This window comes from Scatophagus argus, chromosome 18, assembly GCF_020382885.2.
Source record: "Scatophagus argus isolate fScaArg1 chromosome 18, fScaArg1.pri, whole genome shotgun sequence".
In the NCBI taxonomy this organism is placed as follows: Eukaryota; Metazoa; Chordata; class Actinopteri; family Scatophagidae; genus Scatophagus; species Scatophagus argus.
This window is the reverse complement of record NC_058510.1, coordinates 21676049-21820227: the sequence shown is the minus strand read 5'-3', so window position 1 is coordinate 21820227 and position 144179 is coordinate 21676049. Positions and strand designations below refer to the sequence as shown.

Genomic DNA, 144179 nt, shown 5'->3' with positions numbered 1-144179 from the left:
GTGGCCTTTTGTCCTCCTGGAGACAGTCCCCCAGACAGTCACCTGCTGGATCACAGAGCATCTGTGATGGCACGTGCTGTTGTCCCACAAAGGCAGACAAATTGGACATAGTGAGCTTCCTCCAGAGAGTGAGAGCATCACATTATGATCTGAAGGGAAACAAGTAAATGGTAAATGGACTGTACTTATATTGTGTTCTTCTACTCTGATTGACCACTCAAAGCACTTTACAACATAAGTAGCATTTGTCAATTCAAACATTCATACACTGGTGGCAGAGGATGCCAAGGTGCCACCTGCTCATCTGAAATAATAACCATTCACATAAACACTGACAGACCAGCCTTCAGGAGAAATATGATTTTCAGTGTCTTTCCCCAGGAGACTGTGACATGCAGACTGCAGGTGCTAGAGATGATAATCCTAATCCTTATAATAATTCAAATTCTTATACAGTGCTCAAAACAACAAGAGAGAAAAAAGTGGCAAAAGTGGCTTCTGATCACGTAATTATGATTCAACCAATGTAGGGAACAAATTAGCTTAATTCTAGGAAAGATGATGTTAATCAGAATTATTACACAAGACAATATAATTAAGCTGATGTTAACACAGGCAGAACATGGTCCTAGCAGCAATGAAGTTGGATACCACATTCAAGTGACTGCCTTTTATGCAGAAAGTTTGATATGACAACCTATTTGTTATTAGTGTTTACAGTTATACACAGGGCTGTAGTGTAAACTAAATATGTATGTAAACACTCCTGCTACACTGGTTTTAAAACAAATAAGTATTTCATGTTGACACTACCAGATTGGAGCTGCTTTCATGGGACGGATGAAATGTTCAGAAGATCATATTTGACTGATAGGACTGGTGCTTAACTGATATCTTTGGTATAAAATAATAATCTGGACAGAAAACAAAAAACAATTAGCTGTCAAAAACTCTTCAGTGGAGATATTATTTTTTTAAATTGACATTAGTGTTGTGTAACTCTCCAGTTTATCTGTTGCTGTTGCTTCACATAATAACATAGTACATAGTAAAGTGAATGCGGCTTATTGCATAGCTTGACTGCTGATGCATTCTCACGATGTATTCACAATTACTGTAACTCAATCTCACTCAAACCCCAACAAAGGAAGACTTTTTACATTTTCTGAAGTCCACGATCATCTCCTTGGTCTTCTTCATGTTGATGCAGAGGTTGTTCTCTCTGCACCAACCCTCCAGGTGTTCCACCTCCTGCCTGTAGTCGGACTCGTCGCTGTTGGCAATGCGTCCAACCACAGCTGTATCATCCGCAAACTTCACGATCAGGCAGCTGAGCGGTCGTGTGTTAGCAGGGTGAACAGGAGGGGGCTCAGCACACAGCCCGCTAGTGCTGGTATGTGTTGGTCGTGTCCACATATTTACTGTGCAAAATGACCATCCATATCTATTTTTTTGCTCTCTTTATTAAGATACAAACACAAAATACAGGAAATGTGTAAAAAAACAAAAACAAAATTTTAAAATTACAATTTTCCGAACAGAATGGCTTCTGCAGGCAAAAGTCAGTATTAAATGTGATCCTTTAGCACATGTTGAACTCTGTTGGGGAGACTGTTGTGAAGTTGTCCAAAGCAATCTTCATGTATATTATACCAGGATTCTTTCAGCACTTCCCATGCTGCCTCTTTAATGTTCAGGTCTGGACTCTGTGGAGGCCAGTCCATGTCTGTCAGTGTTTTATTAGCTGGTTTTCATCTCTGAATATGATTTCATGTGCTTGGGATCGTTATCATGCTGAAAAATAAAACCATTCCCAGAAGGAATGGCATGATGAATTAAAACCTGTCTGTAGTTTTCAGCATTCATGATCCCATCAATGCGGACAGTATAGCCAACACCACTGATGATAGATATGCAGCCCCAAATGAGGACAGACTCTATACCATGTTTCATTGAAGACAGCAAGCACCCATTCTTCCATCTCTCTGCAACTTTTCTTTTCATATATTGTCGACAATTGTACCCCAAAATTTCAAATTTGGATTTGTCATCCCCCAATCTTTGTTTTGGACTGTAAAAGGGTCAACTTAGCATCCCGATGAAGCTGCCAGATACTGATTTTCCTTTTTTCCTTTGAGAGTGGCCTTGCTGATGCAAAATTATGATTTTATATCTGTCAAATTCTGTGATCTTTGGCATTCTGAATATAATGATGTAACTGAAAGTTGGTCTTACACGTCTTCTTACACGTCACTCTAAATACCGTACTTGTAACTTTAGGCTATAGAAGCTGTTTCTGTTGTTTCTCTTTCTGTTTTTTAATACTGCATACATTTCCTGTATTTTCTGGTTGTATTCTAATACAGAGACTGGGAAATAATTAGATATGGTCATTATAGCATTTCTAAAATAACAAATTTAATGGTGGCCTAAGACTTTTACACAGTACTGTGTACATATACAGTATATATTATGTACACAGTATATATGTTTAACCCACATCAGGTTACAGAACTTTCTTTTGTGAGGTACTGCAATCAACTGCCCCACAAGTGGGTGATGCATACGCTGTGAGGAAAATTCTCTTTGGATTGAGACATTGCCATAAACACACAGTCATCCTACTGAGACCTCTTTGCTGAAAACTGTGAGAGAGAGTTTAGCCACATGAATCTGCAAGCTCTTCAAGATACCTCAGATTGTTTTTTTTTTTTATGAGAAAGAGATCATCAGAACCTGACCCTGGCGGTAACTACAGAAGTTGACAGTGAATGAACCAAGAGCCTGGTGTGGCCAGCCATAGCATTTTTGGAACCATCATCATCACTCTCCTTCAATTGAGATACAGCTAAGGTCACACGTAAACCTACCTGGGTAGCAGAAGAACATACAAATTTCAAGGAACACACACACACACACACCAAGAATTTTCATGGACTCCAAAAGAAGCAATTTTAATTTCTTTCACTCTGTCGCAGAATCTTGCAAAGGGACAGTTTCTGTTTGAAATTATTTGTTTTTGGGCCCTTTTATTGTGTACCTGTGCATTCAGGAAGCTGGCTTAGATAGGCAGGGAATGTGAATGATTGTCTATAATTTTTTATATAATACAGTTTTCAAACTTAGCTGTTCTGTGTTGTCTGTTCTTTGCTGCTGACCTCTTATTATTTCAGGCCTTTGGTTTCCTGGATTCTTGTTCTGCTCTCTTGTGTTTTTGGTTTTAGCCCTCTGAACACATGCTTACCTGCCATCTTGCTTTTGGCTGTGTATATCTCTTGAGTAATTTTGTCATTAAACTGCTAAACTTTTCTGACTGTGTTCAGCCTGGTGGATTCTCAGATTCAGTTTTTTCGAATTATATCAACAATGGGGAGCATATACAGTATAAGGTGAATAGTACTGGTCCAAGCAGATTTCTTTCAAAACACATTAAAACACATCAGAAAATAGTTGGAAAATGTGAAAAAAATATGAACTATGTCATAAATGAATTATGGAATTACACTGTTCCAACAGTTTTTCACAATTACGGGGCAGCTGTGGCCTAGAGGTTGGAGAAGTGGCTTGTGATCGGAGAGTCATTGGTTTGATTCCCACCCACCTCATCCACTGAGTCCAGGGAGCAGCCCAGGACCGAGGCGGCCCTCCTGACCAGTCTTTCCAGCCTCTTTTTGTCCCGGGCAGAGATGCTGCCTGCCCAACAGACCACACTATAAAAGATGGCTGATGCCACCACTGAGTCATTAAAGCTCCTAAGGAGTGGACCCTGTATTCCAAGGGAGGGCCCTCAGTCTCCTGAGCAGGAAGAGTCTGCTCTGGCCCTTTTTGTACAGGGCGTCCGTGTTGTCAGTCCAGTCCAGTCTATTGTTGAGGTGATCACCCAGGTACTGGGAGATGACTCTCTCAGTGTCTGCTCCCGATATTCACCACACTGGTGGTGGTGGTGTTGGCGCCTGCTGAAGTCCACCACCTGCGCCTTGGTTTTACCCACGTTGATTTGGAGGCGGTTCTACTGGCACCAATCCACAAATCCCTGGATGAGTTCTCGCTACTCTCAGTCGTCTCCGTCTATGATGAGGCCAACGGTCGCAGAGTCGTCTGAGAACTTCTGTAGGTGGCAGGTTGGGGTGTTGTACCTGAAATCAGAGGACAGAGAGAGAGAGAAACAGAGAAGCCTGTCAGACTCACCGCTCTGCGTCCTCACATACTGTGACCTGTTTGTCAGACTGGATGGTGTTGAAGGCACTGGAGAAGTCGAAAAACATGATCCTCACAGTCCTCCCAGCCCTCTCCAGGTAAGATAGTGAAGTGTGCAGGAGGTAGATAATGGCATTCTCCACTCCAATTCCTGGCTATCAGACAGACTTTGTGGGGGAAAAAGACTGTGACCACACAGTTGTCCAAACGAACACTGAGCAACACAAAGAGTACCGGTATGTTGAGACTGTAATACAAATATGTTGAGGTGTGTCTGTGATATTGATAGATTATACTGTAGATGTTGGTAGAAAATACCTGCTAAATACAGATTACATGTCAGGTGGTGGTGTGGAAAACACATACTTATTTTTGCTTTACATAGACTTTAAACTATTCCATGATCTGTAATATGAATGTTTGTCAGTACATGTGCAGCAGTGTTGTGGATTAGTTGGAGAGTCTTTAGGGACTTGCTGGGGCAGCCCTATAACAGTAGGTACAGTAAGTAGACTATAATTAATAGTATGCCTGAACAGATGACCACTGCAGCTCGTGTATTTCGCATGGCGTACAAGCTTTCAGTTGAGCTTCAAAACCAAGACATTACCATCATTTCAGCACACAATACAATTTGTCGGGAAATCAGGGTACTTGAGGCAATGTCAGATAGGCCAGGGCGCGACACTGAACTGAGCCACAGGGGAATTGAGGAAAACTCTTTCCATGGCGTCACACTGAATGGAGGAAAATCAAGCGACAAAACACTTGACCCCAAGCAGTTTTTCCTAACTGTGGCCAAGAACTTGGAGGATCGCATGTTATCCTAAGGAGGCTAGTTGCGAGATAAAACTGGATATAACAAGTTCATTGAGGAGCTGAAGGTGCTTTACGCACAGTATTGGCCCGAGAACTCAGCGCTGTATGGAGAGACTCAGGTTGAGTCGCTGTGCCAGCATTTTAACATTGCCAACCCACGAATTGATGGAGTTACTTGTTGCTCTCAACAGCATTGCCATTGCAAGTGCTGAATGTGAGCGTGGATTTTCTCAAATTAACCTGATTTGCACTCCCAACCGTGCCTCTCTGCTCATACCTACCATATCATCTTTACTCTTCCTAAATCTTGTTGGACATGCTCGTGACATGGAGTATTTTGGACAACTAAATGTGGTAAGCATACTGTCTATTAATAGGCCACCGTGCCTATGTTTAAATAATAATAATGGAAGATTTATGTGATTTATTGTAAGCTCTGATTTTTTTGTTTTACAAGTTAGATCTGTTAAGAAATTAATTGCTGACTGTATACTGTAAGTTCCACCTGTGGTGATGTGGGCAATTGCCTGTGCTGTGCAGAGTATAACCTAAATATTTGTAAATTATTGTCATAACATTTAAACCATGGATATTATCTGAAATTGAGGCTTGTAAATCCCACAAGTGGGCATTTGCATGTTGTTTTCAACACCATTTCTGTATACGTTCCGGGGCCTGTGCCCGTCTCGTCATCCCTGCGCTGTTGTGTATTTTGTGTTCCGGCACCTTATGATTTACAAATTAACCACTGCCAAAATCCATCATGCCACGCACTTAAAAACAGAAGACAGACGGGGCTTCAACTCCCCTTTTGGAGTCGGACAGACCAGTGAAAGAGGTGCAACCAGGAAAGACCATACATCAGGTGGCAAGGGAGACGTAGATCTGCAGGATGAATTAAGAGAACAGGACATGCCAACCAAGTCTTCAAAGAAAACATGGAGACAGAGCTGGCAGACCATATAAAGCACAAGAAGCAATGTTTCACGGCATAAGTGTCATGAAATGCCGTAAGCTGGTTTTTGAGTATGCACGAAGAAATGGTATCAATATCCATGCCAGCTGGATCAGAGAGAAAAAAAGCAGGTTAGGTTAAGTGTACAAGTAATAGGTAACATTGACAATTATTTTCCCAGAACATGCTCATTATTAGTTGTCACCATGCAGATCCTACAGAGACGCAAAATCTGCTAAAGAAAATGGTGTCGTTATGCTCACCCTGCCACCTCACACCTCACACCACTTGCAACCAGTGGACAAAACTGTCTATGGATGACTGAAACCATACTTCTCCAGAGCGATAGATGGTTGGATGCACACACATCCTGGTCGTATCAATTTACAAGTTTGCAGAACTTATGAAGCAAACATTTATGTCTGCAATGACCCCCACAAACATCACATCAGGTTTCAGAGCTACGGGCATATACCCGTTCAACAGGGATATCTTCCCAGATGAAGATTATGCCCCATCAATGGTAACAGACAGGCCAAACTCAGAAGAGCCCTCCACCAGTGCTACTGCTGACCTGCCTGGACCATCACACGATGCCAACCCATGCCACAGGTCTTGAAGCAGGTCCAGATCCAGGGGAGCCACCTGCCACTCTTCCGGAACCAATCCCTGAGCACTCATCAAGTAATGAAACTGGCTCTTATGCCCATGGGAGTTATGTGTCTCCAGAAGTCATACTTTCCTTGCCAAAAAGATCCCCTTGCCGAAAGAAGTCCCAGAATGATAAGAAAGAAAGTAAAAATAAGAATCGTGACTGACACACCTGAGAAGATGGAGCTGGAGAAGGCACACAAAGAAAAAGAAGATAAAAAGGCTGAAAAGGAAAAGGAAAAGAATGAAAGGCAGAAGGAAGGCTCAAATATAACCAAAATCATGAAGAAAAAGGTCGTGCACAGTAGCTCAGAAGAAGAAGAATCAGCTTTATTGACAGTATATATATTTTTACATACACACACTGAATTCGTCTTCTGCATTTGACCCATCCTTAGTTGAACACACACATGCAACACCCGGCAAATTACATGCAGTGAAACACACACAGGAGCAGTGGGCAGCATCAAGCGCCCGGGGAGCATATTGGGGGGTTAAGTGCCTTGCTCAAGGGCACATCAGCCGGCTAATGGAGGGGGGAAGCATTTTTCGCATTAATCACTCCACCACACACCACTACACCACTCCTGCACGCCCGGTGGGGGAATCGAACCGGTGACCCTCCGATCATAAGCCAGCCCCCAGAAGAAAGCATCATGGGCCTTCCACTTGATGACACCACTGACAATGGGGCTGAAGATGATCTGGAGGACACACACAACAGAGAAAATAAAAGGGCTGAAAAAGAGAAAACAAATGAAAATAACAAGAGAGGGGCTCTAACAGTGTCCAAACCAACCAAACCCCAAAAAAAGTGACTGTCTACAGTAGCTCAGAAGAGAGTGACATAGATAGATAGATAGATAGATACTTTATTGATCCCGAGGGAAATGCAAGCATCTCCAATCCACTTAACGACACCACTGATTATGAGTGTTCAGATGTTCAGAATGATGATGATGATGGTGACAAGGATCTGTCTGCTGGTGACTTTGTCATTGGGAGCTTTGCTGGTAAAACCAAATCCTGTAACTACGTTGGAATGGTGGAGAAGGCTGATGGTGCAGACATCAGCACAGAGTTCCTAAGGCAAAGTTGTGAGAAGTCTGTGGATGGAAAGCCCATCTTTACATTTAAAGGTGGCAATGGGATGTTCAGAAATTGGTCAAGTCACTTTATTCTTATCGGGGCACCACCCTGTCACCAGGGACCAACAGCCAACAGATTTAAGCGCACTGTGGATAAAACGGGAGCACATACGGTGAATGTCGTCCTTCACTGTAGTTCTCGCTTGCCAGACTACCACCTATGGTTATTTTCAAGAGGAAGACGTTGCCAAAAGAAAACTTTCCAGCTGGCGTCGTTATCAAGGCTAACTTGAAGGGATGGATGGACGAAGAAGAGATAAGTGAGTGGCTGAGAGAAATTTACGTCAAGAGACCAGGTGGCTTTTTTCACACAGCCCCGTCCCTATTGATCTGCGACTCCATGCGCTCCCATATCACCGATGGAGTCAAAAAACAAGTGAAGCACACTAATTCAGTGCTTGCCGTCATTCTGGGTGGATTGACAAAAGAACTCCAACCGCTAGTCAACAGGGCATTCAAAGCTAGACTGCGAACTGCACGGGAGCAGTGGATGACGGAAGGCGAACACACGTTCACCAAGACAGGGAGACAGCGCAGAACGACATACGCCACTATCTGCCAGTGGATCATAAATGCCTGGGCTGATATATCAGTCTCAACTGTGGTCCGAGCTTTCAGGAAGGCTGGAATCATCGCTGAACTACCAGACAACAGCAGCAACACTGACTCTGATAATGACGACGTTGACGAGACGGAGCCGGGCATGTTGGATGCCGTATTCACCTAACTGTTCAATTCGGACACTGAAGAAGAAGAATTGGAGGGATTCGTGGATGAGGAATGAACTGATAAAGTGAGCTTTACGTGTTTCTTCTGTGTGTTCACAACTGAACAAGGTTGGTCATATTGTGAATATGGCCATTAACGTTTGAGCAATGTTGAGTTATTGTTAAATGGTTATTGCTTTGCACTATATAGAGAGTTACTATATTGTTATTGCACTTACGTTTGAGTTACCGTAACGGTATTGGACTGTTTCTTTTACGTGTTTATTGAATTGAGGAAAAGTTCCCGTCCACTACGTGATAAAAATGTTGCACTACCTGTTATACCTTGCTGTTGTTAAAAGATAAACTGTGTCGCGAAAATACTACGTCGCTGACATTACCTCGGGAAAAATATTAACACAGCTGTTTATTCATTTTGGAAGTGAACGGAGTTGTCAGAATGCTGGTTTGTATTCTATTAATAAAGTTTGACTGACTTATCTGACTGTTTTGTTGACATTCCCTTTAGCGCAGCTCCATCTAGTGGACGCAAAACGCAACCCGAGCCACTGCTGTAGCTTCTATCCTATGTGCCTTATAATGCGGTGTGCCTTATATATGAAAACAGTTTTAAAATAGGCCATTCATTGAAGGTGCGCCTTATAATCCGGTGCGCCTTATAGTGCGGAAAATACGGTACTTTAAAGGACTGGGGTACATAACCAGTTATTAGGGACAGATTGATCATATCTAACAGACAGGTGCTAAGTAAGGGTAAAGCTTCTTTGAGTAGCTTAGGGACGGGGTCTAACAGGCATGTTGTTGGCTTGGATGAATATACGTATAAGTGAACTGATGAGGGTCAATAGGAGGAAAGCAGTCAAGATGATTATCTGGTTCTACTGTTGTTTCTAAGGTTCCAGTGTTTGGATGTCAATCGGTACCAGCTGAGGTCAGTAGGTGCTGAATTTTGTCTCTAATGTTTAAAATCTTGTCATTAAAAAGGATATAAAGTCATTGCTGCTGAGGGTCTCAGGGATACAAGGCTCGATATCACTATGGTTCTCTGTCAGCCTGGCTACAGCGCTGAAGAGAAACCTGGGATTATGCTTGTTATCATCAATTAAATTCGAGTAATAAGCTGCTCTGGCAGTCCGTAGGGTCTTCCTAAATAATCTAAGACTTGATTCAATAAGTTTGGAGGAACACCATTGCCTTTCAAGTTTTTGCGCATTTTGCTTTAATTTACAAATCTCTGTATTATACCAAGGTGCAAGTCTCTTTTGCTTTATGCGTTTCTTTTTTTAGTGGGGGCAACAGAGTCTATTGTAGTCCTTAATGAAAATGGTCAATTTAAGAAGGACTACAATTGGCATGAGACTTTTGCTTTCTGTTGTAATGTTCACTAGTATGATATTGAAGTGAATGACAATAGAACTGCTTTAAATTTAGCCAAAGCACTATCAGACAGGTATCTAGTGTAAGAGATTTTTCTTGGTGGTATGTAGTCAAGTAGATCTTAAAGGTTAATAAACAATGGTCAGATAAAAGAGGATTTTGCTCAAAAACTGTTAAATGTTCTACTTCAATGCCATATGTCAGAAAAAGGTCAAGAGTGCGATTGAAGCAGTGAGTGGGTTTATGCACACACTGACAAAAGCCGATTGAATCTAATACAGAGACAAACGCAACGTAAAGCCTATCATTACCAATGTCCACATGGATATTGAAATCACCCATAATAATTACTCTATTAGTTAGGACGAGACTTAGGAACTCTGAAAATTCCAGTAGAAATTGAGAGTATGGGCCAGGAGCGCTGTATACTACAACAATAAAAATTGGTTGTACTGTTTTCCAGGTAAGGTGTGAGAGACTAAGAATAAGGCTTTCAAATGAATGGTAGTTGAATTTGGGCTTTGGATTGAATGATAGGTTTGGGTAAAAAAAATGGCTGCAACCCCACCTCCTTGGCCGGTGTCCCAAGGAATGTGGGTGTTACAGTTTTTCACAATTGTTAAAACACATTTTTTGAATCCTCCTGTCCTTTTCACAGAATTCTAAACAAACTACATTCACAAAACCTTTGTTTCTTTTTGCAAAATCATATCATCACCTCAAAATAGTTTTACATGTGCTCAAAACCGAACAGTGTTGTCAGATCTTGCGCAAATCGGACAAAATAGAAAAACTGCTGAGCAGTCATTAAACACTACACCAAATAAATGAAAACACAGTAGTACTTGTTTCATTCGTATCCTGTTGCGATGCAGGATACGGTCAATGGTGGAAAGGCTCACACTATTAATTCCCTCGAAGTCTGTATGGTTCTCAATAATTTGTTGCTATATTTCCTGTAGTGTAATGGCATTGTTTTGACGGACAATGTCAACTACAATGGCCTCCTGCTGGGGTGTGAACATGTCCTCCACATGTCCTCCCACCCCCATATGGCAGTCGTGCAATTCTGCAAAAAGAGAATGTGCAAAATATATGTAATGTAATGTTCTGAAATATATATACAGTATACAGTAGTACTTTCAACTTTCAATGATAAAACAGTACAGTAAAGTAAACTGTATCTGTTCTCATGTCTGAATCTCCGGATTATTGTGGACACAGAGAATTGGCTGATGTTTGGCTGGATTCTTTGGCCTGCCTCCCTCATGGTCATGTCATGCACCACTACATGGTCTATGACTGCAGCCTAAATTTCATCAGAAATTGGCACTCTTCCTCTTCCTCCTTCTTGTCCTCCACCTCTACCTCCTCTTACACTCACTCGTCCTCTGTGTCTCTGATCCATTGTTGTCATGAGCTTGAAGGACCAACCTGCTTGTACTCCGAACTGGCTTATATTGGTTGTCATGACATGATGAGAAATAAGTGTGATCAATTTTGAATTGTTGTGTTCAATGAATGACACGTATTTTATTTGTGTTCATATTTTGCCACTTGTTGTTACCATTATGCATCACAAGTGCATCACAGTGAGAACTGTGTTTTATTGCATGAGAATGTGTTGAGAGTTTTGCAAAAGGAAGGACTGAGATCTGCAAATAGTGTTTTACTAGGTGAAGATAGTTTATGGTTTTGTCAAAATGATGCTCAATTCAGCGAATGAGTTAAGACTCATTAGCAATTCAGAGGTTTGAGTCAGATTTCTAGATATAAGAGCTGCTTCATCCAAAGTAGGATGAATGCTGTCTCTAGGTCTGCCAGTTATCTACAAACCTGTTCATTTGTATTGATGCAGTGTTACAAAAATCTCATACAAAGATATTCAAGTTCTAAAAAGATCAATTTTTTAAATATCCTAAATCTGTGGGTTAATAATTAATGATAACAGTGTGAACAGCTCACTAAGATTACATTACTGATACTCAACAAAAATTCAGAATCATATATTAAGTTATGCATGACCAATCCAGACATTTACAACATTCACAACTCCAAATATTGGCAATTAAGAAGTAAATTTGATCATTTTTCATAAAAAATACTTATAAAATGAGCATGAGAAGTTGAAATTAACTTCCTATCATGTAATTCATTAGGTAAATAAACAGAAATAAACCAGTGAAGTGCTATGGACAATTTTCGTTAAAATATAGAGTTATATAACTGTTGTTGTTACGACTGGAACTCCACAAAGAAGGACTCAAACGCACAACTCAAAAAACTGCTTGGGTTTTAAACAAACACAGTTTACTGCAAAAAGGGTTCAGTAAACGATAGAAAGTTCTCACAGCAAACAAATCCAAAGGCAGAAGAAACAAACAGGCAAATAGTCCAAAAATCTGGAAAACAGATGACTAATAGTTTGAAGGCTGCTGGTACGCTTGGCACATAGATGAGGAGAAACACACACTAAATACACAAGAGAGGGGAAGGTTAATGAGACACAGGTGACTCTAATGAAGGCGAGGCAAACAATCAGAATTGGAGAGAAAAAAAAGAACACAGGGGCAGGAAGTGAAGTGAACTGAAACGAGAGGAGAGATAAGTTTTCACAAAAAAACAGGAAACATGAAAAATGAGTGTGTGTGTGTATATATACATATAGATTATAGGACTGCAGACCGCTGCTATTAAGGGATTTTAACCTTTTGTTCTGTGACCACTTTATTTACAAAGTTTAACTGTTGGACATAAGATGTTGAATATTGGATCAGAATTGACTTCCAAACTAGTTGTAATGTCATAAATCGTGCTTGTAGGCTTGCCCCTTAAATTGAATTTTCATTGGATTTTCAGTGAGCATGAAATTTATCCATTTGATAGATGAATGTGTGATGAATGAAAGTGTGAGGAGTGTACTGACTGCAAGAGCTGTCACTGGCTTTATTTCACTGGCTTTATTTCCAGACCTACACATAAAACATATGTTCAGAGAATGAAGATATGCCAAGTGAGGTGAATGGAAAAGGCATAGTGTATGTGGCAGGTCCCCATGCTGCCTGGATTTTTAGAATGACTAATGATAGTTTCATCAAGTAGTTATCATATAGTTCTTCTCTGCATTTGGAAGTGGGGAACATGAAACAGTGCTGGTTAAAAACTGAGTAGATTTTGTATCTAGAATTGACTTGGTTTTCATCTTTTCCAATTTTCCAACAGGTAATTATGGCACAGTTATGGCCTACTAGCACAGGAACAAATAACGCTACATCTTTATTATTTATCATTTTTATGTAAACTCACATTGAAATATATATTGGCCATCATAATTATATTGCTATAAGTTAAGATAAGATAAGGTAAGGTAAGATAAGGTAAGATGAGCTTAATTGATCTCACAGTAGGGAACTTCTACATGCTTTACTACTAATTATTAGCTCAAAGGTGTACAAAAGAAATGAAAACGTATGAATTTGTCAGTCATTCAGAACTGTATTCTAGCTTCAGCAGCTTCCAAGTGGAGGGGGTTATCTGTGCAGAGGATAATGGATGCAGAGTAGGCTGGATGCTCCTCCTCTGATCTTCATAAACTGGAGTCACACTGCTTTAGTCTCTGTCTCTGTGACACTACCAGTACTGAGGTAAGAAAATATTTTCCTTGATTCTTTTGTTATTGTTTTTGTCTTCATTTGATTTTAGTTATTGTATTTTATTTATTTATAGATATCTTTATTGTTTATATAGCTTTTTCTTAGTAGTATATACACTTGTATTTCTTTGCACTTCATTGTTTTCCTTCAGGTTCCTTTTTACATGCTCTGCTGGCTTGGAAAATCATGCAAGAATAACCACAAAACTAACATAAGATTTTAATTATTTTCACAAGTTATTTAAAGGTATAAAAGTATATCTAAATACATACGAGGCAATGACGAATTTCTTCTAGACAAAGAACTGCTGTTTGAATGTGGTGGTTTGATCAAAGCTTGGGTTAATGCAATTTTGTCCAAATGCAATGAAGTCACGCAGACACACACATACACACAGATAGCCCTTTCCCCCTGCTTTATCTGTTTTTAATGTCAAAAGATCCAGTAATGTTTAATGATTAATCAATTGTGTGTGTGTTGTGATCTGTGTAGAAAGTCCAGAGGGCTTCAGAGATGACGACTGGTTGTATGAAGTCCACCCTGGAGTCCGAACATGGGCTAATGACACTGGAAAACACACACTGTAAGCACAGAGCTCTGGCCCTTTTCTTTAATAACAGCAAAAGTAAGCCAAAATGCAAAGGAGCTGTTTTGATTGAACTGTAAATCAGGCTCTTTATAAAAAGAAATTTGACTCTGATCCATGATTTTATTGGTTTATTTGTTTTGTTTTTAAAAGGTATTCATGACACCAGTAAATTCTTTCTTTAGAATGAGAAACAAAAATAACAATCCTTAAAATACTCTGTCAAGGAAAACTGCACAGAAAACTGACCAGGCTAGATTGTTGTGAAGTTTAGGGTTTGCGTTCAGTGTGACATTGTTCAAAGGGTGGCATTATAGAAACACATCTGTGAATGCTTCTCACAATGCTGTTATGTGTGGGAAAATGTCACAGTGACATGTGTGCAGTAACCAGTTCAGGAACCGCTGATTCATAGGTAGAATTTTGAAAATGTTGCCAAAAATAAAAATGACTCTATGTATGAATACCTAACTCAAATTATTTGCATGTTTCATCCACATGTGACAATGTGTCACTGAAAACAGAGCTGTTGTTTATGCTCTGTTTGTAAATATGTGTATTGAGAGGTATGGTGAAGCTGGTTGACAATATAAAAGTTTGTCTCACTGTGTGACAGACAAGGAGGTGCTGGTGGATAGCAAGTCAAAGATGAAGAGTGATGATGATGATGAGGAGGAGGTGGATAACTTCACAGACAATCAAGAAGACCAGCTGAAAAAACCTCGCAGAAAAGACACACCTGTCCTCAACTCTCCTCCACATGTACCAGGTCAGCACATGTGCACACACACACACACACACAGACACACACACACACACACCCATTGACATTTCATTATTAATTATAACCTTATAAACCTTATATCATCAGAAACAACAACTCATATGAACTTTATCTGATCTCCCACTCATGGCATGACAATACTTTTCAATACCTTACAAAACATTTTCTGATATGCCACCACAATAATTATGCTTTAGTCACAACAATTAGCTAAGTTAGGGAAAAAGCATGCTACAATAAGTTCTTTGTTAGCATTATAGAACCCTCTTCACCATGATTAAACAAAGCACTTGATTAAGATTTGAACATTGGCCAACTGAACACTGACCTTGGCCAAAATAATCTCAAAGATTCAGTAGTATTTTTCTGGGGCTTTCAACCACATCTCATATCACAACAGAACTGGTTTCTTGGCTGACTCATGTTTTTCTTCTCTTTAGGAGTAAGACTGCTTAAGGCAGAGAAGCACATGGTCCACTTTGAAGATGAGGAAAAGGATGTGAAGGATTAATGCTTTTATTTCACTTTTATTTAGATGTCAGTAAATCTTTTTATGTTCACAGTTCCATTAAATCACCAAACATTTAATTTTCACTATACTTTTGTTGTTCTGAAAAAAGGAAAGAAAACAGCTTTAGTTCACTGGTCACACATGACAATTAGCTGTACACATGCTGATTGTGTAGATGTCTTGAAAGGCTGTATCACATTGAAGACATATTTAAGGTATTTATGTTTAATATGAAGGCAGTCTCCAAAATTGTTATTTTGACAGATATTTCCATTGTAGAGAGTAGGTATTAATTAGGGATTTATGGCTGAATAAGATTTTTTGGTTAGTACACCTCAATGTGTTCAAGCCCTGAAGTACAAAGGAACAGCACTGGCAGGACAATTAATAAAATGCAGATTGGGAGGAAAGCATTCAGTCTGACATAATACAAATACTGCATATCACTTACAAACCTTATGTATCCTGCTTGTTAAATTTTATTTAATTGAAATGAATGAAAATAAACACGTCTGTGTTAGTCCATCCTTTTGATTTTGAGAATGAGGGTAGGACACATAGAAGCAAGGTCTACTGCAGACAACTCCACAGTTTGTTAGGGACCCTAGACTCGTGCATGATTCAAAATGGCTCATATTTGGCCAAGTATGGTACTTTATCTGTATTTCTTTTTAACCAGTTCATGAGATTAGAGACAGACATTTAATTAGAACATCAGGGCACACCTGCAGCTCAGGTGTTTCTGTGCTGCTCGTGATAATGAAACATGGCATTCTCAATCAAACTAACTTTTAGGTAAAACTGTAGGTTATTTACCTAATGACATCCAGAAGATAGTGGCTTACAGTTCACTAAATATTAAAAGTTGCTAATGTGAAAGATTGTAAAAATTTGGATTGATTATAGAACATCTAAGCTTTTTAAAGTATAATAGTAATTTTTCATTCATCACCCTTTAGAAGCTACTACTGCTGATAGTGTTGCGACTAACGCATTACAGAATCATTGCATTGGAAAAACCTGATCATCAGGTAAAGTGTCCCCTACAGCTCACTCTTTCATTCTTCATTAAAAAAGCCCATATTTTCAGTAAGCACACAAATCTGGCAACTCATAGGTTTTCCCAGTAACACTGTGAGGAGCTAAAATGACAAGATTTTTGAGATCAGTAAAAATATTAGTCAGACAATTTAGCAGTGCTGTGGCATTTTCAGTCTTGTTAGGCGTAAGCATAACATATAGGCAAAAATACAGAATGTGAATGACCTATGAACACATTAGTACATCTACAATAAGAGCAAATACAGCTGTTTCCAGCTGGAAGGACAAAGAAGATGGAGGACAAGCAGTGGAAGTAATGCAGAAGCTTTTAAATATATGGTACCATAACCATAAAATTACTTTATTTTTTTTTCAACTAATACAAAGGTGCAATATTTAAAAGGAGAAAGATTATAATGTCATAGTATCATCACACTTATGAAACACACACACACTCTCTCTCTCTCTCTCTATATATATATACATATACTGTATACACATATACTGTATACACACACACATAAGGTATATAAGGTCACTTTCGGCGACGCAGGGAGATGCACTGCAGTTTCCTGGCTTTCCACCTGGCATCAATGGGCTGTATGTCAGTGACCTTAGACTTGAGCAGTCTGTAGGTGCCAGCACAGTAGCTGGGTCTCTTGTAGTAATGGACCGGAGGGCAGTCAGGCTGAGGGTCTGCAGAGACAGCAACATTTAAGTTAGCATCAGTCAAAGTCTGGGATATGAGCTGTATCTTATCAAGACTTATTTTATATAAATGTGCAAATTTAAAGTAAGTTGTGTAGCTTTCAAGAAATCTAATAAAATAATAATCATAAAAAGTCAACATGATATTTAATTTACAGCTTAGGTGGATGGCTAGCTTTATGACTTGAAAATAATCAGTCACGAATGAAACCAAAGCAAATCAGTGATAAAACACATTTTCTTGTTCAAACCAGATCTGGTCTAGTTTAATTTTTTTTTCACTTACTCCAACGATTTATCGGCCCTGTTTACTTATGGCCTTGCATTGTGGATGGAGGTATATAATGTTCCTTGAAAAAGACGGTGTATTTGCTTTTTTCCAGTGCATCTTGCAGATTCTCAGGTTGGGATTTGGAGAGTCTGCAGGCCACTGTTGTGATCATTGACACATTCCTGATCCATTTTAAAATTGTAATGTGGGGCTTTTTCCAGCTGGGAGGAGGCTGCTGCTGAAGGGACGAGTCCAAGGTATCCCCTCAATACATTGCATTGTAAAGATATGATTAATTTTATTCACTTCACCTGTCAGTGGTTTTAATGTGTGACAGATTGGTGTGTGTATTTGTAAAAGCCTAATCTGTAAAATACCTAGTAACTATAGTAAATATCTGTCAAATACATTTAGTGAATTGAAAAAATGTTAAAGTAAAAAGTAACTTTGGTGCTTTTCATATGTAGTAGAGTGGATTACAGTTGCTTAAAATGAAATAAGTACCTCAAAACTGTGCCTAAATACACTACTTGATGGAATATATTTAGTTAAATTAACACTCATAAATTGTTCCCATAGCAGGTTTCCAAGTGAAACAGTTGTTTTCATGCATACCATTCTGACATTGCTGCAGCTGTGTCCCTGTGTGGCTGTCAGGTTTCTTCTTGTCCATGTAACTGGGTTTTGATCCCTGCAGGGAGGCTTCAGTCCTTCCTGGATTGTTGTCTCGCTTCTCTTTAGGCTGTCGCTTCTCTTGCTGCCTCCTGTTTTCCACCTCCTCCTGTTCTTCCGCATCTGTTTTCATTTCTTCATGCCCTGTGCTGGGTCTGTCAACAATCTTCTTCGACTCTGTCTCCTCTTCTGCCTCATTCTCTTCCTGGGCCACTGCCCCCTTCTTTGCATTTTCCTCAAAGTCTGCCAGTACACACACACACACACACACAGAGCAGGTTTTTTTTGTTGTTGTTGTGGCTATAATGTACCCTTCAGTTACCTATTGATACTTCTTTTTGTTTTTGTGTTTGTTACCAGTAGATATAACAGATCTCTATTAAATACACTTTCTTTGTGGATATCCGTGTGACTGAGTATTTCTTCCATCAGTTTCTTTCAGTTTCAGTGATCCACTGATTTCATGGATACATACACATCATACTTGATGATACATACTTGATGTAGCACACATTCAAAAAGCCAAACAGCAGAAGAAATCAAGGTATGGTATCTGTGTTGTACTGAGCCAAAAAGCCAGTTCTTTTTTTTAAAAAAATAGGACAGTAATGTGCCATGATGTGTCATGCCTAGTATGACATAAATAATGTGCACCTCGTTGAAAAATTTAATTAGTACAGTGGTTATGGAGATATCTAAGTAACTGTAATTGATGAACTTATGCAGCTTGTGTACAATGCTGGTGGGGAATGTCGATATATGCAGATTACATGGATGAAAGGAGCTTACAGGTGACCATATCATAAGAATCATTAAGTTGTCCAGTCAAGAAAAATGGAGAGCACACTCAGTTCAAGCTCCCAAAAACTTATCAGCATGTAAGACTGACTTAATTGAGTGAGAGATATTAAAGGATTTGTGTGGGCACCTTTGGCGGCATGGGCCTTCCACGTCTCCTTGTTGTGACGAATCTCTTGGTTCCATGTGTCCTTGAAGCTCTTTAAGTCCACTGTGGTCAAAGAGCAGCTGCCCTCTGAGGCTGTACTCTTAACACTGGAATGCCTTCCATCACTGCCACTAATACTGTTGATGTTATGGAAAGTGTAGGCATACATGTGCACATCAGAAACACATATGCACAAATTCAGTCATACAAATGCACATGTACACCAACTGTTAAATGGTAACTTCAGTTACCTTCTTCTCTGTCTCACAAGGTATTTCTCCTTGCCACTACACTACTTTACACCTTGTTATAATAAACATTTACTTATTCATCAAATGTTATCAGATTAGTTCTTTATTAAATGATAGCCATAATTCTGCATAAATTTTGACTTCAGCAAAATAATTTTGTACTTGCCAGTGATGATCAAACATTCTGTAGTATTCTCCAGTAATAAAATCTCAGTTACAGGTTAGATTATTAAGTAAAAATTAGTTAATTCATTCTCACCTTGACCACCAATGGCTTTTATCTTATTTTTGCATCTTTTGCTTTACCCATATGGAAGCGACTACCCATATGGATTTTGATGACCCCTCATCAAATAAATAAATAAAAGAGAAGAATTGTATTTGCCCTAGATAAATTCATTTCTTTCAGTAAGCTGTTTCAGTTCTAGAAGTAGTACAAGTACATTTAGATTGTCAGGAATACTTATTTTAAGCACAGTGCTTTTAAAGAGACAGAAGATTTCACTTGAATTGTATGTATGTATGTATGTATGTATGTCCTGTTGTACCATGACTATCTAAAGGACTTTAATTAAGAACCATGCTGTTCCATCAACAATGGGAGCAATACTTCTACTACTACTACTGGCTCTAAAAACTGGCACTACACTGACATCTAGTTTTGACATTATACATGGTTATTTGATGTATTTGTGTCATAGACATCATGCATATCTCTTTCTGATTTTTAACTCAAGTGTCAGGATTATAAATGTTGGGCTAACAGTCAGTCAGGAAAACTTGAGAACACATAAATGTTAAAGAAAATATACTATTTTTGATAAGTTGCAGTTCCTTGCTACATACTAAAAACTAATACTACTAGTATGAACTGTATACAAAATGGTCAAGCTAATCTCAAGTTACTTTTTAATTAAGATGGTTAAAGGGCCAATTACTACCACAGTAACAACTGCAACATAGTAGATGTCAAAACAGTCTGTTCAGGCCCAAGCACTCCTGAGAAGAGCTATAATGAGCCAAGATAAATGAAATCACCCAAATCACACTGGCTCAGCAAAGTTCAGGCACAACTTTTTCACGCAGGAAATTAATGTTATTGTTAAAGAGTGGCAGGACATAATAATACTACATAATAAAACTTTATTTATATAGCACTTTTAAAAACTCACAGTTACAAAGTGCTTAACAATAACAAAATTATTGCAAACCGAAAAGGACAATCAGTGATTAATTAGGTAAAATACAGTAAAATTCAATAAAAGAAAATAAAAAAAGAAATTGAGTTTGATAGGATCAATGACTAGAAAGCCAAGAAATAAAAGTGAGTGTTAAGAAGAGATTTAAAAGAGGACACAGAGTTTGGCCGTACTGAGATCCTCTGGCAAGGAGTTCCAGAGTTTTCCAGAGTTTCCCTTAGTAACTAGTCAGGCCATTTATGGCTTTAAAAACCAGCAGTAAAAACTTAAAATCAATTCTAAAACTCACAGGAAGCCAGTGAAGGGCAGCTAGAACAGGTGGTGTGGTCACTTCTGGTATGAGTTAAAAGCCTGGCATCGACTGTAGTCTGTGAATATTATGTTTACTGATACCTGAGTAAAGGACGTTACAATAGTCAAGTGTGGAAGAAATGAGGGCATATATGACAGTTTCAAACAGAGGTGGGGGAAGGAACGGTCGAATTTTTCTTAATCGTCTGAGCTGTGAGAAACAGGATTGAACAACCTTGGTTACTTGTGTATCAAAGGAGAGCTTGGAGTCGAAGATGATACCAAGGTTAAGAGCCTCAACAATACTGGTCAAGGTGCCAAGACAGGAGGACAGATGGGTAACAATGCAAGTTGGGGGTGGGAGGTGTAATGATGATGATTTCTGACTTAGTGTCGTTTAACAGCAGAAAGTTGTTGGACATCCAGTTTTTGATTTCTGTTAAGCAGGATAGGATATGTGTGACATCAGAGCTGCTGGTTGTGAGTGGTACATAGAGTTGAATGTCATCGGAATAACAGTGGAAATCAATATTGTGACTGTGTAGGATATGACTGAGGGATAGCATGTAGACAGTGAAAAGGAGGGGACCCAGTATGGACCACTGAGTCACACCAAGGGAAAGGGAAGTGAACTTGGAGGATGCATTTCCCAGCCTGACTGGAAAGGACCTATTTAAGAGGTATGAGGTGAACCATTCTAGTGCCGCTTCACTGACTCCAACAGTGTGCTTCAAATGGCTGATTAAAACATTGTGATCCACAGTGTCGAATGCGGCACTGAGGTCCAGGAGGATTAAAATCGACTGGAACTTTTTGAAAATCCAGCTCTCGTTCATTAAAGAAATTAACTGGGAGGCCACAACTTTTTTATAGAATTTTTGGATAGAAATGGTAACTTAGAGATGGGTCTATAGTTAGAACAGCAGGGTTGAATGATGGCTTCTTTAAGAGAGGGCAAACAATAGCCTGTTTGACGGGAGATGGAAAGTTTCCAGAGGATAGAGAGCAGTTTATAATGGCTAAGATGATGGGACCAACTGTGCGAAGAACAACTTTTAAAATCAAGGTAGGGATACAATCTGAGAGGTAGGTGGTAGGCTTTGACGGTGCAACAATGCGTTCCAAGAAGAAAAGTGAAATCTCATGGAACTGTTTTAGGGAGAAAGGGGTGGAACAGACAATTTCTGGTTCTTTAAAGACAATGTGGAATTGTTTGGGACTATCATTGATTTTTGTTGTGAAATAGTTGAGAAATTCGTCACATTTCTCTGGAGAAGGTTCAACAGACTCACAGGTATGCTACTGAAATAGTGACTTTTTGATTGGGTCATCTGTAATAATTGATTGGTCAGGTGTAATCCCAGTCATTTTTGAAGATCATGTCAGTATTATCTAACAACATACTGTAAGTGTCAGCCATATTATACAGGATATGAGGGTCTTGTGTGTGTCACCTAGAGTGTCTGAAGCCATCCAGTCCAGAGTGAGATGCCTGTTCTATAAGCGGTGCTACTATCCTCTCAATCATTTCTGTCAACACAGTGAAAGTCGGCTCCACAATGAAGTCAATAAATCCTGCAGAAAAGATATGAGAACAAAACCATCAGTCCAATGATATATATATATATATATATATATAGAGCTGTATATGTATATATACATATATATATATATATATATATATATATATATATATATATATATATTGTATCTGCTCTTTCCATACCAGAGCCGTGGGTAGAGTGAATGGGTGGCTGATTTAGACGCACTTCCGACACATCTTTAAAAAGTTCCATTCTTCTTTATTGGTGAAAATTTACAAACAAAAACATCTTCATAATTATAAGAATATTCAAGGCTTAACAAAACTTCACAGAAAACAAATCAAACGGGGCCTAAAGTGGTCAAAAAACTGTTTGCCACCACGTCCTCTCCACCCTCCGTCTACTCCTCCCCACATTCCCATTCATCCCAAAAAAAAAAAACTTCCCAGACCTGCCCCTATGACGTCACATCACACCTCTTACCGTAAATCGGCTACAACATTCCGGTCCCTAATTCTTGTATAACAAGCAATTACATCACAATCTATTTGTAGCCATTAATCAAGTTTGTAAAGGTCCGTTTAGAAGTCCATTGGTGTCTTCTTAAAAATTCCAAAGGTCAAACAAACAAATAAAAAGAATAAATAAATAAAAATAAAATTAAGGATGCCAGTTAGTGTATCAGTGTATGTGTAGAGTCAGAGGTTCCAGAACATGACTCAATTGAAGGCAAACATTCACTGTTGCCTTTACACTGCTACAATCATGAGGCAGATCTTGTTGATGGGCTTCTCCAGCTCACTTGTTTGTGTCTTGATACGGACACGCCGAACAAATCCTTTTGAATCTGCCATAGTTTCTATGATGCGTCCAACTGGCCAAGAATTTCTTGGTGCAGAGCTGTCTACAACAAGCACAACATTTCCCACAGCAAAATTCCTGCGAATTTTGGACCATTTTTGTCACTCTTGCAACATTTGAAGATACTCATTTACCCATCTTTTCCAAAATAGGTCTGCAATGTATTGAACTTGCCTCCATCGTCTTCAAACATACAGGTCTTCTTTTCTGAACAGACCAGGTGGCAGTATTGGTTTAGCCTTAAGCTGCAGTATGTGGTTTGGGGTCAAAGCTTCAATGTCACTGGGATCATCTAAGGAAGGAGTGAGTGGATAGTCATTTAGTATTGCCTCTACCTCACAAAGGACAGTCTGCAAAGATTAATCGTCAAGTGTTTGGTGTTTAATCTGGATCAAGTTTAAACAGGTGGCTTGATTTCTTAACAGTTCCAATACTCAATTTTTCATCTCCATGATATTTCCTCTGGACAAAGCATACAATGGCCTCTTCTGCTAAAGAGATGTCATCAGCTGAAAGTTGTGAGCTTTGTTTGTCACAGGTTAATTTTCCCCTGTGTGTGGGTTTGACACATTGTCTTTTCTTTGCTTGTAGTTGAAGCTTTTCCTTAAGTTTTAACATGCAAGCCACAGCCCTTCTGAGCTTTGTCCAGCTGGAAAAGTACACCAGCAGCTTTGTGGTAGGACACATGACCTGCTCCAACATAACAGCACAAGACAGCATCTCATTCTTTAACTCTGAATCTGTATCTAAATGGACAGATGCTTTACCTTCCATGAGAGCAGGCCACTGACAAGACGGTTTAAAAAGAAAATTAGGTCCACTAATCCAAGAAGACTTTAGGAAAGAGCCCACCTTCATGCCCCTAGAGGCTGCATCTGCCGGGTTCAGCTTGGAGCTAATGTGTCTCCACTGTGTGACATTGGAAAGTGCCCTGATGATGGACACTCTGTTGGCCACATATGTTTTAAAACTGCTGTGGTGTTTATAATATACTTCAACACAGTCATGCTATCTGACCAGAAGACTGAATCACTTAGGTTAAGTTCTAGTTGATCTAAAAGCATTTTGTCCAATCGCAGAGCTAAACTGCAGCTGCAAGCAAGTCGGGGTATGGTGACTTGTTTTAGTGGTGCCACTCTTGCTTTTCCAATAACAAAGGCCAAACACACTTCTTGCTTGCTGTTTGATAGCCGAAGATACGACACAGCTCCATATCCAGTTTCACTAGCATCGGAAAAGTGATGCAGCTGTGCCATTGTTATTTCATCAAAGCCTTCAGGTGCAAAACAGTGAGCTACATTGAATGCATTAAGCAGCTCTAAATCTCCCATCCACTTTTGCCAAATCTGTGCCAATTCCACTTTGACTGCCTCATCCCAACCAAATTTCATCCTGCACAGATTCTGCAGAATTTGTTTTGCGGTAAGAATGACTGGAGCTTACAGTAGAAAGGATTCCTTGTCTCGTCACTGGCTTGTGTTTGTTTATGATGCTAAAGATGAAGACATTACGTTCAAGATCCCACTGAACACCAAAAGCTCTTTCCATAGGAAGCTGGTCCTGGGTGAGGTCTAGTGTTTTCACTCCCTTAGCTCTGTTGTCCTCAGGGATCTCACATAGGACAGAACGATGATTACAAATCCACTTATTGAGCATAAAGTCCCCTTTAGCACACACCTCAGTGAGTTGATGGTAAAGGCTTATGGCTTGCTGTACAGACTGAACAGACTTAAGGCAATCATCAACATAGAAGTTCTGCCTGATTGTGTTTATGACCTCCTCTGGATAAAGGCTCTCATTGTCATCTGCAGTTTTTAGCAGAGCATATGTGGCACAGCTAGGGGAGGACACTGCTCCAAAGATGTGAACCAGCATTCTGTGCTCAGCAAGATCTTTAGTAATATCGCCACCAGGCCACCAGAGAAAACGTAGATAATTTACATCCTCCTCGGCCACCCTGACTTCATGGAACATTCCTTTAATGTCTGTCATAAGGGCTATAGGACCTTGTCTAAAGCGAGTGAGCACACCTAGCAAGCTATTTGTCAAGTCGGGTCTTTGTAATAGCTCTTTGTTCAATGAGGTTCCAGCAAAGGTTGAGGCACAGTCATACACAACACGCAGTGTTTTCTTTTGGGGGTGGTAGAATATATACCACCCCTTTCCATCTTCATGCTCCAGCTGATTAGCTGGTACAATCTCTGCATGGCCTTCAAAACAGACATCATTCATGTAATCTTTGTATTCTTCAAAGAAAGGCGGGTCTCTTTTAAATTTTTTCAAGAGACATTGCACCCTCTGCTGGGCAACCTGTTTATTATTTTGCTCTGCGATTGCGCTTTTCATCTATATTGCAAACAACCATTTGCCACTTATCACGAATTCTGAAAGGCAACTTTGACACCAGAATTCGCATGTTAGTTGAGTTTTCTAACTCTTCAACAAATCCAACTTTATCCATGGTGTTAAAGCAACTTCTCAAGAAGAATGTGTAGGACCATAAAGCTGCAACACCTTAGAAACAAATTATGCAGTGATATTGCATTGCCAGATGGCTTAGCCATGGCCTCAAGCTCCACTGTAAGAAATTTAGGAGTTATCTTTGACCAGGACATGTCCTTTAACTCGCACATAGCAAATATTTCAAAGACTGCATTCTTTCACCTCCGCAATATCGCAAAGAGTAGGCACATCCTGAGTCAGAAAGATGCAGAAAAATTAGTCCATGTGTGGCAGGACGTAATCGGTGGTCCGATCAATTTCAGCTGGGTTGGGATTTTGGCCAATCATTGTGTGAGGAGATCGCTTAAAAGCGAATAGAGAGCACCTGTCTTCCTTTTTGGCTTGTCAGAGGCTGGGTCGTAGCACTTCCTGGCATTCCCCCAGTTCCGTCTTGGCGTGGTGGTAGAGGCCGTTGGGGGTGCGCTATGCTCCACTGGTTGCTCGCTGCGGGTAGGTGTGTTGTTCTCCAACTTGGCGTTGTACTTGTGGCAACCTGTGCATTTGTTTGCAGGTCGTTTCTGTGTGGCGTCTATTCCTCTGCTCCATGCTGTGTCGTCCAGGACTGCTTGATTGGTATGTAGGTTAGCGCTTTGGTCCCTCCTCCAGCCATGTCTGAGTTGTTTATGCTGTATGATTGTGATTGTAGGGAGACGTATAATCCAGCTGCTGCGCAGTGTTGGTCGATCAGCGAGGGAAATCACTGCTGCTTTGCCTCATACCGGAAATCGTTTGGCTGTAACAGCGACTAACTGCTCTGCCTCATACCGGAGATCGTTGGCTGTAACAGCGACTAACTGCTTTGCCTCATACCGGAAATCGTTTGGCTGTAACAGCGACTAACTGCTCTGCCTTTACAGGAGATCGTTGGCTGTAACAACGACTAACTGCTTTGCCTCATACTGGAGATCGTTTGACGGTAACAGAGATTAACTGCTTTCGCTTCACGCTGAATACTGCTTGCCGGCTTGCCTCGCCTTTGGGTTTGGTTGCTTCGCCCCAGGTGTGCACTACTCCACTGCAGCTGGCTTGGCCTCTGGCTGGCCGTTCGGCATTCCCGTTGCTGTTTGGGGCTTTCTCTCTGCGGTGTAGCATATATATCTATATTTATACCTGTATATTAATGTTCAGGTTGTTCAGAGGTTCAGCCCTGATTGGTTTTTCTGTATCATTGGAGTTCATGTATTTTAAGTGCTTGGTTTCTTCTTTTTTATATTGTAAATAAAACATATAATTATTCTTACGAGCTACGGTCTCTGCCTCAGCTGTGAATGAACCTGAGAGTCATCTATTCTTGTGGAGGTAGTCCCTTGGAAAGAATTCCCTGGGTGAAATTCCCAGGGTGGCGTTGTCTGACAACAGTGTGTGGTCCAGGGCAGTAGTCAGGTAGGCCTTAGTTCCTCTCAAGCCTCTGAGCTGCATGAGGTTAGGGAGATGCTCAAGTTGCAGCAAGAGCAGTTGAATCAACTGACTCAGAGCATTTCCCGTCTGCCGGGCTCCCAACAGCATAGCCGAAAAGCTTTTCATGGCCCTATAATCTGTAGGCGATGTCAGCAACCAGGTCACATCGCCAGGGAGTGTGGTGGAGTTCAGGTTTCTACTTGCACCCAGCCTTCTTTGCCAGCCCCTCTACCAAATAGGCCTTTCAACTCTGCCCAGGTGCCGGAAAACTAGCATCCGCCAAACTGCAGAGCCACAGTTCGGGGGGGGGGGGGGGCAGCCTCCAGCTCAGGTTTAGAGGCAGGTGATGTGGAAGTGTCCAAGCTCATGTCATCTTGCCCTCATTTAGGTGTGAGTATGGGAGGGGTAGTGATCTCTTGCTTGGTGGATACCGGGTCAATGGTGTCAACCATTACCAGTTATCAGTTATTTGGAGCTTGCTTGCTTTGTGGCAAGCGCCTACCAGCTTGTGGGATTTTGGTGGTCAAGGACCCTCCTGGGGGTGTGTCTCCACAGGTTCCTGGGGTTCTCGGGATGAATGTCATTCACCCAGTGTTATGTGGAACTTTTTGGGCAGCATGGCCTGGCTCTGTTTGATCTGCTGGTGGTGGCTGAGGCCCTCAAGTTTGTCATGCAAGCCCTTCAGCGGTGTCATGATGCCAGTGTCATGGCTGGTCAAGGAACGGGGAGAGTCAAGGTCCGTGGAAAAAGGGTTTGTTCCAGTCAAGTCAAGTCAACTTTATTTGTATAGCCCATTTTTACAAGCAGTTTGTCTCAAAGGGCTTAACATAACATCAGCAACATCCTCTCGACCCTCACACTGACTAAGGAAAAACTCCCAGAAAAACCTTTAACAGGAAAAAATGGAAGAAACCTCGGGGTGAGCAACAGAGGAGGGATCCCTCACCCAGGACGGGCAGACGTGCAATGGATGTTGTACAGGCAGGAAAGCAGTTAACAACATGAGAATGACATTACTAAAAAGACAAGTAAAACAAAATCTCAACTGTTTAGTTTCACTTTTGATACCACCTCAATATGATTTTAACATTTCACAAGATATAATAATGCAATTATAATTGAACTGCTGTAACATTCATGTATTTTTTATGTGCTGTTGAAAACCACTATCCTATCAGTTCAATTTCAGCCCACAATGAGAACCATCCCGCCGATAGTCGGTGCACAGAAGAATGACATGCAGATGTCAACAGTAGACATTGGGTTGGTCATAGAGCCGGCTACAGTTCAACTTGAAGATCTGGATGGAGAGATACCTGCAGAAAGATATATATATATAGAGAGAGAGAAAGGGAGGGAGAGACACAAAACTACGAGGAGAACTGGACACACAGTTACTGACAGGTGGTGTGATGAAGGTCATTGCGGCCACATGCTCGAGGCAGTACTCTGGGGCTACCGTGCTGTTTGAGGCCCTTGACTCCGGCCTGCACATATGCTCCACTTATGCCGTTGCCTGCTGGGGTAGCTGCCTGAGGGTGAGGGACACTAACAGACTCAATAGAATCATTAAGAAGGCCAGCCATATTATGGGAGAGGAACTGGACTCTCTGACAGTGGTGTCTGAGAGGAGGATGTTGTCCAAAATAAGGACTATACTGGACTTTCCCTGTGTTTCCCTGATCAGCTACAGGAGCTCGTTCAACAACAGACTCTCACTCCCACGATGCACCTCAGAGCGACACAGGAAATCATTCCTGCCTGTCGCCATCAAACTGTTAAACTCTGTGATGGACACACTTAGTTTTATATATACAATGTATATATTGTTTCACCCATGTAAATACCAGTATTTTTAAATTTTTAACACATGTAAATACTTGTATTTTTAGATTTATATTTGTTTTTGTTTATCCTATTTTTATATCTTTTTCTTGGTCAGGAAAACTGCAAGTGCAATGTCTGTAAGAAAACGAATTTCCCTTCGGGGATAAATAAAGGAATTCTGATATTACTAATCTGTGCAGCTGCTACCATTATTATTAGTGGGCCAATAGCACTAGAATGGGGCTTAATGCAAAGCCTTCGGCAAGCCCCAGTTTAAGTTTTATGAAGATTTTGGAGAAAAAACTTTCCCACCAAGCCGTGATGATGTCACGCAATCTAACTTTCAGCTCCTGAAAAACAGCTGAAAAAAGCTGAACAACTTTGGTCTGTGGCCGCAGTGTGTATCGCACACGCACAAATTATACATCAAAACGTAAGGATTTTCGTCCCGGGTAAGATGGCATGCCGGTTTCTATGGTAATGTGCACAGCTGCTCAACTGACATGCAGCTAGTAATGAAACAGTTATAGTCAGCACACAAAATGGCTGCTCCCACTACTAATAGAATCAGAATCAGAATTCCTTTATTTATCCCTGGAGGGAAATTCTTGACATGGAGCCCAATGGACACCCAGTGTATATTAATAAGATACACACACCATAACATGCATATATGACTACACAGAGACACGCACACACACACACACACACACACACACACACAGATTTTCAAAATATAAGCCCCTTTCAAATTACAGGAAGTGGCTGTCACAGAGCTTTTCAAAATAAAAGCTTCAAACATGTTTTGAGATCTACCAAGGAATGGCAGGCAGGGTCCCGGCAATGGGGTCCCGGCCGGCAGCAGAGCCCCGGTCAGCACCATTGACCCACTCAAAATTTCTTGTGAAGAAATTTTCTAGTTAATGGGCCATTGTTAGAGGGCCAATAGCACTAGAATGGGGCTTAATACAAAGCGGCCATATCGGGAATAGTGTGCTATGACTTTTGGTTCCGATCTGACAAATGGTTCTCGAGAAAATCGCGAAAAACCAATGGGCGAGCAACATAGACGATGATAAAGAGAGAGGAAAAAAAACGAAAAATTGCAAAACATTGCTCTCTTTGTCGCCCTCTAGCTCTGCGATAGTTTCACCTAGAGACGCCATTCAAACGGGTAAGGAGGGTTGGGGCTAAATTTTCTCCAATACATTGTGTTTCAATTTTTTTTGGTTTTCCAGCTGGAGCAGTTTAAGTTTTACGAAAATCTTGGAGTGACGAAAAATTTTTCCCGCCAAGCCGTGATGATGTCATGCACTTTAACTTTCAGCTCCTGAAAAACAGCTGAAAAAAGGTGAACAACTTTCGTTTCTGGCCGCAGTGTGTTTCGCACATGCACAAATTATACATCAAAACGTAGGGATTTTTGTCCCGGGTAAGATGGCGTGCCACTTACCACTTATTTCTTATTTCTTCACATCACTTATTTCTTCACATTTCTTGTGAAGAAATTTTCTAGTTGTTACTACTATTGCTATCATAAGCACCATAGTACCTTATGTGTACTTCATTATCATTATCATTATCCTGGTTATTTTGATTATCCAGTACTTATGGTATTATTGCTGCCGCGCAAATATACCTGCTAAAATACCTGCTATACATCTCTGCTTGTGTGCTCCTTCTCTCATGTACCACCCCTCCCTCCCTCTCTCTCTCTGTCTGTTTATCTCTTCCTCTCTCTCTCTTTTTCTCTATCCGTCTATCTCTCCTTCTCTCTCTTTCAACCCAACCAGTCAACCCAGATGGCCGCCCATCTCTGAGGTTTCTGCCTTCTAAAAGGCAGTATTTCCTCGCCACTGTCGCCAAGTGCTTGTTCAAAGGGAATTGTTGGGTTCTATGTATTACAATTTAATTAAAGAGTTTGGTTTAAACCTGCTCTAATTGGAAAGTGTCATGATATAACTTTTTTTGTCAATTGGCACTATATACAGTAAATAAACCGAATAGAACATTGAGGTAAGATTTACAGCTATTTGTAATCTATTGCTTTAACCATGTCAATTAGCTTGGCTAACCTAAAGCAACCAAAGTTAGCGTGTCTATGCATGTTTGGCTTTTCTTAATTAAATTAAAATTTTACCACAACTGTAGGTTAAAGTAGTTTGAGTAGTCTTTCAAGGAAATTTACCTGACTTTCACATCATGTGATGCAATTACATTTCGGGCTGAATTATATTACATAGTTTTCCTTTGGCCTTTTTGCAGTGATCTGATGAGATAACATTTATTTTTATAGAAGAAACATCCATTGATGATTGAACAGTATCATGACTTAAATAAAATAAGTAGGCCAGATTACCAAGACACGTCTCACAAGCAAGTGTTGAAAAGCTTGCCATCAATTTCATATGTGTAAGCCACAGTGGTAGAGCAGCCATCTTTAAAAGAAGAAAAAGAATTCTGTGTGCGTTTCTCAGTCAGTTTTGTGAAGAGAATAAATATTTAAAAAAATAAATAAATAAAAGTGGGGCCAAAACACATCCTTAACATTTGCGTACAGCAGGTCCAAAGTCTTATTTTCATGGTTGGCGCATGTGACAAACTGGTAGAAGGTTGGGAGTGTAGATGAGAGGGAGACATGGCTGAATTCATCGGTGGTGATGATGAAGACCTCGAGATGTTTTGTTTGCCATCCCGCAGTGTGGATGGCATCACACGCTGCTTCTGCGTTTCCAGATGGAAGAATGTAAACAGTGATGGCAATGACACTGGTAAACTCCCTCAGCAAATAATATGGACAAAGTCCGACGGCAACAAGCTCAAGGCCCCCTCCTTTCTTCTTGCCGGTCATGGTGGTGTCTCTGTCGGCTCGAACTGAACTGTCTGGAAGCCAGGAATGGGAATGCTGACGTTAAAGTCCGGTATCTGCTCGTGCAGTCACGTCTCCGTGAAACACATGATACTGGAATCTCTATGTCCTTCCTCTGTGCTTCCAGTTCGTCCACTTTATTTGACAATTACCTCACGTTTCCAGTGATGACTGCAGGGATGTAGGGCTTAAACTTCCTCTTCTTCATCCTCTGTTTAAGCCCCGCTCTGCAGCCTCGCCGTCTCCTCTTAAGCTCCTCAGGTATGGTGGGACTCTCTCCGGCCAAAAGAATTGGATACTTCAGGGCCATCAGCTGATCGCGGGTGTAAACAATGCTGGCAGTGTTGCAGGCATGGCTCCCAGTGATCCGGAGAGATCCGAGTGCAATTACAATAAGGAAAAAGTGTCCCATCTGCTGGAAAAGCATCACCCTGTTGTGCTTTGCGAAGATGCACAGAACCGTATAATAATAAAGATAAAAAGCTAAAAACAAAACCAACAGAAATACCCTGAGCTACTGCAACAGGCTCCCGCTAGGACAGTGCCATATTGACAGCTACAGCAGTATATTAGGGTTAAAAATCAAAAAGATTTTGGTTCATTGGAGGAACTTATTAAGAATTTTAGTTTGATATTATCTGCAAAGGTTAACTGGCTAAACAGTGAAGTTCTGGAACCTTTTTTTTTTTTTTAGAAATGGAGGTGGCAGCTGTCACAGATGTCCTACAGAGAAAGAGTCCTGATCATCAACAACCTGGTGTCTTGTGAGCTGTGGCATAAGCTGGTTTGCATCTCCCTCTGCTAACCAGAACAATTGCCATCATCATTGTTGATTTTTTCTTTCCATTGTTTATCTCTTCTATATCTTAACATCACTCATTTTTACCCTTCACAATAATGAGTATTTCACCTTGTGTTTCTGAATCAACATCTGTTTGTCTCATACACTTACAGTTCCAGGTTCTCTCACTTATCTTGCAGCTGTTTAGCATTAGTTAATTTCTGCTAGCTAGCTGAGCTTGTCCTGCTCTCTCTTGCTCAGCATGACACATGTTCAGCTATTCCTCTGCCTCCTTTGGTGAGAATGGTACATGTAATAAATGTAGCTTATTTGCAGCACAGGAGGCAAAGCTCAGTGAACAGTGGAACAGTGGAAACGTGGCTTAACATGGAAACCAAATCACTATCTGCAGTAGTTAGCCAACCCCCATGAGCCATTGCGGACCGTCTTAGTGCAGTCCTCCTAGTAGGAAACCAGGAATGCTGGATAAGAGTGCGAAGGAAGCATAGTAAACCAAAAGCCCACGGTTCATCCCCAACCTGTTCTCATTTGGAACAGATTTGCCCCACTCAGCAACACACCCACAGAGAAACCAAATGTGGTAATTGGCAGCTCTATAGTGAGAAACGTGAAGTTATGGGCACCAGGAACCATAGTCAAATACATTCCTGGGGTCAGAGCGGGTGATGTGGAATCATATTTAAAACTGCTGGCTAAGGATGAGCATAAATACATTAAGACTGCAATACAAGTAATGACACCCAGGATCTTGCAAAAATTCAGAAAAAAATGTTGAGTCAGGTTATACATTTGCAAAAACTATGCCAGGCCCTATATTTCAACCACTGGCTGTCAAGGTGGTGTCCAGCAAACGATCAAGGCTTTGTAGACGATTGGCAGACTTTCTGGGGAAAACCTAGTTCGATTAGGAGAGACGGCATTCATCCTTTGGATGAAACTGCTCCCACATCTAGGAATCTGCCTGAGTTTCTTAATAAACTAAAACCATGACAACCAAGAGTTGAGACCAGGAGCCACAGCCTACGTGCCTCTCTGCGCTTCCACTAGAACAGTAATCCACCCTAAAAACCACCGAGGCTGTGTCTATACCCCTACCACCCCTCTTGGTGGATGACAAAGCTTGGAAGGCTAGATGCTCAAAAGTGACCAGTGTGGATGTTAACATTTTTTTAAGAGGAGCAATAGATAAATACATATGTTATGAGACCCAAAATACCAAAACTGGTTCCTGGAACAACATACCCACGTCTCAAAAAATAAATAAATAAATAAATAAACCAAGGCTGTAAAATTGATTGTGTCAGTTGTTAAAGTATTTCCATTAGACACCAAATAAGAATTATTTTGTCAGATTTAAGGAATTGCTAGGGCTCAATGCCATTGGGGGCAGTCCTGCACTGTTTGGCTAGGCCGACATGGTGTGGGTGTGGCACTTAAGCCACTGTAGCCTACTGAAGTGTTCAAGTCTCAAAACCTGAAACTGTAATATCTGGACAATGTTTTTTACTTTGTGTTGTGTCACTGTAAAGTTATTGCCATTGGACACCATCAAATTCGATGGAATGTGTGTCTATTAAAACTACTTTCTGTCTCTTGACAACAAATGCCAATTCAAAACTAGATGTTTATCCACAAGCTCACTGAGAACAACACTTGACTCTATTGCGCCCCTAAAAAAGAAATTGGTAAAACAAAAGAGATTAGCATCATGGACATTCACAAACATCAATCACAAACTAAAAAGACAGAGAGGGGGGTGGCGTTTACAAGAACGGTAGGAAGGGGGTCTAATTGGCAGGCTGAGGATTTGGATTTTTGAATAAGTTGATAAGTTGAAGTGATTTCGTTGACTGAGGGTAGGGTGAATGCTGAGAGTGAATGGGTGGGGGCAAATAGGACTGGGTGAATCTGGATCAGAAGTGGGTGTAAGCTGTTGGTGATTATGTTGAATATGAATGTATGAATATGAAAAATGATACCACAGTATTATAGGAATCAGAGGAGAAAAGGGTGAGGAGGAAGTGAATCCGGGGGTTTTCTGGGCCTTGGAATTTCCGTCATTTGAGCTAATTAAACCAGAGTAGTAGATGGATTTGGCTTTAGAAATAAGGTCTTCGTAGTGGAGAATATGGTTAAAGTACATGTCCTCCATGTGCACAGTGAGACCGGTTTTCCTGTAGACTCTTTCAAGTTGATGTACTTTTGCTTTTAACTATCGAAGAGTAAGAGTGAATCAAGGTGCAGAGAAAGTAAATGAGACAGATCTGGTTTTGAGTGGCGCAAGATTATTTAGAAGGTTATGGAGGCTGTTGTTGTAGTGTGGGATAGAAAAACTGTCTGCACTGGAGAGGCTATTGTTACTAGTGGATGAATTGTCCAAGTTCAGTTCAATTCAATTCAATTCAATTAAATTTTATTTAAAGTGCCAATTCAGAACACAGTTACAGTAAGTCCAAAATATGCCCTTTGATATGTGTGGGGAAGTTAACAAACTGCTGTAGTCCAAAACCGTCCAGACAGGATGTGAAGTCTTTGGTGAGAGTATTATTGATATTGTCCATGTGAATATTAAAATCCCCAGAAGTATTATGTTTGGTGTGAGTGTGGAGAGATGAGTCAGGAAGGCAACAAAGTATAAAATCCTTGTTAGGCTTTGGTGGGCAATACAGGGTGGCTACAACAGTGGAAACAGGTCCAAAGAGCTGACATACAGTGGCATCAAATGAGTGACAGACAGGGGCACTCACAGGCGCTATCCTCTATTTCCCGCGGTAGATTACCACAAGATCTCCCTCTCAGCCGGAGTCACGTGGTTGAGAGATGTAAGCAAACCCTGGAGGCGTAGCATCATTGAGTGCAGTAAAGTCATTTGGCTGCTTCAAAGTTGTTAGACACAAAAACTCAAACTTACGGTCATTGAGGAGATCCTGGACAAAATGCCCCTTCGTCGTGAGTGAGCAGATGTCGAGAAGACCAAAGTTGACAGTAGTGCTGCTGAATTTGACAGCTGTGTTAGCTGACCTAGATAGGCGGGCTAACACACTGTGGTCAGCACGACGACTGGTGTTCCTCGGTGGACATCGAGCAATGGACCAGAGAGGCCCGATGGGGCTGGATCCGTCACACTAGAAGCCCTGACAAGAACCACGGTGAATGTACCTCCGATGGGGCATGTATATGATGTCTGGGTGTAGGAGCAGAGCCGGTGAAGGTGCGGATGCAAGCGGAGCTTAAGAGGCTCAGCAGCAGAGTACTGGAGCAGTGCAGTCGATAGATGGTGGATAGAAGACAGGATAGTCCAGGCGAGCACAAGCCACACATAATTAATCCACATGGCTATGAGGGCTATGACAGCAGCAGAGGCAGCGGGTAGGCAAAGGCAGCAGGTAAGCTAACTTAGCCTATACACGTACAGATACGGATGTCAGCTCAAATACTATGAAAGGGGGACTGGGTTAACGAAAGATTGAGTCCTCCTCCAGACAACTGCAGAGTCCACAGGTAAAAAGATTGAAATTACTGTAAAAGATGCCGTGGCAGCTAAAAAATGCGCTAGCGTTCATTCAACCAGAAACAGTCCACTGAGCAGTTTCCCCACCTCCTCAACAACACTACCATCTCTATTCCCCCACCTCCTCTCCTCTTCTTCCTCTCCTCTCACCAGGCTGACCTGTGATCCATTATTTTACATCACTAACCGTGTGTCCCATTTTCCTCGTAGTTTTGTCTCCATCCAGACCTAAATGCTGACCTGCATTTGGCCCTCTGAAATACCCAGTGTACTGTCAACATCTGCCTATGTCGTTCTTCTATGTAGTGCTAGTATAATTAACTTGAACAACATATCAGCTAAAAAACAAATAAACACAATACATAGTTTCCAGTGCATTCAAATTAAAACAAGCTGTCATGTTTGTCCTTTGTAATGTATGTTTATTGCATGTATGTTTATCTCTCTCTCTCTGTTTCCTCTCTGTCCTGTCTACCTCTTCTTCTCCTCCTTTACCCGACTGACTATCAGCAGGATGGTTCTCCTTTGTGAGCCAGGTCCTGCTCAAGGTTTCTTCCTGTTTAAAAGGGAGTTTTTCCTTGCCACTGTCTCAGTTTCAGTCCCGGTTCAGGCTCTGGGTTTCTGTAAAGCATCTAGAGACAACTTTGATTGTAAAAGGTGCTATATAAATAAAATTTAACTGAACTGAACTGAATATCATTTTTCAAGGTCCATTTTACAATACTGTGGTTGGACTGGAATGTGTCTGTGGACCCAACTTGGGTTATGCTGATTTCTTCAGCAATTTTTTTCTCATCATATCATTCTAGGGTCAGAGTTCAATTGTGTCTTTCAAAAATGACAAAATCATCAACTGTACAAATCATCCACCTGGACCAGACAGGAGTTATAAAAAGTTTTTCCTATGGTAACCTTCACTGCCTATAGTTCACTTGAGACCAGACAAAGCATTTTAAATTTTGGTATTTGATTTCCTGTTTACAACTCTTAGAAAATCTGGCATAAAATTCTCTTATTCAGGACTGGCAGTTTGGATTTAAAGAAATTGTTATTATTATTATATAAGAAATTTTTATTATCCATCCTCACAGTCCACAACCCTGTTTTCATGTCTGTGCTGCTAGACTCAGCACTCCATCTGTGGTTTCAAACAGGACTGAAATCTGCTGATGACTTTTTCTATACAGCTGCATTTGTGTGTAAACCTTTTGTTAAAGACTACAACATAATCAGAGGAATAAGAGGAATCATTATTTTAGATAAGTACATATTAGAAATTTCAACTGGAAACGTTCGCTTCTTCCCCGCCAGCTCATTTGGATGGAGTGCTGTGTCAAGATCAACACACTTCAGAGGGGCTGTATCTCGAGGTCATACAACTAGTCAAACACTGCTATCCCTTCTTTCAACCATCTGAAATGTGTCCAGAAAGAAGATTTATGGATGGAACTAAGACCTGACGGACCTGGCTATGTACCTCATTTTGGTACTTTTCATGGATGTGGAGCCAAAACATACCTGCAATGTTTCGCTCCAGAACAGAAGCAACCAATCAACCAATCAGTTTATATGCAAAATAAAACAATAAAGCATGAATGAATATACATCACATTATGTTGCACATGTTTCAAATCAGTAAAACAATGTGCATAACTGTGATCTGTGCTGGACTATGCTGGACTTCTTAACCATGCTATGACTCAACATTACCAGTATACTGTTGGACATGTAAAGCTGATGTAATAAATTCACTTGATAATCAAACTAAACTATTCAGACAAAACATAAATTAGCTTGATTTGTGGTGTTGAACATTGGACTAAAGTTAAATCTGAATCCCATACTGAGCAAAACTAGAAGTGTCTGTGTACCTTACCAATCTGGGACTGGGCCACCATGGTGGATTTGCGGTCACAGAGGGGGGAAAAAGGTAGACCCAGCTCTGCTTCTTTATCACCCTGAAAACAAATGCAACATCATGAGATATTGTCAGCATAGGTGCAATTGACTGTGGGGGACCACAAGAGTCAGTGGTTAAAAAACAAAAAGTAATAATTAATAACTAATTGTACAATAAAAGGAGATTTTTTTTACAAATATAATATAATATAATATAATATTTGTTTCATTTGTATTTTAATGGACAATAAAAATAAGAATTTTCAAAAGAAATTACAAAAGAAATATTAGTCCATCAACTAACAGATTAAAATAAAAATGGGATTTACAAAAACAATATAAAACAGTAAATCAGTAGATCATTTTAAATGCATTGATGAATTAATAAATAAATCATCTTTTAAAAGTATATTTTAAAATGTAGATATTAATCAGGCATTTGAAAGGGTACTTCCCTTTCCCGTGTGCAATTACATTTGCAAAACTATTTTCAATTACTCTAAGGTGTTCAATTTGCTTAGACATTTTGCTTCTGTTTTTAGCTTCTCCATTTAGCCTTTCCATGACACTCTCTAATTGTTTATCAAGTTGCACCTGCCTCTTACGCAGCGGTCTACTGTTCAGTAGACCCTTTTAGAAACATAAATATGTGCCATGGTGTTTTATCTTCTGACATGGTCAAACAATTATTAAAAATTTTAAGGCACATTACCAGTGAAATGAATTGGCAATCCTGTGTTTCACCAGATAATACAATTTAATTGCCAGCACCCATCCGTGCGAAACACCCTCTTCACGGTAGTGTGCATGGCTATTATCTCTCAATGTAGCCCCCTATTTAAGAGCAACAGACAGTGCTTAACTTTTGACTTCATTATTTGGTGAGAGCATGAGTTTGATGTTTAGTTGTGGCTTAGTTGTGGAGTTACGTTAGCTTGTGAAAATATTTCCTTGGAGTGTCAGCAATACTAACTATCTTATAAGGAAGTTATTAACATAATGCTTTTGATATAAGGCTGATAACATCTCTCTAAATGCTGACCTACAACAGTAGCTAGCTAGTACAACTAGAACTCCTAAGAAATATTCAAAATTTCTAGCTAAAACCATGTAAGATTTGCATTAAGCTTCTACATGAGCAGGGCTACATCTAGAGACGCAAACATTCACCTGGTGTATTACTGACATGGTGGGTGTGTGAAGAAGTTGAGTCAACCCCACCAAAACACAATTATTTAAAATATATAACATATGTTTTAAATACATGTTGCATACTTCCAACAAAAGCTGAACAATCTTCAAACTTTTATTAATAGCAAATGTAATCTTAATTTAATCTTCTTTTACATCTGACAATCATTTCAACTCAGTATAATGACAATAAGTAAACAGTGAAAATAATGATAATGCTCTCTTGCAAATTTGAGAAAACTTTTAAAAACAAAATTGTAGCCTAAATGTAAGATGATAAAGTGTATGACCAATCACAAAAAATGAACAATAGAGTGGCATATTTCACAAACCAGATAACTAGATAACTAGATAAAACAGGTTAACACATAATCAAGGATAAATACCAAGGCAGTTGTAGCTGCCAAATACGGGAAGGACAGCTAATTCTAAGCAAGGCAGTTGTAGCTGCCTAATACAGTAATCACAGTAGGTATCACATTAGGAGGCATCCTAATCAGATGCTTGCTGTGCTTTGAGATCCTATCTAAGAAAATCCCAAAAAGGACTAGAGACAAGGAACAGCCTTGGGATGTTCAAAATGTGTATGGGGCAAAATGCTTTTGATTTTGAGAATGCAGACACGGCTCTTACTTTGGTTATACACCGATCAGTCAACATTGAAACCAATGTTAAACAGTGAAGGTGAAGTGAATGTACGCTCCCCCACCATGCCAATGGCTCTTCTCATCTGCAACAGCCTCTCCCCAGCTGAACAAGGTACCTTGTCAAATTTTGAAAACATGCCCTGCAATCTCCACAGATCTCAACATAATCAAGAATCTGTAGGATGCACAATGTCCCCCCCCCCCATGACGCACACCTAGTCATAAATCTGAATTCAAACTCAAAACCGGCACAGACATTGGCTGTGGTCCAGCCATCTCCACAGGGGTCCGAGGTGACGTCACTCAGGTAATAAAAGTAAAAGCTTTTTCCCTGTGCATGCTTTGACAATGAGAGCTATTAGGCTCTCCGAGGTGTCCAGCTGCCGAAAAGGAGCAACATTCAAATGCGCTTTTCCACCGTGCACAAGGACAGTGAAGTTTTCTGCAACTTGGTCGCCGAAAGGGAGCAATTTCTCAAACGTTTGGGTATCATCATTTTAAATCCCGGGTCACAGTTCTTCAACTCGCAGTCCGAGAAACAGACTGCTGTATTTTTTTTGTAACTTTTCTTTTTTTCTTCTGCCGACGTGGATCGCTGCAATCAGCTGATTGCACGTTAACGAGCCGCGCACCGACTTAGTTTAAGGTGATTTTCCCCGCTGCGAGTTGCTAATGTGTGACTTTCGCTTGTAAGTGCTGCACTCATTTAATTTTTGTTACCGATCATCCAAATCCATCAGTTCTGTGAGCTCGCGCATCACCGGTTAAAAGACCAATATCTGAGCAGATAAACTCCGGTTTACAGACTCCGCTATTGTGTGGTGATAGTGTGAGACTCAAAAGAACTGAAGTGGTGATCTTTACTGGGTTCTTAATTCTTTAAGTTCCTCTTCTATCTTTATCTCTCTCTCACATTTTGCATGAGTTAGAGCACGCGATCACGAATCTCCTCGCAAGACACTTGACGCTCGAGTTAGCCACATTACGTGGGCAATCGCCATCTTGGCTCTGAGCTGCACAGAGCAGTGCCACTCTGCTGCCATCTTGGTCTTGCTGACGTCACTCACACTCCATCTTGGCTTCGAGGGACACGCCCCCCTGCGTCACCCCTCCGCCATCTGGGTTCTTCCTGAGATGTCACTCACGTGACTCCATCGCTATCTCTCTCTCTCTCACACTAGGTGAGGAGAGAACTGAGGCGGCTGAAGTGCAGGAAAGCTGCAGGACCAGATGGGATCAGCCCCAGACTGCTTAGGGACTGTGCTGACCAGCTCTGTGAGGTGGTCTCGTACATCTTCAACCTGAGCCTTAGTCTGGAGAGGGTCCCCGTCCTGTGGAAGACCTCCTGTGTGGTTCCAGTTCCTAAGACTGCACACCCCAAGGAGCCAAACCACTACAGGCCTGTCGCCTTGACCTCTCACCTGATGAAGACCATGGAGAGGCTCATCCTCAGTCACCTTCGCTCTGTGGCGAGTACAGCGATGGACACGGTGCAGTTTGCCTACAGGCCAAACATTGGGGTGGATGATGCTGTCATCTACCTGCTGCACCGGGCGCTGACTCACCTGGAGAGTGCTGGGAGCGCTGTGAGAATCATGTTTTTTGATTTCTCTAGCGCATTCAACACAATTCAGCCGGTGCTGCTGAGAGAGAAGCTGGAGAGAGCAGGTGTGGACGGACATTTGGCTGCTTGGATCATCGACTACCTCACCAATAGGCCACAGGATGTGAGACTGCGTAACTGTGTGTCTGAGGTGGATGTCCCCCCAGGGAACAGTACTCTCACCTTTCCTCTTCACCCTCTACACCTCGGACTTCACCTACAACACCAGCAGATGTCACCTCCAGAAGTTCTCTGACGACTCAGCCATTGTTGGCTGTGTGTCTGAGGGGAATGAGACGGAGTACAGGTCAGTCATCGTGGACTTTGTGGACTGGTGTGAGCGCAACCACCTGTGCTTAAACACCAGTAAAACAAAGGAGATGGTGATTGACTTTCGGAGAAGGTCATTACCACATACACCAGTGAACATCCAGGGATTGGACATTGAGATTGTGGACAGTTTCAAGTACCTGGGTGTCCACCTCAACCATAAACTGGACTGGTCACATAACACCGATGCCCTGTACCAAAGTCAAAGTCAAAGTCAAAGTGTACTTTATTGTGGGGTTAGCACAGAAAATTGAAATTTCGTTTGACCAGTCTCCAATGTGCAGTAAAAACTAAAAACTAAAACTAAAACTAAACATGTAGGTAAGACAGTGACAATAATTTCACACACACACACACACATGCACACACACCCATACACATACACCCAAAACAGGCACACACAGTGTGCAGTAAAAGGACAGCATCCTGATAAAACTATGTACAATAAAAATACACACACACACACACACACAGTCATAGCAGTAGAAGTACAGTCAATGGACATACAGGTATGTGCAGTAGTGTAGATGCAGTATGTAAGGTGCAAAGAGTAAAGTGCAAGTGACATGTCATGGAATGTTCATGGAGTGTTCATCAGTGTGTTGATGAGTCTGATGGCTTGTGGAAAGAAGCTGTTTCTCAGTCTGCTTGTGCGGCACCGCATGTTGCGGTAGCGCCTCCCTGATGGTAGTAGGGAGAACAGTTTATGTGCTGGGTGAGTGGGGTCTTTGATGATGGTTATTGCTCTTCTGGAACAGTGTGAGGTGTAGAGGTCCTGAATGGCTGGTAGTGGTGATCTGATGATCTTTTCTGCAGTCCTCACCACCCTCTGTAGTGCCTTCTTGTCTGCAGCTAGACAGCTGCCGTGCCAGACAGAGAGGCTGCTGGTCAGGATGCTCTCAATGGCACCCCTGTAGAAGATGGTGAGTGCAGATGTGGGGAGGTCAGCTCTTCTCATCCTCCGCAGGAAATGGAGTCGTGCCTGTGCTTTTTTGACCAGGGAGGTGGTGTTTGTGGTCCATGTGAGGTCTTCTGTGATGTGCACTCCAAGGAACTTTGTGCTTTTCACCGACTCCACAGCACTGCCATTGATGAAGAGTGGGATGTGTGGTGGTTGTTTTTTCCTGAAGTCCACAGTTATTTCTTTTGTTTTGTCGACGTTGAGTGACAGGTTGTTCCTCTCACACCAGTTGATGAGTTGGTGTACCTCCTCCCTGTATGCTGAGTCGTCGTCGTCACTGATGAGTCCCACCACTGTTGTGTCGTCAGCAAATTTGATGATGTGATTTGTTGCAGATCTGGCACAGCAATCATGGGTCATCAGTGTGAACAGCAGAGGAGAAAGCACACATCCTTGTGGCACCCCGGTGCTTATGATGGTGGTCGCTGAGGAGTTGTTTCCGACTCTGACTGTCTGCGGTCTGTTTGTGAGGAAGTCCAGCAGCCAGTTGCACAGTGGAGTGTTGATGCCTATTTCACTCAGCTTGTTCACCAGATGTTGGGGGATGACAGTGTTGAACGCAGAGCTGAAGTCGATGAACAGCATCCGTGCGTGACTGTTTTTGTTCTCCAGGTGAGCCATGCAGAGGTGGAGTGCTGTTGCTATGGCGTCATCAGTGGAGCGCTTGGGGCGGTATGCAAATTGATATGGGTCCAGAGTAGTGGGGAGGGTGGATGTAATGTGGGCCTTTACTAGTCTTTCAAAGCACTTCATCATGATGGGAGTGAGTGCTATGGGTCTGTAGTCGTTTAGTGATGATGCTGGTGACTTCTTTGGTAGTGGTACAATGGTGGTCGCTTTGAAGCTTGCTGGTATGGAGGCTTGGTTCAGAGAGGTGTTGTAGATGTCTGTGAGAATGTCAGTGAGTGAGTCTGCACAGTCTCTGAGCACACGCCCTGGAATGTTGTCTGGACCTGCAGCTTTTCTGGGGTTCACCTTGAGTAGGGTCCTCCTCACGTCTGATGGGTCCAGTTGAAGTGTTATGTTATCTGGGCTGACGGGGGCTTTTGTAGGTGTTGTTTTGTTATTTTCTTCAAACCGGCTGAAAAAGGTGTTAAGTGAGTTGAGGAAGTCTGTGTTGTCCTCACACAGTAGGGGGGCTGGCCTGTAATCTGTGACTGACTGGATGCCTTGCCACAGGCGTCTTGGATCTTTTGTATCTGTGAAGCGGGAGTTGGTTTTCTGTCCATAAGCACGCTTGGCTGCTCTCACGCCCCGGTGCAGGTTGGCCCTGGCCGATTTGAGGGCCTCCTTGTCCCCAGACTTGAAAGCAGTGTTTCGTGCTCTCAGGAGCTCACGTACCTCCCTGGTAAACCAGGGTTTTTCATTTGCTCTTACTGTAATGTCCTTGGTGATGGTTACATCTTCCATGCATTTTGTTATGTATCCAGTAACAGAGTCAGTGCATTCGGTGAGGTTGACGTGCTGGTTGGTGGTGGCTGCCTCCCTGAAAACAGACCAGTCTGTGCTTTCAAAACAGTCCTGTAATGCTGCTGTGGCTCCCTCTGGCCAGGCCCTGATCTGCTTCACAGCTGGCTTGCTCCTAGTCAACAGAGGTCTGTATGCTGGAATTAGCATAACAGAGAGATGGTCTGAAGATCCCAGGTGGGGGTGTGGGATTGCTCTGAAGGCCTGTCTGATGTTCGTGTAGACCTGGTCAAGAGTGTTTTCCCCCCTTGTGGCAAAGTTCACATGCTTGTGATGGTGTGGCAGTACTGTCTTTAAGTTGGCCTGATTAAAATCGCCCGCGATTATGCAGACCGAGTCCGGGTGTGTGTTTTGTTGTGTACTCACAGACTGGTACAGGATGGAGAGCGCTTCCTTCGTGTTTGCGCTGGGTGGAATGTAAACAGCTGTGATGCTGACGGTACTGAATTCCCTCGGCAGGTAGAACGGGCGGCAGTTGAGGGTTAAAAACTCAATGTTCTCTGAGCAGTGGCTTGAGATAACTGCAGCATTTGTGCACCAGTTGTTGTTGATATAAATGCACACACCACCTCCCCGAGATTTACCCGTGCTGGCGTGGTTTCTGTCCGCGCGGAATGTTGTTAAACCTTCCAGTTGAATGGCGCTGTCCGGAACGTTGTTGTGAAGCCACGTCTCAGTGAGGATGATCGCGTTGCAGTCTCTCACCTTTCTTTGTGTGGTAAAATCCAGTTTGAGGTAGTCTATTTTATTTTCCAATGAGCGAACGTTGGATAAAAGGATAGACGGGAGTGCTGTTCTGTGAGGGTTTCTCTTCAGTCTGTTGGAGATGCCAGCTCGACAGCCTCGCTTTCTAGTCCTAGCTCTCCTGGAGGTCCCACCGTCACGCCGAGCCACGATTCCCAGTTCGTGAAGAGTTTCTCGATCCGTGACGAGGTTAACTCCTGAAAGATCCTTTGTGGAGTTGTTGTATCTCAGTCCAAGTAATGTACTCCTGTTGTATGTGATTCTCGTAGGAGACAGCGACGGTACGGACGACATATTTAACGTAAAATGCACATCGCTATCGGGAGCTAGCTTGGCCGCAGCCGCACAGGGCGCCGCATCTTGTACAAGAAGGGCCAAAGTCGCCTCCACCTTCTGAGGAGACTGAGGTCCTTTGGAGTGTGCAGGTCCCTCCTAAGGACTTTTTATGACTCTGTGGTAGCCTCTGCTATTCACTATGCTGTGGTCTGTTGGGGACCGGGCAGCACGGACCGGGACAGGAAGAGACTAAATAAGCTGGTCAGGAGGGCCAGCTCTGTCCTGGGCTGCCCACTGGACTGAGTGAGAGGAGGATGTTAGCCAAGCTGACATCCATCATGGACAACACCTCTCACCCTCTGCATCAGACAGTGGAGGCTCTGAGCAGCTCCTTCAGCGGCAGACTGCTACACCCTCAGTGTAGGAAGGAGCGCTACCGCAGGTCTTTCATTCCCGCTGCTGTTAGACTGTATAATTCTATGGTCTAGTCCTCTTTCTTCCCTTATGAGGACTTGTATATAGCTTTATAGTGTACTGTTTTTACTTGCCGTGTAAATTGTTAATTTATTTTACCTCTGCATTCTTTTGTAACTGTTTTTGCACACTCTTTGCACTCTTTGCTTTTTGCACTCCTCTTCTGTCCTTGTGAGCTGCCACAACAGGTGAATTTCCCCACTGCGGGATCAATAAAGTTCATCTTATCTTATCTTATCTCACTCACACACACACACACACACACACACACACACACACACAAACACTCCTGTATATATGCACACCCATATATAGACATACTTGCTGCTGTACCTGTGTTATCTTTAGTTAATACTTAATGTGTATAGATAAAACTTAGATTATAATAGTGTTTATTACAAAGTGATACTTATCTCTGGATGGTTGTTGCTGGTTAATAAATCCTGTTATAGTTTAACCTGTCGTTGTCTGTGGTTATTGTGAATGTACTTGTAATAACAACTGGATTCATGACAGTCAGTGCTCGGATTCATCCTTCATAATTTTAAGAGACTGTTATTTCCCATTTATTAATTTGGCTATTGGTCCCTGGTGACAGGGTGGTGCCCCGATTTTTACGTGTATAAAACATACACTGATTTTTGCTTTAATGATTATCCCCCATAATCATTGACTCTTTTGCCAATAACCAAATTGCTCCTACTAGTCAGCTGTGTTTGTGCAATTATGCAGTTGTAAGTTGTTGTAGTAGTTGTGTATTATTGTAACAACATTTAATGATTAATATCCATAAATACAAATTCTTAATAAATGACACTAGAATAAGCACAAATCTGACTCTGATTTTCCCGTCTGTTCTTCTCACTTCTCCAGTGGTTGTAGACTTTGTCCAGGCTGATGGTCCCGTCTGCTTCTTGCTTTGACTTTATGCGCATCAGTTGGTCCAAATGTGCCACTTCAAGACGATATTTAACATGCAGGACTAGCATTTTGTCTACTGTAATGTCTGTGCTCTCATTTACAGTGGCTTGCGAAACTATTTGGCCCCCTTGAACTTTGTGACCTTTTGACACATTTCAGGCTTCAAACATAAAGATATAAAACTGTAATTTTTTGTGAAGAAACAACAACAAGTGGGACACAATCATGAAGTGGAACAAAATTTATTGGATATTTTTAACTTTAACAAATAAAAAATGAAAAATTGGGTGTGCAAAATCATTCAGCCCCATTGAGTTAATACTTTGTAGCGCCACCTTTTGCTGCGATTACAGCTGCAAGTCGCTTGGGGTATGTCTCTATCAGTTTTGCACATCGAGAAACTGATATTTTTGCCCATTCCTCCTTGCAAAACAGCTCGAGCTCAGTGAGGTTGGATGGAGAGCGTTTGTGAACAGCAGTTTTCAGTTCTTTCCACAGATTCTCAATTGGATTGAGGTCTGGACTTTGACTTGGCCATTCTAACACCTTGATATGTTTTTTGGTGAACCATTCCACTGTAGCTTTTGCTTTATGTTTTGGATCATTGTCTTGTTGGAAGACAAATCTCCGTCCCAGTCTCAGGTCTTTTGCGGACTCCATCAGGTTTTCTTCCAGAATGGTCCTGTATTTGGCTCCATCCATCTTCCCATCAATTTTAACCATCTTCCCTGTCCCTGCTGAAGAAAAGCAGGCCCAAACCATGATGCTGCCACCACCATGTTTGACAGTGGGGATGGTGTGTTGAGGGTGATGAGCTGTGCTGCTTTTACGCCAAACATAACGTCTTGCATTGTTGCCAAAAAGTTCGATTTTGGTCTCATCTGACCAGAGCACCTTCTTCCACATGTTTGGTGTGTCTCCCAGGTGGCTTGTGGCAAACTTTAAACGACACTTTTTATGGATATCTTTAAGAAATGGCTTCCTTCTTGCCACTCTTCCATAAAGGCCAGATTTGTGCAGTATACGACTGATTGTTGTCCTATGGACAGATTCTCCCACCTCAGCTGTAGACCTCTGCAGTTCATCCAGAGTGATCATGGGCCTCTTGGCTGCATCTCTGATCAGTCTTCTCCTTGTATGAGCTGAAAGTTTAGGGGGACGGCCAGATCTTGGTAGATTTGCAGTGGTCTGATACTCCTTCCATTTCAATATTATTGCTTGCACAGTGCTCCTTGGGATGTTTAAAGCTTGGGAAATCTTTTTGTATCCAAATCCAGCTTTAAACTTCTCCACAACAGTATCTCGGACCTGCCTGGTGTGTTCCTTGTTCTTCATGATGCTCTCTGCGCTTTAAACAGACCTCTGAGACTATCACAGTGCAGGTGCATTTATACAGAGACTTGATTACACACAGGTGGATTCCATTTATCATCGTTAGTCATTTAGGTCAACATTGAATCATTCAGAGATCCACACTGAACTTCTGGACAGAGTTTGCTGCACTGAAAATAAAGGGGCTGAATAATTTTGCACACCCAATTTTTCGTTTTTTTATTTGTTAAAAAAGTTTAAAATATCCAATAAAGTGTGTTCCACTTCATGATTGTGTCCCACTTGTTGTTGATTCTTCACAAGAAATTACAGTTTTATATCTTTATGTTTGAAGCCTGAAATGTGGAAAAAGGTCACAAAGTTCAAGGGGGCCAAATAGTTTCGCAAGCCACTGTACTATCAGAGTATGCCAGGGTGCATTTTTAACATTGCACATTGTCTCATTCTCATCTCATTGATTGAGTTCACAAATTCAAAGGCATAATTTTTGCTTCGCCAGCTTTCTGGCATACTCACATACTTTGCCATGTGATCATTGATTTGTTGAACTGACAGGATGGATGCATTCATTGTGATGGTGAGTAGAATATTGTCAATGAGAAATGCATCATATCATTGCCTGGATAGCGTTAGTTGTTTTATCTGTAGTTACTGCTTGTTGCAACCCACTGAGTTGCATTGCAAAATGATACAGAATAAATTGTTATATGTTTATTTTACTTACAGTTCGGGTTGGATTTTATTTTATGCGCTACATAGATTTTTCCAGTGGCCTCTCTGTGTGTGTACCTCTCTCTTTCCTGGCGCTGGTGGTCTCAAAGTGGGTGTAGAATGTATTGAGGTCATCCGTCAGGCTGTCTGTATTTCTGATGGTGCTGGTGATTGTCTTGTAGTCTGTGATGTGCTGCAAGCCTTGCCACATCCACCCTGGCGGGTGCAGGTGCAGGTGCCTGGACGGCATTTCAGCAGTTAAACAAAACATCTGGCGAACAGTGCATGTAGACAGTCTGTGCATCTCCACACCACGAGTCCAGCCTGTTTTCCAGAGACTGCACGTTGGCTAGCAGAGGGCTGGGTAGCGGTGGTCGGCTAGCTAGCGAGCTTTCAACCTGGCATGTAGTCCTCTTCGCTTGCGTCGCTGTCTCCATAGCACTCTTCTGGGGTCAGCTTGCTCACTTGAGTTTTGCTTCGGGGCCTTTCTGGGGGTGGTGACTGCAGGAGCATACAATGAGTTGTAGCTCCGGTGGTATAAATTCACTGAATTCAAAATTACTGTAAGAGTTGGCGTTGTCCAGTAGTGCCTGTCTGTTGTATGTTAGCAGAGCATGGCATTTGTGCACCACAGAAAGAGCAAAAAACACACAAAAAAAGAAAGAAAAACCAGCATTCTAGAGTGGAGCATGCACACATCTGCCTCAGGGGGTGCCATGAGTCAGCAGTGACTGCAAATCAGGCTAATTTTTCCTATGCAACTGTCAAAGTGAGCTGTTGTGATTATAGTAAGCCTGTGTAACATTCATACAAACTTGTTAACCTGTATAACAACTTAATATTCCTATATTGACAGACTTCAAGCTAGAAAAGCAGGATGACTAACCTGTCTGAAGAACTCCTCCAGTAGGGATGTAGTCCAGCGGTGGTGGAGGTTCCAGCATTTGGCAGGGTGGCTGATGTCAGCAGTGTGCAGCAACAAGGACAAGGCCTTAGGTTTGTCAATTCTGCAAATACAGTGTACTGTTGTCAATAACACAAGCTACTAAAGCATTTGCTTTTGTCAAAATTTCCCATCTCAGGGCAAGACCCAGTAACCATCACAGTTGCAGACATCCAACAGTGTCAGGCATGAAGAACTGGACAGTGCCAGGCCCTGATATAATTCTTGCCTACTGGCTAAAGAAGCTAACTGCACTCCACTTCTCTTTGTCTTTCATCCTCTCTGTCCTGGGGCAGCCATGGCCTAGAGGTTGGAGAAGCGGCTTGTGATTGGAGGGTCACCGGTTCGATTCCCCTACCGGACAGGCGGGAAAAATTTGAGTGTGGTGAAGCGATTAATGCGAAAAATGAGGAAAGTGAGGAAAAGGCAACAATGGTACCCCAATATTTTTGTCTACACTGAATAAAATAATTTGGTCCATTAGTCAAGAAGACTTAAAAATATGAGTCAGTATGACTACAAATTGTTGAAGTTTTTGTGATAACTCAATGTTTAGAGTTTATGTCTTCTCAACTAATGAAAAGTTTTAAAACTTAGAAAAATGATTCAATTTAAATTAAGGATATGAGTCAAAAGCATGAACAGGTAAAGTTTCTGTCATTGACTGTATACATCATAACGTAAGCACGTTTGACGTGTGCCCCCAACAAAACTGATAGGGTAAGTATCCCAACAATTGAAGGTTTTGCACATTCCTTAAAACCTGAATTGTAAGCTAAGGCTTTGTAAGAAGAGGAATAAAACTGGGAGTTGACTTTGAAACTCTCTGTAACTTTCTCCTCTACAAATTAACGTTAGCTGTTAGCCAAATGCTTGGGCAGTTACAAGGTCTGGGCGTACTGGAAAATAGTCACGGCATTTGTTTCAGTGCCATCATGAAAATAACCTCATCATCACGTGCTTCTCATATATCAATATTTCTCACATAAATTAGCATAAAATGAATGTAAAAGTTGTGAAGCCCCAAGCTATGCTCTCCCTGCCCTTTCCAGGACGTGAGCACGGCCATGGAGCCCTCCCACACCAAGCGGCAGTGTACCCCTACTTAACACGTACTGTAACATTAACTCACGAGTTGAATTAGCACGCCGACTACGCGGACCTCTCCTGTTTTCCTCTCTCTGTCACAGAATCAGAATTCCTTTATTTATCCCGGAAAAGGGAAATTCTTTTTCGTACAGACATTGCACTTGCAGTATTCCCGACCAAGAAAGAATAGTGAAAGGTATAAAAATAGGATAAACAAAACAAGATAAGTATAAATCTAAAATCTAAAAGTACAGGTATTTACATGTGTTCAAAATTAAAAAAAAAAATAAAAATACAGGTATGTATTACAGGTGTGTAAAAACAATATATTCATTGTATATATAAAGTAAGTGTGTCCGTCACAGTGCTGAGTTTAGCAGTTTGATGGCGACAGGTAGGATTGATTTCCTGTGTCGCTCTGTGGTGCATCATGGGAGTAAGAGTCTGCAAACTCAGGTCGGTAACAGTTTTAGTATATTTTAGAAGACCAGCAGTAACAATATGGTTTTGTCTTAGCTTTGCAGCAGCAACTGTAATACAGATTGATAACTCATATCATAGGCAGAGTTATATTACTTGTATCACGTTTGTACTGTTGGCAATGAAAATCCAAACGTGAGCCCCCCAGAGTAAAGCTATGGTTCAGTCAGCGGACTGTGCATGTGTGTGTGCGTACACTTAACAGTTATACAAAAACATAACTGTTGATCATTTTTCTCTGTTGTGCTTTGGATGATGGGTTTGTGCACTTGTGTGTCGTTTGTTTTTTTGGTATTTTATAATGTTTGTGTTTCTTCAGCTTTGAGACCCTCATGCATATTTCTCTTTGGTCACTTTAAATCAGAGCTTCTTCATGGCACACCAAAAGAACCTGAATGCATTGAAGATTGTGTTGTAGATACTGCTGCACAAGTAGCAGATGCTAGTAATCACTGTGGAAAAAAAAATTACTTCCAGTCAGATGATGATGGAGATGCTGATTGTGAACATGGCAATGACATCAGTGAAAAAATTGAGGGAAGACTTGGATCTTTGCTTCTGTGCATGCAAACAGTCTTACATGTATCAAAGGCAGCTACACAGGAAATAATCGAAGAATTTCATGAAATTGGTGTTTTGGCAGGTGAACTTTCAATAAACACAGTTGAAGCAGTTCTTAAAGAACATAACATGACTTCAGATGACTCTCATTTTATAAGGAAATATTTGATGTAATTGAGCCAGTTGAATATGTTTTAAATGGTCTGCACAAGAAAACTTTTGTATACATCCCAATTTCAAGTGTATTGCCAAAATTATTGAATAGGGGTGATGTAATTGACAAAATCCTGGAACACTCAAATGTAAAATCTCAGCCTGGTCAGTACAGATCATTTTGTGACGGGCTATACTTTAAAAGTAATACACTTCTTTCAAAGGAAGAATTATGTATTTCTGTCTGAGACACAAAACTACGAGGAAAACTGGACACACAGTTAGTGATGTAATATAATGGGTCATATGTTGAACTGATGAGAGGAGAGGAGGGGAGAGGAAGAAGAGGAGAGGAGGTGGGAGTGTAGAGATGGTGGAGATGTTGAGGAGGTGGGGAAATTACTCAGTGGATCATGATACCTATAGCATAGGCCTATAGCAGCATAGCTATGATAGAGATTAAAAACTAAGAGTTAGTCAGCCCTATTCTACCTGTGGCTGTATGTCAAGAAGTGACTAAAACTATACCTATCAACCCTACACACTTTGTTTGAGGCTAACTATACGGTTTAAGACTAACTATACGATCAGCTGGCTGATCCAGAGCTGTTGTGAAGGGGGGCTCAATGAGCAGAAAATAAGAAGATAGAGCATGGGTGGAATTCTTACATTGTTCCACAAAATCCAGCAAAGAGCTTCATACAAGGGCTACTCCTACAACGAAAAGTGAGTCTGACGGCAAAGTAAAACTTAGAGTCCCACTTAATGCCGGAGAGGTGCCACTGAGATGGGTGAATGGGGATGATTTTAAAGGCATCTGTAATGTTTGCTTTAGATAACCACATGCCCTGACCTGCTAGTTTGATTAATTATTTGCATTGTCCAGTGAGGCATAATTAAGCGAAAATGAAACGGGAGGAATGAGACTATTGATACTTAGGATGAGGCCAGAGTGAGGGGAGGATAAATCAAATATTAATCTTTTCTTTCCTGAGTATATTCTGGTGGTGATACCTATAGGGCTTATGTGAAACACTAGGAATTGAGGAGTCAAAAAGTCCAATTAAATATCCTTTATTTAGCTCTTTCGAGAATAACTGAGTCACAGTTTCTGGGTCCTTAATAGTGGACCGGAGATTTTTTGCTGCATGGAAAGTGTCAGGAAATGAAACGACCCCCAAACAAAAACACTAAGAGAGACCAGAAAGAAGATGATCTGTAAATACAGTGTCCCTGTGAGTTAACAGTTCTGCAGCCAGAGCCTTAATATTAATAGGGGTGGACAGATGAAGTTTTAGAAAGTCATGTAGTATTGATAAAAAAAATGTTTCTGTCATATTTCAGATTGAGGTCGCCGATGAGTGATAAATAAGTGTCTGTCAGGGTAAATGGAGCAGATTACATCTTGATAGATCCTGAAAGCTACCAAAAATTCTTTGGTCTCTGGCTTAATTATGGATTAATGTCTGCGCCTTGCATGATTTTAGATTTTAGCCAGGAAGAGATGTTGCTGCTGGAGGAATGTAAGGCCTACCAAAAAGAGGCGGTGGTGTGGCGAAGGCCAGAGAATAGAGAGAGGCATCCCCAGCATTGCCAGCACACTGAGGGAATAGGCTGACCTCGATAGAGATTGGATAGCTTGAATAGAACATGCCAGAGACTGCAGGGTGGAGTCTGGGAAAACCTTGTGGTGTGTGTGGCAAGGCTGGGGCGGCTAAGGCAACTGAGGCAACTGGAGCGGAAGGTGTGGGGCTGGCAGGAGCAGCTGAAGAGGTGGGACCAGCCAGAGTGGATGGCAGAAGAGGACCCTCAGGACCACCCCGAAGGTGATTACCCCACTAGAGGATAGATACTTGGGACTCCCTGCCAGTTTTTAGAGCTGAAGAAGCCTTAGGTCAGCCCTAGGTCTGCTGGTGATTCCCAGTATCTCTAAAAATGGATTGGGAGGTGGAGCTTTGAGCAGGCTCCAGCATGGGTCCGAGAGGCAGGCACTCTCTCCACTTTTAAGTCCAGGCTAAAAACATTCCTCTATGATAGAGCTTATAGTTAGTTAACAACCATTTTATAGTTATGCTGCCATAGGCTTGAACTCGTCAGGATACAAGGAGCCATCTACGCTCCTCTCCTTTGACAGATTTGCTGTTCCGTCTTTATCTGTTATACTGTGTAGTCTGGCCTTGGTGTCTCGCACTCTCTCCGTGTCTTCACAGATTTCTCGAGAGCTCCATCTACTGGCACCAAACTCCATCTGCATCACCTCCTTCCCTGTGCTTCTACCCTGCCTGCCGTCCCTGCTCATCAACCAACCTGCTGCTCCTGCTTTCCCTGTTCAGTTGAGGAGGTGTGATGGCCCAGTGTGACATGCTTGAGTCTGTTGGTCAGGGAATGCAGGATCCACATACAGAGAGTGTTGTATGAGCTGATGGAGTTGAATGCTGATCTGAAGTCAACAAACAGCATCCTCATGTAGGTACTGGGATTTTCCAGGTGAGAGAGGGCTGTGAAGTGTTAGTGCAGTGGCATCGTCTGTGGATATGTTGACTTTGTAGGCAAGGCAGACAGAGAGAATGCAGGCCTTGTTACGTACCAGCACCAGCCTCTCAAGGCATCTCATGATTACCAGAGTCAGAGCAACAGGCTGGTAATCATTAAGGCTTGAGATGACTGAGATTTTGGGGACATGGATGATGGTGGTGGCTTTTAAACAGGCTCGGACTGTGGCTAGCTGGAATAAGAAGTTGAAAATGTCTGCAACTGCAGCAAGTTGGGCAGCATATGCCTTCAGTGCTTGGCCAGGAAAATCGTCAGGCGCAGTTGCCTTGTTGCTGTTGATGTTCTGGGAGAGCCTGTTTGACCTGAACAACCTGGAGAGTGAGTGGATGGTCATTCTTGTACAATGGTGGTTGCTGCTAGTCCCTTGTTATTGCTGTTTTCAAAAAGGACAAAGAAAGTGTTGACCTGATTCTGATGCCTTGTCACATGTTACAGGGGTGTTTTCCCTTAAACTACCATCAATGCACTGTTTGTATTTCTGTTTAGCCTTTTAAATGCCTCTGTGCAGGGCTGCCCTGGATCTGCTGTAATTCTCTGCCCCCTGAGTATAGTGCTGCAGTCCAGGGTCTGAGCGACACCTACACATTGCCGTTTAATCATGGTTTCTGATTGGGGAACACTTTTCAGTGCTTACATTGTCAATGCAAGAGTTGATATAGGAAAGTAGTGTCACAATACTACTCTATATCAGTGCATTTGACGTTCCTACTTGTCACGCCCTGGGTTTTCTGTCTATTGATTTTTGATCCATGTGTCCAATGTTTCATGTGTTTCTTGTGTTTCCATTTATTATGTTCCAGGTGTTTGTCATGTCCTGTTTTATTTTGAAAGTGTCACTTCCCCTGTGTGTCTCATGTGTGTTTCATGTTCCTTTGTTTTAGTTTATCCTGATTGCTTTGTGTTTCACCTGTGTCTCGTTGTCCTGTCTATTTAGTCCTTGTCTTTCCAGTCACGTTTGCCAGAGTGTTGCATTTGACTTTGTTTTGTATTTGCTGTTTGCATTCATGCCATGATTTTTGTGTTGCCACCGTTTTCATGATCCCTTGCCGCACTAAGTGCGCAATTTCTTCAGTTTGATTTAATTAAAAGAATATTATGTTGGACCTCTGCCTCCCTGCCTCTCCTTGAGACTCTGCATCAGGATTCAGTTCTCTGTGTCAGCGACACTACTCAGTGTCTGAGTAGTCTGAGATCTGCACTGCCTTGGTCTGGGGTCTGATCCTGCTGATGAGGTGCTTGTAGGCTGGGGTCAGGAAAAGGAAACATGGTCTGGCTGACCCAAAGAGGGGCAGGAGTGTGTCTTCCGCAGGAGTGTATTGTAGTCATGATAACTATGGTGTATATTCCATCTGATGCCAATGCTAACTTGGCTGTGGGACATTTATATGACACCATTAGCAGCCCACAGAGCATGCATCCTGATGCACAATACAGTGCTGCCAGAGCCAGCCTGAAAAGGGGCATCAGAGAGGCCAAAGCTGCTTACAGAGGAATATTGAGGACCACTTTCACAGTAACAACATAAGGCAGGTTGGGAGGGGGTTCAGCACATTACCAACCACAGATCCAGCAACCTCTCAGTCGCTGACAGCAATGCATCAGTGGCAGAGGAATTGAACTATTTCCTTTCCTGCTCTGAGGTGGAGTCTTCTGAGGCAGCCATACTACATCCACCAGCCCACAGAGGCCACCTCCTTATTGTGGAGGGGCAAGAGGTGAGCCCCACCAGTCCCTATCCCAGTCCACAATCCCACCCTACCCGAAGTCCTCATAGTCCCACTGTCAAAACAACTTTCACTGTTAGAAGCCTAAATGACTACCGCCCAAGGGTCATATCATCGCCTGCCTTCCAACTATATTCGACACGCACTTGTTTCCATACAGAGCTAAGTGATCTACAGAGGACAGCATAACAACACTGATCTAACCCACCTGGAACAGCAAAGAAGCTACATAAGCCTCCTCATCCTCTCCCACAGACTGGTGACCAAGCTGGCAGACTTCTTGTCAGATTGTTCCCAGAGGGTCAGATTAGATTCCTACATTTCCCCAGCCTTCTGTCTCAACACTGGCTCCCCACAGGTATGTGTGCTGAGCCTATTCTACACCCTCTAATGACTGCATCCCTGGACACCCCAGCAATGCTATCTACTCAAATGGCTCATCTCTGAGGGGGATGAGTCTCCCTACTGGGACGTGGAGCAGCTGTCTGCCTGGTCCTTAACACCGACAAGACCATCGTAGACTTCAGGAGCAACAAAATTGTCTTTCGTGCCTTATTCATCAGCAGAGACTGTGTGGAGAGGTTCTCAGACTTTTGGTTTCTGGGAGTCCACACTGAGAAAGATCTGACCTGGAGTGCGAATACTGCAGCACCGATAAAGAAGGCACAGAGACTTTAGTTCCTGAGAATCCTCAGGAAGAACCATTTGACTGAAAAACTGCTTATATCCTTTTACCACTGCTCCTTAGAGAGCATACTAACATACTGTATGTGTATGATTTACTAGCTGCACTGTAGCAGAAAAGAAAGTCACCACCGCCCAGAAGATCAGTAGCTGCCCTCTCCCCTCCCTGGAACATCTAAACAGTTCCTGCTGCCTCAAAAAAAAAGCCCATAACATCTCTTTGAAATGCTGCCTTCGGTGAGACACTGCAAAATCATGACTAAAAAGACACAAAAAAAAGCTTCTGTCCTAAAGCCATAGTTGCATTAAATGCTGTTACGTACTGAATTTACACGTGTAACATCCACTATATCACTTTCACTGGGACACATAAGATGGCTGTCATCCTTCTCTCTCCCTCCACCTGCACTGGGTTGAGGGGGATTCCTAGGATGGAGCTGGCTTTCCTAAAGATTTCTCCATAGAATAGAGCCAATGCCATCAATTCAAAAAAGGTCTTGAGCAGTGCCCCCTGCACTCTAAAGAACCCAAGTTTCCTCAGCAGGTACAGTCCACTCTGTTACTCCCTGTACAGTCCAGTGGAGTTGTCTGTCCAACATAGTTTTTAACCCCAACAGAAGTGTGCACACATTCTGTATTCTCTGTCTGTGCAGTGCACATCAGTGTGCCTGAAACAAATCGGTACAATAATCAATCCATCCACTAATCATAACTTGAGGGACTCTGGTGTGAATAGTCTTTTTCTTTTCTGTACTGTGTACAGATGCAGGTACTTGTTTCCTGTGTATTTATTCTTTTTGAATGCACATCCTTCCCTTATCCTTGCATGCTTTGCACCCTCTATATCCTGTTTCCTGCTGTAACATCATAATATCCCAGTTATGGGACTAATAAAGGATTATCTTATCTTATGTGCAGTAACTATATTTGCATTGAGGATTGGGTAATTGATTCAGCTGAGCTGAGAGAGAGAGAGAGAGAGAGAGAGAGAGAGAGCAAGGGAGAGAGGCAGAGGGGGTGGGGTGTGAGAGAAGGAGCACACAAGCAGAGATGCATAGCAGCAGTAATAATACCAGAAGTATCGAAATGTAGATAATGACAATGACAATGAAGTATACAGAAGGTATTATGGTGATTTTGATAACAATGGTAGTAACAATAATGGTAGTAACTGTACTGAGTCTTAACAGATTTAAATCAGATTAGGACTAAACAGTAGTAAGGTTAGGACTAAACAGTAGTAATTGTAGTAGGTTTTGAGATGTCTGTCATATGCAAAACCTGGTGTGACACCTAGTTGCTAGGATGATGGAAATTTCCATTGTCATCTCTGTTTTCCTGCTCTTTCTATGGGTGTGTATTACCTTGAGCCTCTCTGGAGCTGTGCAGGGCCATGCTTGCCTCATCTCTAATTATCCAACAAACCCACTCCTGATTAAGCCAATCAGCTTCACACTGACTCTGCTGTATTTAGAGACCAGTCCAGCCTCATCATCTTTGCCAGATGATCCGCTTCTTCCTAGTGATATCATATCAGGCTCTCTATCCTTCATGGAGAGAATTTGGAAATCTTTGGTGTATGCTAATGTTTGTCTTCTCTGAGTCCAGGTTCACTCACCTGCCCAGTCTGTCCTGTCCTGCTCAGCTCCAGACTCTTTTTGGTTCAGATTTGAAATGTTACTTTTGGAATCAAATCTTGGAAAACCACATGCACTCACCTGTGGCTCTGTTCTTCTAGAACATTCCCTCAGTCAGCCATTTTGATCTTTGTGTGTATTTTGAGCTCGCTACTTCTTCAGTAAAAGCATTTTAACCTAATCTCCTGTCTCAGAGAGTTTGCTTTTGGTTCCAAATTCTAACTCACTTAACATTAGTCTCCTGAGGGCTGACCCCCTTCCGTCCTTTAGTCCCTTTAGTCCTCATCCTATGATCACAACTGCATTGACATATGGATGCACAGCCTACCTTCTGGTCTGTCAAAGTGCATAATATTGGTTGTGGTAAGTGTCCTATGTCATTTCCTGTTGTTGTGTGTCACTGGTGTTACGAGCAGCTCCGTCTGCGCTTTAACTTAATATCGCTTAAGTTGTTCTACTATTCGCTATAGCGAGTAATTTCACATTGTTACTTAGTCATACACTTTATCACTCACTTTAGTAACTTCACGCTAATCTTATAACCAATTAGCATTTGTTAAATTCCGCTAAGCTAACTTAGCCTGTTCATTAGCAATGGCTTCTCTTTCTCCCTCTCGCTCTCCTGCTCTTGGTGTGTCACATGTTTAGCTATTCCTCTGCCTCCTTTAGTGAAAATGGTGAATGTAATAAATGTAGTTTACATGTAGCGCTCGAGGCAAGGCTTGGTGAATTAGAAACGCGGCTCCGCTCCATGGAAACAAAGTCTGTAGTTAGCCCAGCCCCCATTAGCCAGTGCAGACTGATCCAGTGTAGCTCCTAACCTGCCCCCGGTAGCTCCAGAGCAACCAGGGAGGAAACCAGGGAGGCTGGGTGACTGTACGGAGGAAGCATAGTCCTAAGCACAAGCCCACGGTTCACCCCCAGCCTCTTCATATATCCAAGTTCTCCACACTCAGCGACACACTCACTGAGAAATCACCTCTGGTAATTGGATAAGCATAAATACAGTAAAATAATATGTGCCAGCGGTAATCACACCTGACTGCGTCAGTCGGAGGTCACTAAAATTAATGTTGAATCAGTGTGTACATTTGCAAAAACTATGTCGGACTCTGTAGTTTTCTCTGGACGCCTACCCAATCTGATCAGTGATGACATGTATAGCCGCATGCATCATTCAATCGCTACCTGTCGAGGTGGTGTCCAGCAAATAATGTGGGCTTTGTAGATAACTGGCAGACCTTCTGGGGAAGACCTGGTCTCATTAGAAGAGACGGCATTCATCATTCCCACTTTGGATGGAGCAGCTCTCATATCTAGAAATCTGACTCCAGTTCTTATTAAACCAAAACCCTGACAACCCAGAGTTGAGACCAGGAGGCAAAGTTGCAGTCCTACACGCCTCTCTGCGCTTCCATGAGGACAGTCACCCACGCAATATCCCATAGAGACTGTGTCTGTCCCCCCACCACTTAAATTAATTAAATCAAATACAAAAAGAGGAGTTATACATAAAAATCTAATAAAGATCAACATAAACATCTCCAAAGCTACAACAAATAGGAGAATTAGATGAGAGAGATCTAACAGTCCACATTTAATTCTCCTGAGTTAATATTGGACGATAATATTGATTTATTTTGTTTAACTGAAACCTGCCTTCGGCCAGAAGAATATGTCAGCTTAAATGAATCCACTCCGCACAGTCATATTAACACCCACATTCCTCGGGACACCGGCCAAGGAGGTGGAGTTGCGACCATTCGAAAGCCTTATTCTGACACTTTCACACCCTACCTGGAAAACAGTACAACCAATTTTTATTGCTGTAGTGTACTGCACTCCCGGCCCATACTCTACTGGAATATTCAGAGTTCCTGTTGAGTCTCATCCTTAGAACTAATAAAGTTATGCGCGATTTCATCATCCACGTGGACGATGGTAATGATAGCCTGTGTGCAGCATTTATCTCTCTATTAGCTTCAATTGGGTTCTGTCAGTGTGTAGATAAACCCACTCACTGCTTCAATGACACTCTTATGACATTGAAGTAGAACATTTAACAGTCTTTGAACAAAATCTTCCTTCTGAACATTGTTTAATACCTTTTGAGTTTGTACTATTTGACTTCATACCACCAAGAAAAATCTCCTACACTAGATACCTGTCTGATAGTGTGATGGCTAAATAAAGGAGCAGTTCTATTGTCGTTTACTTAAGTATCATGTCCCGATATTAGTGAACATTACAACAGTTCCTCTCAAATTGACCATTTTGTGGACAGTGCTGCAAGCTCATTAAGGACAACGATAGACTCTGTTGCCCTGCTAAAAAAGAAACGCATAAAGAAAGAACCCTGGTATAATACAGAGGTTCGAAAATTCAAGCAAAATGCCAAAAACTTGAAAGGAAATGATGTTCCTCCAGACTTATTGAATCTTGCTGAATCTGGCAAGAGGGTCTTAGATTATATAGGAAGGCCCTACTGACTGCCAGAGCAGCCTATTATTCGAAATTAATTGATGATAACAGGCATAATCACAGGTTTCTCTTCAGCACTGTAGCCAGGCTGACAGAGAGCCATAGTGCTATCGTACCTTGTATCCCTGAGACCCTCAGCAGCAATGACTTTATAACTTCTTTTAATGTCAAGATTTTAAATATTATAGACAAAATTCAACACCTACTGACCTCAGCTGGTGTGACATCCAAACACTGGAACCTTAGAAACAACAGTAGAAACAGATAATCATCTTGACTACTTTTCTCCTATTGACCTTCATCAGCCATATTCATTTATATATTCATCCAAGCCAACAACATGCCTCTTAGACCCCATCCCTACTAAGCTATTCAAAGAAGCTTTGCCCTTATTTAGCACCTGTCTATTAGACATGATCAGTCCCTGATAACAGGCTATGTACCCCAGTCCTTTAAAGTAGCTTTAGTCAAATCTCTCCTTAAAACACATACACGTGACCCAGAGGTTTTAAGAAACTATAGACTAATATCTAACCTTCCATTTCTTTCCAAGGTCCTTGAAAGAACAGTCACCAATCAGCTATGTGACTTTCTTCAAAATAATAATTTATTTGCGAATTTTCAATCTGGCTTTAGAGCTCATCATAGCACAGAAAGGGCATTGGTCATAGTCACAAATGACCTCCTACTGGCATCAGACAAGGGACTTATCTCTGTCCTGTACTGTTAGACCTTAGTGCTGCATTTGACACCATTGACCATTCCTTCTTATTACACAGATTGGAACACCTAATTGGCATTAAAGGAATTGCATTAAGTTGGTTTCAGTCTTATTTATCAGATCAGTCTCAACTTGTTCATGTTAATGATACACTGTCCACACTCACAAAAGTTAGTCACGAGTTCCCCAAGGTTCTGTCATCAGGCCAATACCATACACCATTTATGCTCCCCATCGGTGATATTATCAGAAAACACTCCATACATTTTTGTTGTTATGCAGATGACACACAATTGTACTTGTCAATGAAACCAGAAGAAACAAATCAGCTAGTCAAACTTCAGGCTTGTCTTAAAGACATAAAAACCTGGATGACTTGCAATTTTTTACCTCTAAATTCAGACAAAGTTGAAGTTATTGTTCTGGGCCCTGAACACCTTAGAAACAAAATATCCAGTGATCTAGCAATGCTAGATGACTTAGCAGTGGCCTCAAGTTCCACTGTAAGGAATTTAGGAGTTATCTTTGACCAGGACATGTCCTTTAACACACGTATATCCAATATTTCAAAGACCGCATTCTTTCACCTCTGCAATATTGCAAAAATTAGGCAGTCAGAAAGATGCAGAAAAATTAGTCCATCCATTCATTACCTCCAGGCTGGATTATTGTAACTCCCTTCTATCAGGCTGCCCCAATAAATCTATAAAGACTCTCCAGCTAATCCAGAATGCTGCAGCAAGATTACTCACAAGAACCAGCATGAGAGATCATATTTCTCCTGTACTGGCTTTTCTACATTGGCTACCTGTAAAATTCAGGATAGATGATAAATTCTCCTCCTCACATATAAAGCCCTGAATGGTCAGGCACCATCATATCTTAAAGAGTTGATAGTTCCCTATTATCCCACCAGAGCCTTCAAAAAGTCTTCAAGAGTAGATTGGGAACCAGAACCTTTAGTTATCAAGCTCCTCTACTAATTTTAATTTTTAATTTAAGTTACTTTATTAATCCCAAGCTGGGAAATTACTTCTTTGCATTTAACCCATCACTGATTGAAACACACACACATGCGACATGCAACATGCAGTGAAACACACAGGAGCCGTGAGCTGCATCAAGCGCCCGGGGAGCATACTGGGGGTTAAGTGTCTTGCTCAAGGGCACATCAGCCGGCTAATGGGGGGTGGGGACATTATCACTCCACCACACTCAAATTTTTTTTGCCCGTCCGGTGGGTGAATCGAACCAGCGACCTTCCGATCACAAGTCACTTCTCCAACCTCTAGGCCACGGCTGCCCCCAAAACTACTATGGAACCATCTTCTGGTTTTGGTCTGGGAGGCAAACACCCTCTCTACATTTAAGAGTAGACTAAAAACTTTCCTGTTTGATAAAGCTTATAGTTAGGGCTTGCCTAGGCCGTCTCCTAGTTTTGCTGCTATAGGCCTAGACTGCTGGGGGACCTCCCATGACACACTGAGCTTTCCCTCTCCTTCTGCACACATTTATGTCCCATACATGCATATCACTAACTCAACTTCTTCCCTGGAGTCCTTGTGCTTTCTTGTCTCACAGGTTCCCATGGATCGTGGTCGGACCTCCTGCTGTGGTCCTGCTCGAAACTTACTGAAATTACTACTGTTTAGTTATAATCTGTTTTAATTCTATTACTACTCTGCTGCAGCTGCTACCATTATTATTGTTAATAATATTGCTATCATAATCACCATAGTACCTTCTGTATACTTCATTGTCATTATCATTATCTACAGTTCCAATACTTCTGGTATTATTACTGCTGCTATGCATCTCTGCCCCCTAACCCCATCTACCATTCTTACCCTTCTTTCGGTCCCTCTGTCCTTCTCCCTCTCTCTCTCCTTCACTCCCTCTCTCCCTCTCTTTTGCTCTCACACTAATTCTTTCTCTCTCTGTCTCTCTCTCTCTTTCTCTTTCAAGCCAACAGGTCAAGGGTTGAGGGTCAGGTTTGCACATGGACCTACCTATTTGGAACATATCATGAAATAACTTTTTGTTTTTATTTGGCGCAATATAAAAATAAATTGAACTGAACTGAACATGAGCAATGCATGTCAGCACACACACAATTATTTGATCAATTGTCATTCAGCTGCTGGAAAAAGTCAGCAAAGGCCTTTTACCTGAAGTAATATCTGAAATAATTATAAAGCTGTTTCAATGCAATTTTGCCTCATGATTTGATATAGTGTCATTATCACTGTTGAGATTTATGAAGGAAGCGAGGTCTGTTTACAGCTTGGGTGGATGTCAACAAAACTGAAACTAATTCACAAGTGTAATCTACTACTCACACTTCAGGCTGCTGAAGGAGGCTTTTCATGGCTTTGATCTGCTGGAAGTGGCAGGACATATCTGTGGCCAACACCATCTCCACTACCAGAGTCCGAAGTTCTCTAAAAAAGTGAAAGACAATCTCTCAACAACTATTACATGGATTGCCGTGAACATTCATCTTACTTTCAGAATAAACTGTAATAACCTTATGAATTCCTTGATCTTATATCCAGAATCCAGTCAAAATTTCAAGCTGTCACTGAGAAAAAAGGTGTCACATTCACTAATAATTTGTGCTTTCAAGTAAGATTGATAAATCATATTTATTTGGTTTGCGTTACTGAATAATTATTTTTATTATTACACCTATAGCTTAAAATCATGCAGTGGCAAAGATTTTGTCTCCGAATGTATGTGGCATAGCAGCAATAACTTATTAACCAGCAATAATCAACAATTATTAACCTAAGTATTTTATTAATATTAATTAACCTGTTGTGGTGTCATGATCTAATGGTATGCTACGTATTTGGAAAAATAACACATTATGTCTATATTTAAATAAAGACAACTGGCACTACTTCTTGTTGACGCAGTGGTCAGCCTACCTTTCTGACAGTAAAAGTGTTGCCTTCGTGGAGTGACACCTATGTCACTAAAGTCACCAGAACTACACCCAGTGGTTCAATGCAGTCATTTATTGCTGTTATTATCAGTGAAGAAATACAATAAAATTGGTAAAAAAGCAGATCCTTAAAGCAATGGACAGTCAATACTGGGAGAAAGTTTGACTTTAATGGGCTGTTGTGGAATTTATTCTGCCTATCTCATAGGTGCCATGCAGACTGTTGGCAGAACAGTCCATCAGTTAAATTCTGCAATATGTGTGCTTTCAAGAGCCTTTTTTTCTGCTGCTGTGCTGAAAGCAAAAAACAAAGGCATTTTGGTGAAAAAAAGTCAGCTCTGCCTTTTTGAAGACATCCAGTAAAAACATCCAGTACTGACTGTGTTATGATCATTCGGAGACATGGCTTAACCCGATGATCGTTGAGGAGGATATCAAGCTAGCAAGCTGTGCTACACACTGAACTGGCAGGACGAGAGAATCTCAGAGTCTCTACGAGCAGCGTGGGGTGTTATTATGTTTACACAAATGACAACTACTGCACAAACGCTAAGATTACCGACACCCACTGCTCCACAGACCTGGACTATTTAATAGTTAATTGCTGTCCCTACTATCTACCGAGAGAATATACAGTTATAATCACTGCTGTGTACATACCTCCAGCTGCAAATACTGCAGCTGCTTTATGCTATCTGCTTGATGCTATAAACAAACAACAGAATGCCCAGCTTATTTGTAATAGCAGGTGATTTTAGGCAAGCAAATCTAAAGATTGTCCTGCCCAAATTTTATCCAAATGTCCCATGCCTGTCATGCCTGGTTTTTTGGTTATGCTTTGTTTTTGATTTTTGAGTCCATGTGTCATGTTCCATGTGTGTCTTGTGCTTCCATGTATTATGTTCAAGGTTTTTGTCATGTCCTGTTTTATTTTGAAAAGCGTCACTTCCCCTGTGTGTCCTGTTTTCTTGTAGCTTTGCTTTAGTTTTCCTGATTGCTTTCTCCCTCCTGATGTGTGTCACCTGTGTCTATTTAGTCCTTGTCTTCCCAGTCACCATTGTCAGTGCGTCTGCGTATTTTCCATGTCATGCCAGGAACCTTCTGTTTGGTTTTGCCATGCCATGCCATGCCATGCCTTGCCTTGCCTTGCCCTGTTTTTCATAGATCCTGCCATGGTAAGAGTGAGCTTTTGAGTTGGCTTTTGCTATAATAAATTAAAGACTTTTGCTCTGACCTCTGCCTGCCTGCCTGCTCCTTTGACTCTGCATCGGGGTTTAGCTCTTTCTCTGCGTCAGCGACGCCAACTAATCTTGACAGTATCAGGAAGATGGATAAAGGCTGAACATAATTAAAGCCTTCTTGAACATCAGTTCGCTTCACCATTGTCTGGCTGGGGTTTGCTATAACCATGTTTACAGCAACATCAAGCATGGCTTTATAGCGTCTCCTTTTCCACAGCTGGGCCAGTCAAACCCCAGGAAAGAAGAATCTGTCCATTCGTCAAAACTCGGATCCAAGAGTAACAATTAGGAGTTTGCCCAACCAGTCCACATAAGTTTTGTGGACCTGGAGAAGGCTTACGACGAGTTCCTCGAGGCATCCTGTGGGAGTGTCATGAGATAACTTTTGTTGTGAATTGGCACTATATAAATAAACTGAATTGAATTGAATTTCCCCTCCTTGAACCGCCACCTTAACGTGGTGGAGGGGTTTGAGTACCTGAGTGATCCTAGGGGCTATGTTGTCGGGGGCCTAAGCCCCTGGTAGGGTCTCCCAAGGCCAACAGGTTCTAGGTGACAGGTCAGACAAAGAGCGGTTCAGAAGCCCCAGATGAAAGATAAAACAGCAAGGATGTGTACGTCGCCCGGATTGGCGTTACCGGGGCCTCACCCTGGAGCCAGGCCTGGGGTTGGGGCTCGCAGGCGAGCGTCTGGTGGCCGGGTCTCCGCCCACGGGACCCGGTCGGGTACAGCCCGAATAGGCGACGTGGGCCCGCTCTCTCGTAGGCCCACCACCCGCGAGAGGGTTCAAAAGGGGCCGGTGCAATGTGGTTTGGGCGGCAGCTGTGGACGGGGATCCCGGTGACCCAAACCCCGGACAAAAACTCTAGCTATGGGGACATGGAATGTCACCTCACTGGGGGGGAAAGAGCCCGAGCTTGTGCGGGAAATTGAGCGGTACAGGCTAGAGATAGCCGGGCTCACTTCCACGCACAGCCTGGGCTCTGGAACCCAACTCCTGGAGAGAGGCTGGACTCTCTTCTACTCTGGAGTTGCCCATGGTGTGAGGCGGCGAGCTGGTGTGGGCTTGCTCATAGCCCCCCAGCTTAGCCGCCATGTGTTGGAGTTCTCCCCGGTGAACGAGAGAGTCGTTTCCCTACGCCTTCGGGTTGGGGATAGGTCTCTCACTGTTGTTTCGGCCTATGGGCCAAACAGCAGTGCACATGGCACCAGGACACCCTGGGCCGGAGGTCAATGATCGACTTTGTGGTTGTGTCATCTGGCCTTCGGCCATATGTTTTGGACACTCGGGTGAAGAGAGGGGCTGAGCTGTCCACCGATCACCACCTGGTGGTGAGCTGGATCCGCTGGTGGAGGAGGAAGCCGGACAGACTTGGCAGACCCAAACGTGTTGTGAGGGTCTGCTGGGAACGTCTGGCGGAACCCTCCGTCAGAGGGGTTTTCAACTCACCTCCGGGAGAACTTTGACCAGATTCCGAGGGAGGCTGGGGACATTGAGTCCGAGTGGACCATGTTTTCCACCTCCATTGTGGAAGCTGCTGCTCGGAGCTGTGGCCGTAAGGTCTCTGGTGCCTGTCGTGGCGGCAATCCCCGAACCCGGTGGTGGACACCGGAAGTAAGGGATGCCGTCAGGCTGAAGAAGGAGTCCTATCGAGCATGGTTGGCTTGTGGGACTCCCGAGGCAGCTGACGGGTATCGGAGGGCCAAGCGTGCGGCAGCCCGAGCGGTTGCGGAAGCAAAAACTCGGGTCTGGGAAGAGTTTGGGGAGGCCATGGAGGAGGACTATTGGTCGGCCTCGAGGAAATTCTGGCAAACCATCCGGCGCCTCAGGAGGGGGAAGCAGTGCCCTGCTAATACTGTTTACAGTGGAAGTGGGGAGCTGCTGACTTCAACTGGGGATATTGTCGGAAGGTGGAAGGAATACTTCGAGGACCTCCTCAATCCTGCTGACGTGTCTTCCGTTATGGAAGCAGAGGCTGAGGACCTTGAGGCGGGCCCATACATTGCCCAAGCTGAAGTCACCGAGGTAGTTGGGAAGCTCCTCGGTGGCAGAGCTCCGGGTGTGGATGAGATTCGTCCTGGGTACCTTAAGGCTCTGGATGTTGTGGGGCTGTCTTGGCTGACACGACTCTGCAGCATCGCATGGCAGTCAGGGACAGTGCCCTTGGACTGGCAGACCGGGGTGGTGGTCCCTCTTTTTAAGAAGGGGGACCGGAGGGTGTGCTCCAATTACAGAGGGATCACACTCCTCAGCCTCCCCGAGAAAGTCTATGCCAGGGTACTGGAGAGGAGAATCCGGCCGATAGTCGAACCTCGAATCCAAGAGGAACAATGCGGTTTTCGTCCTGGTCGTGGAACACTGGACCAGCTCTACACCCTCCGCAGGGTGCTTGAGGGTTCATGGGAGTTTGCCCAACCGGTCCACATGTGTTTTGTGGACTTGGAGAAGGTATTCAACCGTGTTCCCTGCAGTAAGTCAGACCTGTTCCCAGTGCATGCTGGCCTCCGACAGGGCTGCCCTTTGTCACCGGTCCTGTTCATTATTTTTATGGACAGGATTTCTAGGTGCAGCCAGGGGCCGGAGGGTGTCTGGTTTGGGAACCACAGGATTTCATCTCTGCTTTTTGCGGATGATGTTGTCCTGTTGGCTTCTTCAGGCCAGGACCTTCAGCGTGCGCTGGGGAGGTTCGCAGCCGAGTGCGAAGCAGCTGGGATGAGAATGAGCACCTCTAAATCCGAGGCCATGGTTCTCGACCGGAAAAAGGTGGTCTGTCCCCTTCAGGTTGGAGGAGAGTTCCTGCCTCAAGTGGAGGAGTTTAAGTATCTCGGGGTCTTGTTCACGAGTGAGGGAAGATGGGAGCGTGAGATTGACAGGCGGATTGGTGCAGCGACAGCAGTAATGCAGTCGTTGTACCGGCCCGTCGTGGTGAAGAGAGAGCTGAGCCGCAAGGTGAAGCTCTCGATTTACCAGTCAATCTACGTTCCTACCCTCACCTATGGTCATGAACTTTGGGTCATGACTGAAAGAACGAGATCTCGGATACAAGCGGCTGAAATGAGCTTTCTCCGCAGGGTGGCGGGGCGCTCCCTTAGGGATAGGGTGAGGAGCTCTGTCACCCGGGAGGAGCTCGGAGTAGAGCCGCTGCTCCTCCACATCGACAGGAGCCAGTTGAGGTGGCTCGGGCATTTGTCCCGAATGCCCCCTGGACGCCTTCCTGGGGAGGTGTTCCGGGCATGCCCCACCGGGAGGAGGCCCCGAGGAAGACCCAGGACACGCTGGAGGGACTATGTCACTCAGCTGGCCTGGGAACGCCTTGGGGTCCACCCGGAAGAGCTGGAGGAAGTGTCTGGGGAGAGGGAAGTCTGGGTATCCTTGCTCAGGCTGCTGCCCCCGCGACCCGGTCTCGGATAAAGCGGAAGAAGATGGATGGATGGATGGATGAATTGAATTGAACTGAATTGGGGGGTTCTCCGGGGATAAGGGATGGTTGTTCAGTTGTTACGGACATTCTGGTCTCTGTTTTGCCAGAGTGAGAAAGTCAAACTCGTTCCCAGTTAGGGTGTGTTTATACAGTATACCCTCATTAGCAGTGTCTATTTGGAGATCTTGTCATATAGAAAAATTAATAATATTAAAAATATAAAAAAATCCATAATAAATATGACTTTGAATGTCTTCTGTGAGTAATTAGGAATTTTCCATGTCTAACCATCCACTGGCAATCCAATTTTGCCTTGGTTGAGTCAGTCCTGATCCCCCGATCCCCTGCAAGCAACTATCCAGAATCAGAATCAGAATTCCTTTATTTATCCCTGGAGGGAAATTCTTAATATAATTTTATTAGTACTACAAACACTGAACATTCCCACTTTCACCAGGCAGTGAGAAATTTTATTTACCCAGTCACATTATGAGGACAAAATGCACATACCCACAACAAAAATCTTTAAATATTAGGGTGAAGACTTGCTTTATGGTTAAGTTGAAGTTAGGTTTAGTTTTGTTTGTAAGAGTAATAATTTTTTGTTTATCCACAGTGGTTACTGGTGCACCGGCACAGGGGTCCTGGCCCGGCCGTCTCCACATTCATCCATTGTGACTACTTTGGCTGGTTACCATTCATGATGGTGCTGTCCCTAAAGAGGTGGGCCCACAGTGAACCCTAGTGGTGAGTATGAGTATCAGAGCCAGGTTTGGTTCCCACCTAAAAGTGCTAAAGGAGGGCAAATCATAGAATAAAATAAGTGCTAAAAAACTGCAAATCACACAGTAAATAAGTGCTATCCATGTCAGTACACACACAAGGAATATAAAAGTGAAAGGTAAGTGCTATGTTAAGAGCAAAATTATACATCACAATAAAATAGGTTAAGATAAAGGTTAGGATTAGACAAGTAATGTTTATTCTCATTGTTAGGTGGTGATTAAGCCATGAATGTAAATCTAAGTTATGTCCCCAAAAGAATAAACTTGTTTTGGTAGTAAAAAGGTATGAGACAGAGCTTGAAAGCTGCGTATCATTCCAAAAAGCGCTTAAGTATTGTCTCATGTTTATGACCAAATGCAAATACTTATAATAATAAGTAGTTAAAGTATTATTTTTATTATTATAAATAATTACATGTCAACCTCAGCCTTACCTGCTAAATATCATGTTAACATCGTAACTTTAGCATACTCGCATGCTCATGATAGCATTTAGCTTAAAGAACTGCTCTACAGTTTCAATTTGTCTAACTGGTTCCAACATTTGAGCAATAACAGTGGCAGCTTCAAAGACAGCCTTACTCTTTAGTCTTGCTGATATACAGTATAGCCATTAAAAAAGATGGTAATAAGGACAGCCTCCTCTCACCTCCAGTCATCTCTGGAAAGATTACAGAGGATGTCCATTTCTTCCCCATCCTGTAGAAGACGATAGGCAGCACTGACATGGTGGTTCTCCAGAACAGCTCTGTCATTGTACAACATTGCTGTATCTGACCTGTAAATTCCACACAGCTATATTCAATATAAGACATTTAAAAAAAACAAAAAACTTTTGGATTAAAATAAATAAATAATAAGTACCGTATTTTCACGACTATAAGGCGCATATAAACGTCTTAGATTTTTTTCAAAATGTGCAGCGTGCCCTATCGTCCAGAGCGCCCTATCTGTGTGCGGACGTAGGTGAGAACCATGATGCTGCGGACGTGATAGAGAACATGGGTGCGTGATTTGTGTATAAAAGAACAGGTATGTGCTTTATGCAGAACATTGCTGTCTTAACAACCCTGAAAATGGCAAAGAGACACGCTTACGAAGCTCAGTTTAAGCTGAAGGCTATCAGCTACGCCGAGGAACATGGGAATCGAGCCGCCGCCAGAGAATTTAAAATTAACGAATCAATGGTTCGCAAGTGGAGGAAGCTGGAGAACGAGCTGCGACAGGTGAAAAAAACGCAGCTGAGTTTCCGCGGACACAAGGCAAGGTGGCCAGAGCTGGAGGAAAGACTGGAGCAATGGATCGTCGAGCAAAGAGCGGGTGGGAGGAGCGTTTCGACGGTCACCATTCGGCTTAGAGCAGTAAAGTTAGCGGAGGAAATGAAAATTCAACATTTCCACGGAGGTCCGTCTTGGTGCTTCCGGTTCATGAAGCGGTGCCTTTTCTCCATCCGGAGCAGGACGACGGTAGCGCAGCAGCGTCCGGCGGATTATTGTGAGAAGCTGGCGAACTTCCGCTCTTTCTGCAGCAGACACATCGCCGACAAAAACATCCAGCCGAGCCACATCACCAACATGGACGAGGTGCCGCTGACGTTCGACATCCCGGTGAGTCACACGGTGGAAAAGAAGGGAACCAGCACGGTAGCGATACGCACAACGGGGTACGAAAAGGCTTCGTTTACCGTTGTGCTCGGCTGCCATGCTAACGGACAGAAACTGCCGCCGATGGTGATTTTTAAGAGAAAGACTTTGCCTAAAGAGACGTTTCCAGCAGGCGTCATTATTAAGGCAAACGAAAAGGGCTGGATGGACGAGGAAATGATGAAGGATTGGCTGAGGCAGGTGTATGTACGGAGACCGGGTGGTTTTTTCCACACATCACAATCGCTGCTGGTTTGTGATTCCATGCGTGCCCATCTCACCGCCGACGTCAAAAAGCAAGTGAAGCAGATGAACGCTACGCTTGCTGTGATTCCGGGAGGTCTGACGAAGAAACTCCAACCGCTGGACATCGGCGTGAACCGGCCGTTCAAAGTGAGGCTGCGAGCGCCGTGGGAGCGGTGGATGACCGAAGGAGACCACAGTTTCACAAAGACTGGAAGGCAGCGCCGGGCGAGTTACGCCACAGTTTGTGACTGGATTGTAGCTGCTTGGGCTAACGTGTCTGCTGGCACTGTTGTTCGAGCTTTTGCTAAAGCCGGCATCATTTCTGGGGAGCCGCACGGCACGGACTCTGACTCTGACAGTGAGGAACATGAACCTGCCATGTGTGATTTAGCGCAGCTGTTCAATTCCGACACAGAGGATGAGGACTTCAATGGGTTTGAGTGACTGTTACCGGTAATGTGCTTGTTTTAGTGTTGTTGTAATTAATACTTAAATAAAGCACAACCAAACTCAGTTTTGCTCCCGATCTATTTTTAAATATGCACGTGTGTGTTGTCAGGCGGGCGTACGTAGTATATGAATACACACAGGGGCGGACGTGTATATAAAACGTGTATATAAAACCCGCGCCCTATCTTCAGATGCGCCTTATCTGTGTGTTAAATACAATAATTGCACACATAACTGAGACTGCGCCTTTTCGTACGGTGCGCCTTTTCGTCGTGAAAATACGGTAATAATACTTCGGTAATAATAATAGAATGAAAACTAAGCAGTGATATAAGGAGATTATTATAAAAATAATAACCTCACAGTTTCATCATATTTTCAGGAGCTGTGGTATGTAACTTGTACAAATTATGCTGGGTGAAAATTACCTGGTCTGAATATGGAAGTTATTGGTGGTCCCTGTATGTTCATAGTCATGGATTGCAGCAGCAAAAATGATGGCAAAGATCTCCAACTCAGTTAGCCAGTGCTGTGAAAAAGAGAGGGAGAGAAACAGGAATATAGAGATATTATAAATGTAAATGAAAATCCCCAAAAAGACACAAATATAACATAGAGAAGAAATTGGGTTTCACTTTTTGACTGCATTTGTGGATTTATACCCCCATCTCAGATCGACCACAGGCGTGCTGGTCATGGTCTGTGGTCTGGCTGTCATTACCTGCAGCTGCAACAAACAGATACCCAGCATGCTGAACTTGAACACAAGACTATAAATAACCTGAAAGACACACATAGAAACCTCTTTACTGTTCAATAGAACACTGTGATGGAAGCAGGTCGTGAGAAAGACAGACATGCAGCTCTGTGTGGCGAGACTCATGGTGGTGGTTTGTGTGATCCTTTACTTCCGGCATGGATGTGAATGGCAGCTTCTCCAGTAGCTCCATTGGTTTCAACATCACTTGTCACCAGGTCAGCAGGGAGCTGAAGAAACTCCGCCCCAGCAAGGCAGCCAGCCCAGACAAGGTCTGCCCGAGAATTCTCAATGCGTGTGCTATGGAGAATTCTGTCCGAGAATTCTTAATGCGTGTGCTATGGAAGTCCCTCTTCAACATGAGCATTCATCAGGGGAAGGTTCCAACCCTGTCTTGTCCCAGTCCCCAGGAAGCTACACCCGAGACAGCCCAACGACTTCAGACCAGTGGCCCTAACTTCACACGTGATGAAGACACTGGAATGGCTGATGCTCCACCACCTTAGACCACAGGTCTAGCATGCCCAGGACCTCCTGCAGTTGGCCCACTCTCACCTGGACAATGAGAGCAGTGCTGTGAGGATCATGTTCTTCAACTTCTCCAGTGCTTTCAACACCATCCAGCCCGTCCTTCTGAGAAACAAGCTGCACTACATGACAGTGGACTCACACCTGATCTCCTGGATTGTGGTCTATGTCTTGGAGAGACTGTAGTTTGTTAAGCTGGGTGGCTGCACGTCTGACACCATGCTGAGCAGCACCGGCGCACCTCAAGGCACAGTGCTCTCCGGGTCCTGTTCACACTCTATACGTCTGAGTTCCAGTACCAGTCAGAGCTCTGCCACATGCAGAAGTACCAAGACACAGTAACACTTGTGGAGTTTTTAATAAAACTCTATTCAATAAAATTAATACACTTTATAAGATTATTGGGAGCTTTGTAAATGATGAGAAGGATCTTGAAGTGGATATGCTGCTTTATTGGAGGATGGGTGTAACGCATTTCTTTGAGAAACTTACATTTTGACTTCTAAAGAAGTCTCTTATGTCCATTTTTCGTTTTTTAAGACATCTTGGCTGCGCTTAATTACCAAACACACATACACACTAACGAGACACAGATGATAACAATAGACAGTAAAAACACCAAAAAAAAACACCAACAACAAACACAAACAGGAAATGAAGGAATCCTAAAAAATAAAACAGGAAGTCAGTGTGAGACCTGACACTGATTTAAATATTAATGCAAATGAAACCTCTGATATTACAATCCTTCTAGCTGACATGACCCAGGAAACGGCAGAACAAACGTCCAACTTACAGTAGTAGATTAACAAGGTTGGCTACTCAGCCAGGTTGGCTACTCAGCATGGCTACTCAGCCAGCTGTTCTCACATCATAGCCTATAGGTGTAATCTATCCTGCAAAGTTCCTAAGTTCAGGGCACAAACTGTTTAAAAGTGATACCACTGTTCAACAGTGTTTTTGAGTCTACTGTTTCAATGACTGTGTGGCGGGGCGGGAGGTGTAAGGGAAAAGAACTCCGGAAGTACATGGCACGTCTGTGTCTGAAATAGGGATGGGGTGGGTTGGTGGGGTGGTGGGGTGTTGCTTGTCTCTTCTCCCTATATTTACATCTTTTTGTTTGACTGCTAGTTTTGCTTTGTTTTTTGTTTTTTCTTTTCTTTTCTTTTTCCTTTATATATACATATATTGCTCATATATTACACTGTATAGTCCTAACTCACCACTACCATAATGGAAAGTAAACATATGGTGAATTTGTTTGTTTCATATCTTGGAATGTCAAGGGCACAAATCAACCTACTAAAATAAGTAAGATCATATCTCATCTTCAAGATCTGAAAGGAGATGTAGTGTTCCTGGAGGAGACACATTTACACAGTGATGAAACTATGCACTTTAAAAGGAGTAGGTTCAGTCATTTATATCACTCAAAATTCAGTGCAAGAGCCAGGGGTGCTGCCATTTTGATTCAAAATAATATTCCATTTGAAGCAGAAGATGTCATTGGTGCTCTGTCCTACGCATTCACTTGTTGGTGTTTGGTTCTTGGTGTTGCGGCTTTACTTTCACTGTGGTTGGTCTTAAACAAAGAAATACACAAGCACTTTGCAGTTTATTAACTGCACGATAATCTGAATTCTTCCCTTCGCCAATCTCCATTCTGTCTCTGTTGCTCAGCTCAGCTTAATTTAGCGTTAGCCTGACCTCTTCCACTTGCTCTCCCTCTGCCTCTTTCTCTCCCATCTTCTGCAAGGTGTGTGAAATGTTTAGTTACTCCTCTGCTTCCTTTAGAGAGAGTAAGATCTGCAGAAATTGTAGCTTATTCATAACCTTGGAGGTGAGGCTAAGTGAGCTAGAGGCCCAGCTCCTACTGTAGATCATGGTCCAATAGCCCTGACAGCTAGTCACCAGCAGTTAGCCTGTGTGGACTGGCCTGCATTAGCTGCCATTTTTCCCCAATCAGCGACACACCTGCTGAGAAAGCGACCCTGGTTATTGGCGATTCTGTCTTATACACTTCTCTGCTGCTTCCGTAGGACTGTCGCCCTCCATTAAAAAGGCTATAAATAAAAATATAAATGCACACAGTAACACTAAGTTTAATAATCCCATACAAATAGTGACAGTGCCTCATCCTCCCACAGTCCAACTAGCACAATTATAAATCAAGAAGCAAGAAGTAGTCATGTTACGTTCTGATTATGATTGAAGAAAAGCAAGATACAGCTGTTTTAAAAAGGTACAACTGTTTATGGGCCTGTGAGCTATGGAAGGTAAAACTATGTAGTTTGTGAACTGTTTATGATAGTGAAACACTGTCTGTGGTAGTAAAACACGGTCTATGTGACCTCATTATAATCACTGTAAGCCTGAAAAGAACATCTCATTGTAACCTTGCATAAAGCAATTATTTTTAAAAAATATTATATGAAAAGGCCTGGAAATAACAGTGTCTGATGCTAGCAATAACTTAAGCTAACACTGGAAGCAGGCCTGGGGAAGAGAAATATTGGTGTAATCTATGGAAACCCCCTGAAACAACCAAGGAATAGATAAGCAGGTGCAAGATAAAGCAAAATGAAGCCTGTGGAAAGTCCCCAGCAAAACCCAAGGTAAAAGATGATTTAATGGTGTAAAAATAAAGATGGTAAAGGGATGGACAATAGACGTGGACAAGTCCAAGCCCCAAGGTATATAAGGTGAAGCCTCCAGCCATTTTATTCAGAGCCTTTCATGTGTAGTTAGCATGCATCATGAACTGTTCTCCTTTTTTGTTGACATTAAAGATTTTGCTGCTCAGAATCCTGTCTCCTGCTGATGATTCTACCGGACTTCGAGAGAAGATTTTTTTTAAATAATTAGACACAGCTAAAACATTTTATTGTTTGTGGCTAACACAACTGCAATCCTGTGTTGCAGATATTAAGCCCTGGATGACCCACAACTTTCTTCTGTTGAACTCAGACAAAACTGAGGTTCTACTAGTTGGTCCAAAACATTTTACACCAACTTTAGCTAATGATATAGCCTTTCATAACGGACTAGCTCCTGCCTCTAGCACCATTGCAAAGAACCTGGGTGTTAGTTTTGATCAGGACTTGTCTTTCAACACACACATAAAACAAATCTTGAGGACTGTGCACTTCCACCTTCATAACATTGCAAAAATCAGGCATGTTCTTTCCTTAGATGCTGCTGAGAAGCTCATCCATGCTTTTGTTACCTCCAGGCTGCATTACTGTAACTCTCTTTTGTCAGGATGCCTAAAAAGTCCCTCAGAACTCTGCAGCTCGTGTTCTGACAAAGACTAAGAGGCGTGACCACATTTCACCTGTGCTGTCCTCTCTACATTGGCTCCCAGTAAAATTTAGAGTAGAATTTGAGATCCTCCTCCTAACCTACAAAGCCGTGCATGGTCTGGCACCATCATATATCACTGATCTCATTGAACCTATCAGCCCTCTAGGGTGCTGCGTTCCTTAGATTCAGACTTACTGGTAATACCAGTAAGATATGGAGCCAGGGCCTTCAGTTATCAAGCTCCTCTTCTGTGGAACCAATTACCAGCCTCAGTTCGAGCAGCAGACACCCTCTCTATGTTTAAAAGAAGACTTAAAACTTTAGGTTATTTGCATAACCCCGGTTCTCTGATTAATATGAGTGAGATGTGTTACTATGGGATGCACGCCTTGCTGCAGACCTCAGAAGCATCAATCTCATTACGCCAATCCTGATTGGCTGGTGAAACATGTCCGTCCGCCCCAGGTAGTACCATCTATCTTAAGTAGTTCATGGACGGCAACACGTTATTCAAGATAAGCACCTCTTCTCACTCGCCCATGCAAGAAGGGTTGTCTGGTGAGACATCTCACTCATATTAATCAGAGAACCAGGGTTATGCAAATAACCTAAAGTTCTCTTTCATAATATTTCACTCGATGTCTCGCTATGGGATATGGTTGCTCCCGTATTGCCAGACAAGGAAAAATACTCTGTTCCAATCAGGACAACAAAACCACTCATGCCACACATGGTGCAGAGACATCCAACATATAGAAACAGAGAAGGCTTTCCGGTTTTCTGTTTGTCAATCAAGTCCTGCAAGAATGACAATATCACGCCTACTGGACAATGAAAGGGAATGTGGCTAGGTTTGAAACTAGGTTTCAACTTACAGTCATATAGAGACCTAGTGGAGGAGGCTTGAGCACTTTGTATAGTGGAAATCACCCGCTGTGAAAGACCCACAGCTGACTGATTTAGCCACTCAGGGGCCAAGCCCACAGTGCCAAGCGTTCTGGGTGCGGGTGGAAAACACTCCCTCCCCCCTGCGATAGCAGGTCCCTGCGCAGCAGGAGCTGCCAGGGCTGAGCACACATCAACTGATATATCTCCGCTGGCAATGTATCGCAGGCCAAAATCGTGTGGCCAGGTGTGCGCTAATGCGTCTACTCCGAGAGGAGCATCCACGCTGCGCAGAGAGTAAAACAGCGCGCACTGCGCGTTGTCTCTCGACGCAAACAGATCCACCATGGCCTGACCTAAATGGACCCATATCTGTTCCACAATATCCGGGCGTAGAGTCCACTCCCCGTATACTGGCGCGCCCCTGGTCAACAGGTCCGCTCCCATGTTCATTACTCCCGGGACGTGCGTCGCTCTCAGCGAGAGGAGACGACCGCAGCTCCACAGGATCAGTCTGCGTGCCAGCATGTGCAACTGACGGGAGTGTAATCCCCCCTGACGGTTGACATACGCCACCGTCGTTGTATTATCCGTCCTCACCAGGACATGATGACCCATGAGAGACGGAAGAAAATCTTTCAGGGAGAGGAACACCGCTGAAAGGTTCACACTCCAGCGGCCCCTCACAGACCGACCCTCATGAATGCCGCCCCAACCCGTTAGGCTGGCGTCCGTAGTGACCACCTTCGTGGACAGGATGGAACCCATGGGCACGCCGCGGGTCAAAAAGGACAGATCTCGCCAGTGGCTCAGCATCCTGGCGCATTCCGGTGTGACCAGCACTCCCGTGCGCCATGACGCACGTGATCTAGCCCACATGAGGCCACTCAAGGCTGGAATTCCCTCATGTGGAATCGACCAAGATGGAGTACGTGAATGGCAGACGCCATCAGCCCGAGTAACCGAAGACATAATCTGAATTGAACAGATTTGCCTGGATGAAAGAGCTCTAGACATACCCTGAAAACTTTCACTTGGTCCGCTGAGAGGCACGCTGTAAAAGTCACCGAGTCCAGAGATAATCCCAGAAAGATTATTCTCTGTGTCGGGGACAGCATGCCGCGTTTATCACGAAACCCAGATCAGATAGGTGTCATATGAGAACACGCGTGTGCGTCCTGGCCTCCTGCTCCGACTGAGCTAGCAGCAGCCAGTCGTCCAGGTATGTGGCCAAGCGGATGCACAAACACCCTTGGCCGCGGTGCGGTGGTGCCCTCTGCTGGAGAAACAGTGACATGACTCCCGGGTGCTGCTGAACGTTTCCGCCCGGGAGGACAGCACAGCGGCGGGGCCCACATTTCCCCCGCCCGGGGAAAAGCTGTGGCTTTTCGCCAAGGGGGAACAGCGGGTGTCACCACCGCGCTGTTTATTTTGGGTTTGCCATTTTGTTTGGCTTTTATTAGCTGTGCCCTCGGCCTGGATGCAGTAGCGGGACACATTTTATTTTCTTTGGGAAAACGTGTGATTGTGCATGCTTGTGGACATGAGGGAACTGAACTTTCTGCCGGCAAATGTCCGTGTCTCCCAGTTAACTCTGGCACGGTCCATGGCAACCGGGAGATGTGGGCGTGGTGGGCCCGAACAGGTGGAGCTGGCGAACGGGGAATATCCAGCTGCATCACCGGTGGAGAGGGGGGCGATCAGGCCACTCTCTTCTTTTTCTTCACCTGGTCGTGGGCAGCTGTAGCTGTGACCGGGGCTCCGGATTTCCTGGGCCAGCTGGCCCGACCGGGCGGGAGCGTCTGAGCGAGCTGAGGTTTCAGTGCGGTTGAGCCTCCGCGCACGTTCCTGCAGAACCATAGTCCCCAGCGCCTTTCCCGTGGCCTGGACAGTGCAGCGTTGGACACGGAGACACAAGTCAGCCACAGTCGAGGGACGAGGCCCCGGGGATCGGACTCCTACTGCTGTAAGGGCGGTATCTCCATGAGCACGCCGCCAGAAGACGGGGACAAATTGCTTTGTCACGCTCTTGGCCAAGGGCAATTTCTTCCCCTCGTGGCGGGATCTGGAGGTCTCAGCTATGACAGCAGACCAGGGGATGGACAGCCGGGCAGCAGTGCGTTTACACACGTCGAGCATATCCGAGCTGGGGAGGGGGGAGAAGCTGGTGTGCTGCTCTCATCTCTGTCCTCAGAGGCAACGGAAGTCACGGGCTGTGCAGCCCGGGCCGGAGTCATGAAGATGTTGTCCTCGTCTTCATCCTCTGATATGAGGAGCACTGAGGCGCCATCTTCATCGTCCCCATAGTCCAATGACAGTGAGGGGTCTGCTAGGTCGAGCTGGGAGCCCCAGCTGACGCTAGCCTCAGATGCCGCCGCTGCGACCCCCCTCTCCACAGCACCGTCGGAAGGGAGGTAGGGGTCATGTCCAGACAAGCTGGCCTGGCGGGCTAGCCGTCTGCGGAGACTCTCAATGGTGAACACCGCACAGTGTTGACATGAGCCGGGGACGCCGATAGCCAGCTGGGCATGTTCCAGCCCTAGGCAGCTCGAGCAGGGCTGGTGTGGGTCAATAGACGCAATAGAGGAAATAAAACTCACATCAAGCCAAAACAGCAGTGTGGACCCAGGGAGGGATGGCTGATTATAGCCAGTAGTGGTTTCTCATATGGGCGAATTGGGCAGCCACCCAGGGCAGCACTTTGTCAGGGGCGGCATGTGAGTACCCCTGCCCCGCCCCCAGCAAAAAAAAAAAAAAAAAAAAAAAAAGGATTAAAAAAAAGTATATAAATAATTAATTAATAATTGCCACCCCCTGGCATTGTAATTATGCCTCTACGAGAGCACTGCTGCAGTTACTGCAACTCTGCAAGAGGGGGATGGGGGGTGGATGTAGGGTCACTCACCGAGGTCACACCACTGGAATAAGGAGGAGGGGGAACGGGGATCCTACAGTAATGGAATCAAAAAGCATTCAAAGTAAATTTCATTCATAACACCAGTTGCCTACTATAGGCCTATTTCAAATTCCATACACTCTTGTTTTCGTCTGTCTGTGTTGTGCGAAGTCCAGTAATATAGCCTTACTATTCAAAAATGAGACTATTTGTACACCATCAATGTATTGGTTTAATCTTGACCCCTGCTGTCCGTCACATCAGAGGGCATTGGCATTAGTGTAACCTGTTGATTCCCGAGGCGACTCCGATTCAGGTAATAAACATAATGCATATAACAAGGCCAAAGGTGCTTATTTCAGAAAGAAAAGGAAAGAAGAAGAGGAGAAACGGTCCAAAGACAAAGGTATGTCGCTAATGTTCCCTCTGTAGTGTACAACTGTAATTACGTTATCAAAAGTTGCTAATGTTAACATTAGTTTGTTTGCTATTTTGTGTGCTAGTTATAGTTAACCTGAACATTATCTGAATTAACATTCATACATACCAACAAATGTGTCTACAATTAAACTATCAGCACCTTTGCTGTCATTGCTTTGTGTCCATTTGGTTATCACTGGGTACTGTATTTGGCCGTCGGAATTTTCCGTGCAGTAAGCTAGCCTTAAAAAGATGGACGTTGCCCACATTTCGTCCATTATTTTCTGTCTCAGTATAACGTTAATAGAATTTGGGCAATGTAGCATTTCTCCCTGTTGGTTAATCTGTAGGTTAATAGCATGTAATAGGCGTAATGACATTAAGTGATAGCTAATGTATTTAAGTGCATGTTTACATTGATGCACTTTTCCAGGGGCACTGCTAAAATATTTAGGAGCGCCTCCTGCCCAGGATGAGTATCCAGCAACAGAGGCCTCATCTATAGCAGAGGATGAGGAGATCCTATCTACCTCTACGGCTGCTATGGCTTCTATGGCATCTCCTGCTATGTCTCAGGAAGGACACAAGGAGTTTGCTGCTGCTTCTCCCCAGCAAGAGTCTATAGGTGGGTGGTATTTTGCTCTAATTTGTGTCTGTGTGTGTGTGTGTGTGTGTGAAGATAGAAATAGGAGTGTGTTTTTATCTGTGAATTTTACCTGCCTGTACACTTTTTTCCTGTTAGTTGTGATTAATCTAGTTTTGCTATTTCTTAAAACCACGTTTTGTTAGACTGCTGTGTGCCTTGAATAATGTGCCAAATCAAATGTGCTGTTCTACAGAAATGCCTGAACCCCCACAAAGTTCAACTGCCACCGGGGAAGAGCCTTTTTCAACAGACCCTGCAGACTGGCCATCACCTCTGACAGACAGCATAAGGACCAAGTTGGTACACAGAGGGCCAAGTTAGGCGGCATCAGATTTCTTTTTTCCTAGGAATGAGAGTGATGGGAGATGTTGTTACCAGAAGGGTCAGATTTTAGTTCTGTTATTGTTATTTTTATTCAATTGTTATCATTTCTTTGTTGTGCTTTTCTATGCTTGTGAAGTGAAATGTGTATTTTCTTGCATATATTTATATATTTATGGTTGTGCACTTTAAATTGGTTGTTTAATGTTTGTTTTATTTTATCTCTATCTTAATAAATTTTATATATATGCTTTTCACCCGATGTTCTCTTTGGGTTGGTGGGGGGTGTGGGCCAGTGGGTGGTGTGTGTGTGTGTGTGTGTCGGGGGGCAACACAGGGGCTGTTCGCTCAGGGCTAGGACTGCCACTATACGCACCATTCACTAGGGCTACAGTCACAGCAAAAAGAGGCAGAGGACAACCAGCTCATGCCGCAGGTCAGTCACTCAGCTGCACCAAAACACCAGAAAAGAATCAGCTGGGAAATCAGAAACTAAGCCACTGAACGGCGGACAATCGCTGAGGCGAGCACCTCCAGGAAAGGCCTCCCCTGGAGCGATCCAACCTCACGGCTCCGGCAGCCGGTTGCGCTATACAGAGCCAAGATCGCGTCACCAAAACGACCACTCTGTGCACACACGAACAATGGAAGACTAACAGAATGTGTTACCTGAATGAAGAGGATCGCACCCGCAACGGCCACGCAGGACAATCACAGTGGTCACACCAAACCGGTGGCCACCGGAAGGAAGCAGAAGCAGAGGAAGAGGCAGGTGTATCTGCACCTCTCTATATAGGGATACATAGTGCCGCCCCTCAATCAGAGCACTCAGTGGGTTGACAGTGCCATGTAGTGGCAGGGAGAGAGACAACCTGTCACACATCTCCAGCCCCACTACACTGAGCACTGGAGCCCCACAGTGGCAGTGTGCTCAGTCCACTGCTGTTCACTCAGCTGTCTCATGACTGTGCAGCAATGCAGAGCTCGAACCATATTATTAAGTTTGCTGGCAACTCATAGAGCATAAAGAGAAGAGGTGAAACACAGCCTAGTGCAGAGCCAACAATCTCTTTCTGACCGTAGTCAAAACTAAATAGATGGTTGTTGATTTCAGAAGAGACCACTGACAGACCTCTGTGGAGATCATCAAGAGCACCAAGTTCCTTGTTGTTCAACTTGTGGAGAACCTCTCCAGTTCTATCACTAGAAAAGCTCAGCATTGTCTCTACTTTCTGAGAAATGCCAAGGAAAGTTCATCTTCCAGTACCCATTCTAACCACATTTTACAGAAGAGGGTGTCTGAGGGTGTCTGAAGGTGTACTGAGCAGCTGTATCACTGCCTGGTTTGGAATTTGCACCATCTGATGCCACAGCTATCCACAGCAGGTAGTGAAAGCAGCTGAGGGGATCACTGGAGTCTCTCTGTCCTCCTTCACATACATTTACACCCCAGGGTGCATCCACAAAGCCAACAGTATTATGGATGATGCCACACACCCCTCACACATGCTCTTCTTCCAGGGTTCCTGCCATCTGGGAGAAGGTACGGGAGCATTCGGACCATCACAACTAGTAACAGTTTCAGTTTAACAGTTTCTTTCCCCAAGCCGTCACACTCCTCAGCTCTCAGGGACTAGTCTGACACACACATGCAAAACATATACAGACTCAATAACTTACTAGCACACCTCCGCACTCACTCGTTTTAATATTCATACTGTCCACTCTGCACTGTCTATTGCCCATATTGTATTATATTGTACATACACATACACAGTTTTTATTGTCTACATTTTATTGCACTGTTGTCCTTCACATTGCACTGTCTTGTCTGTCCTCTGTATTTGTGCCTCATGTTTAATTTTTAAAGTGGTTTTAAGACTTACCACCATGCCAGTCTTAATAAGCAGGTAATGGATAGTCTGTGTAACATCAGCAGCGTGCATCAGGTTGTGGTATGGGTTCTTGTGTTTGCTATAGCCAACTTCCAAAGACTCCACAAATGATATGAGAGCAGAAATAGGGACCTGAACAGAGACAACACAACAAAGTCACACAATTTTTTACACAATTTTCTATACCGCTTTTTCTGTGCAGGGTCACAGGAGGGCTGGAACCTATCCCAGCTGACAATGGGCGAGAGGCGTGGTGCACCCTGCACTAGTCACCAGTCAATTGCAGGGCCAGCACATAAACACAATCACGCATGCTCACATCTAGGAGCAATTTGGAGTGGCCAGTTAACCTTATGATAAATAGATAGATAGATAGATACTTTATTGATCCTGAGGGAAAAATGTTCATGTTTTGGGGAGTGTGGGAGGAAACTGGAGTACCTGGAGAAAACCCATGCAGGCACAGGGAGAACATACAAAATCTGCATAGCACATAGTGCCCAGACCCAGATGCAAGCTGAAATTATTTTTAAATATTATTTCATTACTTCAAGGATGTAGCCTTCTTCCTTTTCATAACTGCTTACATTACCCTCAATTTAACTCAACAAGTGACAATTTGGTTAAAGACAGTTTGTTATGCTGGCTGTTAGTAGTGGCTCATGTATCCTTGGCCTACTAGCCACTAGCTACATAAGTGACATCATCTGAGGACATGGTGGTTTTTGCTCAGATGCTGCATAGCCTTCTGCTTTTGTCCCAATCACAACAGGACTGCACTATGAACACTGGATTACTTTCCATGCAGCTTACTGCTGCTGCTTACCCTGAATGTTGGTGCTACTGCTGTTTACAATCAATGAAATATACCTCTCAGGATATACTTTTTTTTTTAACTGTTTTAAATCTGCTGTATTATTTTATTTTTGTTTTTTATTTATTGATATTGTTGTTTTATTTTTTTTACTATTATCTTTGCTGCTAAACCAAACCCAGAGTACTGTATTTTGTCTCAGTGTGTTAACAGGTTGAAATGACAATAAAAAATCTTGAATCTTAAATTATTATTATATTTATTATTTTTGCATCAACTTGAATCAGGATCTTGATCATTAATAGTGCAAAATACCAAACCACTCCGCTGAGACCTATTTGAATTCCTTCCTTGATTCTGCTGAGGTCGAGTTTAATTACCAGTTATTATCAGTGACAGTGATGACCATCTAGTTTCCCCAATGACACAACAGATATTAGAAATTGTATTTGGAATAAATACATACATGATGACACACCATTGTTGCATACCTTGAAACGACTGATCAAGTCATATCTGGTGAGCAATTCATAGAAGACAAATTTCAGTGCATGGTCTCCACTAGCATCATTCAGTGCAAACACATTAAAGGACCATGTGTCCACATCCTAGAACAGATACATTAAAACAAGTTTGATTAGCATATGAATATCAACATACCCAATATCAACATACCCATTCATCTGTTCAATGCTAAGGTACATCATGATTTTAAAGGTATCATAGACAAGAAAGTAAAAAGAACTTATGTCCATGTTATGTCCATGAGAAGTTAGCAATGTGCAGGTATTTTTTTCTTATTTATCTTCTGGGCAGATACAAAAGATTTATAGATATGTGTGTGCATTTTAATAGTTACTTCATTTAAAAAAACACAAATAAAATATATAAAATATATTTTATATACATATATATATATATATATATTATTGCTTTTTTGGCAAGGGTGGGGGGGTGTATTTTTTATAGGCGCTGTACACACACATAAATACCTTGAGCTCAGTGATGACATTTGGGGGATAACTGAGACCAACCATGTTAGAGGTTCGTCTGTACATCCTGTGACAGAGATAAAACACAGAAATATACCACAACACAATGTCAAAACAATCCATTATATACTGAATGCTACATAGTAAGAATAATCATAAATGACACACTTGACACAGAAAGTTTCAAAGTGAGTGTCAACCTAAAAACTCACTACAGATGAACATCTGCAGTGAGTGGCATCCTCCTGCTGGCCTACATGCTACACACACACATAGAGAGGGAGAGACACCAGTGCTGTTGACAGCTTCAGACTGCGAGAGTAGATAAAAGACTATTGCACTGGTTCTTGCAGTCAATAATAGAGCAGTTCCTGTGCTAGCTCTCTTAGCACTGTACTGACCTTCAAAAAAGTATGGTGTAAAATAGCTAAGGCCAGGGCTGTAATAACAACAACAGCAACAACAACAACAACAATACTAGTCCTTGGAGACGTAGTGTCTCAGCAACCCCAAGGACTACAGACCTGTGGTTCTGACATCACACATCATGAAGACCCTGGAAAGACTCATACTGGAACAGCTCCAGCCCATGGTCCAACCACTTCAGGATCCCTTTCAGTTCACCTATCAGCCCCTCCTCGGAGTGGACGATGCCCACTGACATCCTGGATTGCAGACTACCTGACTGGCAGACCACAGTATGTATGCCTATAATGCTGCATGTCAGACAGAGTGATCACCAGCACCGGGGCTCCACAGGGGACCGTCCTCTCTCCCTTCCTCTTCATGATCTACACCACAGACTTCAAGTACTGCTCAGAGACCTGCCATCTTCAGAAATTTTCTGATCACTCCACAGTGGCTGGATGTATTACTGGAGGTGATGAGAGTGAGTACAGGATTGTAGTGGACAACTTTGTCACTTCGAGCAGGAGAACCCATCTCCAGCTCAATGTGACAAAGACTAAGGAACTGGTGGTGGACCTGAAGAGGACTAAGGCTCCAATGACCCCTACCAACATCAAAGGGGTCAGTGTGGAGCTGGTGGAGGAGTACAAGTACTTGGTGTGCTTAGATCACAAACTGGACTGGTGCAAGAACGTGGACACTGTTTACAGAAAGGGCCAGAACTGCCTCTATTTTCTGAGGTGATTGAGGTCCTTCAACATCTGCAGGACGATGCTGAGGATCCCTCCTTTCATTCACTCCCATGTTAAATTTGTCAAGTTTTTTGATGGCAATCCTGAAAACCAAGGCGTTTCTATCCAGCTCATACGAAAATATACTTTGAAAAGAAAGATGAAGTTCAAAATGACATTAGTAGACAAGTGCCTGGCACTCAGGGTGAAAGAATTTTTGCCTTGCGACTTTTCGTTTGGTCACAACAAGCATTTGTTCAAGGGCCTTTTTCTAGCTACCTCCTTTTTCTGGGAGGTTTCTCTGCTCTCTCACTGTGACCCTCTCTGGCTGACAGGGAAGGGAGGGGCTGGGGCGAGGAGGGGGGCTGTTTCTATGGTAACGTGAACAGCTGCTCAACTGACTTGCAGTCTTTTCCATGATTACATCATCTAAGATGGCTGCTCCCATTACCAATGAATCAACTCAATGATAGGAAATGTAACTATACTGTATTAATGAAACACAATTATAGTCAGCACACAAAATGACTGCTCCCACTACTAATACATGGAGCCCAATGGACACCCAGTGTACAGTATATTGATAATATACACACAACAACAACATGCATATATGACCACACACAGAATTTAAAAAATTACAGGAAGTGGCGGTCACAGAGATTTTTAAAATAAAAACATCAAACATGTTTTGAGATCTACCAAGGAATGTTTCCAGCCCACATACATCACACTCATTTCTGTGCATATTTTTTTTTTTATTGTATATTTCTATTTTTCCTTTATTTTTATATTTATGTTTTTTCCGTATATGTAGTCTTTTGTGTAACACCATGTAGCATCCTGGAGGAATGCTGTTCATTCCTCTATGTCCTGCACATACATATCTGTAATGACAAATAATAGTCCTTGAATCCTTGAAGTGAAACCACATCATCCCTATTCTTAGTTTTGCCATTCATTTCAGGATAAATGTGGTCTTGCCTCTCAGAATTTCAGCACTACCAGTATGCCCTGTCCATGAAGAAAAAAAGGCTGAGGACAAGGCTTATTCTCTGTGCCTCTGTTACTATGATTATTATTATTACTTTTTTCACACCTGTTTTGCACATATATTTTTCATTCTTGTGTCATACATATGCCTTTGTTTGTGAAACACTTTGCTTCTAAAAGTGCTATATAAATAAATAAACTGTTGTTTACTTTAGGTTTAGGAACCAAAAGCACTTAGGGAAAGATCTTCTCAGTTTGTGACATTGTCAGGAAATTTAATCTGTAGGATTCACTTTGGTTAAATTTTTTTTGTAATTTCAGTGTAATTTTTGTAAATCTAAAAGCCGTGAGTTGCATTGAGCTACTCACATTTGACGATGAATAGAGTTGCAACAACTTTCTCTTCCATGGCAAAACCACTTGATTAAAACCTAACATCGCAGGACTAAAAACAAAGACTAAAAAATTCATTTTCCTGTTACCAGGTGCCTAGGTGTCTTCAGAATGGCCAACTTATCACCTGAAGGTGCAGACTGGGCAGTGTATACTCAAGTTACAGCAACTTCCTGTTTCACCACAATTCACCACACCTCTACAGCAGTGCCTTTCAAAGAAAACTCATCATTAAGCTCTTGGGGCTTTTCCTAATGCATTGGAGATGTATCTTGTCAACCTGAGTGAAATAGTACACAAAAAATATTTTCAGTTGTCAGCAGGTTGGCCTCTTGTCTCAAAGGCAAAGCATTGCTGTAACATAAACAAGAAGCAGCTCATTATCATATCAGACACATTCAAATGGTTGTTATTACCTTTTTAAGTACATGTCCCTATGAAACTGACATCATACTTTCTATTGTCTCTATGTTCTGTTATACATTATTGCATGATCAGTTTAACTTATTCAGCTAAATAATAGTAAATTATTTACTTTAATACATAATATTTACTTCAAATAAAGTGATTGCTGTCTTGCCTCTGTCTCATCATGTGACAATTATGTTTTCATCTGATCATTAAACTTAATTTCTCCCTAAGTGCAACAAGCATAACAGTGCGAAAGGTTCATGTTAGTGACAAAAGTTGATGTTAAAAGAGAAAGGAGTGAAATAAGTTGGACAATAAGCTTGCAAAAAATAATTACCCATCAGTGACCAAGTGAATGCCAGTGAATGCTCCTTCTATTTCCTTCTATTCTACCTGTCATGGTAGTATTTGCAGCCAACTATAAGCAGATCATTGCCATCAGAACTCCAGGAAGTCCCGGGTCACCCAGCTTGCAAAGACCTTTCTTGTGGATCACTATATATGTATGCCGTGCTTTTTTCACTGCCCTGTTACCCATTATTGTTGCATCAACGAAAAGATCATTTTTAAAGTTAAAACTGCTCAAACCATGGAACAGGAGAGACTGAATGGACTAGGAATTCTACCAGTTTGGGAATACCAGAGCAGAAAGTTTCATTTAAAGAACATGTTTAAAGGATTTTGCATAGCTCAGTACTTGTTGAAAATCACTTTAGAAAGTTAGGTCAGTGAGCTTCAAGTGTGTTTTGAATGCGTGTTCTGATCACCCGCTGTGCCAGGTTCTGTTGACTTTGGTTGTTGCCAGCACAGCATGTATTTTTCAAATTGTGAAATATGCTGTTTCTAACAGTTACGCACCAAACTGAAGGAGAAAAAATATTTTCATGTTTTTGCAGTTTTTTGTTTTCATATTTGCATGATTGTGTGCAGATTGTGTGTGACTCATAAAAAAGTCTTGCATTGAGGCAGTAATTACTCACTTTGCAGTCATTTGATGATTGATGAATTGCAAACATCAAGAAGAATTGTATTGTATGATCAGCTACTACACCCTGCTAAGCACCAAAATGCCCCACCATTCTTCTTCACTGGTACAGTTGGTTGTACAATGCACAATTTTGTTTATTTGTTGCTATCAGCCATTAACCTAAGTACAATGAGGGATAAATAACCATTATTTCAGTGTGGATGGCATACTGAATTTGATCTTAAAACACTGTATGTGACTGGAAACATGTCATATATTTAAACTGCACTTTCAACTTTTCAACTGTCTCCATACTAATCTGTCAAAACTCATCAGGGTCTATTGAAGAAAAATAAACCAAACCTCTCCACAAAGATGCCAGCCTGCACTGCATGGACAATGCTGCGGAAGCGTGGCTTTTCTTCGTTACGTTGCAGCATCAGACCCCTCTGCCTGGTAAAAGTGGAAGCCAGCCAGTCACGAACCTCTGATGGTACAGAGTCTGACTGGATGTCACTCAGCTCATCCTCTGGATCCACCAGCCGCCTGCAGGCAGAGGCACATTCACAAAACTCAGAAACTGATACTATGCATACAGATACAATTGCTGCATGCTACTTTATTCAGTTCAATTCAATTCAACTTAGATGGGTGGCCATCTGCCTTGACCGAAGAGAGCGGGACAGAGAGAGAGAGAAAGAAACGCAGGTGAAAAATCTGTGCATCATTTGTTTATTTGATATTCCATTCAAAATCGAAAATCAAAAAGTTAGAAAAATTATTTGTTCAGTGTTTTGTATATATGATGTAAATTGAGTTTATATTGTATTGTCTGATTCTGATATGGTCCGTGTACCTTCCATTCATTCTAACTCAAATCGTAAAACAAAAAATGGGGCATTTTTCTTTTTTCAATATATGCAGCAGGTTTAAAAAAAACAAAACAAACAAGAGCCATTTTCCATTCAAAATCAGCCATAAAATTGGATTTTGTGTTGTTTTTCTGTTACAGATTTTTTGTATTTCTAGATAAGCCTGTGAATATTCTCATTCATCCAGGTCATGGTTATCTCAAGGAAATTCAATTGAACGCAACTGGACTTAGTTATTTGTCTTTGAAGACGTTTCACCTCTCATCCAAGAGGCTTCATCAGTTCATGCAGGTGAAACGTCTTCAAAGACAAATAACTAAGTCCAGTTGCGTTTGACTGAATTTCCTTGAGATATCTTTCTAGATAAACACAAAGAATTCAATCTACCGTATGTTAATCCACAATGCAAAATGCAGGGATTTTTTTACACCTGTATTATTGCAAAGTGAACCAGAAGCAGTATACCGGGCAAGTGTTTTAGCCTTTTTCCCGCGATTAGCACATCTTTAGCAGTTTTAGCAAAACAGTAGCAGATTCGGTTGGGAACGAGTTTGAAGCCTGGATGAGATGGTGTCCCTCAAGCCCTACGGGAATTTAATAAGAGACATGATAGCTCAAAATCTTTTGCACATGGATATTTCCACAAATTTATTACATTTCAGTGTGCAACAAGGATGTTCTGAAATGAGTGTCAGGAGATTTTGTGCACATCACAACATTTCTAGGAGAGGACGTGTATTCAACATGCAATTAGAGGTTGCTATTAGTAGCCCAATAAATCAGGTAGGTTATGGTTTTCTTCAATTTACAAAGGTGGGTAGTAACAAATTAGATTTACTTGTTACAGGTCATCTATCTTACTTGATTAGGTTTTGTCAGAAGTGTAGCGTCACTGACGCAGAGGGCTGAACTCCGATGCAGAATCTCAAAAGGAGAGGCAGGCAATGGTCCAAAAATAATATTCTTTTATTAATAACAAAAAAGCTCAAAAAAGGCACACACTTACTGTGGCAGAGGATCTACAAAAACTGTGGCAAAAATTCATGACTTGGTGAAAGAAGGAATTCATGGCATGAAGACTGAATAATGATCTGACAAGGAGTGACTGGGAATACAAGAACTGAAAAGACGAGATAACAATATACAGGTGAAACACATAAAGGGAGGAGAAAGCAATCAAGATAAACCGAAGCAAAGTTACATGAAACAGACACACAGGGGAAGTGACGCTTTCAAAATAAAACAGAACATGACAAAAATCTTGAACATAACACATGGAAACACAAGACACACATGACACATGACACATGGGCTCAAAAAACCAAAAGACAGAAACCCAGGGCGTGACAGGTTTTTTGGCTAAATTGTACATTTAAGAGCAGTTTTACATCATCTCCATACTTTTTACTTTTATTTGAGTAAACTCGATAGATACTCTTCTTTTTACTCATTCAGGATTTTACACATCATTAACACCCCAACCCCCCACCCCATACCCCCACAACCCCGCCTTTTTTTCCTGAGGTGACAATTTGAGTACAATTTTTTGCCAATCTATCCACCCCAGTTTTATATTTTATATTTCATATAGACTTGGCCTACATGTCAAGGCTAATGTTGATTCATCAGACAGGGTCAACATATGGCCGAAAGACGATCAGAATTCCTTTATTAATCCCTGGAGGGAAATTCTTGATGACCAGCTATCTGTCTTTAATGGGAGTGGCTGCTGGTGAACGCCGGTGGGGAAGATTTTGAGAACATCTCATTGTCCCTATCACGAAATGCGCAAACGTGTAAGTATCTTTTGTGAGCCTTTAATGTTGTGGTATTTGGTCTAATGTATTTTACTAGCTAACTATTACTTGATTTTTCCCTCAATGGGCACACGTAACCTTAACCCCGTCCCCTACAGTGCTGCATACATGGGATACAAAGTCCATATCAACCAGAACGAAAAATTGGTCATGTTCGGAGTGACACATGTTCTCGCAATGGATGGGTACAGCAGTAAAGTGATTGCCCACGCAACCATCCCTGTCAAAAATAATCTCATGATCTATGAAGATGTTTACAGGTTAGTACAGTGCTTCTCAACCTTTTTTTTTTCTTGCTTCAATACACCCTTTCTCTGATTTCTGGGTCCAAGTACCCCCCAAGGGCAAAATCTCTCACTGTAGTGGAAAAGTTAGCAATGTTAATACAATAGGGACATAACCTGAAGCCGCACACAGTTCAACTTCAAATTTGAGAACAATAAATCTCATCTATAGTTATCTGCAGGCTTTTGTTGCAAAATGCCATCTCAATAAATTAGAATAATTATGCTAATTAATCGAGTTTCACCTGTAATTGTGCACACAATGCACTGGTAGATTGCAGTATCCTTGATCTATCCTACAACATTTGATTGAGTCATGTTTCACTATTTAATAAATCAGCAGTTCTTGAATGTGGAATCTGGGACCAGGTTAGGGTGGACCATGGCCGTGAATTTTACTCGACCCTCTACATGCAGGAGATGCTGTCTAACCACAGACATAGCTTGTAAAGGTAACCATATCTCCAAACTCAGTCAACAAAGGTGAAGTAATGGTCTCCTTAATGTATGAAATGTGCTTTGTTTATGCCTGAAATGAGATGCTTTGGAAATGTTACTCAGATGTTATGTACTGAACAACAAAACAACAAACTCTCGCAACGATTGATATTAAAATATAAAGCTATTTAACACTTTTCAAAACAGAATATATCACTTAACCTTAACCAGAAGCACCCTTGACTGGGGGTGCTTGTAAGTATCCCTACACATCAATGATCCTACTGTTTAGATTTCCAATCAGAAGTTTTACATCTGATATATTCATGTTTTCTTTCACCATGTTGATTTTGCAGACTAAATTGAGTGGAGATTTTTTTTAAATTGAGTGTTATTATATAGTGTATATTGTCCACCTTTTAAGTAAAAATAAATCTATGCTTTTCTTGTCTGCAGAATCATACGGTGGAGAGAATATGGGTAGAGATCAACAACTGGGTAAATTACTCATTGAAGGAGGCCCTCATGCAGCTACAGGATCACGAAGTTCTCAACATGGATGACAACATCACCAGATATTGTACATCTAACCTTACTGCCGAGCTGTACAAGATTGGCCTAACAAGAGCTGTACTTGCATGGAATTCACACAGAATCTCCGGTGAGTTACATAAAAATAAAAAACATGTAACACAATACAGTCTAGTTTTAAAGTTGACAGTGCATTCAAACAATAGCTGACATTTTGTGACTTTCACTGAAAAAAGTGCAACTGCTGTCTCATTGGCTTAAATCACATTTTTATACTGGAGTAATCTAAAATTGTGGTTTCTTTTTTAAAAATTGTTTTTTTCAGTTTTGTTTAATGCAAATAGTACACCATTTGCAGCAAACTGAAAATAACATTTGGATTAAAGTAGTTATTTTACTTCAAACCAGAGGTTTCCGTGTCACATGACAAATTGTCACATCACTTGCCCGCTGGTGCATTTCATGAGCCGTCATTTGAAAGGTTGCTACCTCCCGCCATCTTACAACTACTGTAAACAAGGTAAGAATTTGAATTTGTGCTGCTTCTAAGTTCTACTTCTAAGTTTTATCAGGTTGGTCAGAAGGATGAACAAGAGCTGGAGAGGTGTACCATGGCAGTTTTTGTCATGACGGAAGTGGAGGATCCTCTCCATCCCCCATGTGCCATTGGGATTGTTATCGATGGTGGAAGCCCTCAGTGAGTTGCCATCACTCACACATGGTTGTGCCCTGTTATTTGGCCTCATCTATGCTCTAAACCTCAGCTATCCACGTGAGTTAAAGCACACTTTTGATGCACTGCAGAAAATATTCATGGAGATAGAACCAAAGACAATGACATACAGAGTGTTCAGTCTGACTTCCTCAACATATAAGATTGATGAAATGAGTACTGTGATTTGTTTCACATGTGGTTAAGGTTACAAAAAGTTGCTACAGAAGGAAAAGAAAAGAATTAAAAATCAGTAATTGGAGGCTTTTATTTTATTTTGCTATATTTATTTTTATTTTATATGTTATGCATGTTTTAAGATATCACAATAAAGTTATTTTGAAGATATTTTCTGTCTTAATTTATTGCAAGTTAACCAAAGTAAAACTAAACAAAAACATTATCTAATGGAATGTAATGACCTGCATGACTAAAGAAAACATATTGATTAATGTGGAAGTAAAAGTACTGAATCAAAGATTTGCAAGATTTGAAACTTGAGAGAACTTAATGAAATTGCATGTAACAAAATTACATCAATTTTATTAGTTTTATCTGAAGTAAAAGTATACTTTGATGTAGTAATAAATATTAAATTTAACCAAAGTAAAAATATTGAGTCAGAGCAAAGTAAAAAATGCTGTGTGGTCATTAGAATAACTAATATTTTCACTTTGAGTGAATGTAAATTTTTGCTTTGGTAGAATTAATATTTTTGCTTGATATTAAATCAAATTTTATGGTGTCAACCAAGTCATAAATTTAACTTGAGAGAAACTAATACATTTAGGTGTAACAAATTACATCAATTTCTTTTAAGTTAATCCAAAGTATCAGTTTTTTCAGTGTTGCTTGTGACAGGCAAAGGAACACCCAATCATTTGGCAGCAGGAGGATGTCCAAAAAAACTAGGAGATGAGTTGTTGCCACATGTCTCTCAACCAGCAAACATGTACCAGCAGGATGTTGGCCCTTCACTTAATAGAGTCTCCTGTTTTGGAACGTTTTGCTGAGGAGTACTCTGATATTTCAGTTTTATTAAACAACATGGTAGACTATAACTTTGCACCTTTTCAGGATGCATTGCTGCATCTGATAACCATTATGCAGCAATATGCATGAAAATGTCAAAGACAAGTTGCTTCTGGATATACTGTATATTTTGTTACTTTTCTTTAATTGCAACTAAAATCGAACACTTGCTACCATAGCAGTGTTGAACATTAGACTATGTTCCCCACCCAGTGAACATATTTATAAAGGACTGGATGACCTCCAATTTTTTATTAATAAACTCAAACAAAACTGAGCTCATTGTTTTTGGCCCCGAACATCTCAGAACTAGAATAGCTGATAATATTCTCTCTCCAGATGGCATTACTTTGGCCTCCAGTATGACTGCGAGGAACCTCGCGTTACCTTCGATGAGGACGTGTTATTTATCCATCATATTAAACAGATGTCTAAGACCGCCTTTTTCACCTCTGTAATATTGCTAAGATTAGGAGTGTCCTCTCTCAGAGTGATGCTGAAAAACTTGTCCATGCTTTTACTTTTAGACTGGACTACAGCAACTCATTATTATCAGGATGTCCAAATTACTCTATTAATAGCCTGCAGCTGATCCAGAATGCATCAGCTAGAGTTTTGACAGGAAGCAGCAAAAGGGATCATATCTCCCCCATCTTATCTTCTCTTCACTGGCTTCCGGTAAAATTCAGAATAGACTTTAAAATTCTCCTACTTACATATAAGACCCTAAATGAACTAGCCCCACCATACCTGCAGGATCTAATAGTATATATTCCCAACAGAACAGTCAGAGGGTTTACTTGCAGTTCCCAGAATTCGTAAAAGTGGAATGGGAGAATGAGCCTTTAGCTATCAGGCGCCCCTGCTGTGGAACCAGTTGCCAATCTGGGTTCGACAGGCAGACACCACCTCCACTTTTAAGACTAGACTTAAAACCTTTCTGTTTAGTAAAGCGTATAGTTAGCCTCAAACAAAGTGTGTAGGGCTGGTAGGCATAGTTACAGTCACTTCTTGACAGACAGCCACAGGTAGAATAGGTCTGACTGTTACTCTTTAATCTTTATCATAGCTACGCTATTATAGGCCTATGCTGCCCATGTCGTTCTTCTATGTAGTGCTATCACTAACTTATCTACTAACATATCAGTTAAAAAACAAATACATACAATACATCAGGGGTGCTCAATACGTCGATCGCGATCTACCAGTCGATCGCGAAGGCATTGTGGGTAGATCGCATGACATTTAAAAAAATTAGACGTCAGCCTATCATCCATCCCGTCACTTGATTGATAGACGTCAGCCTATCATTCATCCCGTCACTTGATTGATATACAGGGCAGCCAGTCAGATGACTTTTTCTGACACTTGGGTCACTGCGCATGCGCAAACACGCAAACGGCGTCAAGTGCAGCAAAGCTAACATGCTAGCTAGCGAGTTACCGCGAGTATTTAGCCCTCGTTTTTTCCTCTTATACTTAAAAGGGTATAAAAATGAGTGGGGAATCTGGACCAAGTAAATAAAATAAAAACGTATCACTTTCATACGGAGTGGGAGGAGGAGTTTTGACGACATTTTCGAAGTGCGTTTGCCTCATCTGTCAGTCTACGATCGCAATACCAAAGAAGGGAAATGTGAAGCGGCATTTTCGGACTGTACATAGAAAAGTACGACACCGACTTCCCGCCGAAAAGCGAGATGAGAAAGAGAAAGGTGAAGGAACTAAAATGCCAGTTGTCCGGACAGCAGTCATTTCTCTCACAACATACTTCAAAAGCGAAAGCCGCCACTGAAGCGTTGTTCGGGGTGAACCTGAACTCTTCTCAAGTGGAAGATGAGTTTTTGACACTGCAAGCTGACATTGAGCTGAAGTCCAGAGCTCATGGACAGTTCTGGAACTTACTCACAGAGGTGAAGTACCCCAACATGAGGAAATGTGCTACCTCCCTGACTGCATTATTCGGCTCCACTTATTTATGTGAGTCAGCCTTTTCCCACATGAAGATTATTAAGTCCTAGTACCGTTCCACCATGACTGATGAACATTAGGAAGTGTGCTTGAGGCCGGCTGTCAGCAGCTACTGTCCGGACTATGCATCCCTGGATGATTGCATTCAGTGCAAGTCATCAGAGTAAACTCAGGTAATGACAAAAAATGTACATAGTTAATTGTGTTCTGTTGTGCAATATTGGCCCATGCGGTTATGCAAGGTACATCAACATACATTATACATATAAAGAATTCTTAATATACTTATAAATAAATATATGTTTTGCATTTTTGTAGTAGGTAGATCATTTTGACTTGGTCATTTTATAAGTAGCTCACATGCTGAAAAAGTGTGAGCACCCCTGCAATACATAGTCTTTCTTTCCAATTATAACAACCTGTCATGTTTGTCCTTTGCAATGTATGATGTTTATTGCATGTATGTTTCTCTCTCTCTCTCTCTCTCTTTCATCCTCTCTGTCCTGTCTACCTTTTCTCTCCCACCTTCACCCAGCTGGCTATCAGTAGGATAGTTCTCCCTTGTGAGCTGGGTCCTGCTCAAGGTTTCTTCCTGTTAAAAGGGAGTTTTTCCTTGCCATTGTCTGCTTGCTTGGGGGTTCAGACTCTGGGTTTCTGTAAAACACTTAGAAACAGCAATTTTGTATGAGGTGCTATATAAATAAAAATGGAAATTTTAATTTTAATTTTAATTTAATATTTTTCCAAAGTGCAAGATGAAATAAAAAAAAGATCTGTATCCTCTGCAGCTGTTGAACAAATGCAAAATTCCAACTGACTTTGAACAAGTAAATTAGCCAGATGTACAGTAACAGAGGTAATCAGGTTTAAATCACGTGATACAATCATACTCAAAGGGTTTATCCATCTAAATGACACCACCCAGTATGGAGAGAACATTGTCAAGACTGGTCAGACTGTGCGCATTGACAGAGAACTCATCCGGCCTGCATTTGAGGCACTGGTCAGATGTCAGCATCCACTGGTCAGCGCAGTTTTTGCAGCTAACAAAGCTTTTACAGCATACGGCAATCACAGATTCTTTCATTAGCCCTTTTTGATGAAGAAAATGAAAAGGACAATACACATGCAAGATGTGCAAGATAGAGTTCAATATATTGCCTTCTCTTTACTTTCTCTACATTTTACATATGTTTAAAAGCTTGGCAAACAACAGTTTCAATTCAAAAGTGAATTAATGCTTGATTCACTTAGCCATTCACTTTAATATAGATCAAACAACAAATTATGTTACAGTCCTTTGCACACAATACAGCCAAAGGCCTCCTTCATGTGTGTTATCAACTGTGTGTTGAAGTGTGTTTAGTCAACTGGTTTCTTTCATCTGGTTTCATTTATAAGTGTAACTGTGTATCATCTTCATAAGAATGTAAATGTATGAATATTTCCTAATTACCAGCAGGAAGCATATTTAGGTGAATAGTGTTGGTCTGAGTACAGAGCCTTATGGAACTCTGCCTTTGGTGTCAAATGCAGCACTAAGGTCTAACAATTCAGACAGAAGTCCATCATCTGATGCAATTTGAAGATCATTTGTAACTTTGACCAGTGCTGTCTCTGTGCCATGATGATCTCTGAGAGAAGGCTGGAAATCCTCAAATAAAGGGCTATTATGGAGAATGTCATGTAGCTGACTGACAATTGCTTTCTCAAGGACCTTAGAGAGAAAGGGAGGATTAAATAAAAGTCTCCAGTTGACCTCAGGATCAAGAGACTTTTTAAGGAGAGCTTTGATTGATTTTATATAGTACAGTGGTATGAAAAAGTTTGGGCACCCCTGATCATTTTCAGGATTTTCCTTTATAAATCATTGGTTGTTCGGATCAGCAATTTCAGTTAAATATATCATATAGCAGACAAACACAGTGATATTTCAGAAGTGAAATGAAGTTTATAGGATTAACAGAAAGTGTGCAACAATTACTTAAACAACATTAGGCAGGTGCATAAATTTGGGCACCCTTGTTGTTTTATTGATTTGAGTACCTTTAGCACTAATTATTGGAACACAAAGTTTGTTTGGTAAGGTCATTGACCCTTGACCTACATACACAGGTGAATCCGATCATGAGAAAGGGTATTTCAGGTGGCCAGTAGCAAGTTGTTCTCCCTTTTGCATCTTCTCTGAGGAGTGGCAACATGGGAGCCTCAAAACAACTCTCAAATGACCTGAAAACAAAGATTGTCCAACATCATGGTTTAGGGGAAGGATACAAAAAGCTGGCTCAGAGATTTAAGCTGTCAGTTTCCACTGTGAGGAACATAGTGAGGAAATGGAAGACCACAGGCACAGTCCTAGTTAAGGCCCGGAGTGGCAGGCCAAGAAAAATCTCTGATAAGCAGAGGCGAGGAATGGTGAGAACGGTCAAACTCAACCCACAGACCAGCTCCAAAGACCTACAACATGATCTTGCTGCAGATGGTGTCACTGTGCATCGTTCAACTATTCAGCGCACTTTGCACAAGGAGATGCTGTATGGGAGAGTAATGCGGCGGAAGCCTTTTCTACGCACATGCCACAAACAGAGTCGCTTGAGGTATGCTAAAGCACATTTGGACAAGCCAGCTTCCTTTTGGAATAAGGTGCTGTGGACTGATGAATGTGAAATTGAGTTATTTGGACATAACAAGGGGCGGTATGCATGGCGGAAGAAGAACACAGCATTCCAAGACAAACACTTGCTACCCACAGTAAAATTTGGTGGTGGTTCCATCATGCTGTGGGGCTGTGTGGCCAGTGCAGGTACTGGCAATCTTGTAAAAGTTGAAGGTCGCATGGATTCCAGTCAGTATCAGCAGATTCTTGCCAACAATGTTCAAGAATCAGTGACAAAGTTGAAGTTGCGCCGGGGCTGGATACTTCAACAAGACAACGACCCCAAACACTGCTCACACTCTACAAAGGTATTCATGCAGAGGAACAACTACAACGTTCTGGAATGGCCATCTCAGTCCCCAGACCTGAACATTATTGAAAATCTGTGGTGTGATTTAAAGCGGGCTGTCCATGTTCGGAAACCATCAAACCTGACTGAACTGGAGATTTTTTGTAAAGAAGAATGGTCAAAAATACCTTCAACCAGACTCCAGACCCTCATTGGAAGCTATAGGAAGCGTTTAGAGGCTGTTATTTCTGCAAAAGGAGGATCTACGAAATATTGATGTCATTTTTCTGTTGTGGTGCCCAAATTTATGCACCTGCCTAATGTTGTTTAAGTAATTGTTGCACACTTTCTGTTAATCCTATAAACTTCATTTCACTTCTGAAATATCACTGTGTTTGTCTGCTATATGATATATTTAACTGAAATTGCTGATCCGAACAACCAATGATTTATAAAGGAAAATCCTGAAAATGATCAGGGGTGCCCAAACTTTTTCATACCACTGTATGTGGGCGATAATCAACGGTAAAACTTCTTTAAACAACTTAGTTGGAATTAAGAATAATAATAATATTAATAACTTTATTTATATAACACTTTTCAAAACTCACAGTTGCAAAGTGCTTCACAATAAAATTTGCAAACTGAAAAAGGACAAACAATGATTAATTATATAAAATACAGTAAAATTCAATAAAATAAAATAAAACAATATTAAGGTAAAATTAATAAATAAATAACAAATTGAGATTAATAGGATCAATAATTAAGAAAGCCAAGCGATAAAAGTGAGTTTTAAGAAGAGATTTAAAAGAGGACACAGAGTTTGCCTGTCTGAGATCCTCTGGCAAGGAGTTCCAGAGTTTGGGGGCGTGGACAGCGAAAGCGCGGCCACCCTTATTGACTTGCCGGGATTTGGGGGTCTTGTCAGAGGATCTCAGGCTGTGTTCAGGCTCATATGGAATTAAAAGATCCTGTATGTAAGGGGGAGCTAGACCATTAACAGCTTTAAAACCAACATAAAATCTTCAAATCAAATCTAAAACTCACAGGAAGCCAATGAAGGGCAGCTAGAAAAGCCTGGCGGCGGAATTCTGGGTCATCTGTAGTCTATGTTATGTTTACTGCTACCTGAGTAAAGGGCGTTAAGTCTGGACGAGATGAAGGCATGTATGACAGTTTCAAGCAGAGGTGGGGAGAGGAACGGTCAAACTTTTCTGAACTGTCTTGGTTGTGAGAAAAAGGATTGGACAACCTTGGTTACTTGTGTATCAAAGGAGAGTTTGGAGTCGAAGATGACACCAAGGTTGCAGACCTCAATGCAAACATTTTTTGAATTGGGTATGGGAATTGGGTAAGAGGCATGTTCATGGTTTGGATAAAGAGATCGTTCAGGTTAGCTAACAGAGATCAAGCAAGGGAAAGTGGTCTGGATAAGTATTAGGTCCTACATCGCTTTCTGAGACTACTATGTTTGAAGATAGATTTGTGCCAGCTAATGACTGTTTTCTCCAATGAGTAAAATTTTGTAATTAAAAAGATCATGAAGTTATTACTTCTGAGGGTTATACAAATACAAGGCTAAATGGCTCTGGGTCAGCCTGTCTACAGTACTGAAAAGCAACTAGCTGTTGTTCTTGTTTTCCTCAATTGATGATGAGTAACAGGCTGCTCTGGTATTTTGTAGGGCCTTTGTTTATGATTTAAGGCTGTCTTGCCAAAAATGACATTTTTCAAGTTTGGTGGAATGCTTTTCCTTTCATGCTTTGTGCAGTTTGCTTTGAGGATTAATGCAGTTAACTTGATTTTTCTACTTCAATGAGAACTTTTATTATGCTTGACCCAGACACAACATTTAACTATGAGTAGCTTGAAATCCACAAAACCAGCCTGAAAATCTGAAATGGTTACATGAAAATCTGTGGAGGGCATTCATATGTTTATTGGACACTGGTTGGAGACTTTATTGCCATTGTAAATGAAGAGGTTTCACATTACTAGGAATTTGTCTTGGTGATTGGTGCATACATAGAACGTAACAAGTAACATATGTTGTGCTCTAGTAGGAGCAATTTGGTTATTGGCAAAAGAGTCAATGATTATGGGGAATAATCATTAAAGCAAAAATCAGTGTATGCTTTATACACATAAATATCGGGGCACCACCCTGTCACCAGGGACCAATAGCCAAATTAATTAATAGGAAAACAGTCTCTTAAAATTATGAAGGATGGTTCCGAACACTGACTGTTAGGAATTCAGCTGTTATTACAAGTACATACACAATAACCACAGACGATGACAGTTTAAACTATAACAGGATTTATTAACCAGCAACAACCACCCATAGATGAATATCACTTTGTAATAAACACTATTATAATCTAAGTTTTATCAACACACATTAACTATTAACTAGGGATAACACAGGTACAGCAGCAAGAGTATATCTATACATAGGTGTGCATACATACAGGAGTGTGTGTGTGTGTGTGTGTGTGTGTGCGTGTGAGAGAGAGAGAGAGACAACAAACAAGGTGGAGGCTAACAAGCTAGCCAGGTAGCGGCTAACAAGCTAGCGGCTAAAAACAAACAAGATGGCGGCTGAAAAGATAGCAGCTAACAAGATAGCAGCTAACAACAACAAGCTAGTGGCTGACTACAATTAAGATGGCAGATGGCCACATGAGTGGAGAAACTACAACCAAAATGGCGAGTGGGGAAATTACAACCAAAATGGTGGAGGACTACATGACGGGGAATCAGCACACGAGATGAACAACCACATAAAGGATGATTCAGCAAACAAAACAGCTAGTCAACATGAAAGTGATGACTCAGCAAAACCCAAAATGACTGCAGAAAAATATGCCGGCCGTATTATTCGGAGCCAAGTTGATGATAACCCACTTGATATTGCTTATGTGGTCATAGAAGAGAACAATGGGCGAAAGCCTTTGGGCGCCACGTACCCCTTTGTTACGGTTCGTGATCGCGTGCTCGGACTTTTCGCCTCACCGTTCAGAAAGAAGAGTGGGAGGAAAGATAGAAATTAAAATACAAGAAACACAACCCAATAAAAGAATCCACTTCATTCTTTGGAGTCTCGCGTATCACCACTCAATAGCAGAGTCAGTAAACTGGAGCTTATCTGCTCAGCTATCCTTTAAATGGTGACGCGCAGTCTCGCTGAAACAGCGGAAATGACCGACTGGAAACAAAATCAATAAATGCAGCACTTATAAGTTACAGGAAATCATGTGTAAACAACCCTATTTTACACTGTCTCTGCCCAGACATAAGCCTCTTACTTTGCATTGCTCCGATCTTTCGGAGTTTGAAATAATAATCCGCTTAAATGTTCGCAGCGTCGTCCTCGGCGGGATGCTGGCGGTCCGTTATCTCAGATGATGCAGAGTATTGATCTCTTGGCGGCAGTCGAGAAAATCACCGGTGAAGAAGTTAACAAACTTTGTTTCGTCCTTAACAAAGTCGGCGCGCGGCTCGTTAACCTACGATCAGCTGATTGCCCAGCGATCCACGTCGGAAAAAGGAAAAAAAAGGAAAAGTTACAGCAAAATACAGCAGTCTGTTTCTTGGCCGGCGAGTTGCAGAACTGTGACCCGGGATCTAAGATGATGACAATCAAACGTCTGATTGTTGCTCCCTTTTGGCGGTTTGGACAACTGGAGAGCCTGGAGCAGCTCTCACTGTCACAGCACGGACGGGAAAAAGCAGGGTCTGATGGTCGCAGTGACCTTTTATTACCTGAGTGACGTCACCTCGGACCCCCGTGGAGATGGCTGGCACGCAGCCAATGTCCGTGCCGGTTCTGAGTTTGAACTCAGGAATTTATGGCTAGGTGCACGTCATGGGTGGGGTCTCTAACGGTTAGTCACTCTAATTCAGGCTTTATGGGTTACATGTAGGCCACTCTATTGTTCTCCAGAGCGCATGGCCAGAGATCCCAACACATATAATAGAAGAATAAAATAAAATAGAATAAGGTAAAACAAAATAAAATAAGATAAGTAAGATAAATATGTTTCTGGAGGTAGTCCAAAAGTGAGGTAGTGCAGGGTGGAGTATAGTGCAAGTGGGGTAAACAGTGCAAATGAACAGCAGGTGGATAATGACATGAGCAAAAATCAATTACTAAAGTGCAGGGCAGCATGTTAGTCAGTTGGTGTTCAACAGTCCAACAGCACAGGGGAAGAAACTGTTCGTGAGGTTTTGGTCCGAATGGACCGTAACCTCCTGCCTTTCAAAGAGTCCATGTCCAGGATGAGAAGGGTCAGCTGTGATCCAACCTGCACGCCTCAGAGTCCTGGAGGTGTACAGGTCTCTGAGAGATGGAAGGCTGCAGCCGGTCACCTTCTCAGCAGAGCGCACAGCACGCTGCAGTCTGTGCTTGTCCCTGGCGGTGGCCCCAGCGTACCACACGGTGATGGAGGAGGTGAGGATGGACTCAATGATGGCCGTGTAGAACTGAACCATCATTTTGGCTGGCACCTTGAGTTTCCTCAGCTGCCGCAGGAAGAACATTCTCTGCTGGGCCCTTTTGATGAGGGAGCTGATGGTCAGCTCCCACTTGAGGTCCTGGGTGATGGTGGTACCCAGGAAGCAGAAGGAGTCCACCATGGAAATGGGGGTGTCTGTCAGGGTGAGGGGGAGCGATAGAGCTGGCACTTTCCGAAAGTCAATGATCATCTCCACTGTCTTCTGGTTGTTGCCGCACCAGGACACCAGACGGTCCACCTCCCTCCTGTAGGCGGACTCATCCCCGTCCGAGATGAGACCGATGAGGGTGGTGTCGTCTGCGAACTTAATCAGCTTGACAGACTGGTGGCCGGAGGTTCAACAGTTGGTGTAGAGGGAGAAGAGCAGAGGGGAAAGTACACAGCCCTGGGGGGTACTGGTGCTGATGGTGCGGGTGTCCGAGACATTCTTCCCCAGCCTCACATGCTATTTCCTGTCTGTCAGGAAGTCAGTGATCCACGGGCAGATTGGGTCAGGCACGTTCAAGGGACAGCTTGTCCTGGAGGAGAGCTGGGCGGATCGTATTGAAGGCAGAGCTGAAGTCCACAGATAGACCAAGAGCAGTGTGGGGCAGTGCACAATATGCTCCGCTTATTGTGGTGTAACAGTGATCCAGTGTGTTCTCCTCTCTGGTCGGGCATTTGATCAGCTGATTGTATTTGGGTAACTCTTGGTTCAGATTTCCTTTATTAAAGTCACCAAGGACAATAACTAAGGAGTCTGGATATGTTTGCTCCACACACAGTACCTGATCCGCGAGTACACGCTGAGCTTTGTGCACGTCCGCACTCAGTGGGATGTAAACAGCGGCCAGAATGAATGAGGCAAACTCAAGACAGAGAATAAAAGGGCTTACAGTGTATGAATAAGTACTCCAGAGCAAGAGAACAGTGCTGGGAGATCACAGTCACATCGGTACACCAGCCGCTGTTGATGTAAAAACTAACACCTCCACCGTTAGTTTTGCCGGAAAGTTCCTTGTGATGATCCGCTCGGAGAAGTTGGAATCCCTCCAGCTGCAGCGCGCAGTCCAGTATCTGTCTCCATGAAGCACAAAACACAAGTTGAAGAAAAGTCCCTGTTATTTCTCACCAGGAGTGCCAGCTCATCCATTTTGTTGCAGAGTGAGCATGCGTTAGAGAGAAAGATCCCAGGTAACGGTGCGCACGTTCCACATCTGCGGAGGCGCACGAGTGCACCCGCTCGCTTTCCTCTCCATCGGCGCCTCACTTTTTTGACTAAAATGCGGAGTAAATCCACAGTAGATGCTAAAAACAACTGGAGATAAGTCAACGGGTGTGGAGTATCTGATGTTCATGAGCTCTTCTCTGGTGTAAGAGCATGCGGACACACAATATTTACACAAAAACAGAGCGCACCAAAACACCAGGGCGTCCGTCCTTGGCGCCATCTTGGATGCGAAGAAGATGTGACGTTATGCTTGGCCCGTCTGTATTCAAGGGGTGGGATTTAGCAAACTTGCCATTCAAGTTGTTAACCTGTCATCGTGAGCAATATTGAGCTTTCTATCCAATGCCCCTGCGCAATATTTCTATGCTACTGTACTATTTTTATTTATTTTATTTTTTTTACCAATTAAAAGATTAGATTTGCCACACACAACATAATTATATAAAAATATATATGTTTTCACAGATTTAACTATCCAACCACAAGTTGACAAGACAGGTTCATCATTAAAGTATTAGCATTAATAAACTAATATCTTAACAGTAAATCAAATAAAATAACATTATTAAAGTGGCCATCCTGCATGATGTGTACTTGTACTTTAGATAGCCTCCCTTAAGAACTGATAATACCTTTACTAAAGTCAAATTTATTACGCAGAATTTTTACTTGCTCATGAAGGGTCTGAACACTTCTTCCACCACTGCTCAAAAGTCAAAATGTAATGACCGATCCTCAGCTTTTTAAAACTCACACGTCTTTGCCAAAGAAATGTGAACTTTTGGTATCACACAGCATAACTTTTTCTTGCCCTGAAGGTTTTGAATACTTCAAGAATCCAACACTGCCCAAAAGTCAAATGTAATGACAACATACGTTGAGTGGTCACAATTGAACTGAGCTGAAAACTTCTTGCCTGGTTTCCTCAATGTATAGAGATTCAAGGACTGAGGCAGCATACTCCAAGTTTTTCTTCAGGTCCATCACAGATGCCTGCCCCATCTCCAGCTGCTTTACAAGACATCGCAACCTGCAACACAACCACCATACCAGCATCAACATCATCATTTTCTTTAAACAGTGTCACATGCTTGATTTGGGGTGTAGAATTAAAGGTCAGGAAGAAAGGAAAACAATTAACTTGTGTTGAGTACAGCAACTTTCTGTTACATTGACATCATTTTTTCTACCTTTGATCTTTCAACCATAACTTATCTTGAGTGCCTAATCTTAGAATCCACTATATGTGTGTATGTATGTATGTATGTAATGTTATACAACACTACACTGTAGCAGTACTGTTTTAGTACAGTACAGTCACAATAGACATACTGTGAAGGTAACATGGACTATGTTTGGTCAGCTTCAGGTTTTCTGTATTCCCCCTCCATGTTTCTGAAGCCAAGAGTTAAATTAATACCAGGCAATTTGAAGAAAGAATCAATGATCCGAACTTTTTCATTAAATGCACATAAAACAATACAGCGCCTCTTTAACTGCCACCTTAGATGGTACATAATGTAATTGTATGTTTATCTTTCTTTAGGAGTTTCTGTATATGTGTGTTGTTTTTGTGTACATGTGTGACCTGATAGCAGCCTTCTCCATGGCATCAGGTTCATCAGGGATTGGTAGCTCATCAGCCAGGATTTCCTCTGTGCTACGTGGGTCAGTCAGAATTCCTTTGTGGTCAGTGTTGTCAGCACAGGCTGTAACTGTGGTGCATAGTGCATTCTGGGACCGTGAGCCTGAACAATTTTCATATGAACAAAAGAATTGTTCTTGCTTTTACTTCAACCACACCACCACATCTACCTCTATTATATACCTCATGATAACAACTTATTTCTAATTTCTAAAACTGAACTTGGTTAAAATGCTCAACTTTGGTGAACTCACGTGCAAAGCGGGTCAGTGGATGGCAGTGGCTCTCCCCTGCCTCATTGGCAACTGTGAAGAGAAGGATAATAATTTCTTTTGCTTTACATTTTCATTGGTAGTATTTGTAAGATTTTTATCAGCATCAAACAGTCATGGTTCAAGCCCACATATTTTTCTTCTTAAGACTATGGTGGAGTGCACATACTGTGTTTTGCTGACATCTCTTATACACTTTTGTCAGACCTTTATTATTCTTACTAGTAAATTCAGTTTGGTGACCACATGTAATTCTTCTGCCCAACTTCAACCATACAGAGACTTTTCTTGTTGGTAACCAAAAAAATCAGTAATGATTCATTTAGTGAATTTGTTATCCTTGATGGTCTGTGATATCTCAGGATATCAAATCTCTATCCACCACTGAACCAATGAAGAAATTAAATTATGTAGCATGTGCATACAATACAGTAACTAAGTAAGTAAATGTGTTTCATGTCAGAGTAATTTTGTAAGAATCTGTGATTCAAAGGGAAGCCTGACCCTGTGATTTTTTAAAGAAAGACACCCAGAAAGAGTTAAGGATTAATGAGTGTGCTTGGGGAGATGAGGAGTATGGCTGGAATCAGGCAGAGGAGGAGATAAAGTGCAGCCAGATGAGGCCAGTTCATTAGTGATAATGACTCCCTGAGCTCAGCACCCTTAACAACTGACAACACACACAAGCACATTTATTTGCTCCAGTCAAAAATGATGTCACAGTCATTTTCCAGCTCTTCTAGTTCCCATAGAGATAGCAGTCAGTAAACATAGATATGCACACACAGTAAAATTACATGTCCGTCATTGTTGTGTAGGGCAAATGGAGAGAGTAAGAGAATATCCAAGGAAGACACCTGTTAGTAACATTTGGTACTTGCATATATTATATGGATAATGATGTGATCACAGGTCTTTGCATTTACACATGTTATTAATAGGCATAATATATTAATTAATCTTAAGTGTTCTTGAATTTTTCTGTAGTCAGACTGCATCAGACCAACACAAGATGATGCTGCTCTGTCAATAACAGAGAGCAGGGCTCTAGCTGTATATGATTTGTTTGTGATATTCCTGGTTCTGTCACTTTTTAACATGTTGGCTAACTAACAGTTCCACCACAAAGTTCTACAGGTTTGTGGACTAGTGTGATAACCATCATCGATGAAGAATATCAGTGTCCTTAACTCTCCTGTTATCTTGACCCGTGTTAAAGTTTGAAGATCAAGAAAAAATAGTTACAAGTATTTTTCAATTTGACCCAGTAGTCAAACTGGGGGTAAAAGGGTGTCAGAAAAGTAAAACTGAAAGTGGTGAAACATTAAAAAAACACTGAACATTTTTTATTCATTCACATATTTTTTTTATGAAAAACAACTGAATTATCTTAATCGAATCAGTAGCTGTGACAGGTAAGGAACACCATTGCTCTAAATATTGATAGAATAATTAGTAATGGAGTTAGTAATTAAATATTAACAATGCTTATTAGGGTTTTTTTTTCAGACTTTTGGGTAATAAAATATGCACTGGGTCAAATTGACCTGGAAACATCATTGCTGTTCCTGACAAATGAACACAACTGGAGGGTTAAATGTTGGATCCCATGTAAAACTGAGATCATTGCCTTGATGCTATATACAGTCATGAAATGAAACAGTTAATCTTCTGTAAATCTTAAGATAGCGGTCTTAGCTGGGACTCTCGATGCATGTACATGGAGCAATTTCTATGCTTTTTAAAGCAAGTTAATATATATAATACATAACATACATAATACATTTTCGTGAGCATTTGTTATGAATAGTATTTTTGTTTCACATCACCTAAACCACATTTTTCTGATACAAATTGCTAAGTAAAGAACACCAGCTGTTTCAGTATCAATGCAAAACCTCTCACCCACTCATGTGCATGTATGTACTATAACAAAGAGTCTCCTACCGATAGTGAAGCTGAAGCCATCAATGCTGAAAGTGGCACTCCGACATTTTTTAAATCCCTGTTTTTTAATTGTAGTTTCTGTCATTGTGGCTTTTGATGTGCACTCTTCAGCTCTACGTCAGTCAGTGGATAAATGGGGAGAGCAGAGCACTGTTTCCCAGGAGAGGAATGAACCAAGGAGTGGCTGTAACCCTGGCAGTGTTTTTAGTCCCGAAAGCTGGAAGTTCTGCAGGGCTTCTAGCAATTGTGTTCAGAAGGAATGCTGGCGTCCTTCTCCTCCTGTTCCCTCCTCTTCATCCCTTAAAGCCACTGTGATTCAGCAGGAACAATCAAAAGAGCAGCTCCCTCCCTCTGTCTCTTTTCTGCTTCTTCCTCTCCATTATTCATACCTGTAATGTACCATACTCCACAGTGATCTGTTACATGGCCATGCTTACTTTTTTGCAAAAGTCAATTGATTAGTCTCCTCCTCCAGAGCTTCCTTGTTCATCCCCCTCTCAACCTCCTTCCCTTCATCTGTGTGTGTGTGTGTGTGTGTTACACACACACACACACACACACATACAGTAAAGCAGAAGGTCCCAACGCTCACAGAAAAAATCCTAAATTCACAAAACGATCAAAATAAAGTTATTTATTTTCATAATACATAAAAAGTATTCATAAATAATTCTTACAGCAAATCCAAGATTATAAAGATAAACTAAGGATTGTGCAACGAAAAATTGGTGAGGCCTATGTTTACTTGCAGGAAGGGGAAGTGAGGTCAAAAGACTGTCATCCCACTGACCACACCCTCCAAGCAACGGCTTTTCCTTTATCCCCTTTGTACAGCCTAAATTCACACTCAAAGAAAAAACTATTTTAATTTTCGATAAATCATCTTTGGCTCCTACACATCCGGCCCCTAAATGTTTAGGGTTAACATAAAACATTTACTTAACACATAATAATAATGGACCCAAAAAATAATAAAGTTATATAATTACATAATCAGTCTTCTTCTAGGAAGAGGCAGATTTTCGTAATTGGTCGCTCCATGATGACAGTCTTTCTTTACAGCTTAACTAAGCGCAAAATTCTTGCCAAACGCCATGAAGATCTTGAAGAGGTGGGGTCAACAATCACCACTGTGTCTCCAACTTTGAAACTTTTTCTCACCCTGGAACACATCTGTCACTCCTGCATAAGTACCAAGTACTTCTGTGTCCATCTTCTCCAAAACAAGTCAGCCAGGTACTGCACCTGTTTCCACCAGTGTCTGGTGTATGAGTCAGCTCTAGAAAACTCATCAGGAGGTAGAACAGGTTGTCAGTTGAGCAGTAGAATATGGTTTGGGATTAAGGACTGTTCAATATTGCCTCAGCCTCACATAAAAGTGTTTGAAGGCCTTCATCGTCTACAGTTTGTTGATGTAGAAGAGAGTTCAGGATTCATTTCACTGATCTGATTAATCTCTCCCACACTCCACCATGGTGAGAAACCCCTGGTGGGTTGAAGCTCCAGCTTATTCCTTTCTCAAGTGTGACACTTTGGATCTTATTGCTCTTAAAGCTAGACAAAGTCCGCTTCAGTTCTTTTTCAGCACCAACAAGGTTTGTTCCATTGTCAGATCAAATATGCTTTACCCGCACTCATCTGCATATGAATCTCCTGATAGCATGGATACAGGAATCTGTATCAAGGGAGAAGGCCATCTCCAGGTGAACGGCTCTGCAAGACAGACAAACCACACCATACCTTTTCACGAAATTTCTCCCTCTTTTAGTTTCTATTGGGCCAAAATAGTCCATGGCAATATTTGTAAATGGTTACAATTACTGAGGCAAATTAGCCATTTTCTGTTCTCCTGTCCTGCCTTTGTAGTGTTTACAGGTCACACATTTTGAAATGACTCCTTGTGCAGCACTGTTATCACTGATGAGCCAGTATTTCTTTCGTAACTGAGCAAGTATATAATTCCTGCCAAGGGGCAACCCTTGCCTTTCCTGCCATGAAACATGTGTGACACACTGGACTGGTGTAAGAATGTGGACACGATGTACAGAAAGAGCCAGAGCCGCCTCTATTTTCTGAGGTGAGTGAGGTCTTTCACCATCGACAGGACGATGCTGAGGATGTTCAATGAGTCGATGGTGTCCAGTGCCATCACATATGTTGTTGCCTGCTGGGGCAGCTGCCTGAAGGTGAGGGACACTAATAAACTCAATAGAATCATCAAGAAGGCCAGCCATGTTGTGGGAGAGGATGTTGTCCAAAATAAGGACCATACTGGACTTTCCCTCCCACCCTCTCCACAATGTGCTGATCAGCTACAGGAGCTCGTTCAGTAACAGACTCTTACTCCCACGGTGCACCACAGAGCGACACAGGACATCATTCCTGCATGTCGCCATCAAACTATTAAACTCTGCTCTGTAACGGACATACATACTTTTGTAATGTACATGTATAAATGTACAAACATATGTAAATACTGATATTTTCATATTTTGTACTTTCTCTTCTTGGTCTGGAAAATTTGCAAGTGCAATGTCTGTATGAAAAAAAAATTCCTCTTAGGGATAAATAAAGGAATTCTGATTCTGAAAGAGACTTGGACTTCATTATGAGTATTAATCATCGTGAGGTAGCTTACAGGAACTGCGGCTTTCTGAAACCATCAGGTTTGATACAGCGTGACACACTGAAATCATTCAGTTTGCGAAGGTCCTGAGTCCAGCTAACCCACTGCATGGACTGAACTGTGGGGATCAGCTCATCCCACTGGAGAATGGGTGCCCTAGTCTTTTGAGTACTTGCCCTAATAAACTCAAAATAAAGGAAAGTTTTGGCAACACTGGCCAGCTTAAGGATTTACCTGCCTCAGATCAGGCAGGTGTGCCAAACATGGACTCATGGGAGAGTCTGTATTTTGCGATACAAAGGATGTTGACTAAAAAGGCCTTTCTATGAGGAGCTTGCCTATGTGAGAATCATGGAGAAGGAGGTCCAGAGGAAAAGGAACATTTTATTTATTTCATGAACAAGGTGTTTGAGAACAAGCATGTTGAAGTAACCCACCCATATCACCGGATGAAATGTATTGGTACTTATCTCACCTTAAAAACCTTATCAAATAAGAGTGGTATTTGACACAAGACCTCAATACCATGGTGTGTCCATAAATGATGTCCTCCTTTCTGGCCCAACTTTGAACAATAGCTTGTTTGGAGCGTTGCTACCATTTAGGAAGGAGGCGGTGGCTGTGACAACCAACATCCAGCAGATCTTCCATTGCTTCCTAGTACAGCCCATCACCATCAGTGGTGCCGTACTGGCTCATACTATGGAGCAGATTCAAGGCAGTTTGTTGAGAGGAATGTTTACGTGAATGACGGTATGGTGTTCCTATCCACAGAGAAGAGAGCCATCACTCTTGCTTGCTCAAGGGGGGGTGTTGGGTTGTCTGTATTACAATTTAATTAAATTATCACTTTTTGTCAAGCTGGCAATCACTAACTCGAGGTAGCAAATGCAGTAGTTGGTACATCATGACTTAGACTTAGAAAGAGGCAAGAACAACCATCAAGATACTTTCAAGGAGGTAATACAATGCTTCAGGGGAGGAACATGCATTCCTAAATGCAACCCACTGCATGGCCTGTGCCCCTCCTTGATAGTTCTGGCCTCTTCAGGATTGGAGGGTGTCCAGCTCACGTGAAAACATACAGAGATGAAATCAGTCCTGTAATCCTTCCTCCACAAAGCCACATCACCATACTACGCACCTGGCATCATCATGAGCAGGTCTAGCATCAAGGGTGTCTTATCACAGAAGATGCCATGAGAGCAGCTAGTCTGTGAATTGTTGGAAAGCGATGTGTCACCAGCATCCTTCATTGCTGTCTTGTGTGGTGGAAAAATGAAGAAATGAAGAAACAGTGAAAAGGAAGAAATTGTGTCAATCACCGGTGCAGCTAAGGCGGTGGAAAGTCACCTTCGGGTTTGTTGGTACCTTGGCACGCTACTCTCCACTTGCTTCTACTGATGGACAGAAGTTGTCATTGGGATCCAGGATGCAATTGCAGCACCTGGTGTGGATCCAAGGGACTTTACCAGCGACCTTTACAGCAGTCTGAGTGATGAGGAGGACCTGGAAGAAGCCTTGAAACCGTCACTGTCTCCAGTCCTTTCTGTTGAAATCTTTGATAACCACCCAGTCACCAGGCTTGTGACACCAGTGGTGTTGTGGTGCGTCGGCTGGCATGGGCAGTACTGCTTTCACCCGCAAGTGAAGAGAGCAAAGGGAAGCTGAGAGACTTAGACGTTAGTTTAACATGTCATCATCATACAGCTTAGAGTCTAAAGAAAGAGTCCCTTATCTCATCCCTGTATTTGGAGGCCTCAAATGGACTCAAACCATGTTTGTTCCTGATTTGTTTGTGCATGTTGAAAGCACAAGAGGAGGTGCTTTTATTCACGTCAAACCAGTTTCCTTACAGCATTTGCTGAGTGATATTTAAGGTCATAACCAAGAAATTCAGATATCTCTTTCGTAGCTGGGTGTATGAAAGCTGGACTATTGTCACTGCTGAATTTAGAGGGAATTCCCTACCATGGGATGATTTCTTTGAGGAGAACCTTGGCCACTGCGCATCCTGTTTTGGAAGAACAATGTTTCTTTCTTTCACATGGTGACAGTTTAACCTTCCTCTGGTGTTAGGGTCGGCACCGACCAATTTTTAGGTTTTAAATGCATAAAAGTACTACATAAATTTGTTGATTGCATCAAGACTTTTTGACTTTGTCAGGAACCTCTACTTAAACAAAATAAAATTGTAATTTTTTTTTTTACTACATTATAAAATGCTCTCGTGAAAATTATGACCTTTGTGTTGTTAGGGTCAGTTTCGACCCACTTATAAAATAAGATTATAAAACAATAATAAGTGTCAAAACTGAAATCATAAACACACTATCAGCCAACAGCTCACAGCCAGATCCTCCTCCAACCACTTGAACTTCAATAAGGGGCTTCTCTCTTTGCCTGTTTGACAAAATAAATAAAGACAGACAAGAACTTCTCAGGAGGAAACTCACCATGGCGGGCACAGTAAAAAAAAAAAAAAACAGAGCTGCACCCTGAAATGTTGCAGGTGAAGGACAGGGCTTCACCTTCCTCAAAGTTTGTTTTTACAGACACCACCACTGCTGTTTTATACTGTCCAAAAAAATGACGGAATGTGATATTGATGTCCACTCTTCACAAAGATGCAGTCATCTGGAAGTGACAAAAAGCCCATAATCATTCTGGACTGTAACAAAAATAAAGGAGGAGTGGACAACCTGGACAAAGTGACTGCCACCTACACTTGCCAGCGAATGACCAGGAGATGGCCTATGGCTGTGTTTTACAACATCCTCGATGTGTCTGCATTGTACATCAATTTGTGCCGTGGACCCACATTCAGGGTGGAACTCAACCAAAAAAAACAAGCTGAGAATGTTTCTTGAGGAGTAAGTTCCTTTGTCAAGGCACTTGAGCGAAGCCTTGGTCAGACAGCTGCAGAGCACACCAAGTACTCCGCCCACACCCACTGCAACACGAAGAGCATCAGCGCCAGCATCCTCCTCAGCCAGTCCTGCCTCAACATCAACCACAACAGCCATAGCCACAACCCCAGAGAGACCACCTGATTGTAAAAGAAAGCAGGTCTGCCCAAGCAATAAGGACAGAAAGACAAACACATTGTGCTTCCCCTGCAAAAAATATCTCTGCAAAGAACACACTGAAAGTGTCACTTTTTGCCACACGATTGATTTGCTTGATTGGTTGCTGTTTGTTTGACCTTGCAAATCTATACTTTGTATTATAACTAGTTCTGCTTTTCATGTTGTATTTGTATTAAAATTCTATTATTGGGGGGAAAAAAACTTGTTTTTTGCCTTTTTCTTTCAAGTACAAGATACAAGATAGGTTTATTTGTCACACACACATCATACACGGTACAATGCGCAGTGAAATTCTTTATGTCCCTGCTACCAAAAAATAGGTAAATAAAAAAAATTTCAATATTGCAAAGAACGCTTATAAAAAAATAATAAAATTAAAATTAAAAATGTCAAAATGTGCAGTATTTACATGAATAGTATTTACATCTAGTGCATGTAGTGCAGGTGGGAGTGGGATTGTCCAGATTAACGCTCACTGTTGAGCAGACGGATGGCCTGGGGGAAGAAGCTTTTCCTCATCCTCTCCGTGTTGGTTCTCAGGCAGCAGAACCGACGGCCTGATGGCAACAGGGAGAAGAGTGAGTGTTCGGGGTGATGGGGCTGCCTGAGGATTTTCTCAGCTCTCGACCTGCATCGTTTGATGTAAATGTCCTGTAGGTCGTTATGTAGTTGTTATGATTGTCCGCTCAGCTGAGCGGACTACCCTCCTAAGGGTCCTGCTTTGTGCAGCTGCCCATCCACGTGGTGATGCTCCCACTCAAGATGCTCTCAGTGGTGCAGGTGTAGAAGTTCCTGAGCACCTTGAGGGGGAGCCTGAAGTCTCTGAGGCGTCTGAGGTGGAACAGACGCTGCCTGGCCTTCTTAACAGTCCTGTTAATGTGCAGTGACCAGGACAGGTCCCGTGTGATGGTCACACCGAGGTATTTAAAACTGTCCACCCTCTCCACCTCAGACCCGCTGATGCAGAGTGGACGGATGACGGCTGCTTCTTCCTGTAGTCCACAATCAGCTCCTTAGTTTTGCTGACGTTCAGCAGGAGGTTATTCTTCTGGCACCAGCTCTCCAGGTGGGTGACCTCCTTCCTGTAGGCCTCCTCCTTGTTGTGGGAGATTAACCCCACGATGGCTGTGTCGTCAGCAAACTTTATAATGGTGTTACTGTTTGATGTGGACACACAGTCATGTGTATACAGGGAGTACAGCAGGGGACTCCGCACACAGCCTTGGGGGGATCCAGTGTTGAGGGTGAGGGGGGATGAGTTATAGGGGCCCACGCGTACCACCTGTTGTCTGCCAGTAAGGAAGCTATGGATCCACCTGCACAGGGAGGAGTTCAGTTCAAGATCACATAGCTTAGTTACCAGCCTGAAGGGGACTATGGTATTGAATGCTGAGCTGTAGTCCACAAACAGCACTCTCACATAGTTCCCCATCCTAGTGTCTACGTGGGAAAGTGTCTTGTGCAGCAGGAAGGTTATCGCGTCAAGTAAATATATGCAGGTCGAAATTTACCCGTAACACCATGGATGTTACTATAGTTAATAATATTAAAATTATTATTTTTTTTTTTTTTTAACAATAGAGATGTGTTCTAATTCTCCTCAGTAATAGTCAGGTACCATACAAACCTTTTATTTATTTATATAATTCTCTTGAGTTTCATTTGGCAATTTTTTTATATTGAAAACAAGGGGTATGCTGTCAAAAGAAAGGACCAGGGGGCCACAAGAAAAATATTAGAACCAATCTTTTCATGGATAAGGAAGCCTAACAAGGTAACCAAGAGGTAAGAAACAAACTGAATGATAAATAATTGTTTTTAGGTATTGTATGGCTGATTTAAGACACGGGTCAAAACCGACCAGTTAACATAAGAGATAGTAACAGAAAGCTAACACAAGAGGAAGGTTAAATCCATCATCCAGTGTTCAAAAAGGCCTTGTGGGGGAGGATCACCATGCTGCGGAACTTTAGGGGCTCAACAAGCATTGTGTGCTGCACACACAACACGTCTTTTACAGTAATCGGCGGCAAAGGCTGAAAACCCTCTGGTACACCAATTAGCATTTATGGCTACACTCATTCCCCCTTTGCCCATGTGGTCCTTCCCACGTGATAACTTAGCATCAAATGGGAAGACCGCTCATGGCAAACACGGTTTTGAATCAGGTCCATGCCAGACTTTGTTAGAAAATGTGGCTCCTGCATTTGACTATGATGACTTTTCTGTGGTGGTTACCAATTGTTGGATGGTGGGGAAGTCGGCACATGGGTTGGTGTCAGGATGTAAGGAGGAAAGGAAGATATGAAATGTGTCACTATCCACAGCAACAGCTTTTGCTGCTGCATCTGCAGAGGCATTCCCTACAGAAACAGGGCCAGAATTATTAGTGTGAGTATTACATTTCATCACAGATATTTTGGCTGGCAACATTAGCACATCCAAAAGAGAAGAAACAAGGTGGTGATTAGCTACAGGTTGACAGGTGAGGAAACCTTTGTGTCACCAAGGGCACCAAAGTCATGAACCATCCCAAAAGCATAATGAGAGTAGATGTTCGATGTTCGCTGGAGAGAGTGCGCATGCGTCGATACGTGTGCAGCCTGTTACAGACGCTCCCGATCTTTCTCATTGGTCGGGAATACTGCATGTGCAATGTCTGTAAAAACAAGAATTTCCCTCCAGGGATAAATAAAGAAATTCTGATTCTGATTCTGCCCTCAGCATGTTTGCATGCTTCAGTAAGTGCTACTAGCTCTGCAGCTTGTGCTGAAAAATGAGATGGTAATTCACCCAACGCCACATTTCTGTGTAGGGTGACAACAGCAAAACCTGTTTGGTTGACTTCTGTTTTATCCCTAAAGTGTGTGTTTGGGAGTGTTTGGGAGAGGTATGTCTGACAGATCAACCCCTAGCGTACACTCCAACTCCAGAACCTGGAAACAATCATGAGAATTGTCTGAGTCATCGCCATCTTCCTGTGTTGGGAGAAGAGAAGCCGGATTAAGTGTGGAGCAGCATTTAACAGTGATATTGGACATTTCCAACAATGTAGTGTGGTATCTTAACTAGTGCTGCACAGACAGATGTGAAGTCTTTTGTGAATGTAGAATATGAGCCACTGCATGTGGAACCATGAATGTGAGTTCAGAATAGCCTACTAAATCTAAGCAACAGGTCTGAGTTTATCTCCATGTTTTTGACAAAGGACAGAAGCAGCATATCCACCTTTCTGGTCCATAAACTGCAAAAATGGTTTGTTTGGGTTTGGCAAACTGAGTGTGGGAGCATTATCAAGTGCACTTTTCAAATCTTCAAAAGACCTTTTGCGCTTCTGGAGTCCATGTGACTTTGTCATGAGCTGCCAATTGTTTACCATGGACTGTAGTGGAGAGAAGTGCCTCTCGCTCTGAGTAGTTAGGGATCCACTCTCGACAATATGACATTATTCCCATTCTCAAAAAAATTTTTTCTTTGTTATAAGTTGTGGACCATTTTGGATAGTTGCAATGCGCTTGGGAGAGAAGGATTTGCCCTCTGCTGTGATCTCATCCCAGATAAATGACTTCAGTCTGGACAAACTGTAATTTTGACAAGCTAGCTAGCTGGATTTCACAAATTTTGGCTCAGTTTTTGATGAAAATATGTTGGACTTTCCAAAAATCCTTGTGGGCACCTAGTCCAGGTGTAACCCTGCCCCTGAAACATGAGTGCAAACCAGCACAGGGTGGACTGGCACAGAAAAGAATGCATTCGTGAGGTCAATGACAAAAGAATGAGTGGCGTGAGGTGGGATGTGGGACAGAATGGTGTATGGATTTGATACTTCTGGCGCGCGTGGGTGAATCGCAGCATTTACCTGCTCCATTCTGTTTGCCGACCCTCATCCCTGACTTTCTTCATGGGAAATATGGGAGTGCACACTGGTGAGTCATCACATTGAACAATCATGGATTCCCTGTCCTGCAGAAATCTGAACACCCGCTTTTGCCTTGTAGCCATGGACCCAAGCTTCGCCAGCAAGATGTGTGGGGTCGTCATCTGAAAAGCTCGCGTGGAGGAAGCTACTTTCTGAAAAAGTCTGTCTTGGGTAGCAGAGAGAGTAATAGAAATGGCAGCAACTGACTTTGTACAGTAAACATGTGTCAATGTTAACCTCCCCGGCTTCTCAGCTTTCCCATACCAGTCTTTCTCAAAATATGTCTTTGCCTTCACTGACATGTGTTGTGCACTGCAGTTCCTGTGATGTCATGTAGCATCCTGCCTGGGTGCTGCGTGTGTGTGTGCGAATGACATCAAGTTCTCTGAAGTATGTGTGAGCAAGTTATGTGACAGTTGCCATTCGTAGACATAGAGCAGTACTAATGGGCTGTATTTAACCATTTGTGTTACATATTGGCCTAGATCCCTTTGTTTGAAAAGGGAATTTCAGGAATCAATTTTGAATTTCTTTTCTTTGTGGGCAATTCTTGTGTTTGCGTCTTTATCTTGTGTTTGAGTGTGTTTGTGTGTTACCTCATCCTCCCTGCTTCTTCCTGAGCGGCTCCTGCTCCTCTGGGGTCCGCCCATTGCCACCGCTTCAGGTTGAGCCCACCGTCTCTCCTGCTGCTCTCACCCTCTGCCCCTCACGTTACTTCGGAACCTCCCCTCTGCCCCGTACATGCCTTCATCCTTGTGCCCCGCTCATCATTGCATTGTACTTGGGAGCTGGGCCTCGTCTAGTTTCTCTTGTCTTTCCTTTTTCTTCAGTGCATTTTGACATTTCTGAATGTACTCTTCGGGCTCAGCAAGTTGTAAAAAATCTGCCAAGCTACATGATTTCCAGGTAATGCAGGAGCACTGACAGGCTGTTAGGTCCACAGCCCTCAGGAACCTGTGGACCTAACCTGTGCCTGATCTAACAGTGCAGAGCAGGAACAGCAGGATCCAGGCAGGGCCATGGAGAGGGTTCTAGATCCAGCAGTACTATCAGTGCAATAGGCAGGGCCAGAGAGAGCTCAGGATCCAGGAGCTTTCTGATTCTGGATCCAGCAACGTGCTACGGAAGTGCTAAGGTTAGTGCTGTATCGGTTATGGGACATGATGCTCGGTGTCCAATTCAATTCAATTCAGTTCATTCAATTCAATTCAGTTCAATTCAATTCAATTCAATTCAATTCAATTTAGTACTTGTCCTTCTGGATCTCAGTGCTGCATTTGATACAGATTCTTTTAGAGACTAGAAAATCAAATGGTACAAATGGAACTGCTTTGAGCTGGTTCAAGACCTATCTATCAGACAGAAAGCTAAATATGAGATTGTAAAAAACAAAAAAAAAAAATTAAGGAATTTTGCTTACTTGAATCTTGACAAATCCAGTCATGCAAAAAAATGGAGATGAGCGCAACGCGAATTTTGCAGGTAGAGGGAGTTCATGGACAGATGACTGGACCTACGAACACTTCTTCGATCCAACAGCATTGTGAGGACGAACAATAGGACCCATGTTGAAGCACACTTGCTTCCCCGAGTAGGTTGATGTGAGAGAGTTAAAACAGAGTTGTTGAATAGCCTTAAAACAGAGTTATTTATTTAGACACAAAGATCTTTGGAGATCCCACCACAAGTCTGTTTCAGCCAAACACCAAGTGGGATCTAAAGCACTCAAGGAAGTACATCATTATATATACCTTAAGATAACACTGGTTGTTAGTCTCAGCACCTTTCCACTCAAGCCAGAGGGGAGGGATGGTGTATTAGTGTCTTCGCCTGTCAGTCAGAGTGACTTGAGATATGGTGTCCTTCTCCTGCTATGTATGACACATTTACCTCCCTCAGAGTGTGCATTACAGAGACAAACAACCAGTTTTACATGATTATAACATTGTGAATTAGACTAAAGCATATAACAGAATAAGTCACAGTAAATATTTATTAATCCGCACCCATTAAATATGTAAATGTGATCTTGAGAAAAAAAAACTGTTGCTTTATTTAGAATTGTTTAAAGTGATGTTGTAATTCTGCAACAGTGGGCTTTACAGAGTTAAACTCCTGAAGATTTTTTTTATGATATTTGAGCACAACTTTGAAATAATGGTGGAAAAGAAGGGGACCAGGGGGAAGTACAACAAAATGATATAAAGGAGTAAGCACAACCAGTGGAATTTCAGTCAGGCCCAACCGGCTTTTCTTTTGCAGGAGGTTGAAGCGGACTGGACTTCTCAGCCACAACTGAAAGCATCTTGTGTCTCAATGTGACTGTGTGATATGGCAGTTGCACAGCACAAGACAGGAAGGACTTAGTCCGGGTGGTGAGGACAGCACAGGGGACTCAGTTTACGCTGTCTGAGTCCAGAAAATCGTATCTACCAGTACCAAAGTTCATTTGTTGAGCTTCACTTGCTCCGGTCACAATAAACTCTTGCTTTGCTCATCTTGCTCATTTTTTCAAGACAACTGTTGCATGTTTGGAAGACTTCAACTTACTTAAATAGAACCTTATGCTAAGTACAGACTAGTGGTAAACATCACTAGTGTGGACAGACTCTTGACACCACAGAACACAGCAGAACACAGGAAGATGACTAATCCCAACAATTTCATGATACTGTTAGATGTTGTTTTTGCCTGCCCTGTTTGTGTAAAACACAACATGCAAGGCAATACAAGACCAAAGAGAGGATAGCTTCCGCAACCTCAATTTCCATTTCAACATATATGCATGGATTTCATTGAACCAAATAAATGTGAGTGAAGAAATATTGTCTGGTAATTATTGAAATGTTCACAAAATGAATAGTATAATAAGTAAGTATTTCCTAGCCCAACACCAGATGCAGTGACAGTAGCAAAAGCACAATTAAAAGAAGTAATTCCAAGGTTTAGTATCCTTGAAAGGATCTATAGCAACAACGGAAGCCACTTTGTAAACAATATAATATCATTAATAGCTCAAAACCTTAAAATCGACTGAAAGAACCATTGTGCTAATCATCCTCAATCTGCAGGATTAGTGGAAAGACATAATGGAATATTAAAGAACAAACTAAAGATCGGGGGCGTGGCTGGATGGCAATTGAGTGAGATGCATTTAGTGTGGGCTCCCGTCTGGCTTGTTTTCATTTAGCTTTTTTATATAACATTCCACCATTTCAGTGTTTAATTTTAAACTTAAGTCAGTTCACTTAAGTGCACAGATGGCATCGAATCTACGACAATATCAATTTACCGGATCCTCTAATACCAGGCCCAGTACCTCCTCAGACCGAAGTAGTAGTGGTGACATAGAGACTTCAGCTGAAGTCTGAAATTCTTCTCTCAGAAATTTCAGCGATGATAAAGACAGAGCTGAAAATACAGAGGAAGAAAGTGGAGGGCGGCCTGCCCGCTTGGTCGGATGAGATGGTCACCTTGCAAAATGCCGTAAGAGATTTGAATGCAGAATTAACAAATAGGAAAGTTTTTAGTCTACTCTTAAATATAGAGAGGGTGTCCGCCTCCCGGACCGAAACCGGAAGATGGTTCCATAGTAGAGGAGCTTGATAACTAAAGGCTCTGGTTCCCAATCTACTTTTGAGGATTCTAGGAACCACAAGTAGCCCATTTTGGGAACGCAAAGTTCTGGTGGGATAATACGGTACTATTAACTCTTTAAGATAGGATGGTGCCTTACCGTTCAGGGCTTTATAAGTGAGGAGGAGAATTTTAAAATCTATCCTGAATTTTACAGCTAGCCAATGTAGAGAAGCCAGAACAGGAGAAATATGGTCTCTCATGCTGGTTCTTGTCAGTAGTCGTGCTGCAGCGTTCTGGATTAGCTGGAGAGTCTTTATGGATTTATTGGGGCAGCCTGATAGAAGGGAGTTACAGTAATCCAGTCTAGAGGTAATGATACAAGATACAAGATACAAGATAGGTTTATTTGTCACATACACAATCATACACGGTACAATGTGCAGTGAAATTCTTTGTGTCCCTGCTACCAATTTAAAGAAAAAGAATAATAAAATTAAAATTAAATTTAAAAAAAGTGAAAATGTGCATTATTTACATGAGTGGTATTTACAACTAGTGCATGTAGTGCAGGTGGGAGTGAGATTGTCCAGATTAACGCTCACTGTTGAGCAGACGGATGGCCTGGGGGAAGAAGCTTTTCCTCATCCTCTCCGTGTTGGTTCTCAGGCAGCGGAACCGACGGCCTGATGGCAACAGGGAGAAGAGTGAGTGTCCGGGGTGATGGGGCTGCCTGAGGATCTTCTCGGCTCTCGACCTGCATCGTTTGGTGTAAATGTCCTGCAGGTCGGAAAAGGTTGTTCTGATTGTCCGCTCAGCTGAGCGTACTACCCTCCTAAGGGCCGAGAGGTCCTACTTTGTGCAGCTGCCCATCCATGTGGTGATGCTCCCACTCAAGATACTCTCAGTGGTGCAGGTGTAAAAGTTCCTGAGCACCTTGAGGGGGAGCCTGAAGTCTCTGAGGCGTCTGAGGTGGAACAGACGCTGCCTGGCCTTCTTAACAGTCCTGTTAATGTGCAGTGACCAGGACAGGTCCCGTGTGATAGTCACACTGAGGTATTTAAAACTGTCCACCCTTTCCACCTCAGACCCGCCGATGCAGAGTGGACGGATGTCCTTCTGCTGCTTCTTCCTGTAGTCCACAATCAGCTCCTTAGTTTTGCTGACGTTCAGCAGGAGGTTATTCTCCTGGCACCAGCTCTCCAGGTGGGTGACCTCCTTCCTGTAGGCCTCCTCCTTGTTGTGGGAGATTAACCCCACGATGGCTGTGTTGTCAGCAAACTTTATGATGGTGTTACTGTCTGATGTGGACAGTCATGTGTATACAGGGAGTACAGCAGGGGACTCAGCACGCAGCCTTGGGGAGATCCAGTGTTGAGGGTGAGAGGGGATGAGCTATGGGGGCCCACGCGTACCACCTGTTGTCTGTCTCTCACATAGTTCCCCATCCTAGTGTCTACGTGGGAAACTGTCTTGTGCAGCAGGAAGGTTATGGCGTCGTCTGTGGATCTGTCTGGGCGGTATGCAAACTGTAGGGGGTCCAGGTTGGGGGGCAGAGAGGAGGTGATGAATGTTTTGACCAGCTTCTCAAAACATTTCATCACCACAGATGTGAGGGCTATGGGGCGATAGTCATTGGGATTACTGGGCTGGGCTGTCTTTGGGACGGGGACTACAACAGACTTCTTAAAGCAGCTGGGAATCACACACTGTGAGAGGGAGAGGTTGAATATCGTTGTAAACACCGGTGCGAGCTGTTCTGCGCAGGCTTTGAGGACTCGACCGCTAATGCCGTCAGGCCCTGCATCTTTCTAACTCAGGATGTGCCTAATCTTTGAGATATTGCGGAGGTGAAAGAATGCAGTCTTTGAAATATTTGCTATGTGCGAGTTAAAGGATATGTCCTGGTCAAAGATAACTCCTAAATTTCTTACAGTGGAGCTTGAGGCCACGGCTAAGCCATCTATCAATGCAATATCACTGCATAATTTGTTTCTAAGGTGTTCGGGGCCCAGAACAATAACTTCAGTTTTGTCTGAATTTCGAAGTAGGAAGTTGCTGGTCATCCAGGTTTTTATGTCTTTAAGACATGCCTGAAGCTTGACTAGCTGATTTGTTTCATCTGGTTTCATTGATAAGTACAACTGTGTGTCATCCGCATAACAATGAAAATGTATGGAGTGTTTCCTAATAATATCACCAATGGGGAGCATATACAGGCTGAATAATATTGGCCCAAGGACAGAACCTTGGGGAACTCCATGACTAACCTTTGTGAGTGTGGACGATGTATCATTAACATGAACAAATTGAAATCGATCTGATAAATAAGACTGAAACCAGCTTAATGCAGTTCCTTTGATGCCAATTAGGTCTTCCAATCTGTGCAGTAATATAGAGTGGTCAATGGTGTCAAATGCAGCACTAAGGTCTAACAGTACAAGGACAGAGATAAATCCTTGTCTGATGCCAGGAGGAGGTCATTTGTGACTTTGACCAATGCTGTTTCTGTGCTATGATGAGCTCTAAAGCCAGATTGAAAAGTTTCAAATAAGTTATTATTTTGAAGAAAGTCATATAACTGATTGGCGACTGTTCTTTCAAGGATCTTGGAAAGAAATGGAAGGTTAGATATTGGTCTATAGTTGCTTAGAACCTCTGGATCAAGTGTGTGTTTTTTAAGAAGAGGTTTGACTACAGCTATTTTAAAGGACTGGGGTACATAGCCTGTTATCAGGGACAGATTGATCATGTCTAATAGACAGGTGCTAAGTAAAGGTAAAGCTTCTTTGAGAAGGTTGGTAGGGATGGGGTCTAAGAGGTATGTTGTTGGCTTGGATGAATATACGAGTGAGTATAGCTGATGGGGATCAATAGGTGAAAAGCAGTCAAGATGATTATCTGTTTCTACTGTTGGTTCTAAGACACTAGTGTTTGATGTTACATCAGGATCGGCTGAGGTCAGTAGGTGCTGAATTTTGTCAATAATGTTTAAGATCTTGTCGTTAAAAAAGGTTATAAAGTCATTGCTGCTAAGGGTCACAGGGATACAAGGCTCGATAGCACTATGGCTCTCTGTCAGCCTGGCTACAGTGCTGAAGAGAAACCTGGGATTATGCTTGTTATCCTCAATTAATTTTGAGTAATAGGCTGCTCTGGCAGTCCGTAGGGCCTTCCTATATAATCTAAGACTGTCTTGCCAGATTGAGCGAGATTTAATAAGTTTGGAGGAACGCCATTTCCTCTCAAGTTTTTGCACATTTTGCTTTAATTTGCGAACCTCTGTATTATACCAGGGTGCAAGTTTCTTTTGCTTTATGAGTTTCTTTTTTAGCGGAGCAACAGAGTCTAAAATTGTCCTTTGTAAACTTGCAGCACTGTTCACGAAATGGTCGATTTGAGAGGGATTATTGTATTGTTCACTCGTATGGGGACATGATACTGAAGTTAATGACAATAGAACTGTTTCTTTAAATTTAGCCACAGCACTATCAGACAGGTATCTAGTGTAGGAGTTTTTTCTTGGTGGTATGAAGTCAAACAGTATAAACTCAAAAGTTATTAAACAATGGTCAGACAGAAGAGGATTTTGTTCAGAGACAGTTAAATGTTCTACATCTATACCATATGTCAGAACAAGGTCAAGAGTGTGATTGAAGCAATGAGTGGGTTCATGTACACACTGACAGAAGTCGATTGAATCTAAGAGAGAGATAAATGCTGCGCGAAGGCTATCATTACTATCGTCCACGTGGGTGTTGAAATCACCCATAATAATAACTTTATTAGTTTTGAGGACCAGACTTGATAGGAACTCTGGAAATTCCAGTAAAAATTGAGAGTATGGGCCAGGAGCGCGGTACACTACAACAATAAAAATTGGTTGTATTGTTTTCCAGGTAGGGTGTGAGAGAGTCAGAATAAGGCTTTCGAATGAATGGTAGTTGACTTTGGGCTTTGGACTAAATGATAGGTTTGGGTCGAAAATGGCAGCAACTCCACCTCCTCGGCCGGTGTCTCGAGGAATGTGAGTATTAATATGACTTTGGGGAGTGGATTCATTTAAACTGGCATATTCTTCTGGCCGAAGCCAGGTTTCGGTTAAGCAAAATAAATCTATATTATTGTCCAATATTAACTCATTCACTAGTACAGCTTTAGATGAGAGAGATCTAATATTTAACAGTCCACATTTAATTCTCCTATTTGTTGTAGCTGTGGAGGTGTTGGTGTTGATCTTTATTAGATTTTTATGTATAAGTTCTCTTTTTGAATTTGGTTCAATTAATTTAAGTGGTCGGGGGACAGACACAGTCTCTATGGGATATTGGGTGGGTAACTGTAATGGAAGCGCAGAGAGGCATGTAGGACTGCAACTCTGCCTCCTGGTCTCAACTCTGGGTTGTCAGGGTTTTGGTTTAATAAGAAAGTCAGTCAGATTTCCAGATATGAGAGCTGCTCCATCCAAAGTGGGATGAATGCCATCTCTCCTAATGAGACCAGGTCTTCCCCAAAAACTGATTCTACATTAATTTTAGTGACCTCCGACTGGCACAGTCGAGTGTCATTACCGCTGACATGTATTACTATTTTACTGTATTTATGCTTATCCTTAGTCAGCAGTTTTAGATAAGATTCAATGTCGCCTGCTCTGGCCCCAGGAATGCATTTGACTATGGTCGCTGGTGTCGCTAACTTCACGTTTCTGACTACAGAGCTGCCAATCACCAGAGTTGGTTTTTCAGCGGGTGTGTCGCTGAGTGGGGAGAACTTGTTGGAAACGTGAACTGGTTGGGGGTGAACCGTGGGCTTGTGCTTAAGACTATGCTTCCTCCGTACAGTCACCCAGCCTCCCTGGTTTCCCAGCTGCTCGGGAACTACCGGGGGCAGGCTACGAGCTACACTAGATCACACTAGCATATATGATGGCTACTGAAACTATGAGTTTTGGAGCATAACCAGTGACTTCATTCTTTGTGCAGTTATATGCATGAACTAAGGGTTTTACATAGGCTTTCCATTTTGATTTCTGTTTCTCCTCTAGAGTCCCCAACATACTCAACAGCGTCCCATTAAACTGCTCCACCGGATTGCCTCTCGGATGGTACGGTGTTGTCCGACTCTTCTGGATTTCTGCAAATTCGCACAGTTCTTTAATTAGCTTGGACTCAAAATCTGCTCCTTGGTCCGTGTGAATTCACTCAGGGACCCCATAATAGACAATAAAACTGTCCCATAGGCACTTTGCCACAGTCTTTGCTTTTTGGTTTGGGGTTGGAATGGCCACAGCAAACTTGGTAAAGTGATCTGTTAGGACCAGAATGTCTCGGGTGTTGCTTGAGTCAGGCTCGAGGCTTAAGAAGTTCATGCAAAGTAGTTAGAGTGGACGTGAAGTGGTGATGTTAACAAGTGGAGCATACTTCTCTGGGAAGGATTTCCTCCGCACACAATGGCCACAGGTTTTAATCTTCCGTTCCACATCAGCCGCCATTTTAGGCCAATAAAAACGGGCGCAAACAAGGTCAAGGGTGCGCTCGATTCCCATATGGCCCATGTCATCCATGAACGGCGGGAGTTCATCAGGAAGAACAAGCTGATATGTAGTAATGCCATTGTCTTGCCGTTTGCGGTTGAGGAGACCATCTATAAGCTCCAATCTTGTCCATTCCCTTAACAAAAGAGGGAGTTCAGGCAGCTCTGCTCTGACTGTTGAAGGGACCTTTTCACCTGTCTCCAGCTGATGAATAATTTCTTGAATATTAACGTCGGCTCTTTGCTTTTCTCTAAAGCTGGACGGAGACAGGGCAGGAACAACAGGAAGCTGATTTTCGGAAGCGTAGCAATCTGGAACAGCATCGGCTTTGAATGACAATGATTCAACCAATGCTATCCAAACCTGACCAGAATCAACTGGCTGGGTGACTTTATCAAGCTGATTCTGGCAGATAGCATCCACAATCTCAGGAGCAATCACATCAGCATCTGTGAGTCGTTGAGAGAGAAACTGATGGATAAGCTTGTGGTCTTTGGGCAACTCTGCATCGGAAGCCTGGTGAGGACGTCGAGAGAGTGCGTCAGCATCATGGTTATGCTTCCCAGCCCGATACAGGAGCTTAAAGGAGTACGTGGAGAGGGGAGATAACCAACGGTGACCGGTGACATCAAGCTTAGCAGCTGTCAGGATATATGTCAACGGATTGCTGTCTGTTACCATCAGCTCCATATAGGTAGTCCTGAAATTTTTCAGTAACACTCCATTTAAGTGCTAGAAACTTCAGTTTGTGGACTGGATACTTGCTCTCACTCTGTGATAGACCACGACTAGCAAAAGCTATCACTCTGAGCTTCCCATCTTGTTCTTGGTATAATGCAGCACCTATCCTAGTCGTGCTAGCATCGGTGGATAATATATATGGAAGGGCTGGGTTAGCAAACCCAAGAACAGTTGACAATTTCTCAATGAGAGTCTCAAAAGCTAGCAGACAATTTGATAAGTTTTTTATAAAGCGACGGTAATAACCAGCGAATCCTAAAAAAGAACGTAGTTGTCTTAAGTTTGTGGGAATTGGCCAGGATTTGATAGTAGCAATCTTTTCGGGATCTGTTTCAACTCCTTTCTCCTATACTATATGACCCAAATAACGACCTGATGTCTGGAAGAACTTGCACTTTTCAGGGGATAACTTCAATCCATATTCCTTCAACTGGTTCAGCACTCGTAACAGCCATCGCTCATGTTCTTCCAGCGTGTCTGAGAATATTATCAGATCATCAAGGAACACCAATACTTCCTTTAGATGAAGGTCTCCCATACATCTTTCCATCAGCCGCTGGAATGTGCTGGGGGCATTGGTGACCCCTTGAGGCATCCTGTTAAACTCCCAGAACCCTAAAGGAGTGACGAAAGCAGTCTTGGCTTTGTCAGCCTCATTCATCTCGATCTGGTAGTAGCCAGACTTCAGGTCAAGTACCGAAGACCATTTTGAACCAGTCAGAGCTGTACAGGACACTTCCAAGTTGGGAAGGGCATAGGCATCCTTAATTGTCTGAAGATTAAGCTTGCGATAATCAATACACAACCTGACATCACCGTTCTTCTTTCTTATGACCACAATGGGGGATGAGAATGGTGATGTGGACTCCCTAATTACACCGGCCTCCAGAAGCTCATTAAGATGCCTGCGTACAGCCTCAATATCTCGTGGATGGATTGGCCGGGCACGTTGTTTGAATGGTGTGCTGTCATGAAGGGTGGTATGGTGTTTGACTTTGCTGGTACATCCAAAGTCAAGGTCATGGTGGGAAAAAACCTCCGGTATCGCATTGAGCCGTTTAGTGACTCTTTCTTTCCACTCCGATGGTATTGGGGAATCAGCGAAGTTCAGATTCAGAGTAGCAGGGGGTTGCCCAGCTGGAAAGGTGGTCACATAATGCTGAGAAAGAACACAATGGCAAGTCTCGAGTTCAGCTATGAGGCTTAGGGGTGGAATATAAACGTCCTGCTCCGACTCATTAGTTATGACTACTGGGACTTTGTGTGGGGCCTGAGCCGGAGGAGAAATCAAACAGCTGCTGACGCACAACCCACCAAGTAAAGCTGAAGCAGGGTGACATAACAGGACAGAGTGACTAGGCGACGGGGAGGAGATTCTGCCTGAGCCCTCGATAACAAGCGTGCGGCCGGCCAGAACTCACACTGGGACTTTGCGCAGGGGTCTCACTACTCCTATCTGGCCTGTGTCCTTCCACTGGTGAGTCAGCTGTAGTGTCTTTAACACGGCTCTGTAACCATGAGCACTGGGCTGGAATGTCGGAAGTTCACTGCACAGATATTGCTCATACAGAGGTTCCAATGTTTTCATTCCTATCAGCACAGTAGATGGAGAGTCAGAATGTGTATCAGGAACAACCAGTACCAATGTAGAAACAGCAATTTCATTGCCCAAAAAGTCTTTAGGAAACGTCACTGCCAGGTCAATGTAACCAAGGTAGGGAACAGACTGACCAGCAGCTCCTTCAATGTGTAAAAGGTCATCAAGAGAATGAATTGCTTGATCATGGAGGTGACGGTTGTAAAAAGACACAGGTATAGTGGTCACCTGCGACCCAGTATCCAGCAGGCACCGACAGTTCAGGCCAGCAATACTAACTTCAGCTGTACAGCGGGATCCTACCAGCCCTCGGGGCAATTTGGCTGTTGCTCCTGGCTAGCTTGTCACTTTTATGTAGCATATATGATGGTTGAGTTTTTAGTGTTTAGCTTGATGAGATGATGGACTAGTATAATCAGAAGACGTGGTTCGGCTCAGGGAGAAGTTGGCCCAGTACATAAAACACACACACACCATACAGATTTGTTTGCCGCCTTGTATTAACAATAAATGACAACAAACACACAACAACCAATAACCCGATATTTACAGTCTGCAAGCTTTTAGCTTGCTAAGTGCACTTTAACAGTTTTAGTTGCAACAAAAATAATAAAGACATCAACTAAGGAAAATAATACAGCCCAGGAAGTAGCACCCACCAACCTGGGTACCAGATCGGCAACACACAGAACAGTCCAACACACAGTAATGTCCTTTAAGTGTAATGATCCATAGGCAATTGTGCATGTGTGTGAGTGAGTAAGAAGGTGGAGGAACTGGGCTGCAGCAGTTTCCTACCAGACCATCAGGAAAAGCTGGCTAAAGGTTCTTCAACTCCGGGCAGTTCAGTAGATCGCCATCAGTTTATCACCACAACTGGTGAACCTGGCCTGTATCAAATAAACAGGACCATTTTAATTACAATATCACATGTATATGATATGTTGTGGTGTACACCATAAATAATGAATTCAAATAAATTCCATTTACATCAATAGAACAAAACACTTTTTAAATACATTCAGAAATGCAGTAGAAAATGAAATGTGCTCATAATAAATCAAAACATTCCAAATCAACCTCATATACAAAATACAAAATACCATTGTACCAGAGTAGTAAGCTGTATAATAATAATTAAGCTGGATACTAATTATGTTAAATGCATTAGCGTGTCAAGCCAATGCCTTTTAGCACAAACAACAGCGACTCACCAATTCCTCTTGTACAGCCGTCACAACGTGCGACCAAACGGCGTCTACCCTCGCAGTAGTTGGCATTTGATCTAGTTGTACAATCATCGATAAGCATTAGGATTACAACCGATATACAATGAAACGAACATTTGTCTAAAGAATCCCACCTGTTGCAGCTGTCCGTAGCCTTCTCCCACACCTCTACATGGGAGCCGGCACAGACAGCTTGTAATAGGCGCTGCAAGCGCCGTGATTGGCCACTCGTAGTCTCGCGAGCAAAAATGTGAACAGATGTGTTCACGTCCCCTTCACACACTGGGACATTTTATTATCCCGGTTACATTAACACAGACATTGCATTTTTACAGGAGACCCATATATGTTCAGTCAATAATCTGCGTCTTCGCAGGAGATGGGCAGGTCAGGTGTTCCAATCCAACTTTCAGTCCAAGGCAAGAGGGGTGGTTATTATGATTAGCAACAGTGTGCAATTTACAGTGTCCAATGTACAGACTGACTCAGCTGGGTGATACGTTATTGTGGTTGGGGAATTATACACACTTCCAGTCATACTCGCCTGTATTTATGCGCCAAATTGGGACAATCTGTAATCATTTTTTTTCTTTTCTACTGAACATGTCAACACATAATCTTATAATTGGAGTGTCCCTTGATTGGAGTACTCTCGGGAGAACACTCCTGACCAAATCTGCTCAAACTATCAATCTATTTCTTGAGACTTATGGAGTAGCTGATGTGTGGCGTTTCCGTAACCCGACTTCAAGGGCCTATTATTTCTTCTCCCTAGTCCATAAAACATATTCGTGCATTGATTGTTTCTTTCTCGACGAGAGAATTCTACATTCTATAGTAGAATGTGATTACAAAGCCATAGTTATTTCAGATCATGGGCCTCTGAGTATGAAAATACTTATTCCTGACACACAGCCCATCTATCGCCCATGGTGAAATAATGCTCTGTTTCTCTCAGAGGAAGAGTTTGTAAGTTTTAAATAACCTGAAATCAAATTCTTTCTTAAGATCAACCAAACTCCAGGAATGTCGGCCTCCACTGTCTGGGAGTCATTAAAGGCATACCTAAGGGGTCAAATTATTTCATATTGTGCGAACAAAAAAAAAAGACAAACACTGAACACCTTAAACAGTTAACCAATAAAATACTAGAACTGGATAGGTTATACAGCCACTCCCCCTCAGCTGATTTAATTAAAAGTCGTATGACACTACAAACAGAGTTTGACAACTTGACTACTTGACAGGCTGAGTATCTTATTTCCAAAGCAAGACATGGCCACTATGAACACGGGGAAAAGGACTGCAAGCAACTGCATGCACGTCAGCTGCACCAAAAATCCGCTAACTAAATAATTCCAGCAATACATGATGATCAGGTAAATGTACTGATAGCAAAGACATTAACTCCTGTTTTAGCAAGTTCTATCAGTTATTGTACACCTCTGACTTAACCACTGATTCATATGAAGTTGGAGAATTCTATAAGTCCCTGAATATACCATCTGTAAATTCTGAGTTAGTCACAGAATTGGAGAGGTAGTCTCAACGATTAGAGACATGCAAAGTGGCAAATCCCACAGGCCAGATGGCTGTTCTTCAAGATGGCGCTGGTGAGGTCGACCGCTGTCGTACCTGCTCCCGAGATTTGTTTGTATATAGTCGTTTTTAGCGTAATTTTTAACTTGTTAAGCCATCCCGTTTTAGGTCGTAACACATACGACAGACAGACCCGAATTAACCTTGGAACACAGTACTCAAATTGTGCTCCTATCAACTTAATTCCGGACCCGACCTGGCCCGTCGACATCCTACTGACAGGCTACAACAACAACAATGGACATGCAAGCCGCAGGTCACGGAGGAGGCCCCTAGGGAAATGAGCCGGCGTTAGGAACAGACTGAGACGCAGAGCACACCATTCACCTCTGCACAGCATCCTACTCGCCAATGTCCAGTCACTGGAAAACAAGCTTGATGAACTCAGGGCCAGAATAAAGTTCCAGAGGGATATACATGACTGTACTGTCATCTGCCTCACTGAGACATGGCTGACCCCCCTGACTCCGGACCACGCCGTTCAACCAGCGGAGTTCTTCTCAGTTCACCGTCATCATCAGCGCTGTTTACATCCCACCTCAGGCGAACACGGACACTGCTCTCACCAAGCTACATGAGGCTATATCCACCTTTCAAGCTAACCAGCCTGACGCAGCCCACATCGTGGCCGGGGACTTTAACCGTGCTAACCTGAGGAAGGTGATACCGGAGTTTAAACAACACATGGACTGCCCCACCAGAGGAGAGCGGACTCTGGACCACTGTTACTCTCCTTTCAAGGATGGTTACAAGGCAAAGTCTCTGCCTCCATTTGGCCTTTCGGACCACAGTGCAGTCCTCCTCATGCCGAAATATAAATAACGGCTGAAGCAGGAATCTCCTGCAGTCAGAGAAGTATCACAGTGGACTGACCAATCAGAGGCCGCTCTGCGGGCTGCACTGGATTCAGCGGAACTGGCATGTCCCACACACGGAGAGGATGAGAAAAAGCTTCTTTCCCCAGGCCATCCGTCTGCTCAACAGAAAGCGTTAATCTGAACAATAAGACTCCCACCTGCACTACATGCACTACATGTAAATACTGCACACGTAAATATGGCACATTCTCACATTTTTAATTTTATTTTTAATAAGGTTTCTATTTTACAATATTTAATTTTTAATTTTTACTTACCTATTTGGTGGCAGGGACATAAAACCGTGTATGATTGTGTGTGTGACAAATAAACCTATCTTGTATCTTGTATCTTTCCGACAGTTTTTTTTTTTTTTTTTTAAATTGAGAATCAGCTCAGCTTTATTACTATCAGTATTTGAAGAATCCCTCCTCTCAAGATATTTACCCCCTTCCATGCATGAAGCAGTTATTTCGCTGCTGCTTAAAAAGGATAAGAACCCTCTTAATTGTAGATTACTTAATTGTAGGTCTGTGAGAGACCAGAGTGGTCTCCCCGAATAACGGGATCTCGGCAAGATCGGATTCAGGCAGAAGAGATTGAAAGTAGGAGGCAGCAAAGCGTCAGGTGCCAGGAAAAGCCCTTTTATTCTCCCGGAACACAGGGTTTTCACAGACGGGAACAATGCAGGAACCAAAAACACCAATAGCAAACACTCACAGCAGTACATAGTAGTTCTCCCAAGGAACAACAAGAGCAAAATGAGGCTCCTTTAAATAGGGCTGCTTGTTGAGCCCAAATGGTCGAAACCATTATGGAGGGGATTACCAACAGACATAATGGTCCATACAATATGCTAATTGTAGCCAGGTGGATTAAAAGAAAACAACAAAAGAACATACAGTTAACTAAATACACTAAAAGCCAAAAAGAGACTGTTTAATTGCCATATTTTTATTTGTTCACACTGGCAAATTGTTCACGTTGGCATTGTTAGTTTCCCTATTGAAATTGAATGCACCACACAGTTCACATAGCCCCACGTGGGGGGTTGCGTAGTCTAAGCAGCCAATCAGAAGTCACGCAGGCCACGCTCTGTCTGTCGTCGCGAAAACGAAGTGCAAGCGCGTTCTTCTTCAGCCCTTTTGCAATTTCAGCCAGAGAAGCATGGTCAGCTGCGTGTGAAGAGGAAAAGGAAAAAGAGGGGAAATACTCGAAGTTACGTTGAAAAGAGAAAAGCAAGAGTCGTAGCACATCCACTGGAGGTCCGGAGCAGTGTGACAGAACAACAGAAGGAAGTTACGTCGGCTAACTGCTTGCCCTTCATCTGGAGAGCTATTACGAAGTTCGACACCAGCGTGCTTCACCTTGATTTGCACACAGCAACGGTGAGAAATGTGCCATTTTAGCTGCTCTGGCGCCATTATCCCTTTTGTTCTCCATGTGTTAAAAGAAAGCAGTGGTGATATTAATATCATTAGCGAACTGAATTGAATAATGGTGCAGTGTTTCTGAATATTTCTGTGGTATGATTGTCGATTTATTCTGATGTGTGAATGTATGTATATGATGTTTTATTTTTCTAATGCCAATTTAAAGAGATAAGAGAATAGTTTTACATGTTGTAATGAATGTAATGTTTCATTTGTACTGTGCAATTGATTGAACATGTTATGTTGCTCAACTGAGTTTAAGGTAACTAGAGGGTAATTTTTAGTGCATCTCTTTGTCATGAATAGGCCTATAGTGTCAGAGTAAATTAAGCACACTTCTTTAATACCACTAAATCTTAACTCAGAAAGAGTACTGTTAGTTTATTTGCACATGGTTTTGAATGTTAATGATTATTGAAACACTGTTCACACGAACAGCAAGTAAACACGTGAGCACTTTAATACTTAGTCTCATAAAGAATGCGCGATTAAATGTTGTACAACTCCGAGAGATTTGAGATTTGGATAGAGATGATTCATGTCAGAAATAGATGTAAAAGGTGTACATCTCTTGACATTAGATATCCAGAATGATGCATCTGAGAGAATGGTGTTGAATGTAAGCTTTCTGACCCTGCTTGTAGGTCAGGTTTTTTTCTTGAGGACGAACGTGGTCCACAATGAACTTGCTGAAACTGATGGCGAGCCAAATACCCTGAAGGAAGTCCAGCACCGAGGAGATTACCCACGTACACGCACCCATTCACACGCACACTAAACACTTACATTACAATACAACGATCCTTGGAAACAGGTTCACTACATCAACTCTACAACAATTACACTTCAACCAACTTTCCTTTCATTCAAGGGCCCCAACAGACATCTCTTTTATTTTTTAGTGTGCACACTACTTTTTTATTTTTCTTCCACTGTTGTTGTACCTCGTATCCTGTACAAACAATTTGCTTGGTTCATTGTGCACAATATAAGAGTGGCTACTCAACTGTTATTCTTGTGTCTGTCTCATTATCGTTGCTCAGTATATTGGCTCCTGTCGAATTTGGTATCTTCTGATTCTGGCCCAGATTCCTTTATTAGTTATCATTATTACTGTAATTCACTTTTATATTCTTAAAGCTGGTTACATAATCATAATAAATAAATACAAAAAAATAAATAATACATTATTTAATTTATCCACTCACCAAATATTTACCCACCACTCAATAACTTTATACAAACACCACAGCCAACACCATAAAGAAAATAAAAACCCCTGAGTGCAATGGGCCGTGCCCCCTTGCCCTGTGCCCAATAAAGTCCGCCCCTGCAGCGGCGCGCTTCCGCAGAGGAGCAGTGGAGCCGGACTGGGAGTGCAGGTGACTATGAGTGTATGACAAACCAGAGTCTTTACAAATTGAAATGAAGAGGTGGACGAGTAGTGGGTACCTCACCACACGCCTGGATGCTAAACTGGGGAGAAAATTGACATGGGTGAGTTGTGGTTGTGGTGAGTGAGCGACGCAGCGGGCTGAAATTACAGCGCCGAAGCGTCCATGGCGTACACCACGCCAAACATGTCACCAAGCACTTGAAATATATACAAGCTGATGAAAGAGTCCACTTCTCCTAGTGTGTGTGTGTGTGTGTGTGTGCGCACACGCGTCAGCGTGTATATGCGCCACAAAGTCCGAGAAGTCTTTTAATTTTAATTTTCCGACGCAGCCCTGTCTCCCTCCTGAACACAGATGCAAAAATCCTAGCAAAAATATTAGCTCACCACACATCCGTAAAAACATGTCAGGACTGAGCTCCCCAGTTGCGCCTCACGCCTCAGCCTCCTGAGGAAGTAGAGGCGCTGGTGTGCCTTCCTGATGAGGCAGGAAGTGTTGTTGCTCCAGTTGAAGTTGTCTGTTATATGGAGGCCCAGGTACCTGGATTTTGGCAATCTATTTTAGAGGCCTTTTCAGAATCAGAATTTATTTATCCCCAAAGGGAAATTCTTTTTCGTACAGACATTGCACTAGCAGTTTTCCTGACCAAGAAAGAAAAGTGAAAGATATAAAAATATGAAAAACAAAAACAAGATAGTATAAATCTAAAAATACAGGTATTTACATGTGTTAAAAATTTTAAAATACAGGTATTTGCATGTGTGAAACAGTATATACATTGTATATATAAAAGTAAGTGTGTCCGTCACAATGCAGAGTTTAGCAGTTTGATGGCGACAGGCAGGAATGATTTCCTGTGTCGCTCTGTGGTGCATCGTGGGAGTAAGAGTCTGTTGCTGAACGTGCTCCTGTAGCTGATCAGCACATTGTGGAGAGAGTGAGAAGGAAAGTCCAGTGTAGTTCTTATTTTGGACAACATCCTCCTCTCAGACACCACTGTCAGAAAGTCCAGTTCCTCTCCCACAACATGGCTGGCGTTCTTAATGATTCTATTGAGTCTGTTCTCTAAAATATGTGGGCACTATTATCATAATTTCCCCTTTATGGTGGTATGAAGCACAGAGAAATAAAACGTCACACTCAGGAAATGCCACTATCCCATCCAGTGATGAGAACAGTCACAGTGAGCCAGCAGGGACGTGCAGACATTAAAGGTCTCTGAGAGGAGGCCAGCAACCGCTGAATTTACAATTTATGGAGACAAGACAACTTTATTTGTATAGCCCATTTTTACAAGCAGTTTGTCTCAAAAGGCTTTACATAATTTTTTTAGATTTTGGTGGATTTCTGTTCTTTTTTTATTATCAACTTTTATTGGCAGTATATATATATTTTTACATACACACATACTGAATTTTACTACTGCATTTATCCCATCCTTAGTTGAACACACACATGCAACACCCGGCAAATTACATGCAGTGAAACACACACAGGAGCAGTGGGCAGCATCGAGCGCCCGGGGAGCATATTGAAGGCTTAAGTGCCTTGCTCAAGGGCACATCAGCCGGCTAATGAAGGGGGGGAGCATTTTTTAATCGCATTAATCACTCCACCACACCCAAATTTTTCTTGCTCGTCCGGTGGGGGAATCGAACCGGTGACCCTCCGATCACAAGCCGCTTCTCCAACCTCTAGGCCACGGCTGCCCCCCCCAAAAAAATCAGGGGAGAGCGCGAACGCAGTCCCCCACTACCAGAAATTATGCAGTCAAGATTCCACAAGCACAACCGGAGTGCAATGGCCAAGACTTGCCCCGGGTGAACCACCTTAGTGATCATGGAATCTCCCCTGCCACGCACAAATTCATACAAAAAAAATATTTATTCAATTCAATTTAAAGGTGGTGGGATCTTGGGGCATAGGGATATCCATGAGTTGATACTCCAAGTAGTCCTCACCCACCTTGTGGGAGACTGAACCTCCGAGCAAGCAGACAGTAGCAAGGAAAAACTCCCTTTTAACAGGAAGAAACCTTGAGCAGGATCCTTGTCCTGTTCTTGTGGCATATGGAGAGGAAGTAGTTCCTGAAATCTAAAAAGAGCACCACGTGTAAAGAACTGTTTAAGGATTTATTTTGTGACCATGATCAAAATTAAACTGAACAAAATATTCAACATGTTGAAATCCTGGAAAATGTGGAAACCCTTGCCTGTCTCCAAAGTACAGGGCATCTTCCACCCCACACTCAGCCCTCTGCTGCACATCAACAAATCTTCAGCTTCAGAAGAGCCTCCTTCAGGGGGAGGTTGCAGAGTCCATAGTCAATAGCCCTGACCAAAAATGGCAGTGCTGCCTGCTGGAATAGCTGCATCTCCTGAGCTGTGATTTCTCCATCCTCAAGGAACCTGTGGAGGGTAGCTCTGGTGGTGAAGCCAACATTTAGCTTTTCTCCTACCATACAGTCGGACTGTCTGAGTTTCTCTCCACCTGTGGACGATCTTTTATGTACTTTTTGTTAGTTTCCCGGTAGTTTTCTGTTTTGTGAGGACTCGTGTGTATAGACCAATACCTTCCACACATACAACAACAATAAACCCTGGTTCACCAACATACTCAGAAAGCTGTGCCAGGCCAAGGAGGAGGCCCATAGAAGTGGGGGGACAGGGCCCTGTACAAACAGGCCAGGAACACACTGATGAGGGAGATCAGAGCTGCAAAGAGGTGCTACTCTGAGAAGTTGAAAAACAAGTTTTCAGCCAACAACCCTGCCTCAGTGTGAAAGGGCCTGAGAAACATCACCAACTACAGGAGCCCATCCTCCCACCCTGTGGGTAACAAGGTACTAGCAGAGGAACTGAACAGGTTCAGGTTCAGGTTCACCCCCTCCCCCCTCAACTCAAACCTCCCACCAGCACTGAAGGTCAATGTGGAGGAGGTGCATCAGCTCTTCCAGAGGCAGAAGACCAGGAAGACTCCAGGACCCGATGGAGTGTCTCCCTCCTGTCTGAGAATCTGCGCTGACCAGTTGGCACCCATCTTCACCCAGATCTTCAACAGATCTCTGAAGCTGTGTGAAGTACCCTCCTGCTTCAAATGTTCCACCATCATCCCAGTCCCCAAATAACCCACGATCACAGGGTTGAATAACTACAGACCCTTGACCATGTCGTCTGTGATCATGAAATCCTTCGACAGGCTGGTGCTGAACCACCTGAAGCTCATCACAGCCCCCCTGCTTGACCCCCTGCAGTTTGCCTACCAGGCAAACCGGTCGGTGGATGACGCAGTCAACATGGGACTGCACTTCATCCTCCATCACCTTGACACCCCAGGGACGTACGCTAGGATCCTGTTCGTGGACTTCAGTTCTGCATTCAACACCATCATTCCAGAAACCCTGGTCTGAACAGCCTGGAGCTAAACCCATTCAAGACTGTGGAGATGACAGTGAACTTTAGAAAGAACCCACCCACCTTACCCCCCTTCACCATTCTCAACAGCACAGTGTCTACTGTGAGCTCCTTTAAGTTCCTGGGAACCAGAATTGCCCGGGATCTCAAGTGGAAGTCCCACATAGACCTCATCAGGAAAAAGGCCCAGCAGAGGTTGCGCAACAGCTGAAGAAGTTAAACCTGCCTCAGGAGCTGCTGACCATCATTCGATCACTGTCTGGTTTGGATCGGCCACCAAACAGGACAAGAACAGACTGCAACAGATAATCAGGTCTGCAGGAACAATCATCAGAGCCGACTTGCCCTCCATTCAGGACTTATACCAGTCCAGGGTCAAAAAACGGGTAGGAAGCATCACTGCAGACCCCTCACACCCTGCACATGAACTGTTTGATCTGCTTCCCTCTGGTAGGCATTACAGAGCTCTGTATGCCAAGACTACCAGACACAAAAACAGTTTCTTCCCCTAGGCTGTCTCATTGATCTCCCCGCAATCCACCTGACATTGCATTAACCATCGCGCTGTTTGCACTACATGTACATATATTTATATCTTGTTTTTCCTTTTTGTAAATACTTGATTTTTAATTTTTATTATTATTATTATTTGTATTTTTTATGGTGCACAGGAGAGAGAAAAATCCGGAGTCCAATTCCTTGTATGGTCACATATACTTGGCAAATAAAGCTGATTCTGAATCAAAGCCACTTTTTATTCACTAAATGCATCAGGTATAGACACAGCACTTCAGCACAATCAGAACTCAAAGCTAGACAAACAGTAAGTGCACATAGATTCAGCAAGATATGCACAATAAGTGCAAGTGATTGAAGGTATTCCTCTGTAAGCATGCCATTTTATCCATAGACTACATATACATTGTAAACCTGCACATTTTATGTCTGTTCCATCACATCAAAAGATATCACCCAACTCAAAACAACAATCTTCCCAAAAAGTATATTTGAGGTCAAAGCATACAGGTTTATTTCCTCCTTATGTGACATTTGCATTTATCACCTGGTACTTGGTTTAGTGCAAAGGTTCTCAAAGTGCAGCCCGCAGGAACATTTCTGAGCGCATGCAATGAATTACAGTCGATAGTTTTAATCCCACTGTACATTGCTTCGAAATGATGAATCTCTGTTTCATGGCCTTTAGCGACATCTGTAGGGATAAGCGGTAATTACAGTGATTTAGACCTCACTTGACTTCACTCCCAGAGGTCCATGGTGCAATGTTGTTATTTCACCACTGTGGCGCTGACACCCTGCCTCGGGGAAAGGGAAGAAGAAGAAGAAGAAGAAGAAGAAGAAGAAGAAGAAGAAGAAGAATCAGAATCAGCTTTATTGACAGTATATATATTTTTACATACACACACTGAATTCGTCTTCTGCATTTGACCCATCCTTAGTTGAACACACACATGCAACACCCGGAGCAGTGGGCAGCATCAAGCGCCTGGGGAGCATATTGGGGGGGTTAAGTGCCTTGCTCAAGGGCACATCAGTCGGCTAATGGAGGGGGAGGGAGGCATTAATCACATCACTTTTCGCATTAATCACTCCACCACACCCAAATTTTTCCTGCCCATCCAGTGGGGACCCTCTGATCACAAGCTGCTTCTCCAACCTCTAGGCTACGGCTGTCCCCCGTGGCCTAGAGACCAGGACCGCAGCTTTGAAGATGGAGTTGGAGCCGGAGCCGGGCCCCTTGAGAAAAAAACGTTGTGTTGGTGAGGAGAAAAGGCGATTTCAAATGAATGCGTACTTTGTTGTACCTCACGGATCGGATAAAATCATGTGCCTGATCTGCAAGCAGGTTAATGCAATGCTCAAAGAGTTCAATATAAATCCCCACTATGTTACAAATCATGAAAGCTATGACAAATTCACGGGCGACGAGCACACCAGTAAGCTCGAACAACTGAAAAGAGGCTACACTGCACAGTCAAGTCAAGTCAAGTCAAGTCAACTTTATTTGTATAGCCCATTTTTACAAGCAGTTTGTCTCAAAGGGCTTAACATAACATCAGCAACATCCTCTGCCCTTCGACCCTCACATCGACTAAGGAAAAACTCCCAGAAAAACCTTTAACAGGAAAAAATGGAAGAAACCTCAGGGTGAGCAACAGAGGAGGGATCCCTCACCCAGGACGGGCAGACGTGCAATGGATGTTGTACAGGCAGGAAAGCAATTTGCAACATGAGAAATGACATTACTAAAAACATAAGCAAAACAAAATCTCAACTGTTTAGTTTCACTTTTTGCTACCACCTCAATATGATTTTAATATTTCACAAGTAAGAAAATTATAGTAATGAAAATTATAATGAACTGCTGTAACATTCATGTATTCTTTTTTTTTTAATGTGATGTTGAGAATCACTATCCTATCAGTTCGATTTCGGCCCGTAGGGAGAACCACCCCGCCCATAGTCGGTACATAGAGGAATGACAGGCAGATGTCAACAATACACATTGGGTTGGTCATAGAGCCGGCTACAGTTCAACTTGAAGATCTGGATGGAGAGATACCTGCAGAAAGATACAGAGATAGAGAGAGAGAGAGAGGGAGGGAGAGACACAAGACTACGAGGAGCACTGGACACACAGCAGTCAATGCTCACAAATCTGACCAAATCCAGTGAAGCTGTGACAGGGGCTAGCTATGTAGCTCGAGAAATAGCCAAGCGGAGCAAGCCGTTCAGTGACAGAGAATTTGTGCGAGACTGCATTTTGAAAGTGGCCGACATTGTACAACGATCTCAAAGAGCAACTGGGACAACTTTTGGAGGGCCTGGGAAAGGTGGCATGGACATTTTCAATACAGCGCAATTGCTGATTTTCATCCGAACAGTCACAGAGAACTTAAAATAGGTGAGGAGCTGCTAAACATGGAGAGCATCAAAGACCGAATAAGAGGAGTCGATATTTGTGATGCTGTGTGTCGCAGTCTCTATGCATACAATGTGAAGCTGCCGTCTATGATCGGTGTCATAACAGATGGAGCACTGGGAAAGTGGTTAACAAAGGAGGTGAGAAACTAATCAATTATCACTGTATAATACACCAAGAAGCCCTCGCTGCTCAAACGCTTGAAATGAAACGTCATGGACATGGACTTAAGTCCAGAGGTATGAATCACCGTCAA

The 144179-nt window shown here is 42.6% G+C and overlaps 4 protein-coding genes and 1 pseudogene across 4 annotated transcripts; 1 reads left to right on the top strand and 4 right to left on the bottom strand.

The window, feature by feature from the left end:
- Nucleotides 1-13449: 13449 nt before the first annotated feature.
- On the top strand, nt 13450-15934 carry ppp1r17 (protein phosphatase 1 regulatory subunit 17). The gene is made up of 4 exons (XM_046370551.1): nt 13450-13519; nt 14021-14111; nt 14731-14883; nt 15339-15934. The coding sequence occupies exons 2-4, from the start codon at nt 14042-14044 to the stop codon at nt 15407-15409; spliced, it is 294 nt and encodes a 97-aa protein (XP_046226507.1). The 5' UTR covers nt 13450-13519; nt 14021-14041; the 3' UTR covers nt 15410-15934.
- A 1050-nt stretch (nt 15935-16984) lies between these two features.
- On the bottom strand, nt 16985-20758 carry LOC124049208 (calcium/calmodulin-dependent 3',5'-cyclic nucleotide phosphodiesterase 1C-like). Its single transcript, XM_046370543.1, has 3 exons — nt 19030-20758; nt 18045-18344; nt 16985-17146 (listed from the first exon to the last, which is right to left on the bottom strand). The coding sequence occupies exons 1-3, from the start codon at nt 19214-19216 to the stop codon at nt 16986-16988; spliced, it is 648 nt and encodes a 215-aa protein (XP_046226499.1). The 5' UTR covers nt 19217-20758; the 3' UTR covers nt 16985.
- A 27589-nt stretch (nt 20759-48347) lies between these two features.
- LOC124050006 (calcium/calmodulin-dependent 3',5'-cyclic nucleotide phosphodiesterase 1C-like) lies at nt 48348-90641 on the bottom strand. The gene is made up of 9 exons (XM_046372167.1): nt 90635-90641; nt 90142-90364; nt 85876-85942; nt 85375-85491; nt 84061-84201; nt 72847-72947; nt 70729-70857; nt 64024-64125; nt 48348-49665 (listed from the first exon to the last, which is right to left on the bottom strand). Exons 1-9 carry the CDS (start codon nt 90639-90641, stop codon nt 49518-49520), a joined length of 1035 nt encoding a protein of 344 aa, XP_046228123.1. The 3' UTR covers nt 48348-49517.
- Nucleotides 90642-106782: 16141 nt separating this feature from the next.
- Nucleotides 106783-110484, bottom strand: LOC124049211 (calcium/calmodulin-dependent 3',5'-cyclic nucleotide phosphodiesterase 1C-like). The gene is made up of 4 exons (XM_046370548.1): nt 109974-110484; nt 108009-108059; nt 107698-107857; nt 106783-107139 (listed from the first exon to the last, which is right to left on the bottom strand). The coding sequence occupies exons 1-4, from the start codon at nt 110056-110058 to the stop codon at nt 106995-106997; spliced, it is 441 nt and encodes a 146-aa protein (XP_046226504.1). The 5' UTR covers nt 110059-110484; the 3' UTR covers nt 106783-106994.
- Nucleotides 110485-139293: 28809 nt separating this feature from the next.
- Nucleotides 139294-139435, bottom strand: LOC124050030 (annotated as a pseudogene).
- Nucleotides 139436-144179: the final 4744 nt, after the last annotated feature.

Coding starts and splice junctions, on each gene's coding strand:
- ppp1r17 (XM_046370551.1), top strand. CDS start 14,042: ATGACGACTGGTTGTATGAAGTCCACCCTGGAGTCCGAACATGGGCTA. Junction 14,112..14,730: donor GACACTGGAAAACACACACT/GTAAGCACAGAG, acceptor ACTGTGTGACAG/ACAAGGAGGTGCTGGTGGAT. Junction 14,884..15,338: donor CTCTCCTCCACATGTACCAG/GTCAGCACATGT, acceptor TCTTCTCTTTAG/GAGTAAGACTGCTTAAGGCA.
- LOC124049208 (XM_046370543.1), bottom strand. CDS start 19,216: ATGTATGCCTACACTTTCCATAACATCAACAGTATTAGTGGCAGTGAT. Junction 18,345..19,029: donor GAAGGCCCATGCCGCCAAAG/GTGCCCACACAA, acceptor GTGTACTGGCAG/ACTTTGAGGAAAATGCAAAG. Junction 17,147..18,044: donor GCTGCAGCAATGTCAGAATG/GTATGCATGAAA, acceptor CTGTCTCTGCAG/ACCCTCAGCCTGACTGCCCT.
- LOC124050006 (XM_046372167.1), bottom strand. Junction 70,858..72,846: donor AACTTCCATATTCAGACCAG/GTAATTTTCACC, acceptor TGGAATTTACAG/GTCAGATACAGCAATGTTGT. Junction 49,666..64,023: donor CTCCTTCAGCAGCCTGAAGT/GTGAGTAGTAGA, acceptor CTGTATTTGCAG/AATTGACAAACCTAAGGCCT.
- LOC124049211 (XM_046370548.1), bottom strand. CDS start 110,058: ATGACAGAAACTACAATTAAAAAACAGGGATTTAAAAAATGTCGGAGT. Junction 107,858..108,008: donor TCCACTGACCCGCTTTGCAC/GTGAGTTCACCA, acceptor AAAATTGTTCAG/GCTCACGGTCCCAGAATGCA. Junction 107,140..107,697: donor ATGGAGAAGGCTGCTATCAG/GTCACACATGTA, acceptor GTTGTGTTGCAG/GTTGCGATGTCTTGTAAAGC.